This window comes from Euleptes europaea, chromosome 5 (assembly GCF_029931775.1).
Source record: "Euleptes europaea isolate rEulEur1 chromosome 5, rEulEur1.hap1, whole genome shotgun sequence".
In the NCBI taxonomy this organism is placed as follows: Eukaryota; Metazoa; Chordata; class Lepidosauria; order Squamata; family Sphaerodactylidae; genus Euleptes; species Euleptes europaea.
Genome location: NC_079316.1, coordinates 28,096,808 through 28,240,986, shown reverse-complemented (window position 1 = coordinate 28,240,986; position 144,179 = coordinate 28,096,808). Strand labels below are relative to the sequence as shown.

At 42.7% G+C, this 144,179-nt stretch overlaps 1 protein-coding gene across 1 annotated transcript; it reads right to left on the bottom strand.

The window, feature by feature from the left end:
* Window positions 1–46,250: 46,250 nt before the first annotated feature.
* PLCH1 (phospholipase C eta 1) lies at window positions 46,251–138,259 on the bottom strand. Its single transcript, XM_056850386.1, has 23 exons — window positions 138,178–138,259; window positions 132,022–132,168; window positions 125,626–125,869; window positions 121,214–121,343; window positions 115,998–116,168; window positions 104,954–105,047; window positions 102,467–102,670; window positions 100,060–100,180; window positions 98,134–98,305; window positions 89,513–89,620; window positions 86,202–86,363; window positions 74,892–74,960; window positions 71,578–71,672; window positions 70,499–70,596; window positions 65,861–66,040; window positions 64,878–64,985; window positions 64,312–64,436; window positions 61,845–61,929; window positions 59,551–59,697; window positions 58,290–58,369; window positions 53,707–53,766; window positions 52,847–53,195; window positions 46,251–48,400 (listed from the first exon to the last, which is right to left on the bottom strand). The coding sequence occupies exons 1-23, from the start codon at window positions 138,257–138,259 to the stop codon at window positions 46,323–46,325; spliced, it is 5,109 nt and encodes a 1,702-aa protein (XP_056706364.1). The 3' UTR covers window positions 46,251–46,322.
* Between the last annotated feature and the right edge of the window lie 5,920 nt (window positions 138,260–144,179).

Genomic DNA, 144,179 nt, shown 5'->3' with positions numbered 1-144,179 from the left:
GCAGCCAACATGGCTGGGCCCAGCTTTCTGTATCAGCAACCATCCCTGGAGTGGCCTGAGACATCCACCGCCGCCGCAGCACAACCTGGGAGCCGCTCCCAGCATCTGCCATCAATGTGGCCAGGCCTGGAAGCAAATGCAGCCACGCCTGGTTGTCTGCGGTGGCGGCAGTTGCAGCCATTTTGAGAGTAAACAGCTTTTTAAAAAAAATTGGGGGTATTTAAATCCCTCATGTATTGGTTTTTGTTTTTTTTTATTTCAGATTTTTCTGCAGACCTAGGGGGTCTCATAAGTCTGCAGAAATATTTGTTGGGCATCAATCTGTGGATTTAGGTATCCGCAGGCAGGGGGCACAGATGGGAATTAAATACTTATATTTTATACTTATATTTATACTTTTATACTTATATTTATACCTTCACAGACAGACAGACAAACAGACAGAGATAGGCAGGCAAGTGGAGCTATACAGATGGCAGGGATAGGAGCTGAGGTCCAGGCTTTCTTCCTCCTATTATACATCTCCCCTGCTTTGCGGGGGTTAGAGGTGGATAGAGGGAAGATCTAATGCTCCCATCCTGTCAGTAACAGTACCCACACTCACACTGCTAGGGCCAAAATGCAGAGGGTTAGTGATAAGAAAGATCTATGAGAACAGCTGACTGAGGACCCAAGATCATTTGACATCTTTAATGTTATTTGAAAGTAGCCCTGGGGAAGTGGATGATTTGGGGAAAAGACAATCATCCTGTTGTAGTCCGAACTGGGTGCTTTTGTGAACCTGTCCAAATCTGCCCAATCACATGTAAAGTGTGGGTGGGGGCTTTTTTTTTTTTTTACAAACTGAAGCTCAGAAGCAAAGGAAACTCAGCCTGTTCACAATTGCAGCTTACCTCATTGCACCCTCTGTATTGTTGTTAAAGGATATTTCTCCCAGCATGGCTTTAATACTAGATACTAAGCAGACTGGAAGAAAAACACTGAAATCATCCTAGTAAAATCATGCAGGGGAGGAGTGCAGGGCTTAGAGTCCCCCTAGTTTTTCTTTTAAAGTACAGTCCACTTGAGGATCCCAGGAAAGTAGGAAAAACTCACATGCCAATGTTGCCATGCCTTCCAGTACAAGGGCAATTGTTTCTTCTGCCTGTTTGAAGTTTAGCACAGAAGATTCATTCGATTCTTAGGCAGGGCAAGCGTAAGACCTGGAAATGTTTCTCATTAATGTCAAGAGATAGGAACATAGGACTAATTAACATTAGTAGCTTTCACACCGACATTAAAAGAAAAGGGCTAAAAGTTTTTAAAGAGAAACAAATCTGATTTTTTTTTTTTGCATGACTTTGCTAGCTAACGAAGGCCAGTGTAGCTGGGTAAATGCATGGTTACATTTCCCATTCCCAGCTACAACATAATGTACAGCTGACCATGTCAGGCACACTTACAGTGCAATCCTAAGCGGAGTCTCACACTTCTAAGTCCACTGAAATCAAAAGGCTTAGAAGGGTATAACTGTAAGTTGTCTTGCCCCTGAAGGTAAGTCAGTGGTACTGGCTAGCAGGGAAAGAGAAATATCATTTGGGGGCAAGACATCCCCCTTAATATTGAAAGAAAAGAAAAGAAAGAAACATGTTAATGCCCCTGCATCTCCCATAGAATGTATGGGGCTGAGCCAGTGAGTAGGGTGCCAGGACATGCCTGCAACCCCCAGGAGACTTTGAAGATGTGGGGTGGGGGTGATGTTGTTGATTTGGTGAAATCACTTCTGGCCTAAACCCAGAATGGATATGACCAACGCTCTAGGATTTCGCTGGTCTCACAGTTCGGCGAAATCCTACAGCATCAGTGACATACACTTCCAGGTTTTCGCCAGAAATAACATTGATGTCTCCCCCCCTCCCATTTCCCACCCTACCATTGAGTGATTGGACAGTGTCCATTGCTTCTCCTTGCCCTCACTGCCATCAAGGAGAGGGCAGGTGAGCAAATGGAGTCAGAGGCGAAGGGAAAGAACTGAAGACATAGGTGTTTCTTGAAGCAAGACTATCCTGATGCACATCTAGGGTTGCCAGGTCCCTCTTCACCACCAGTGGGAGGTTTTGGGGGTGGAGCCTGAGGAGGGCAGGGTTTGGGGAGGGGAGGGACTTCAATGTCATAGAGTCCAATTACCAAAGCAGCCATTTTCTCCAGGTGAACTGATCTCTATCGGCTGGAATGATAGGAGATCTCCAGCTACTACCTGGAGGTTGGCAACCCTATGCACATCTGAATAGAGCATTTCAATGAATGGTAACTTGTTCTTTGCCTACAAACCAGGGTGCTAAACTACAGCTGGTTTGTACAAAAGAAACAAGCTACAATTTATGAAAGCACCCAGTCTTGACTTCGTGACAAACTGTGGTTAGTTTTGAAGTAGGAAGTCTCCTACCTAGCTGTGACATTTGAGGGGAGGCAGAAGAAGGGAGTTTTTGAGTCAGCAGTTTTCCAAGGCTCATTTGATTGCCGGAATGCAGCCAAGGTCTATAAAATAAAATGGCTACCAAGGAACATGTGGTGTTCTTAAAAATACAAGTAGCTATAACAACAGGGTTGGAAGCACTGCCTGCTGGGAGATGCAGTATGATAAGTCAGGAAACAGGAAATGGAAGGGAGTAAATTTAATGTGTGGCCATGTTGACTTACAGAGTAATAGAGCAGTTGGGATGCCTGTTTAATAATCTACAACAAACCTTGTTTTGTAACTTGAATTGTACATAGGTGCTTATTACAACAGAATGGCCCAAAGAACGGTGTCTAAACAGTTCACCGACTAAAGTTAAATCCTACTTCACTCTGAGGTGATGGACCTGCATCTGGGCTGTTATCCTCCATGTTATCTGCATATGGAAAACTAGCATATCAGGGAGAAGAGTTCTTACTTCTAAGGTTACCAATCTCCAGGTAGGACCTGGAGTTCTCCCAGAATTACAACTCATCTCCAAACTACAGAGATCCGTTCCCCTGGATCAATTCCTATCAATTTCACTGACATCTAGGACAGCAGATCCCCACTAAACTGCCTCTGTTCCCCAAACTCTGCAGTCGGCAGGCTCCTCTGCCAAATCAGCATGAATGTTCCAAGCCAGAGTTGGCCACCCTGTTTCTGACATGCGAGTGGTCTACACATAGAAACATTTATTCATAAGGGAAGTTTGTCATGTGCATTCTGAGCTGGTGTAGCCCTGGCAAAGTTTATCGCCACATTGAGAACTAAGTCTATGTGGATTGATATTGTGCACTGTTTGCATGAGCAACCAGTCAGGAATTTGGGGTTCACATGTCACTAATAAAGTTACTAATGCATAAATTGGAGCACTGGGGGGCTCCCATTGCTTAAGAGAGGAACCCATGACTTAATACATTTAAGCTCTTGTACTATATTCACAGCTACATGGTTTAAAATGTTTAAGGTGCCAATCAGAGGGAGGTTTTGGCCTTCTGCAGGCTCCTCTGCCAAATCAGCATGAATTTCCCAATTTATGAAGGCTTGTCCAAAAAGTTTCATAAGAAGACATAAGCCTGAAGTGTCGATTTGGAATGGCAAGTGGCTTTACTACCCTCTAGTGATAAATAAATGAATTTCATAAAATTAAACTCCTGTATGGAGTGCTGACTTCTTCTGCTCTGTTATATTGCACTGGTAGAATTCTAGAAAACCATGGCCCCATAGTCTATAACTCATGGTAGAATGAGTGATATACTAAGGATCAGAAAAGAGACACCTTTCACCCAAACAGGAGGAACAGATGCATCATCTAGGAAGGACAAAGAGCCTTTTCCCCTCCCCGCCACCTATGTTTTGTACCACATGGGATTGTGCCTTCAACAAGCACTATAACAAATGCTCTGAACCTACACACGTTTTTGGCAATTTCATCTGGAACATATTTAAGAGCAGCCTTTGAATCTTGTTGCAAAGACTTATTTCCCCTGAGGTTGCTTCTGTGGATGGGATTGATAGCTTGGCTCTAAACATATGGTTAACAGTAACAGGGTCACGCAGGGCTTGATCTAGAGATGCTTGGACATAAAAAGAATGCCACTTAATACTCTGATATTGATACTATTATCCACTTCTCCCTTCTTCCACATTTCAGTTTCAAGAGTTCTCTTATTTACCAACACACAAGCAGATAGTGGGAATAAAGAGGTTACATTGACTGGCCAGCAGACTGGCTGTTCCACCCCATATCAGATCCACAGACAGAGGTTCCACACCAAAAGGTACATCACTTGCAACCAGCTTACAGTTCTTTCCATCTGCCTCTCTGCCTTTCTTTTTAAACTTCCAAACCATTCTTTTTTCACACACCTGCCTCCTTCCCTCTCAACTTCTCCAAGATCCGCTCACACAAATTTCCCACCTCTCATGAAACAATGTCCTAATGCAAGATGAGTCATATCCCAAAAGTGGGTGGCGACTAGGGCTGTCGATTCGGTTCAGCCCGAACCGAAAAACAGCTGAATTTTCCCTGATTCGGCGGTTTTTAGTTCGGGACGAACCAAACTCAAAAATGGTGGGAAAACGGGGGAGCCGAATTCAGCGAGTTCGGGAGTTCACGAATAAATTCTGCAAATTCGGGGCGCAGCAGCATAACCGTCAGTAAGCAGCATTCTCCCCCGGCCAATCAGTGGCCAAGCTGGGTCTTCTTCTGGCCAATCAGTCAGGATTGAGTACTGGAGGAATGAGCTGCTGCGCAGCCCGGCCGGGGAGAGAAAGAGAGAGAAATCCTCGTGGGGGGTGCGTGTGCACATTCGCTCTTTTCCGTGGCTGCAGGGGGAGCATTTTGGGGGGTAGAGACCCCAAAATTTCAGCGGAGCTTCAGACGAGCCTTCTTAAGAGACCCCCCAAGTTTTGTAAACATTGGGTCAGGGGGTCCTGAGATATGGGCTTTCCCCTTTTCCCTATTGGGATGAATGGATCACCCGATCCTGTATGCATCTCCAGAGCAGCAAATCCAAGGCAAAACCTCCCGTGCTTACATAGAATCGTATTGGATTACCCAGTCCTCCCAGCCCCTCCTGATGGAACAGAAGACAGCCACAGTAAGACCCCTTTGGGGGCTTTAATCTATAATTTTTCTCCTGTGTGTGTGGGGGGGGGAAGCAGAGTCTGTGTGTGTGTGGGGAGGGAGCAGTTTCTGTGGGTGGGGGGGGGAGCCAAAGGGGGCTTTCGCCCGTTCTGCCTGGGGTGTGTGTGCCCCCTCGAGTCTCTCTCTCCCTGGTTTGAGGGGGGGCTTCAGTTGTGTGTCCTCAGGTTTTCCCTCATTCATAAGATCGGTTAGGTCTATTTTGATGCTTGCTCAAAACTGGTTTTCAAATGGTGACTTAAAGATTGCATTTGCCTGGTCCCGAGTCTGATGCAAAAGGGGAAATTCCACCCCCTCCTTCTCATTATGCATAGCTAGCTGTCTCTGTCCCTTTCCATGGTTTGCAAACTCCCAGGTGTCAGGTGTTGCTTTGCATGGTTGCAAACGTGTTGCTTTGCATGGTTGTGTTGCTTTGCAGTTGTGTTGCTTTGCAAACTTCTTCACACCTGCCCCGCCCTTGCTCCCCGCAGCTCAGCTGTTTGTCGGGGCTGGGAGCTTTGTGCGTGGGCGGCAAGCTCTGCTCAGAGATGCACATTAAGGGTGGGGGGACCCCTTTCGGGGCCCATATCTTAGCCCCCCGACCCAATCTTTACAAAACTTGAGGGGTCTTGCAAGAAGGGTCCTTTGAAGCTCCGCTGAAAGTTTGGGACCTCTACCCCCAAAAATGCCCCCCCTGGAGCCACGGAAAGGCGCGGTTGTGTTTTTAATGGCTTTATCCGGATTAATTTTTTTTCCCAAACTTTGAATTTGCGCCGAATTGCACGGACCCCAAGTGGGGGAGTTCAGACTTCGGCATATCCTGAATCCGGACGGGCCGAATTCGGCCGAATCTGAACTATACTGATTTTTTTTTTTAGCCCTAGTGGCGACTTTCTTGCTGGTGGACTACCCACCTCAACTCTGCAGGCAAGGTAAAAGAGAGCAGGGGTTTCAAGGTATATTGGCAAGGTACACTTAAATCCAGTAAACAGCAATAACATATTTAAAGCTAACAAAAAATAAAACATTTAAAAACCATATTAGAAAGTTCAAGCTAATATAATGGTTGCTTTTATGTTCTTGTATGTATTTTAGCTTTGGTTTTAATTGTTTGAATTACATGTTTTTGTTGGTTTTAATGATTTTTAGACCTGGTTTTATTATGTATGTTTTTAATTTGTTAGCTGCCTTGATTGACCTTATGAGGGTAGAAAGAGGGAGGGATAAATTTTGTAAAGTAAAAATAAATAAAATATACAGAGGCGCTCCCTTAAAAGTTCTGTCTTACATTGCCTTGCCGAAGGACAGAAGCATTCTTATTATGAAATAATAATTAAGAGGACAAGAGTGGCACCAGCCACAGAATCGTAAAACACTGAGGGTTTTGTTTTGTTTTGTTTTAACAGGAGGGCCAATACATTACAGGTCACACAATGCCATCTGTATTGTGGAGGAATTGGCAGCTGGGGGTAGGGTTGCCAGCTCTGGGTTGGGAAATACCTGGAGGTTTTTGGGGTGGAGCCTGAGTGGGCAGGATTTGGGGAGGAGAGGGACTTCAGCGGGGTATAATGCCATAGAGTCCACCTTCCAAAGCAGCCATTTGCTCCAGGTGAACTGATCTCTGTCACTTGGAGATCAGTTGTAATACTCGAAGATCTCCAGCCACCACCTGGAGGTTGGCACCCTTAGCTGGAGGAAGAGCATTTTTGGAGAGCCAGTGTGGTGTAGTTGTTAAGAGCGGTGGTTTGAAGCGGTGGACTCTGATCTGGAGAGCTGGGTTTGATTCCCCACTCCTCCTCATGGGCAGCGGAGGCTGATCTGGTGAACTGGATTTGTTTCCCCACTCCTACACATGAAGCCAGCTGGGTGATCTTGGGCTAGTCACACTCTTTCAGCCCCACCTACCTCACAGGGTGTCTGTGGTGGGGAGGGGAGGGGAAGGTAAGCTGGTTTGATTCTTCTTTCAGTGGTAGAGAAAGTTGGCATATAAAAACCAACTCTTCTTCTTCATCATCAGGAAACAGATGTAGCAAAAGGGTTAACCCCCCCCCCCCCAGTACTGTTCTCTAGACTTGAATAGAGGCCCTTTCCCTGCCCTGCCAGCTGCTTTGAAGTTTAAGAAATTCTGGACATTTCCTAGAACTGATCTCCACAAAAGAGAGGTCAGTTACCCTGGAGAAAATGGCTGCTTTGGAGAATAGACTCTATGGCGTTAACTCTGTCTCCTCCCCAAACCTTGTCATCCACTCCCAAATCTCCAGGAATTCCCCAGTTCAGAGTTGGCATCCTGAGTCAAAGATCGTATGTTTAGGACTCTGTTTAGGAATAGCTACCAGCAGATGGCAACCAAGGACCTCTTTCTCAGAGCAAAATGAAATTTAAGCATAAGCTACTGCTGTGTCCGTTCCCCCCCCCCTTTCTGCACACACACACACACACACACACACAATTGACATGTTGATTGGGACAGGTCAGATATATGCAGGAAGATTAAAACAAGCATAGAAGGCAAATTATAAATACCATTAATTCAGAAATGTTTAAACAATAAATTGCCTGTGCCACAGAGATCCAAACTACCACAGTAAGTTGGTTCTTGTAGGTTATCCGGGCTGTGTAACCGTGGTCTTGGTATTTTCTTTCCTGACGTTTCGCCCGCAGCTGTGGCAGGCATCTTCAGAGGAGTAACACTCAAGGACAGTGTCTCTCAGCGTCAAGTGTGTAGGAAGAGTATAGTCAGAAGGGGGTGGGTTTGAGCTGAGTCGTCCTGCAAAAGTATTAAAGGTAATGTGCTAATCATTGTCCTGTAAGTATCACGATAATGTGCTAATGAGGGTGTGGTATGTTAATGTGGAACCATTGTATCCTGAAGTGATCTGTTAACATGTGGAATCCAAGGCTAATCCACATGGCTATTGTGGACTGTAGTCTTTGTTAGTCTGGAGGTTTTCAGGACAGGAAGCCAAGCCTTATTCATTCTTAAACTCTCTTCTTTTCTGTTAAAATTGTGCTGATGTTTATGAATTTCAATGGCTTCTCTGTGCAATCTGACAAAATAAGTTGGTAGAATTGTCCAGTCTTTCAGTGTCTTGGAATAAGACCCTGTGTCCTGTTTGTGTCAGTCCATGTTCATCCATTGCTGATTTCTCAGGTTGGCCCAGTCTGCAGTATCTTTCATGTTCTTTTATCCTTGTTTGTATGCCACGTTGTGGACAATGGACAATTCTACCAACTATTTTGTCAGATCCTGTAATTAACACATGTTCATTGGTGCATACCGAAAAAGATGAAACACTCATCCAAGGTAAAACTCATTCAAAAATCTTACACTCCCAAAATTTACATTTGGAATTCTGGATGTGTGATTCCAAGATCCAGAGGGGTTTATATGCAATTAGATTTCAGAGAGCAATGTGCCCCCAAAATTCATTGTTCAAACAATGTCCTACTTACAATTAGAAAGCAGCCTGTTGCCTGTAATCCAGGAACAGACATCAGGCCATCATTAACTGGGTGTTGCTAAATGCTGCAGAAAGTTGATGCTGTGGAACTGGTAGCATTACAGTACCTTGTAGCCTGTCCTGTCCACTTGCAAATTCAGGCACTCTATCCAGCCATAATCTCAGGAGTGTATAGATTTTCACTTTAGTCACCCACCTCTGATCTGTGAACCTGCTGCCTTTACATAGGTGGCCAATGGCTAGCACACAGTGGGAGTTGGGGGCAGGGAATGGGGGGCACCATCATCATACACAGTATGACATCACTTCTGGGGGAGACCAGAAGTGACATCGTGTCACTCTAGCAACCAGCAGAAATTCTACGGTAAAACCATAGCCTTTCTAGTGATTCATAGAGTGACATAATGCCACTTCAGTGTTTTCCCTGGAAGTGTCACCACACAATGGCAGTGATTTTTTTTCTCCCATCACCTGAAGGAGCAATGGCAGGAAGAAAGAGCTGCCAGTGGGAAGCCTCTTGCCATAGCGGGAAACCTGGCAACCCCACCATGGGCTTTGATCCAGCAATACACAGGTGGAAACATAAAAGGATTTAGTGCAGTTTTGCTTGTGTAAGAACTTTTGCAACACCTAGCAGTTTCCTCCCTATATATTGTAGTGCCCAGAAATTGTTTGCATAAGATCTTGGTCAAGCGGAAACACAAGTGGGGTTACAAATAAGTCCAACCCATGGAATTCTTACAATTTTTCACGCGTAAGAATTTCTGTATCAGAGACAGCATCCATTTAAACCCGCAGTATCTTTGTAACATTCCCTGAGCTGGCAGGAGCTATATTTTTCCTATTAGCTATTTTCAAAATCAGTAACCCTCAAAGTGCGTACACTGCAAATGCCAGTGGATGTTTTACTCCAAATGAATACTAATTGTATTCATAACATATGTAATTATGCCAATTTTGAATACTGTATACCCCGCAGGAGATACAAACTGAGATGCAATTTCCATGCCCTGTCACGTGCGTCTTTATATCTTTATCAGAGTACTGAAATATTAATGCAGAGCATACATCTCATAATTTAATGATTTGTAAGTCCTACTGACGATGGCATTTTCTGTGGCACTGAACAGCCCCACATTGAAGCTGCATGCAGACGGGGACTTGTCCCTTTCAAGTCTTTGCCTAAGAGGCTGTGTTTTTGTTTCCTTTGCCATTGCAATAAATAGACTTGGGAAGAGGAGGGGAAAGATGTACTCCTATTGGATTTTTGTTGTGTGTTTTTTAAATTAAACAGATAGCTATTTTTTAAAAAAAAACTGTTTTAGATTAAGGCAAAGTGAGGATTGCCATAAGGACACCCTCCTCCCTGCAAAAAACCTCCAGTTGAAAATATATTCCAGTTAATATTATTAAGCAGTGGTTTCTGTTCTATGGAACTCTGGAGTCCCTGGAAATCTGTCCATGGTTCCTCAATGAAAAGATCACAAATAGTTAATACGATTCCCTGGAAGACAACATCCAACCCAGTGCCAGTCTTTCCCGATGGTTGTGTTCTTAGATATCCTCTCAGTGCTCATAGGATATCAGTAAGGACCAATAGGTTTTGACAGCACAATAATTTGTGAAGCAGTTACATGCAATTTCACACTGTGATTGTACACACAACAGGGAGCTGTGCTTGGCCATGGTTTCCTAATGTGCATATTGGGTTACATCCAACCAGCTTTCCCACCGGTGACAAAGGGAAGAGGGGGTCCTATTTGACCACCCAAAAGATTGTGCTGGAGATCATGGAAGCTGCATGGGCAAAAGCCACACCGGATAAATGCTGTAGTAAGGGTTAGACTGAGCAGGAATTTCGCTGAATCCATCCCAAAGCCTTAGTCTGTGACATGTAGCGTATCCCTTAGTTTTGAAAGAACTTGTATAGTAACCTTAGCTTTCTCTATGTTTTCAGGGAGGCTGTACTTCATAGAAACAGCAAGTGAACATGAGATTGATCCCACTGTTGACCCGTCCTTCATTTCTTTTCGGCCTCAAAATCACCACCACATATAGAGGATTTGGTAGGTTCAGATCATTGTGTAGTAGGGTTACCAGGTCCCTCTTCGCTACCGGTGGGAGGTTTTTGGGGCGGAGCCTGAGGAGGGTGGGGTTTAGGGAGGGACTTCAATGCCATAGAGTCCAATTGCCGATGCAGCCATTTTCTCCAGGTGAACTGATCTCTATTGGCTGAAGATCCATTGTAATAGCAGGAGATCTCCAGCTACTACCTGGAGGCTACTATATAGAGAAACAGCACGTGGCACAATGTATTCACAATTGAAGTAAGAGCATGTTACATCACACACAAGAATATTTCAAAATCAATATATTCACAACAAAATTCAAAACTGAAATAAAACATATTACATCACACACAAGAAAAAACCACCAAACTGAAATACAGCCTCGCAGGGCTTAAGGCAACACCAATAAGGGCAAGTTCAATGCAGCCAGTCAGCTTAACAAAATGTAAAGCCTTTCAGGCTGTAACTGAACGTAAATGCAAAGAGCCAAAAGGCTATAAATTACAATCATGGAGAGTAGCAAGGAGTAGCAAGAATAACAACAATATATTATCCAAACATTGGTCCGTCACAAGGACGCGTTTCGTAGTCTTCTTCAACTTGCCGACCCAATTAATTCATGGAGCAAGGTGGTCATGAATGCAAAAATTCACATTTTAATATACATCCCCTGTTGTAACACTAGGTGTTATAGATTTAAAATGAAGTCGATCTTGGTGGAGAAAATCACCACCTATGCTCAGTTTTGAATTTTGTTGTGAATATATTGATTTTGAAATATTCTTGTGTGTGATGTAACATGCTCTTACTTTAATTGTGAATACATTGAGCCACGTGCTGTTTCTCTATATAGTTGCCACTATTTCAGCATAGGTTTTTTCTCTTCTCAGTTAAACTTCCTGGAGGCTGGCAACCCTATTGTGTAGGATGCTTAATCAACTTCATGTGCTGCAATACTGACTTTCAGTTCTTCTGTTATTCCAGTAACAGAAGGCAAAAGAGAGGGAGGTCACATAGAAAAGGTAAGGAACTGTTGGTCTCTTGGGTCATTCTTCTCTACAAGTTTACTGGAATTAACTTGGCAGATGTCCCTAGCACATCTTTACCAACAAGGTATCTCATAAACCATCTGGTCTTTCACAGTTTACATTCCTTGAAGATTAGAAATGTCAATGTAGTAGGGGAACATTTCATTTCGTGTCTACAATGTAGTAGGGGAACATTTCATTACTTGTCTAAAATCTGGTTTTTGTTCCCCATTTTCACAGTCATCACAGAAGCCAAACTTCATAAAGTAATTTTTTTTGCTGCAGAATCACATTTCCTTTTACTACTTCCTATGAATAGCCAAACAGAATTTAGGAGTGTTATTAGGCTGCACATACAGTCTTTCCTAAAATTCCAAGGGTAGATGAGGCATAAAACCAACAACTCATTGTAATGAGAACTTTCTGTACATCCTTGTTTCAGACGGAACACACAGAAGCATACATTTCATCAATCCTCTCCTCCACTTCAACCGTTACAGACTAACAGTACACACATAAATGGAGTACAATAGGAACTAGAGCTTAGGCCTATATACTGTTTTCAGTGCCAGAAACTAACAGTGCAATATGTGAAATAATGATATACAGAAAGAGACTTTTCAGCATGTGCAGAATTCTCCTGGAAATAGCACTGACTGGATTGCAGGAAAGGGCTTCCAGTTCTGAGGGTAGGGTTGCCAACCTCCAGGTACTAGCTGGAGATCTCTTGCTATTACAACTGATCTCCAGCCGATAGAGATCAGTTCACCTGGAGAAAATGGCTGCTTTGGCGATTGGACTCTATGGTATTGAAGTCCCTCCCCTCCCCAAACTCCACCCTCCTCCGGTTCTGCCCCCAAAACCTCCTACCAGTGGCTAAGAGGGACCTGGCAACCCTATCTGAGGGTGTGATTTCCAAGCACGGATGTCCTGGCAACTATCCTTTTAAAAATTAAAGCACTGAATGTAAACATTAGAAATGAAAGCAGGAAAAAAAAACATTCCGGCAAATGAAGTATAAGGAACAATCTTGTCAGGCATTAAACAAGCCACAGTGCTTTGTAAACAATGTTCATGCATTTTTCCAAATTTAGCAAGGCTAGATAATAGGTACACATTCCTGGCAGTGTACTTATCCCAATTTAAAAGGCTTAGGGATATATTATATCCCCTTCTTCTTGTATAAACCAATTCAAGTTATATAATGTATGTGGATTTGCTTGCAACTGGATTCCAGATGGTAATATAGTATTAAGCCACAGCTATACAATTGCAATTTGGCAGAAAGCAGGTCAGGCCCTTATTTCTGTTTGCAGAACTATTAAGCGGGCCAGAATCTTGCAAGTGAAAAAGGTCAAGCAGAAAACAGCTCCAAAAAGTGTCTTTGCTTCACTTGCAGGATTTCCCTCACTTAGTCCTAGAAGTACTGCAATGGCTAATAGCGGCTACTCTGTGGGAAGGGAATAGGGTTACCAACCTCCAGGTAGTAGCAGGAGATTTCCTGCTATTACAACTGATCTCCAGTCAATAGAGATCAATTCATCAATTGCCTCCGGTGGGAGGTTTTTGGGGCAGAGCCTGAGGAGGGCAGGGTTGGGGAGGGACTTCAATGCCATAGAGTCTAATTGCCAAAGCAGCCATTTTCTCAAATACAACGGGGGGTATGTTTATCTATAACATTTGTTCCTTCAAAGCCTGCTGTCTCACAGATGAAGGCAACCAATTTCAGACAGCCTGTGGTCGGCCCCTCCCCTGCAGTGTAAGCATGTATGACTGACAAGATAAAACAGTGTGGCAGGAGGTTGGAGGATGGGCATTTAACAGCCATTCAACTTAAACAGAACATTCCTAAGGAGAGTTACTCCAGTCTAAGCCCATTCATTTCAATGTGCTTAGACTAGAGTAAGTCTCCTTAGGAGTGCACTGCAGGATACGTAAGGCCCTAGGAACCATTCCTCCCATCACAGTAGATCAGGCCTGAATCACTGAAGAGAGATTTATCTTTTTCTCCCTCTCTCCTTTTTCACAATTTCCAAATTCTTCTTAATCCCTGCAGAGTTACCTAGGTAAAATATCCAACCCAATCAACCTGTCTCACCATTTTGTGTCCTGTTTTTAGCTGTTCTTTTTGGAAACAACCTTCATTAGGTTGGGAAATACCTGAAGATTTTGGGGGCAGCGCCTGTGGAGGGCGGGGTTTGGAGAGGAGAGGGACTTCAATTTCATAGAATCCAATTGCCAAAGCAGCCATTTTCTCCAAGGGATCTGATCTCTGTTGCCTGGAGATCAGTTGTAATAGCAGGAGATCTCCATCCACCACCTGGAGGTTGGCAACCCTAACCTTCATCCAGAGAGGTTGGGAATTTCGGAGAAGTATTTTGCCCCCATTGACCTACTCAGATCTGCTCTGGTGCTTTCCTATCCCTAAAGTTTCTTATAAGAATGAAGCGGCAATTCAGTGGTCAAAATTGCATTAAGTCTGCCTAGAAAACGTCGGGATGTGACGTCTCCCCATGGGTCAGGAATGACCCGGTGCTTGCACAGGGGACCTTTACCTTTACCTTTAGAAATTGTTGCAGAACCTTCGCTGATTCTCCTACCAATCACATCTTGCCTTTTCTCCTATAAATAAATGCAACGAGAGTGCATCCCAAATGGCAGACAGGGGCACTAGGATTAAAAATATCCTGTAAGGAAAGCCAAAAGGTCTGCAAACAATAAATTAAGTCATACTTTATTTCTGTATTTAGCAAGTATATATGCCGCCATTCCAGAGACCTCTTAGAGATGCCCTACACAAACAAAAGTCTCTGGATGATAGGCTTGGCTCTTCTTCCCTATTCATTATTATTAGTATTACTCATGGAAAAGGAGAGATGCACCTTAACTGTAAAAAAAACCCACCCAACCTCAACCCTTGATTTAGTACATTACAAGGATAGTGTACCCTCATAAAGTACTATTAATAGAACATTAATGAAATAATGTATCTTTTTCTTACAGTCTCACAATGTGTTCCTTATTTTGGAGTTCTTCAGCTGGTAACACAGAAAGTTTATACAAGTTCCATGAGTCTGATGATGTGTATGGAACAGGGTGGCACACAAACTCACATGTTGGCAGGGGACCTGGAAACTGAGCTTCCTGAGCTCAGAACTCATGAGGGAGCCTCTGGGGTTACCAAATCCTAATGCTTCAATAAAGCCTTAATGGGTTGATATGTTTAGGGTTGCCAGGACCCTCTTCACCCCAGGTAGGAGGTTTGGGGGCAGAGCCTGAGGAGGGTGGGATTTGGGGAGGGGAGGGACTTCAAGGCCATACACAGGTTGGGTGTGATTTATATTTTTAATAACATTATTGGGGCCCCTCATATTGTGAGGTCCTGTAGCTTACTTAACCAATTCCCAGTGCAATACTAGAGGTAAAGACCAGGCTTGGCATGGAGAAGATTGCTAGTTCAGTCTCTGGCATCTCCAACAGAAGATGTTATGGAAGACATCTACAGGAGATCCTGGAAAGCTGTTGCCAGTCAGAATAGACAAAGGACCAATGGCCTGACTTGGTTTTGGGCAGCTCCATGCATGGAAGAATTACTGTGCAATCCGAAAGGGGAGGCTGGAGTTTCTCAGAAGCCGGCATGACCCCTACACCAGTGTAAGTGCCTCTCTGGACCATCCAGAGTGGCATGGATGCCAGCGCAAAGCAACTTACACCGGCCCCCAGGAACGACAGGGCTGCGTGAGCCCCATGCGCTGTTGCTGCCTCTCTGGCAGCATTTTTCAGAGTGAGTGCTTGTACCAGCATCAGGGGGTGTTCTCAGGGGCGAAGCTGCCTATAGGCAGCCTTTCAGGCTGAAAATGCCCCCTTTTGCAGGCATCAAGATACACCTGCAAAATTATGGCACAGACCTGTGGAACCCTGTGGGGAGTTCCATGGGGTTTTCTCCAAAAAAAATCATTTTTATTGTTTTTTTCGGCTTGCTGCTCTGGCAACAAGCCAATCTGGAGGTGGTGTGGCGGCAGTGCCTCTGGCTGCTGCCGAACCACCACCACCCTTACAAATGGGCTGCAATACCTCCTTGTTTCTGCAGGTATAGAAAGGATGGGGAAATGGGTTGGAGTAGGCACAGCTGCTTTGGATGAAGCACAAACCCCCCCAGATTGCAATCTGTCAGCCTTATTTCTAGGACTGTCACATTTTGAACCAGCCAATCTGTAGCAATTAGCAGGTGATTATATCGTCCTCCCTGTTGTAAAAAGCTTCACCTGCTGATTTCTGCACCCCAGCTTTGTTTTTAGCTTCCCACTCGTCAACCCTGCCTGTTAACTGAGCGTGGGTTCTTTGCATATACAGCCAAGGTCTCCAAGATTCAAAACTGCAGTACAAATCTGTCACTTCTGCCAGCCTTTCCCCCATCTGACTTACATGAAGCCTCTTTTTTCAATGAAAACCTTGGCAGAAACATAATATGCAAAAACGGTACCAGATCAGAAGGCTCCAGTTCAATTTAAGCTGTCAAACTGTGTCTCAGCACAGCCGATTTGTATATGTGCAAGACTGAATCATTTGTATGCAACGGCTGTGTGACTGAACAGATGTATTTGACAGCTAGAGCATATTGTTTCACACCAAATGGCAGCATTATAAGTGGAAATCTTGTAAAACTGGCTCATGTTAGCGTAAGCATTCTATAGCAATATTGCCTGCTTGTCTAGGGCTCATTACATGCATTGGAGATTCGGTCTGTGAGGAAGGGAGGTGCTGGGTTCTCAGTGAAGCACAGTAATTTTTTCATGTGACAATGGTTTTATTAACATTCTGGAGAAAATAAATATTTTTCTTGCATATAATAAGCCAATGTTTACACAATATATAGTCTGCATTTCGTGGGAAGGGATCAGGTACATGCTTGTTATCCCTGCCCTCAGCCCCCCATGCATTCATCTAAAGATAGGGTTGCCAGGTCCCCCCTGGTCACCAGTGGTGTGTGTGTGGTGGGGGGAGGTTAGGATTGCCATATCCAGGTTGGGAAACTCCTGGAGATTTCGGGATGGAGCCTGAGAAGGACAGGGACCTCAGTGGGGTACAATGTCCCAGACAGGAGGAAGAGGAGGAGGAGGAGGAGGAGGAGGAGGCATAGTTCACTGTATTGAAGCCTGCAGATACCAGTAAGTCTAGTAGGAGTAGCTATGAGGCGTCACCTTCAGCTACATTCAGATGGAGGTCATTAAAGCCACCAGGGATGTCTCTGTCCCAAAGCCCAGCCTGAAGCCAGACTGAGAAGAGTCCAGAGTAGATGAAATATCCAAGAAGTTCTGGAATTGTTTAGCGATTAGTCTCTCAATCACTTTGCCCAGAAAGGGTAGGTTAGAGAATGGGTGTTGATTGGCCACACTGTTTTTCTGTACTTGAGATAGGAACTGAGAGTAAGAACATAAGAAAAGCCATGCCGGATCAGACCAAGGACTATCAAGTCCAGTAGTCCATTCACATAGTGGCCAATCAGGTGCCTCTAGGAAGCCCCTAAACAAGACGATTGCAGCAGCACCATCCTGCCTGTGTTCCAAAGCTCAGCTCCTCTGATCCTGGAGAGAATAGGTATGCATCTTGACTAGTATCCATTTTTTACTAGTAGCCACAAATAACCCTCTCCTCCATGAACATGTCCACTCCCCTCTTAAAGCTCTCCAAGTTGGCATGAAGTAATAAAGGCACAAAGAAGAAGAGTTGGTTTTTATATGCTTGCTGACTTTCTCTGCCACTTAAGGGAGAATCAAACCGGCTTACAATCACCTTCCATTCCCCTTCCCACAACATACACCCTGTGAGGTAGGTGGAGCTAACAGAGCTCTAAGACAGCTGTGACTAGTCCAAGATCACCCAGCTGACACCATACGAGAGTCCGCTGCTCATGTGGAGGAGTGGGGAATCAAACCCAGTTCTTCAGTTTAGAGTCCACCACTCCTAACCAGAACAGGAATTACCATAACACAGTGATATGGTACCAACTGATGAGTGATTTGATACTACTGTGCCTCAGTTATTGTGCTTCCAGTACTGATCTGACTGTTCCCTTTCAATCAGTGATAACGGCCCTTGAGTAGACTACCAGGGAGTGTTGGAAGTAAAGGACTTTGCACTGTCTCTTAACCTCAGACTCCAGAGGGGGACAAGACTAGTGAGTCAGAGAGATAGAGGGGACAAGACACTGGGGCATCCTTTCTCTACTGCTCTGACCTATTCCTTTGATGTGTAGATTGCTACTCTTAGGGAAACTTCCTTCCTTCCTGTTTCTTCCTCACCTCCTCACACACTGGCACCTCTTCTCCATCTTGCCACCATGAGGGAAGGACACACGTCCTGGATCTCCCTCCATCCTAGTTAGTTAGAATAGATAGGCAACTATACTTTACTCTGTCTTATCCAGAAATGGATTTCCTACAATAAATGAAGTATATTAGTTAAATAGACAAAAAGTCTCCTAGCAATTTTTGTTCCTGGCACACACAGAGTTTTGGATGAGCTTCTCTGTGCACAACAGCCTTTGTGCACTCTGTTAACTTAACAGGGATTTGGGCATAACGAAGCCCTCATAGATCCAACAGGGAGTGATACTGCCTGATCCAGTAGAATTACATATTAACTCTGCACTATCTTCTTAAGTGTAACCCAGTCTCCTGGCTTCACCCTTTCCTATCATCCTCTGGCTCAGGTAAGCTACAGCAATCTTTAACCAGAGAGCTCAGTAAAGCCACACCAATAAGTGTCACAGTATAACCTGCTCATGTGTGGAAACATATTTCTTCAAAGGTTTGCCAAATAGGAAACCTGATTTTTGCTGTCCCTTTCCTTTGACAGGGAGGACTAGTTTCAGCCTCCACGTAATACAGAGAACATATCTAGGCCATGGGCGTCCAACTTTAATGGACTGGAGGGATAAACTTTCCACACATTTTCTCACTGAAAAGAACCACTCGTTCTGAGATGGAAGAGGACCAAGTTAGAAACATTCCCTCAATATCAAGCCCCAGCTTGCCACCTTACCACACCTTGCATGCCCAAATTCTCTCAGGAGTACAACCCCCTTCCCTTTGTCACCAGTTATCTCATACCTGCAATTCTGAGCCCCTCCCCTACCATTCTATATGGGCTGTAGCACCCTCTCATCCTCCTGTTTACCCATCGCTCTATTCCACCAGTGTCAAATATCCCCATCACTCAAGTGGTGCCTATTTCTGCCGGCCACAGCCTGCTCTCGCCCTCTTCACATCCTTGCTTGTAAATGCTGTCATCACTTTTAATTTAAATGGACTAGGAGACAGGCTGATGTCAAAGCACATAGGAGTAGCCTTAGGGAAGTCAACTTTTTTCTTTCTCTTCTAAGAAAACAGTTCAGTAATTTGTGTGGAGTGTAGCAGGAGGGCTACAGCTCAAGTAGGAGTCCTCAGATGGCCTGATATGGCTCCTAGCCCTTGTACTCAACAGCCCTGGCTTAGACTGAGAACAATGTTGTTCAGCGTGGTTTGGAGCAGTGGACTCTGACCTGGAGAACTGGGTTCAATTCCCCACTCCTCCATATGAGTGGCAGAGACTAATCTGGTGAACTGGATTTGTTTCCCTGCTCCTACACATGAAGCCAGCTAGGTGACCTTAAGCTAGTCAAACTCTCTCAGCCTCACCTACCTCACAGAGTGTCTGTTGTGGGGAGAGGAAGGGGATTGTAATCCGATTTGATTCTTCCTTAAGTGGTAGAGAAAGTCGGCATATAAAAACCAACTCTTCTTCTCTATCAATATATCCTTTGATGTATCTATAATAGGCCACTTTGGTACTCATTTGGGAGAGCTAGACTGTACAGTGTCATGGTCCAGCTAGGATTTGGGAGACCCAGGTTCAAATCCCCACTCTGCCATGGAAGCTTCCTGGGTCAGGCACACACTGTCAGCTGACTTCACATAGGGTTGCCAACCTCCAGGTGGCACCTGGAGATCTCTTTCTATTACAATTGAGCTCCAGTCGGCCAAGATCAGTTCCCCTGGAGAAAATGGACGCTTTGGAGGGTAGACTCTGTGGCATTATACCCTGCTGAGATCCCCTCCCCAAACCTCACCCTCCCCAGGCTCCAACCGCACAGTCTCCAGGTACTTTCCAACCCAGACCCGGCAACCCTAACTTCAGAGGGTTGTTGTGAGGATGAAATAGAGGTGGGAAGGGTGAAAGCATTAGAATGGTGGGGTGTAAATGAAATGCATAAATAAAATGTTTACAGCCATGGCATTAATATTAAAGGCAGCTGAGGAAGGGGCATAGTATTATTTTGCTTTTTAGAACTCTTACACTCAGAACGAAGTTAACAATTTTTTGTGTTGAGTTGAGAAGAACTAAGCTGCTTTAGGTCTCCACTGGGGAGTAAAGCAGAGTATAAAGGAAGTAAATAAATAAACTTCCAGTTTAGTGTCCTTTTTTTTTTTGCACACATGAGAAAAGTGAAACTCTAGTAGAAAGATTCAATGTAGTGTGTGTTTCATTCTCACCTGGATTTACCCTACTTAGCTATTGAATAGAAAGAAAAGAATGTGAAATAATGACCTTTTATTTTGAATGTTTAGACAATGGGAAATTCTCCTCAGCAAAGCACCAAGGAAGCTCGTTAGTGTTGCTTTTGCCTCAGTTTCCACTGGGAAACTCCTCATAATCCAAATTACTCCAACTGTATGCAAATTTACTTAAACCCAGCTGACTGGGAATGACTCCTCAGTGACCACACAAAACATCAGGCTGCAAGTCATCCATTTGATATTTTAGAATTGCTGTGGTCCGTGTATCAGTTTGCCCTGACCTGGAGATCAGGCTAGCCCGATCTCAGAAGCTAAGCAGGGTCAGCCCTGGTTAGTACTTGGATGGGAGACTATCAAGGAATACCAAGGTGCTATCCAGAGGAAGGCAATGGCAAACCACCTCTGTTAGTCTCTTGCCTTGAGAACCCTGCTGGGTTGCCGTAAGTCAGCTGCGATTTGATGGCACTTTACACACACACACACACATCAGTTCTGAAGGGCTTCTGAGATTTCAGTCATTGGAACTAGCTAAAAACTAAGCCGAATTCCAGCCATCCACACCCAAAGCCTTAGACCAGCTAGCCATGTACTGTAAAGGTAAAGGTCCCCTCTGTGCAAGCACCGGGTCATTCCTGACCCATAGGGTGACGTCACATCCCAACGTTTACTAGGCAGACTTTGTTTGCGGGGTGGTTTGCCAGTGCCTTCCCCAGTCATCTTCCCTTTACCCCCAGCAAGCTGGGTATTCATTTTACCGACCTCGGAAGGATGGAAGGCTGAGTCAACCTTGAGCCGGTTACCTGAAACCGACTTCCGTCGGGATCGAACTCAGGTCACGAGCAGAGCTTGGACTGCAGTACTGCAGCTTACCACTCTGCGCCACGGGGCTCGGCCCATGTACTGTACTGGACTATTGATAGGGTTGTCAGGTCCATCTTCACCATCGGCAAGAGGTTTTTGGGGTGGAGCCTGAGGAGAGCAGGGTTTGGGTAGGGGAGGAACTTCAAGGCCATAGAGTCCAATTGCCAAAGCGGCCATTTTCTCCAGGGGAACTGATCTCTATCAGCTGGAGATCAGTTGTAATAGCAGGAGATCTCCAGCTAGTACTTGGAGGTTGGCAACCCTAATTCTTAAGCTGTACTTGGTCTAGCATTTTTTTATTGCATCTTGCACTCTCCTGGACTATCATAAACTGACATGCTTCATAAATAGAAATGTCTCTAGAAGAAATTGCCGTGCTTTGATGCCCTTAAGGGTAGGGAAACTAAGGCGAGCACCCTCAAGACCTTTTCTTTCTCCTCTTTGAGGCATCCGGGGGAGAAGAATTTCCTGCAAGCTTCTGATAACACTGAAAGAGCTCCACAGGATATGCTTCTCTCCATCAACCTGGTCCCTGCTATCACTGCTGCATAATGAAAGAATATATCTGAAAAACCAATTGCGGTACAATCAGTCTAGACATTTACCCAGTTCACAGTTGATGATGACAGGCATCAGCTGCTTCCATTGTCTGTCACCGTTCTTGACAAGGCTAATTTGGAAAGAGTTCCTCCCCTGGCTACTGTGAATTTTGTTGTCCGTGGCTGATATCAGGAGGCTGCAGGGCAAGGGGGAGGCTGTTAAGACCATTACAGATATTGTTTTCACTGTAGAAATGTGCATAAAGGTAAAGGCAGTGTAACGGGAAAGGATTGTAGGGAACGTTATGTTTAAGATTGAATGCTTATTACAATGGCTAATGCTGCCACTTTATGATCTATCAATAGCAATTTTCCTTAAAACCAATCATTACGGAACATTAACATTCATTCATCAAAGGCCTTTCTCTCTCTCACATACACACACACTCACCCCCCCCCCAATTCAAACACCACTTTAGGGAAACACATAATGATGGATCCAATCACAGTAGCCCCACAGAAATTAGATAATTTGAGGTTTCTTTTAGCAAGCGTGGGTTTTAATATTACACTGGCCATTGTTAAGTTTTTCCCCAGTTGATTAAAATTAAAAAATATTAATTCTTGACTGTTTATATATATGTGCATGTGTGTATATATATATGTGTGTGTGTGTGTATGTATGTATGTGTGTACACACACACACACACACACACATGGGTGAACATAATAGTCTTGCTAAGAACAATCCTGTTTGAAACAGACGAGTCCAAGATATTTGATGGTGTGCTGTTTTCTTTATTGAAGCTGGATCTTTGATCCTCACTTTTAAGTGGTTACTATTACTTGGTCATCCTTGGTGGTCTCCCATCCAAGCATTGACCATGGCAGACCTTGCTTAGTCATGCTAGTCTGGGCTATTTAGGCTGCTAAAAGCACTAAAGAGTGTCAGACTAGAATCTGGAAGACACAGGTTCAATTCCTCACTTGTGCCGTGGGAGTTCACTGGGTAACTTTGGGCCAGGCACATGTTTAGCCTGAAGAGGAGAAGACTGAGAGGTGATAGGATAACCATCTTCAAGTACTTGAAGGGCTGTCATATAGAAGAGGGTGCCAAGTTGTTTTCTATTGCTCTCGAAGGTCGGACCAGAGCCAACGGGTTGCATCTAGACATTAGGAAGAATCTTCTAACAGTTAGAGCGGTTCCTCAGTGGAACAGGCTTCCTCAGGAGCTGGTAAGCTCACCTTCTCTGGAGGTTTTTAAGCAGAGGCTAGATGGCCATCTGTCAGCAATGCTGATTCTATGACCTTAGGCAGATCATGAGAGGGAGGGCATCTTGGGCATCTTCTGGGCACGGAATATGGGTCACTGTGTGTGTGGGGGGGAGGTAGTTGTGAATTTCCTGCATTGTGCAGGGGGTTGGACCAGATGACCCTGGTGGTCCCTTCCAACTCTATGATTCTATGGGCGAAAACGCATGGTCGCTTTGGCCTCCTTTATTCCCTGTTTCAGCCAGGATTCAGCCAGGATCAAACACATGCGTTTTGCCGAACGTGTGTTCGATCCTGGCTGAAACAGGGAATAAAGGAGGCTAAAGCGACCATGCATTTTCGCCCTATGTCTCAGCCTGACCTACCTCACAGGGTTGTGGTGAGGATAAAATGCAGGAGAAGAGAATAATGTAGGCTACTTTGAGTCCCCATTCGGGAGAAAGGCAGGGTAAGTATGAATTAAATAACAACATTAATTAAATAGTGATTTGCTTTGGAAGTTTTCATTTTGCTGGTTTCAGACAAAGGCAGGTAAAAAGTTCTAAATGAATAACTGTACACGTGTATGAGTTGAGGTATACTAGCTGAGGAAACTAATTAACAAGGTGAAAACTGAAAGTTAATGGAAAGCCAAACAATTCTAAATGGATGCCCCAGATCTGCTGGACTTGCAAGAAGAATTAAAGACCCATAATATGAAGTCAGGGTGGATAATTGAGAGAGTGGAAAAATTTCTAGTTTTATAATGCAGTAATTAATGACCTCCTAATACTTATATAAGAGGATAACCTCAGAGGAGTTCAATAAACAAACTCATTTAAATAAACCACTGCTCTGGTACCTTCTCCTGATTCATTCCTCATTCACTTTTCAGTGAGGATATGCATAGCGTTTGCATAAAGCCAGACTCTTCATTTTAATCAACAAGCTTTTCTAACCCCTAAAACTAATCTTATTGATTTTTGCTCTGGCTGAGTGGTAGAGCATCTACTTGGCATGCAGAAGGTCCCAGGTTCAATCACCGGCATCTCCAGTTAAAGGGACTAGGCAAGTGATGTGAAAGACCTCTGCCTGAGACCCTGGAGAGCCACTGCCGGTCTGAGTAGACAATACTGACTTTGATAGACCCAAGGTCTGATTCAGTATAAGGCAGCTTCATGTGTTCATGTGCTGTTGTTGTGAATGCACAAGAAAGTTCAAAATGCCTAGAGGTGCTCCATCCCCCTCCCCCATGTTGTTTCCTGCCTTTCCCATCATGATATAGAGGGGGTAGAGTTACGGATTCTGTGGACTGCCAAAAAAACAAATCAGTGGGTTATAGATCTAATCAAGCCTGAACTGACCCTAGAAGCTAAAATGACTAAACTGAGGCTATCGTATTTTGGTCACATCATGAGACGACAAGAGTCACTGGAAAAGACAGTCATGCTAGGAAAAGTTGAGGGCAGCAGTAAAAGAGGAAGACCCAACAAGAGATGGATTGACTCGATAAAGGAAGCCACAGCCTTCAATTTGCAAGATCTGAGCAAGGCTGTCAAAGATAGGACATTCTGGAGGACTTTCATTCATAGGGTCGCCATGAGTCGGAAGCGACTTGATGGCACTTAACACACACACACACACAGAGCACCCTTCCCTCAGTTCTCTCTCTCTGCTGCTGTTGAAATGAGGTAAGGGTTACCAGGTTGAGTTAGAAGCTCACAGTGGGGCACAAGGGACGGTTGTGTGACTGCACAGGTGACTACTCCATGGTCAATAGTTACAGGTAAGTGCAACTCTGTTTTCATTGCCACGATACCTGTGCATTCCCACATGGAAGATTAGCGAGCTTACTTACCAGTCTCAGGAAAGTGGGTGTGAGCTCTCAGTTGACCAGCGATTGCAGGACCACTCTTCTCACTGCCACATCTCTCGTGGCATCCCCATCCATCATGTACTGTCTTGCAAAGGTGCAGGAGGAGGACCACACTGCAGCCTTGCAGATACAGTCTACAGAAAGATCCATGGCAAAGAGCTGTTGACTGTGCCCAAGTAGAATGGGTGGGGTTGCCAACCTCCAGATGGTGGCTGGAGATCTCCTGCTGCTACAACTGATCTCCAGGCGACAGAGATCAGCTCACCTGGAGAAAATGGCCACTTTGGAAGGTGGACTATATGGCACTATACCCCACTGAAGTCCATCCCCTCCCCAAACCCTGCCCTTCTCAGGCTCCATCCCCAAAATCTCCAGGTTTTCCCCAACCTGGAGCTGGCAACCCTAAGAATGGGCATGGATCTGCAGCGGGCCAGTCAACTAGTGCCAATTTATAGTCTGATATATGTGATTATTCAGCTCGAGATGGATTGGGCTGACAGTTTCTTGCCCTGTTTGAGCCTACTGAAGCGATGAATAAATTGTTATCTTTACAAAAGGGATTTATTCCACTTAAATAGAAGAGGAGGACCCATCTAATGTCTAATGAACATAGGGCCCATTCTCTTTCCTCTCAGCAGTGGCAGAGAGAGAACTGATTGGAAGGGTGCTCTGCCCCTGTCAGGCTGTTATCTCGGTTTAGATGTTTCCTTTCGTTTCTCTGCTGAACCTTCCAGACTCAAGGACGGCTACACATACCAAAGCCTGGGAACGCCACTTCTGGGAAATAATGCTCTGTTTATGCTTTGTAATCTCCCGCCGTTTCTCTGCCTTATATTTCCAAATAACGGACAAGACAAGCCATAGCTGTCATCTTTCCTTCCATGCACTGTATTGCCTATTTGACCAGTAAAGCCATCTGCTTGGAATCTGATTGTCTCTGTGGTGATTTCTGGTTCGATGGGTCAAGAGCTCACATTATGACAGCTATCACTTCTTCATTGATTCTTTAGTCAGGCTGGAGCCCTGGAGGGTTCGCCTGCCACTCGGATGGGAGCTAGGAGGGCGCTCTCCGAGTGAACCGTGACTACTGCTTCTTGGAACCCTGGAGTCCTCCTCAGAGGATCCTACCCTCCTACGGGACATAGTAGCTGAACTCTTTAGGACTAATTCAGAGGTTTGCCGCTTGAGTGGACTGGTCCAGACGCAGTGGCGATCTCTAGTGAGGGGTCTCTGGATGTTAACATCGAAGGATACTAATGCTTGTTTAGACCTCCAGGATTTTGATCAGTTGCTGGATGATGCCCGGCTGGCAACTGAGGACTTACAAATACTAACCGGTTTATTGGATAAGCTTATTGCCCGTGAGACTCTCTCATCCATGGCTCTAAGGCGTCCTGTCGCCTTGGGGGAAGGTACCATGGCGGGAGCCGCACCGGCAGGTTTTTCGTTGGTACCCAATGCAGCTGACTGTCAAGCTGAAGCCAAAAGGATCGCTATCCAGACAGCCCTCCTCTTTGCAGATTGTACAAAGGATACCACGATAGCCACCTTGGCTCAATGTTTGACCCTGACGTTCGGGGCCGATGCACCCGCGGTCGCGGTCCGAGTGCAACCATTGTTAGGTGGGGAGCCCGACCCCCTACTCACGCTCCTGGAAACGGAACTTTTACCGCACATTACCGCAGCTGCCGCCCTGAGACTTGAAAGCGCACAGGCTCTCGTGGATAGGGAAGCTGCTGAAGCAGCTAAGGCGGAAGCCGAGGCTCAAGCCGCAAGGGACAAAGAGCAGCAGTTGGCTGCGGATCGGGCGCGGACAGGCGGCCGCCCCAAAGACTCCGGACAGAGCAGTCCTCCATTGGGTCTGTCGTTTTCCCCGGTATTTGCCCCGTCGCGCATGACCCAACGTGCACGCCGCCTCGCAGAACGACACCACGACTCCGAGGAGTCTGAGGAAGAGGACTTGTATGGGGACAGTTCTCAATGGGCCACAAGTTTTCGGACAAGCAAACCTCATCGTACAGGTGGCCCGGGTGAGGACGTTCACCTGTTACGAGCTCAGAATCGGGAGCTATCTGACCGTGTAGATCAACTCCAGGAGCTAATGGAACGCTTGCTTCAGGACAACAGGCAGTTACAGCAGGCCCTGACAACCCCGGCACAACCCGTTCCACAGGGGGCCGCAGTACCGGTTCAACAGGGAGTGCCAGCCCAGCCACCCGCTAATGTGCCTGTTCAACCCCTGGTTCCCGGAGGTCCCGTTTTACCTGCACCCAGGGCACCCGTGCAACCGGGCCAACCCATGCTTGGTCCTTGGAAACAACTCAAATTGAAAACTACTTACGATGGATCTCTCGAAACCCTGCCCTGTTTCTTGCATCAGGTAGACAGCTATATGCGAGAACAAGGACAGTTCTTCCCTACAGAGGACAGCCGGGTTCGCTATGTGGCTTCCCTTTTGACAGGTAAAGCAGCCGACTGGATGGTCCTCCAGTTCGACACCTGATCCCGCTCTATCCGTTCCCTCAACAATTTCATGACTGCCTTACGGAGGAGGTTTGAGGATCCCTTTCTGGGGGAACGAGCCAAAGCGGAGCTTCTACAACTAAGACAAGGCTCTACTCCAGTTCGAGAGTTTGCTGATGAATTCCAGAGACTAGCAAGCAGAATTGTGGGCTGGCCCGAAGCCACCCTAATTCACCATTTCAGGGAAGCCTTACACCCTGACATTCTGAACTGGTCGTATATGCGGGGTGATCCCGACACCCTCGAGGATTGGATTCTATTATCCGAGTAGGTGGAAAGCCGCCGGCGCTTTATTTCCCTTGTCCGCCAAAGAAACAAGGAGAAAAGCGTCCAAAAACCCCAGCCCAAGGCACCGCTCCCCAATCCACGGAAGCCCGCGCGTCCACCCCAGGATCGCGAAACACGGTTTCAAAGAGGAGCTTGCCTCACTTGTGGGGAACTGGGCCACTTTGCGGCAGTCTGCCCACATCGTCCTGAACCCTTTCGCCCCAGCATGGCAACCCGAGCTCGAGGATGACCTCAACGCAGAGGCACCGCGGCCACCCGCAGCGCCAGGGAGACCCACACCCTCTGCACTTCACGTTGAGGACTCATCTAACCTTCCTACATCGAGTGACCCCGCCGGGTCCCGGATTACAAATGCCCCATTGGGGGACAACTCTCCTTCTGACGAAGAAAACCCATGGGATCCTCCAGCTTTGAACCTGGAAACCCCACTTGATTTGTCAAAAAACGGCTCCGGTCTGTGGTGAGTGGAGCGTCTCCACAGACCCCTGCAGAATCTCCTGCTAAACCGAAAGCTCCCACCAAGGTGAAGGAAGTGGAAACCACCGTTTATGTGGACGCAGTTTTACAACACTATAAAGGTGGTCCCCAACTACCCGTTAAGGCACTCATTGACTCCGGTTGCGGTCGCACTCTAATCAATGAGGCCACTTTTGCAGCACTCAAAATCAAATCCAAGGCTTTACCAGCCCCCGTCCAATTTGCCCAAATGGACGGAAGCCATTTCAAGGGGGGCCCAGTTGATCATTGCACTACAGGGGTGGTGATGGGTATTGGCTCCCACTGGGAGCAAATAGACTTTACCATAGCCCCTATCCGATTTGAAGTGGTCCTGGGAATTAACTGGATTAAAGGTCATAGTCCCAGTATAGACTGGGAGACGAACACTATCTCCTTTGCCAACCCCAAATGCAATCAGCACCGACAGCAAGTCGCGGTGCTGTCTCCACCCGCTCCAGCATTAACCTCCGATGTCCCATCACCGCCGTCCCTACCTGATGTATACCAGGACTTTGCGGATGTCTTTAACATTAAAGAATGTGATGCCTTACCCCCTCACCGGGCCACTGACTGTGCAATTGAGGTGGTGAAGGACTGCACATTAACCAAGAGTAAAATTTACCCTATGAGCGCTTCCGAGCGCACTGTACTATGGGACTTTTTGGACAAAAACCTTGCCAGAGGGTTCATTCGCCCATCGAATGCTCCCAACTCAGCCCCCGCATTTTTCGTCCGAAAAAAGGAGGGCGACCTGCACCTATGCATCGACTTCCGAAAGCTCAATGCAGTTACCCAAACCAACGCCTACCCTATACCGCTGATTTCAGATATTTTGGGGCAGTTGCAGGAGGGACGTATATTCTCCAAGTTGGACTTAGTAGAAGCCTACTACCGCGTCCGTATCCGCGAGGGAGACGAACCCCTCACTGCCTTCTCTAGCTGTTTTGGAATGTTTGAATTCCTTGTGATGCCTTTCGGGTTAAAAGGGGCCCCGGGGGTCTTCATGCAACTCATCAACGAAATCCTCCACGATTTACTGTACCGCGGGGTGGTGGTTTATTTAGATGACATTCTTATTTATTCAAAAACCATGGATGAGCATGTCGCTCTGGTCCGAGAAGTTCTGCAGCGCCTGCGCAATCACCAACTCTTTGCAAAGTTGGCTAAATGCGAATTTCATCAGAGCAAAATAACGTTCTTGGGATATATAATCTCCCACCATGGCCTTAGCATGGACCCGGCCAAGGTCCAATCCGTCCTCGATTGGACCCCTCCCTCCAAACGCAAACAAGTACAACAATTTCTAGGTTTTGCTAATTTCTATCGCGGGTTCATCCCTAACTTCACCCAAGTGGCGCTGCCCATCACCGACCTGCTGAAAACAAAGGGTAAAGGAAGCTCGGCTACGTTACCCTCCGCTAAGATACTGTGGACTGATCAATGCCAGGCCGCTTTTGTAGCCCTCAAACGCCTTTTCACTTCGGAGCCTGTGCTATGGCACCCAGACCCGAATCAAATGTTCATTGTGCAAGTCGATGCCTCTGACGTGGCTATGGGAGGGGCCCTTCTCCAAAGAGGACCAGATGGTCTCCTTCATCCTTGCGCTTACTTCTCAAAGAAGTTTGCGCACTCCCAATTGAACTGGCCCATTTGGGAGAAAGAAGCATCGGCCGTTCACCATGCACTTACTCTGTGGTGACAATTCCTGGAGGGGTCTAAAGTACCCTTTGAAGTCTGGACTGATCACAAAAATCTAGTTGCCCTCACGGGGACCCATAAATTGTCCGCAAAACAACAGCGTTGGGCGGATTTCTTTGCTCAGTTTCGTTTCGTCCTGAAGCATGTCCCTGGAAAACAAAACGTTCTCGCAGATGCTCTCTCCCGACTGCCTCAGTACCCGGTGAAACTCGATCGGCCAACAGACTCTTTATTTACGCCCGCGCAAAGAGAAGCCCTACCCGTGCTGGCTGTACAAACCCGATCCCAAACACTGCCCCCACAACGGAAGCACGCAGTGGCCGACGCGCCAACTCCTCCAACCCAACCGGCCGCCAAGCCGCCTGCAGTCAGCGCACCACCGCACGTAAGCGCTTCCCCCTCGTCGACCCCCATATCTGCTCCTGCTTCCACCGTAAAAAAGGGGGGGTTCCCGTCTCCGAGTCTTTCTTAAATTCCCTTCGGGTACAATGCCTAATGGAATGCTCCGCTCAAACCCTGCCTCCCGATGTAATCGAACAAGGAGGTTGTTGGTACAAAGACTCGAAATTATACGTGCCCAAAACGCTCCGAAAAGAAGTCTTACATTTGGCTCATGGAGTAAAAACAGCTGGACACTTTGGGTTCCTAAAGACCCTTCACATGTTGTGCAGGCAGTTCTGGTGGGGGGGAATGTGTTCTGACATTGACTCTTTCATTCGCAGCTGTCCTGTTTGCGCCACGGTCAAACGATCTCAAGGCAAACCCCCAGGACTACTGCAACCACTTGAAATACCCAGCAAACCCTGGGAAGTGATTGCTATGGATTTTATGACGGATCTCCCTCTCAGCGGGGGGAAAACTGTGTTATGGGTTATCACTGACTTATTTTCTAAGCAAATACTTTTGGTTCCATGTGCGGGGATCCCCTCCACTCAGAAGTTGGCTCGCCTCTTCGTGTCACATGTCTTTAGACTACATTCGTTTCTGCGTAAGATAATCTGCGACCGCGGAAGTAGTTTCGTTGCTAAGTTTTGGAAAGCTTTTCTCAAATTGGTGGGGGTGGAACAAGGGTTGTCTAGTGCATACCATCCCCAAACGGATGGTCAAACCGAACCTGTCAATGCTGTACTCGAATGTTATTTGCGCTGTTTGTCAATTACCACCAAGATGACTGGGTAGAACTGTTGCCTTTTGCAGAATATGCCTACAATAATGCTGTACATCAATCCACAGGTTTCAGCCCGTTTTATGCGGTGTATGGACAGGACTTCGGTCCTATCACCCCTGTAGAAGGATCAGAGGGGGAGGGGGATGCCGACATTGCCTCATGGGCTCACACCCTCCGTACAACATGGCCCTGGCTGATTAGCAACCTGGACCGAGCCAAGCGCAAATACAAGGCGCAGGCTGACAAGCATCGTTCCCCAAATATGGACCTGCAAGTGGGTGACCTGGTATACCTTTCCACCAAGAACCTGCGCTCCACCCGTCCTTGCCATAAGCTCAGTGCTAGATACATTGGCCCGTTTCCCATCACCCGCCTCATAAATCCTGTCACGGTGGAACTGTCTCTCCCCAAAACTCTGAGGCGTGTGCACCCCGTTTTCCATGTCAGCCTTCTAAAGCCCCATGTTGCTTCCCCACAATGGCACCCGGAGCTGCCTCCTGAACAACCCATAATGGGGGGGGGGGAGGAACATTTCAAAGTCTCCAAAATCCTGGATTCCCGCATACACCATGGGGCCTTGCAATACCTGATCCGCTGGAAACATTTCCCCCCGCCTATGACGAGTGGGTTCGCGCGCGGGATGTCTCCGCCCCCAAACTCATCAACGCCTTTCACGATGCCTACCCGGACAGACCAGCCCCCTTGCCGGATGGGAGGGGGACTTAAGGGGAGCAGGATGTCAGGCTGTTATCTCGGTTTAGATGTTTCCTTTCATTTCTCTGCTGAACCGTCCAGACTCAAGGACGGCTACACATACCAAAGCCTGGGAACGCCACTCCTGGGAAATAATGCTCTGTTTATGCTTTGTAATCTCCCGCCGTTTCTCTGCCTTATATTTCCAAATAACGGGCAAGACAAGCCATAGCTGTCATCTTGCCTTCCATGCACTGTATTGCCTATTTGACCAGTAAAGCCATCTGCTTGGAATCTGATTGTCTCTGTGGTGATTTCTGGTTGATGGGTCAAGAGCTCACAGCCCCCTCTATATCATGCTGGAAAAGGAGGGGGAAAGCATGGGGGAGGGGGAGGGAGAACCTCTAGGCATTTTGAGCTTCAGAAATCCTCTCTGCAGCAGGCCTGCACGCGCACAGTATCCATGTGGCCCTGCACAGGTACCACAACGATGAACAGATATGTCATGTTGTAAACCATTCCTGTCACTTTCACTAGGGCTGTATCCACACATCTTTGGATATTGTTGCTATTGTTGCTGAGGAGTGGGTCCACTATAGCAGAAGACATCCTTTCCCGGGCCCCTGTTTCTTGCCACCTCTAGACAGGCAGCAGGAGAAGAAGAAGAAGAGGACGACGAGGAGGAGGTTGTTATATGCCGACTTCTCTCTACCACTTAAGGAAGAATCAAACCGGCTTACAATCACCTTCCCTTCCCCTCCCCACAACCAACACCCTGTGAAGTGGGTGAGGCTGAGAGAGAGTGACTTGCCCAAGGTCACCCAGCTGGCTTTGTAAGTAGGAGTGGGGAAACAAATCCAGTTCACCAGATTAGCATCTGCCGCTCATGTGGAGGAGTGGGGAATCAAACCTGGTTCTCCAGATCAGACTCCACCACTGCTCTTACCACTACACCACGCTGGTGTAGGGTTGCCAGGTCCCCCCTCTCCATCGGCAGGAGGTTTTGGGGGGGTGTGGCTGGGGCAATCACGCTCATGCAATCCCTGCTCCAGAGAAGTCCAGTGGATTGGCGGGCAGTTGCCCAGTGAAACCACCCACCTGGCAACCCTAGGGGGAAGCGGGAGGGATCTGGCATTGTACCAATGTGGGATGTCACTTTCAGCATGAAACTGGAGTTTGAGGTGAATCCTAGAGCATCACCCCGATGCAATGACATGCCTTCTGGTTTCTCTCCAGAAGTGATGTTGTGCATTGCCACAATGCCAAGTAGTTTGTGTTCCTCCTCCAAATTCTCCTGCTGGGGTAGGAAACCCTAACTGCCACACTATAGCAATCCTGTGCAACTGAATTGACTTGTCCACACAGAAAAATCCAGTTTTGAATCATTGCTATGGCTCAATACCCAGTGCTCCATGGAAGCAGCCTTTGCCCATGAGTGACTGAATAATGGCTGAATAATTCCCTTTTTGAATACCTCCTCAGATATAAAACCCAGACCACACACAATTCTATACTGAATTATAATTTTACCATAACCACAATAAAAAGATCCTAAATTAAATCTAGACATACAGTATAATTAATCTGGAGCAGCCTCCTCTGGCTCCATGAGAATGAGTTCAATCTAAACCGTGCCCTCGGTTTTTCAGGGCAGCTGGAGGACAGGCAAAACCTGAAACTTAATCACCCAAACGGCACAGAAGTTAACAAGCTCGGCAGTGGCGGATGAATAAATCAAGCTCTTCGAAAACAGCTGTTCCTTGAGATCAGAATTCGCAGAGGATAGAACTGAGAGCTGATATATAGAATGTAGGCCAGAATCCTTCCTTGTTTTGTGAGAGGCAAATGTTATCACTTAGATAATTTCATCATTCTAAGAAAGGCTGTTCTGATTTAAAAAATACATAGTAACGCTTTCTACATCTTTGGGGCAGAATAGCCTAGCTATTCCTAGCTTTACCAGCAAATGTTCAATGGAATTGGATCAGGAAAGTCCTGTGTGCTTGGCCAATGCAGTGGACAGAATGCAAGTCAAAGAAAGAGTCACAGAGTACACAGGATGGGTCTGGGGTCCCCACCCTGTGCCATATGAACACAGTCACATGAGCTGTGGGTTCTCCTCAAGTCCTATGTGTATGGTACCTGATATGGATCTGGGTAAAGCTCACAAGAAGAAGGGGCTTCAGTAGGGTTGGCAACCTCCCAGTGGTGGCTGGAGATCTCAACGGATTACAACTGATCTCCAGGTGACAGAGATCAGTTTACCCGGAGAAAATGGCCACTTTGGAAGATGGAGTCTATGGCATTATACCCCATTGAAGCCCCTCCCCAAACCCCACCCTCCTCAGGCTCCACCCCTAAAATCTCCAGGTATTTTTCAACCTGGAGCTGATAACCCTAGGCTTCAGCCTTCTCCCTGTGTTTATTTCCCAACCTGGAAAAATCCCAGGGAGGTATTATTAGCCTGTTGGCGGAAAACCCATACATATCTCTGGAACCTTATGGGGTTAATTATAGCTCATGGTTGGAGCTATAATTAAAAACATCCTGATTTAACAAATCTCATCAGTGTGCATAGAAAGTAACTTTTTAAAGTTTTTTATGTTTCAGATGTAAGTTCTCTTTTTTAAAAAAAAATCTGGTTTAAAAAGGAAACCTAAACTTAGCTCAGCCATGCAAATCTCTTCAAACTGAACTCACGACCCTGTTAGAAACTTATGAAAAGCTGCTTTTCTTTATAAAGAACAAACTGTAGGGATAAAACCTTCATCAATCCTAGTACAGCAAATACTTACTTGATGGCCTGAGACAAGGGATCTGGAACTGCCAAGTCATCGCAGACGTTGCCCACAAATGGATGATCCTTTTTTCCTGATTTACTCAGTCACTACTTTCAGACCTTGCTTTTGGTTGAGAATATTTACTATTGAGAGTGAAGAAGGACAGTTATATGACAAAGAAGGAGGAATGGAGTAAAGGGACACTAGAAATGTGGATTTAGTTTAGAATGCAAAAAGCACCTGTCTCCAAAACCTGTCATGGCTGCCAGTTGTAAAAAAGACCCCCACCTAGGGTCATGAACAGTAAAATATGCAACGTATTGCACATTATTTTCTAAACTAATAAAAGTGTTAAGCTAAATAAATTAAGAATTATGATTATCCTTGGAGGCTGTAGAAAGACACTATTCAGTTTTAAATCAGTATGTTTGGGTGAGTGATAGCAACAAATTAATTTGCACTTTGATTTAGGGACTGCCTAAATAATAAAGAGAAACATGATTTAAATAATTTTGATTAAAATTAATCATTATGTCTTCAATCAAAATGCAAGTTATTGTGACATCTGAATTGGTGTGTGTGTTAACACACTGGATTTTCTTTCCTAGCAACCAGGATTCTAAATCATAGAAGCAGCAAAATCCAGCTTCTTAGGAAACCTGAAATTCAGACATAACATGGTGTCTTTTTAGTGGTAGAGGCAGGCTATGATGGAAAAACTGACCTGAAGTTTATGGCTAAATCCCAGATCTTATATACTTAATTTCCTATTATGGGGGGGGGGGGTTAGAAAATTAGTTTAGAAAATAATGTGCAATACATTGCATATTTTACTGCTCATGACCCTAAGTGGGGGTCTTTTTTTTTACAACTTACAATTTAGGGTTGCCAGGCCCCTCTTTGCCACTAGCGGGAGATTTTTGGGGCAGAGCCTGAGGATGGTGGGGTTTGGGGAGGGGAGGGACTTCAATGCCATAGAGTCCAATTGCCAAAGTGGCCATTTTCTCCAGGTGAACTGATCTCTGTCTCCTGAAGATCAGTTGTAATAGCAGATCTCCAGCTACTACCTGGAGGCTGGCAACCCTAGTAGAGGTCCTGTGATATTGGAGTCAAATGAAATCATCTTACTTGCTAGTTTCATGACTCAAGAAACTAAGCTCCTTTGCCAGTATTTGTCTGTGGTTAACTGTTGACCGAGACTGTGCTGACATCCTGATTAACTCAAAAACAATGGCTGAATATTTGCTTACAATTGTGTTGGGACTCAGGAGATAATTTTTTGCCCTTAACTTAGAAAGGATATCAGTTTGCTCTCTTTAAGGTGTTAGACATTGCCTTAAGAATCACAAAAGACTTGAAGGGTTTTTTGTCTTTTGCTGTTACAAACATTGACCATTCTTTTTGTAGTTGGAATCTGAAGCAATCTCAGCTAAGGTGTTTGCTTTTAAGATGAACTGTCTTGCAAAAGGGTGCCTCTCTTTACATTTTAACAAATTTTAGCTGGCCATTGATTTCCTTGGGAGACTCAGAGTCTGATCCATATTGCTTTTTCCCATGGCCTTTTTGCACTGGTGCTCTGGGTATAAAAGTGAGAGGTGCCCTGTTCTGCCCACATTTCTGTTATGGGGCAACCTCAGGCTCTAGACAACTATAGAGGAGCTGGCATAACATAAACAGTGTCTTCTGTCTCCCAATGTGGAGGTTTCTTATATGTTTATCACAGAATAGTGCTTATGTCAGCAGGATGTAGATCTAACAGATCAACCCTTTACAGCAAAACAATTCCATGGAGTGAAAAACCCATGTAATCATTTTGTAATTATTCCTAACACTATGGCCAAACTTGGTGCAATAGATACACAACTTTGTGAAGTATTAATGAAAATTAAAGTTGCCTCTGAAAGGTTACCTAAAACAAAATTTGAAGTGAATTTGGGGTTTTCTTCAGGTGAAAAGGACTCTTGCGGCATCTTAAATACTGATAAGTTTTTGTCTTCTTTTTCTTTATTTAAGTTGCCACCAGGCTCGTGTTTATTTTTGTTACAGGGGACTAACACTGCTCATCTACTGACATTATCTCCTCAAGGAACCCTCTCAGAAAAGTGAAAAGAGAATTTCAGTAAGGGGAATGAAATCCCTTTACGGAATTCTACGTGTTCCACAAACGATTCAACAGCTCATTTCATACAGCAGAATTTCTGTTTCATCATGGAGTATGGTGTACATGAAATGGTTGCTATTGTTGCTATTGCCCATTTTTATCTACCAGGACAAATCCCTTCTGAACAGAAAAAGGAACATTTTAACAATACTAGCTTGGTCTTGTGCCAGCATTGCTGCTTGTGCTACTATAGAGATTTGTTAGGAATATGGGTGAGATGCTGAATTAATGAGCTCCTTCAGAGAGTGCCAAAAAATTAATTTAGACCTGCCTACCCACACAGCATGCAAACTGCTATTCTTCATTGAGATGGAGTAATTGCCTATTCTGTGGTTTGATTTTTAGCTATTGCGCAACAAATACGTGCATTCAATGGGAAGCAGGGCTAGCATATCATTTTGTAATCTTTTCACATTGTTCTTTTAAACAACCTTTGCAGGAGGGCAGAGAAAGCCAGAGGTTTTGCAGAAGGGCAGCACATTCCATCGCTTCTTTTCAGCATGCTCTATTTATCAGGGATCTCCAACCCACAGGCACTTTTGGAATGTAGAGAACAGGTAAGGGGTGCCACAAAAAAATGACTGCCATAGTGGGGAGACTGGAACCGCTAATAAACTCCACGCAGTTCCAAAAATTTCAAGAGGTTCCATGCTTCCATGATGAATGCAGCTGTTTTAGGATGGGTGCTCCCTCCAGACTCAAAGGTGATGCCTCCTGGCCTATTCTGAAACACCTCCTACTCCAATGAAGTGGAGGAAAGTTGGGAATAGTTCTTTCATTTGGGTAAGGAGCAAGTGGGCATCTAGAATAGGGTTGCCAGGTCCCTCTTCGCCACCAGCAGGTTTTTGGAGCCTGAGGAGGGCAGGGTTTGGGGACGGGAGGGACTTCAATGCCATTGAGTCCAATGGCCAAAGCTGCCATTTTCTCCAGGTGAACTGATCTCTATCGGCTGGAGATCAGTTGTAATAGCAGGAGATCTCTAGCTAATACCTGGAGGTTGGCAACCCTAATCTAGAAACACATTGGCAAGCACTAAGGAGATAGCAAGCTCTGCCTTTCAGGACAAATAAGACCTTTACAGGAATTAAAGAGAAAATCCAGCAGCACCTTAAATACTAACCAAATCTACTACAGCATACGCATTTGTCAATCAGAACACACTTCATCAGATGTGTGAAGTGTACCTTCATAGCAGTTATTTATGCTTAAAGTTATAAACAACAGTAGGGTAAAATTGTAGTAGGGTATTACAAAGAGAGGCCAGTTTAAAACAATAACTGATCAAAGAGAAATCCTTGCCCAACCAGAGAGGGCAAAGACAAATCCTAACTGTGGAAGATGGCCAGGGAAGGATTCCAATCTAATCAAGGACCATGCAGTGGAAAACAGGATAAGCAGATCTAACTAACACCAGTAAAGGGTGGGTCATACTGAGGGAATTGTATCTTCAACCAGTTTAGTCCATTCCTCACAATAGCCAAGATTCTGAAAGGTATGACATCAAAATAACCCACACAGAATCCATTTTATTACCTTCGCTTGTCTTGCTTCTCTTGATCTTCTACAGTGACTGATAAGTTTAACCAATTTAAGATGTACTGTGCTGTGCTGCCCATTTTCTCAAGCGGCAGGAAGTTCTGGGGGCAAACATTTTGCAGAGGGCTGCCTTACAAAGTAAAAGGTTCTTGAGACTTACCATGCTTTTGTACTACCTATTTACAAACTAAGCAAGAAAGCACCCACATGGACCAATACTAAGCTTGAAAGCAGTACCTTTCCCCCCAAATGCAAACTTCAGACTTTCACAGAACGCCCCCCCCCCCCATTCCTCCTTGCTGATCTGCTTCCAGTGGACAGCAATACAAGATTAACATGTCCTTTTTTTGCTATTCTGTAACTGTCAAATTAAAAAGCCAGCGTAGTGTAGTGGTTAAGAGCGGGGGACTCTAATCTGGAGGACCTGGTTCAATTCCTCACTCCTCCACATGAAGCCTGCTGGGTGACTTTGGGCTAGCCGCAGCTCTCTCAGAACTCTCTTAGCCCACACAGAGGAAGGCAGTGGCAAACCACCTCTGAACATCTCATGCCTCGAAAACCCTACGGGGTTGTCATAAGTCAGCTGTGACTTGACAGCACACACACACACAACTGCCAAATTCTCTAAGACTTACCTAAGCAGGCATGACAATCATGTGTCCAGTAACTAGTAGCCATTGGCAAACAAATGCTATCGACACATAGTTTTGCAAGTATCTTGGACACATTTAATTCTTTGATTATTATCCTGCCCCTCCCCAGCAACATGAAGCTGCCTTATACTTAATGAGACCATTGGTCCATCAAAATCAGTATTGTTCACTCAGAAATAGGGTCTCAGCTGGAGATATTTCACATCACATCCTTCACTGAAGATTCTGGGGATTGAACCTGAGACCTTCTGCATGACAAGCGGATGCTCTCCCGCTGAGCCACATCCCTTTCCCATCAGTGCTTAGAGAAGAGCATATTTAGTTGGGGAGGGGCTGTGGCTCAGTGGAAAAGACTCCGCTTTGCATTCAGAAGGTCCTAGGTTCAATCCCCAGCTTTCCCAGTCAAAAGGACCAGGAAGTAGGTGTTGTGAAAGATCTCAGCCTGAGTCCCTGGAGAGCTGCTGCCAGTCTGAGTACTCAGGACTGACCTTGATGGACCAATGGTTTGATTCAGTATAAGGCAGCTTTGTGCATGTTCATCTGTGTGGTTATTAATCCAAACAAAAACCAAGATCCAAAGAAGAAGAAGAAAGGCTTAATTCAAAACTTTAGCCAACATCTGTTTGCTTTTGCCAGGCCAGGTTTTCCTGAAACCAAAAGGTATTCCTTTCCTACCTGCAGAATCTCGTGAACAATTCTCAGCCTTACAATTTATGTCTGTTCCTATCTGCAAGGGATGAGAAAATAGGATCAAACAACAGTGCTGAAATGGAACAGAATATTCTTTTTGCCCAAGCTTTATAGAAAAGTTAGGGATTGCTTTACACTTAAAAAAAAACTTGAATTAACAATTTTGGAAGTTGTCATTCTAATCATTGGAACCCTTTCTTATTTCTGGAAGCACAAGGTGTCCCATCAAAGCACTGGAACAAATTACACACAATACTTAATTGCTCAGATCTGCTCAAGATGAACTCCTGGTATTTTCATGTTTTCATGTATAACTTCATCATTTTCTCTTGGTTACAAATGCCGGTAAAGTAATTACTCTCAGGACTTCATAATTTTTTATTCCTAAACTGCTATTCAGTTTCACATCCTAGCGTCATTATTACAAAAATGCATTACTTTCAGATTTGATTTTGCCTGCGGTTTTTTAGTTCTGATTCACTTTTGGTCATATTGTATTTCTGCTAAGACTCAAGGATGCTTGGGCTTCCTAACCATAACATGCTTATACATGCATCAAATGTCACCCCTTGGGTATTGAATTTTAAAAGAGCTTAATTTATTGCTAGGAAGCTACTGCAAAAGAGCTGCTAGAGGAAAGAATCTATGAGTAAAGTAATTTGAACCTATCCCTAGCATAAGACCTACAGTTGTTTCCTGCAGAAGCCTTACTGAATCAGATCAATGGTTCATCCAATCCAGAATCCTGTTTCCATCCGGATGTTCCTTGTGGTCAAACAGATGTTCCTGAGAATCCTGCAGTTAGAATCTGAAGGCAAGAACTGTTTTCCACTCCCCCCCCCCAGCAACTGTTTAATGGCACACAGATTCTGAACATGGAGGTCCTATTTAGTCATACTGCCCAACAGCTGTTGATAAAGCCACCTTCTTTTGTCTAATTGCCCTTCAAAACCACCTAAACTATTGACAATAGCTCTATCCTGTGGTCACATCTTCCTTAGTCCAAACATGCAATGTGGGGCCCACTTCTTAACTCTTTACCTTATGTATGCACATAGTGGTTATGCCCTGGTGCAACCCACCTCAAACAATGTTGAGCCCAACTGTGGTTCCATGTTTGAACGCCATTTATTAAGTGAGGTCCTCCCTGGATGGCCCAGGGTAGCTCAATCTCATCCTGTCTTGGAAGCTAAGCAGGGGCGGCCCTTGTTAGTACTTGGATGGGAAGTCTAGGGTTGCTATACAGAGGAAGGCAATGGCAAACCACCTCTGAAGGTCTTTTGCCTTGAAAACCCTGCAGGGTTGCTGTAAGTCAGCTGCAACTTAACGGGAACTTTCCACCACCATTAAGAGACAAACCCATCAGATATTAAGCATTATTGTAAAATGAGTACAGTACACTGCTCTATAATGAATGAAGCAAATAGGAATATTAACAATTTCTCTGCAGAGGATGGCTGGGATAAGCCTTTCTTCTACTTCTGCAGCACCCTCTTTCATTGCAGGTATGGTCCTCTGCTGTGGAGCATGTTCCTCGGGCATTGGGCACTTCCATTTATGCAATACCACTGTCTTTCAACAAGGTAAAAAATACCCAGCATCAAAGGAATGCATTCTACAGCAGACACCCACCTCCACAACAAACAAAGAGGGGCCTAAGTGGAAGGCAAAGGATCTGAGTCAATTCCATGACAAGAAATGAGGACAAACATTGGGGCAACAAAAAAATATTGGCAAGTGTAATAGGAATGAAAAGCATTTTGGGGGCTGTGTGTGGCATTCTCAGGTGAATTTTGTTATTGGATCTTACAGGCAACAAGAAAGACTTTCTGCATGCATTCATACATATGCACTTCCACGGGACTGTTGGGATTTTTAAGTGCAGTGACCTCACGGGACACTTAAGGCCCCTTGCAAAGTTCACCTGCATTTAGGTAGATGCCTGCCAGATGACATAAACATTTGTGTTAGGAATAGAATGCAGGAAAGCTTATTTGGAGGATGGCTGAATCCACCCCAGTATCAGTAAATTTCCCTGAAGATTTTGCCCAAATTGTCCCCCACCCCACTCTAATCGTAGTGCTTCTTCTTTCCAGAAGTTCATAGCCTCTGTACTGCCTACAACGTGCTTTTGATTTACATTGTATCAGAGGTGGTGGGACATCTCATCATCCTGAGCCCAGTTCCCACTGAGACAGTGCTTGGGGCTAGACCATTCCAAAATTTTATGTGACTCTTCCTTAAAAAAACAATTCTGTCCACACAGAAAACAGGCGTGGTAGGGAGAAGGCTGACCTCCTTTAGGGTTTGCAAAGAGGGGTATTTGGTCATACAACCTCTGACACCAGTGGTGTAGTCCAAAAACAGGGTTGGCATTTCTGCAAAAAAACAAAAAAACCACATACACAAAGCACCAGGCCTCAATACTTTGAATGTCATTTCCATGGGAAATTAGGGAGTGAGAGATAGTGACTTCAAAGGTTTTGGTACAGGATTGAAGTAGGATTTGTAATTAGATTTTGCAGGTTGAAATCCAGAAGGAAACCACTCTAGAATTAACAAGTCTTATGACACAATTTAGTCCCAAGACTGCAGCTTTTAAGAGCCGTTAACAAACTTCCTCTACTAAGAACTGGTAGTATGGCCCAAAACTGAACTATTACAATGTTTCTGTTCTTACACAGTGCTTGAAGATATGTCAATGGGCTTAGGGAAATGGCTGGGCAGTTTATTGCTGGCTTTATATAATCAGAAGCTCATAATGCTATAAGGCTTGCAAACTCTGCAAAGGAAAGATATGTTTGCCATTGATTCACAGCTCCAAAGACGCATTGAATCTCTTTCCATTAAATCCACTGAAAGGCCAGTCTCAGTTTCTCAAAGCATCTTTCAAGACTCAGGTTTTAAAGATCTCAGGGCTTCTCTTGTAAGATGGCCCTTATTCAAGACAAATATTAGCTGATTTGTTCAAGCAAAGCCTAGACAAACATTGTACAAGAGCAGAAATGTACATTTTAGGCCATCACCTACTTTCCATTATGTTCCTATAGCCCCAGGGTAATCTTATTTTAAATGGTTTTGCCAGATAGTTCAGATTTTTCCATGGGACAAAGTATGTGAGTTACTTTAACATCCAGTGCAACTCTAAGTCAGGGGATAATTGATGCTTAAGTCAAGCAGAAATCCACTAGCCAACTATTGGAATCACAAACTGAGACATAGCCTTCAATCTTCCTACACAAAATATATGTTATAAGAAGTTCAAGCCATCTGCTTATGTTCAAGTTGATAAACCATCCAAACACCACACAGTGGCTGCAGATAGAACTATGTACCTACAATGATTCTGTTGAAACACAGCTGAACTACTTATTACTCCATTATGTAGTTACCACCAACCCACATCCTTTGGTAACACTCTATCAAAGCAGAAATGTGGCAATGACGTGCAATCACAATCTACACTCCACATCTTTGGCTGCTGCTTCTGTGGTGTGCAAAAGATATCATTACATGTACTTTAATACCTTACTGGGAAGAGATATGGCTAGGCTGTGAGCTTGCATTCAAAGTAAGGTATTGTTTGCCTCACAGAAAAGCTGCAATATGGTACTGGCCATCAGCAAAGAGTTCCAGCTAGCATTTAAAAAACAACAACAACCAAGCAGATAGGTTGTAAATTGTGAGCAATGCCTGGTGAAAACTCAAAGCCAGGGAAGTTCTCAGTATGGATTCCCAGCAGCCAGATTGATTTGCTACTACATGTTGCCCTTTTTCTCCCAGTCCACATTAATGGCAGAAGTAATAATACAAAAAGGGGAAATCATATTTGCATAACACATACAGGGTTACCAAATTCAGCCTGCCATTGTAATAGAATTTGGGTTACCCTGGAGTGTAGTAGTAATAGTTCTTTTTTAAATGAAGAGCACAAACTGTCCTGATTATTCACAGTGGGTAGCCGTGTTAGTCTGTCTGCAATAGTAGAAAAGGGCAAGAGTTGTGGCTCACGAAAGCTCATACCCTACCAGAAAATATTTTTGTTAGTCTTTAAGGTGCTACTGGACTCTTGCCCCTTTCTGTCCTGATTATGGATGTTGCATTTAAATGAAATGTGGGGGTTGGGTTGAAAAGAGTCCTAAAATTGTACTGTGGGCCAAGGGCTATGCTTACCATTTATTTTTCTTTTCTTTCCTAAAACCATTAGAATACCGGATATTGTGATACTAAGCAAGAAGAGCCCAGGTTATTGTTAGCAATCAAAGCTTTCTGCGTAAGGATGCTTAAAACTGACAGTGGCACAGTCTCTCCAACCAAAGCCAAGTGTCAGATCATACACAGATTTATTTCAATGGTGTGTAAATCCCAGGGCCTCTATTATAGAGAAAACCCAATTCGTTAGAGGCTGCAAAGAATGAGAAAGAACCACTGTCCATCTTGTAAAGCAAAAAGGGTCATTTCCATGAGAAGGAATAAATATGACCCACAAGAAAAAGGAATTGCAATTATAAGTTGCCATTCACTTGCCCGCACCACTCAGCTTTGTTCCATTTTAAAAAAACATGCACTTGGGTGCTTAAAAATGTATTTTAATCTCGCTTTTCCATGGATACAAATAATATCCTCTATTACAAAAGAGAGAGAGAGAGAGAGAGAGAGAGAGAGAGAGAGAGAGAGAGAGAGAGAGAGAGAGAGAGAGAGAGAGAGAGAGAGAGAGAGGAGGTAAGAGGTACATGTCTTTTACAGTGAACAAAAATATGTCATACAAACAAACCCCCCCTCCTCAACACAGCTGCATTATTCTGCAGGGAAGAGGGTTTTTTAAATATAAAAATCACTCTTTTTTTCAGCATTAAATTGAAAAGCCCTTGTCTCAAAACCACTGGATTGTAAAGGCCTAGCTGTTTTGTCTGTTGCATGCAGACCAAACGTGTCTTAGCTGTGCATCACTCTGTTCCTGCCATTTCAATTACATACACGATTGAAGAAAAATTTGCTTGGTGTCAACGATGCCCATTCGGAGATGAATAATTAACAGGGATGCAGAAAAATGTTATGGCTGCCATAGGATAAAAAGGGTCAAGACAACACTTGTTCTATGGATTGCGGGTGTGATTTTGGGACACGTCTATAGGGTTACCTTTCCAGCTTGTGAGCATCCTTCTTCCTCTCTTCTTCCACAAAATCCCCCCCCCCTTTCATCATTTAACTATGGTGCAGTGGTACATCTGAATCACCTTCGACCATGGTTAATATTTAACAGGTTCATTGGCAACCAGAATGGGCAAGAAGGAAGACTGCGAAATACTACATTTCAGAGTCAGGGAAGTTTTCATCTGCACTGGACCGCAATGAACTCCTATACACTTTAAAAAGTTACCTTCCTTTTTGGAAAGGGAGGAAGACAGGAATGTCAGGTTTTCTTTTTGTGAGATTTCAATGTTTTATTTCTGTCACTAGATGCTGCTACAGGGCTGTTCTAGTCGCGGGATACAAGCATTACCTTTTAGCACAAAGAGAAAGCCCTAGAAAATTGCTGGTCCTTAATTCATTGTTGATGACAGGTTTAAACTCTCCAGTTCCACAGGATCAGATAGCACTACTTTGCACAGCCATGCAACCCAACAGAGAAGCCAGAACCTCAATAGCACTTAAGAAGGCATTCATCTAAGACAGCTACCCTAAAGTATAGCAGGACATTTTATCAACCATGTTGGTTTCAAATCAACCAAATGTCCACAGGGCATGCAGATAACAGGGTAAAAAAATCACAGTACTAGTCTTTCATCATCTGACTGTTTTAGTGATATAAATTGACAATGCAGATTTGGAGGTCTTGAAAAGTACAGATGGGGAAAAAATCCAGCAAGCAACTGAAATAGAATGCATAATGCAAAGGTTCCCAAGGATCTGCATGCACTATAGAACTTTGTGTGAACAATAGATAATTCCTTTCTTTTCGGGTGGGGGGGAGCAGTGTCTCCACTACACATGCAGAACAGCTGCAACACTGAAGAAAAAATTGGCAGTTCCTTCACATGCAAGAATCCAGGTGCCTATCAGATACTCCATATAGGCACCAAATTAAATGTGCCGCTGAGGTTGGCGGTGTTTCCTTGTACCAGCAACTAAGGCCTTTTAATTCTTGGTTTTTGGGGTTTTTTTTACAATTACTTCTTTAATTATTAGGACCTGCATTTGAAAATTCAGAATGTGAATAAAATATGCTGAATGTAAAAACAAAAAAAAATTACATTTAATTTCATTATCATTCCAGTTTACTTTATAGATCGTAAGTCTACAGAATGGGTCCTTCTTTTTTGCTTTTACAATTGCACACCACTTAAGTTTCCTATGGTTTTTTAATATTATGATCATCTGGTACATACATATGTAAGTAGTTAATAGCAGTTTTTCTAGGGCACCTTTTCAGTTGCTCCAATGGCAAATGAAGTAACTAATGGTTAAAAAAAATAACCATAGAGGCCATAAGACATACCCTTGTCAAAAGCCCTAAATGTAGCTAAATGATTTGGGTAAACAGGAAAAAATACGGCATCAAGTGCAGCCTTTTTTTTGGGGGGGGGGGTAACTGATGGTTGTATATATGTTTCAAATACAGGACATCATGATTGCATGCAAACAGCCATGCCTTGACTAATGCCTTGTGTATCATTTTTAAAACAGGGAAGCACACATACATAAAGTTTTATAGCTTCTATTTACACACACTTTGATAGAAATAGAAACATGAATTCATGACAAGACTCAAAACAGGAGCAGAAAAAAATGAATTTCTCAGCAATTTATACTAATGGCTGTACTGTTTACTGATAATCATTCTGTGAGAAAGCTTGTAAACAATGAAGATATACATTTATACAATTTACAGTCTCAGAAGGAAATAAATTTCTGGTTTATCATCATCACTTGGCTTCGTTTCCAGAAGAGAGTCATCTGTATAAAACCGGTCATTGTACCCATAATGTAAAGATGTACATGCACCTTCAGGGACACCTCGACCTTCCAGATCTTCTGCACTGAAGTTGTTCAGATAGCTTGCTATGTAAGAGCCAGTGGAATGCCTATTGATCATGTGCGGAGATACAGAGGGCTTATTTCTAAGTACTACCCCTGTTGCATTGCTGCTAGCATTGGAAAGTTTTTGTTTGTTGGCTTCTTGCCGTTCCTTGGCACGACTGGCAATGTTACGCACTCTGCTCTGACTCCTAGATGACAGCTTTCGGACCAACATTTTAGGACAATCATCATTCTGCTTAGAACAAAATGACTGGCAACCATCTTCCTGGTCAAAAGACAACAGTTTTCGCAGCTGCTCAGTCAGAGAATCCGAAGACTCTGGTCTCTTTGCCTTTAGAGCTGCCACCATCTTGTCTCTCATGCCGGATGTAATAAAACCTCTACTAATGTACTTGTACTTGCTTTCAAAATTGCAGGATATATCTTCTGAGGTTAAGTCCCCAAGACTCTTGGATTTGCAAGGGCTTGGCTGTTTTTGAGCTGTGGGAGTAGTATAAGGTAAAGCATTCCGAGACATAGGAGTGGAGTCCATGTTAGGTCTTTGACAGATGTCTAAGGAGTCGTTTTGTGTATCTGGCATTTGCAAATAATTATTGTACATAAGAGCAACACTTTGATATTCTGAAGGAGGGAAATGTTGACTGTTCTCACTCCTAAACTTGAAATCCTCACCTAAGTGAGCACTGCAGAGGTCCTCACTGCTTATATTCTGACCAAGTCTCTCTTTGTAAGTTACAATGTCCTGATTAGACTTGAGTTTCAAAGGAGAAGCAAGCTGGCTCATATCTTCTCTCTTATATTCATATGTAGTTATCAAGAGATCTTGTAGTCCCCCATCAACTTCCATTAGACTACTCCCTGTAGAATTCATGCATGTAAAAGGGACAACTATTGTGTCCTCCAAGTCTGAGCTGTCAGAAAGGCAGGAGGTGCTATTACCAAGAGATTCCCAGTTTGTCCCACATTTCCTTTTGGGGTTTGCTTTCAGTGCACCAGCGGGTGGAATGCCAGAAAGCACCGCACAAGTGTCTTCTACACAGTGTGCGTTGTCCTTATAAGCCAGCTTGCCCACTGCTTTGTGGTTGGAAGATGGAGAAAGAGAAGCCTCGTGGATAATTGTAAAGAGAGAACATTCTGTTGTTTCCGGGCTGGGGAATGAAGTCATTCCTGGGCTTAAATATGATGGAACATCAGCGGTTTTACTGGGAGCCTTGGGGTCAAAAGTTGTCTTTGGATCACTTGGTAATATAGGTGATAGAAATACAGACTTCATACTACCCATCTTTTTGTTTGTTCCAGGAGAGCTTGAACCAACTGTTAAATTAGTTTGTTTATCTGCACCATCAAACTGTTCTATCAAAGCTGAGACAGAACTACCCACATCGCTCTCGTTAGTCAAAGAGACCTCATTAATGAGATATGAAATGTCACCATCTTGTACGGCTTTGGTGGAATGAAAGTCATTGACATAATCACATGTAGCTGCAGATGCACTGGCTAAACTACTTATAGCGCTATTCACAACTATATGAGACTTATCAGTATCCTGAGCTCCTTGAGGAACAAGAATTCCTGATATGGACTTATTCTCTTCTTTGTATAATATAGTGTCCTTAGATGTCTTCTGAGTCATACAATGTGTGTCTTCATTTTTTTCTTTCTCAAGTTCCTCCTTTGGACGAACAGTCTCACTGGAAATATTACTTTTCCAATACTCAGTGGAGAAATAGGTTTCAGCTATTCCAATTGCAAAGTCTATGCATGCTGGTTTTTCAAATAAAGGGGAAGTTGCACAGTCGCCAGTCTTGGGAGCTTCCTCCTTAAGTGGAGATGCAAACTTTGTAAAAGATGAAACTTTCTCAACGCAAGAAGAGACTGCTTCTTTTACATTCATTTGATCTTTGCTTGCATTATTTTTACTTTCTGCTGAATGAAATAAACAAAAAATTGGTTAAAAGAAATGCTCTCTCTCTCTCTTTTAGCCATTTAAAACTGTTTTGCCTTGAGACAAACAAATGGAGAATGTAAAATTAGTCACAATACGTGAAAGGACTTAATTATGGGGTTGTGCAAGTTTAGTACAAATTATCCAAGTGATATGAAGAAATGGGAAAAATAATAGTTGCAGGCACTTCATTGAAGCTTTTCTTTAATGCTCTATTACATCAAGGGCATGATGTAATATTTGTTGTAAAGAATGTCAATGAGGTACCATAGTTTGGACATGTGGCATTACCTTCAGCTGTTTTCCTATTCAGATTTGTACTATAAAGAAGCATGGCAAACAAAGATAGAACAAAACAACTCTGTTAAAACACCATCTGCAAACAAGAGGTATGCTTCAGTTACATATCTGATAGATGGACACCATGCATTATTTAGGGGAGGGGCTGTGGCTCAGTGGTAGAGTTTCTGCTTTGCATGCAGAAGGTCCCAGGTTCAATCCCAGGCATCTCCAGTTAAAGGGACTAGGCAAGTAGGTGAAGTGAAAGACCCCTGCCTGAGACCCTGGAGAGCCGCTGCCGGTCTGAGTAGACAATACTGACTTTGATGGACCAAGGGTCTGATTCAGTATAAGGCAGCTTCATGTGTATGGCCTTGGATCTGTAACACCCTTTTAAAAAAAAGCTCCTGGTTTTCTATCCCCATACTTTCCTCAAACAACTAGAAATCTTTAAAAGTCCATAGAGAGGTGAGCTAAGTTGTACCCAAAGAACTGTGAGCAAGGAGAATGAAACTTGTAGAACAGGAATGTTCCACCACTTCTCTTGCTGAGCAGCAAACTGAGGTCACTGGGATTCTCCCTTGGGGAATCAGGGACTCCTCATAAACAGAACTGGGGCAAAATGGGATGGGGGAATCAGCAAAAATCTGGCGGGGGGGGGGGAGTCTTCTTTTGCCAGCACAAAACAGCAGTTGGGTAGATATCTTTGTGTCTACATTGCTAGGATCTAACATAATTAATATGGATTAAAAAGTTTGATCATTGTCATGCTCACTGCAGGCTACCTATAGAAGAATCTAGGGAAGACCAGATCCACTGACAGAAACTCACCAGTCAATCAAAAGGTTGTTAAGTCACTGAGGTACAGCTTTGGGGAGCTCTAATGCACACAGGAAGCTCTAGAGAGAATTTCCTGCTCCCACCTGCGGGGAAATTAAACTCACCCACAGGTGCCTTTGTATATTACAACTTGGTATGACATATATTTAATATGCATTCTGTGAACAATCACAGGATACACAAAAACTATCTTTCTCGGTACCCAAAAGGCTACATATCATGTTTTTCTATCTAGCCTACAGTCTGCCGGGCCACCAATACACATGCTTATGTGGTATCCAGAAGAACTTTCCCTGTGGCACCACAGCCTGCATCTAATCAATGATGTCTCCAGGAACATTCCAAAAGCTAGTTTTCGACCAGGCAGAATGGGAGTGATGGGTCACAGAGGGTTTGAAGAACAAACTCTATCCTTTGTTGGGAGAGGTTTGGGGGAGACTTTGAACTGGAGTTGGGGGGGAAGGGGAGAGACAAGAATTTGGGAGGTGATATGGAAGGAAGACTTAACGAGAAGAAGCCAGGAATGGCTGGGAAAGAGACATCTCTGAAGAGAAATGGGGTAACTTGAAGATTATTCTGCCCACCTCTTAATTCACCATCATAGGGTGGTAAATTTGAAACCTAGGGAGAGAGGATGTGTTTACTGCTTATATTTCCCTTTTCGTTCAATAGTAGTTAGACAATTTTTGCTCCACTATATACTTTTTCTGTCAATAGCTGAAAAGACAACTTTTTAATTTTTTGAGAATGTCTATACCCTCATAAAGGCCTAATCTGGTGCACACTTGCCAACAAACAAAGAGGTAGTGAGGAAATACCTGCTTGGATCTGAATTACTCTTAACAAGTCAGATGTCCAAGACTTCCATGTAATTTTGAACAGGTGTCCATGACTCAATTTGAAGAAAAGTCATTAAAATATTTTTTCAAGTCTCTAGGTACAGGTAACTAGACAAGCAAAACAAAATCCCATTTACATGGGTGGGGTAGAATAAAGCTGGAGAAGTGAACTCTTGATTAGGATCTAGTCAGGTTGGGGACTTGGGCCAGCTGAATAAATTGCACAGCGCTGAGGGACAATAAAATACTTGCAAGGCCTATTATCCTGCATCTTCTATGGTTTTATGCACACAGCATATCCCAACATATGTTCCAGGACAGTCTCTTAACAAGCCGAGATCCTTGCCTATGTCAAAATCTTGCTGAATTTTAAGCATTCACTCACATGGCTCAGCACTCCCAACAACTGCATGACAGTTTGTGACTCAGCAATAATCACCTAAGAGCTGATGACTGGATAAAAGAATACTTTCGACATATACTGGCGGCACTTTTGCACAACCATGGAGACCTTTTTTTGTTGAGTCACCGCAATTGTTGGCCACATACATAGGCCCCTACGTAGATAACAATCATCTGTAGCAATTGCTGCCTCCAGAAAGTTCTGCCAAATCACAAACCCATTGGCAGCTCCATATGCCTCTCTGTAGTCAACTGAGTCTCCGAATTCAGGGACATTTTCAGGTGGAAATGAATGTTTGGTAAGCAAAAAAGGAGAGGTATAAGGAACACGTAGGGTAGCGCTTACTCACCGTATTAAATTCTTTGGCAACAAACAAATGGCTCAGTTGCCAATCTTTTCGAAAACAACCAGATGCCAATCAGGCAACCTTTAAAATCAAGTAAGTTCCATTACTTGACCTGTGCCATTTGGACCAAGTCCATATGACAAGCTCATGACAAAGCATTCTTTGTGGCTGCCACTTAAATTAAGGGGCTTTCCTTGGAGACCAGCCATAATCTGAAACTCAAATGTTTAGGAAATGCTGGAAAGAAATCTTGTTCCAGACAACTAGCGGCATGGAAGTGGCATGATCCAGTGTTGCTGGAGCTTAACACATGCTTTGTACGTAGAAGATCTAAGGATAAATTAATAGCTTCTCCAGTTAAAAAGAATCTCAAGGGGCAGATGAAAGGGGAGGGAATTCCTCTGCCAGAGGTCTTGGAGAGCCACTGCCAATCAGAGGAGACAATATTGAGCTAGAGGGACCAATGGGTTGATTTGACATGTTCCTCTTTGGGAGCCACATGAGTGGGCCCAAGTGCATGGTCTCCCTCATTCATTTGTTACTCTCTATCCCAACCAAGGTGTCGTCCATTATGGATGGGGTTGCACTCCCCTTGAAAGAACAGGTCTGTAGTCTGGGGGTGCTCAATGGAGTGGTTCATAGGGACCATTTTAACCCAAGCCTACTTCTAAATAAGCAGATGGCAGCTGTGGCCAAGAGTGCTTTTTGCCAGCTTCGACTGGTTAGCCAGATGCAGCCTTTCCTGGACAGAAAAGATCTGGCCACTGTGGTGCATGCCTTAGTTACTTCTCAATTAAATTACCACAATGTGCTCTACATGGGCTGCCCTTGAAAAGTGTTCAGAAACTTCAGTTGGTACAGAATGCTGCAGCCAGCATGTTGAGTGGAGTGGTTCATAGGGACCATTTCACTCCAGTCTTGGCCCATCTGCTTCCAATTTGTTTCCACGCACAATTCAAGAGGCTGGTCTTGACCTTCAAAGCCCTACATAGTTTGGGACCAACATAGCTGAAGGGCCACCTACTCACTTATGAATCCACCCAACCATTACGATCATCTTTGGAGGCCCTGATTCAGGTATCCCCAACTTCTGAGATTAGGCAGGTGGCAACCCAGGAGAGGGACTTCTCAGACATGGCACCAAAGCTCTGGAACTCTTTCTCCAGGGAGAGGTGTCTGTCCCTGTCTATTGCTGTCTTCTGCCAGGGGGTGAAGACCTTTTTGTTTCGTTTGGCATTCCCTTAGTGATCCCTCCACCCTAACCATTTTTTAAAATGTTTTGTATGTATTTTAACTGCTATGCATGTATTTTCATTGGTTTTTAACTTTTTTAAAACATTATTTTAATGATATATGTTTGGGAGTAGAGTTGATTGTAATGGTTTTACAATGTAATTTTATCATGTATGCTTTAAATTGTTAGCTACCTGGGAATCACTGTTGTCCCGGCTATGCTGATGTGAGGTCATGAACTGAGTGACTGAAGGGAGGTAAGGAAATGCTCAACATCTGAGCTATTTTGTAGTTCACATGAGTTTTGGTGAGTTGCTTGTCATACAGCACCATATCATGCACATTTGCTTAGAAGTATGTCCTATTGAGTTCAACTGGACTGACTCTCAAGCGAGAGTGCAAAGGATTGTTAGAAGGTGGAGAACTGAACTTATGAAAACTTCTCAAAATAAATAGTTCAAAAGTCTCATCAGAGGCCACTTACCAGAGGTATTTTCAGCTTTAGTTGTTTCTTGATCCTCTGATTGTAAACCCATTAGAAGGTATTTGTCAACTGGCATGGATACGGGACGCGCTTGCAAACTCCTGCTGGTACGTCTTAGGACCCCATCCCTGTGTTTCGAATCTCTTGCCTCAGATACACTCTCTTTAAGATCGGTGGCTTCCTGAAAGCCCATTTTGGTCTTCTTCCTGCCCTTTGCTGGAGCACTGGCTGTACGTCGCAGAATTCGATCCCCGATCGATCTTTTCCGAACATAGTGACCACTGCTTTCCACTGAATTATGTTTGGGGTTCTTGTTAAAAAGCCCTCGGAGTCCTATCAGCTGCTTGTTCTAAGAAATAAAAAAGGGGAGAAAAGATACTGCAGATTTTTGGAAATACGGCCTGTTTTATAGAAATGCATTCCTAAACTGATGCTTACATACATTATCTGAGCAATGAATGAAAAGGAATCCCAAGCAAATTAGGGGAGGAAAATCAATTAAAGCAAAGCAAACCCACATCTAAATCTGTTTATGAAAATACAGGCACAGCTCACCATGAGTTCAAGCATGCATGTGAAAGTGTTTCTCCTCGTCTGGAAGGCAGCCTGCCATGATGGCAAAGGACCTTTTATGAGAGGCTTCCTAATCACACATGACAAGCTTGCAAGAAATGCCCCAGGCGAAAAGGCTGCCCTGCCCAGAGGCATGGAGTTTTATGACATGGGCCACTTCAAAGAAGCTCAAGGTGTCAAAATCTCGATGTGAAATGAAGTGACACGCCAGCTACAGATCATGCGGTTGGGAACAGTTCCACCATAGATATCTGCAAATGCAGAAGTGCATGCTAAATAAAGGCTACCTTTGTGGCTCCTAGAAAGTGCATGATAGTATAACTGGGGTTGAGGATTAAGGGACTCCACTGAAAGGCAAAAAAAAAAAGCAAACATGTTGTGCTATTTTAAAATATTTTGTATATATATATTTGCAAATCAATCACAAGAAAACAATATGATTTTTCAAGTGTTTGTTGTAGATAGGTCTTTGAATCACAGGGCTGGTTCAAATGTTTTTGCAGCTTCCTTCACAAGGGGTGGCCCAAATATTCCAGGGTGTAAAGTAATGTCTGAGTTAGTACATCCCAGTCCTACATCTACTTTCATTGTTTGCTAGAGCACAATAAAAAGTAACTGTGCTCGCATGGATTGCTGCTGGAAAGTGAAGACTGTAACCGTTACTACTTCTGTGACTGCATCTGAGCGATAATCCCAGCATTAAATGCCCAAATTGACCCCCAGTGTTGAAAGGGGCTCACAGATATTAAAGGTAAAGGTAGTCCCCTGTGCAAGCACTGGGTCATTTCTGATCCATGGGATGATATCACATCCCAACATTTACTAGGCAGACTATGTTTATAGGGTGGTTTGCCATTGCCTTCCCCAGTCGTCTACACTTCACCCCCAGCAAACTGGGTACTCATTTTACCAACCTCGGAAGGATGGAAGGCTGAGTCAACCTTGAGCCAGCTACCTGAAATGTCGGGATCAAACTCAGGTTGTGAGCAGAGCTTTTGACTGAAGTACTGCAGTTTACCACTCTGCGCCACGGATTACCAGAGATTACCTAGTAAATAACTAGAGATTACCTAGTAAATAATATGCTGTGCCGCACCATTCCCAGGAATGGCCAGTCCCTTGCAAAACAGCCAAGGAAGAAAATTTCACATGATCTTCCCAGACACCTTGTTACGTTTCTGACCCCCCCTCCTTTTCTTTACAATTAGGAAAGGGTTTTCATTTCCTTGACCTGTATTTATCTTCCTACAACTGAAATGCTCTACTCTAGCTACAAGACAGCCAAGATCCAAAGCGAGTCATGACGATGCCTTTTATAGATCTACCCTATCTTCTAGGAACAAACTGTTCATTTTTTGTCATTTGTATATTTTACTAGACACCCTCTTCTAATCTAGAGATTGGAAGGGATCTGTCGCTTCTTGATATCAGTTTATCAGATTCTTGTTTCAATGACGACCTGAGTCAGACATCAAAGCTCTATGTCACGCAGCACCACTACAGGAATCGAGAAGGAGCCAAGGATAAAACAGTCAAAGGAATAAGACACAACAACAATTAAAATAGCAGCCCCAACCTCTAGACCAATAGGGAAGAAACACTGGGAGCACGAACAGCAGAATTCAATTCAATGTAGCAGCCAAACCCTGTTTCATACAACTCAAACCATGTCCACCATGATCGGTATTGTATTATTTTAGGGAAAACACAGACAGAGCCTCATGTTGCCGATTTCGCTCTGTGTTATTGGGGAGGGGAAGCTCATGATTCAAAGCTATTTAAAACTACCTGGCAACATTATTACATCTTCATACTGAAAACTAAGAAGTGTTTGCCCTTAAATCAACTGCCTTGCTGATGAGCAAGTACAACTCAAATGCCGGCTGACTTTCCAAAACACAGAACAGTATAGTCATTGCTCAAACTGAGAGGTTTGCAGTGCAACATTAAGTGGAGCTGAACTGCACAGTGGATACGTCTGGGGCCTTTCCGTTCATTTGCAGGACAATCCTGAACAGAGCTATATCCTTCTAAACCCAATGGGTCAATCCATTGCTTGGGACTGCACTGTGAGTCTTCTTTTATGTGATTAGAGCATCTCAATAGATATGTCAGACAAGCCAAGAAGACTGCAGAAGACTTTTAGCTACATCCATTAATCTGTGTTTCCAAGTGACTTTATGCTACCTTTCCCACCACTGTTTTCTGAATAACAAAACTGTCAAGAAAAAAGGCGGGAACACTGGTGTTTTGGTTAGAGATTTAAAACTGTGCAAAGACTGGAATAACCCATAAGTGATTTATGGAATGAGCAGGAAGTTCCCATTCATCTGTTTTTTTTGCAAACCATGAATACTCGCATTCACTCAGAACAAATTTCTTGAATGCACAATAAAAGCAAATACATTAAGATGTTCAGTATTACAACCCTTTCAAACAAATTGGAGGCAATTTTTATCATTCTGCTCTACAATTTTTGATCAAGGCAACCCTCTCATAGCCTGTAAACAAAGCTCCTATGGTCTCGTAAGCTTAGATATGAGCTATGCAGCAACTTAGGGTTAGCAGTGCTTACTTTAATTAACTTGCAGAAAAAAACAAGTTTTGCCAGTGTTTTTTCAAGACTTGCAACTAGGGAGAAAGAAAGAAAGAAAGAAAGAAAGAAAGAAAGAAAGAAAGAAAGAAAGAAAGAAAGAAAGAAAGAAAGAAAGAAAGAAAGAAAGAAAGAAAGAAAGAAAGAAAGAAAGAAAGAAAGAAAGAAAGAAAGAAAGAAAGAAAGAAAGAAAGAAAGAAAGAAAACCACATTGGTAAATTTCGGATTTGAGTTTATTGGACCCAATTTTTTCTGGGAAATTTGAAATAAGCCAAATACCCATAACGGTAAATGGGTATTCTGGCTTTTTTTAGGTTTTTCCCAGAAAAAAAATTGGGTTCATTTTAACCTACAGGAATTTTTTTCAAAGTTCCTGTGGGGGCATTTTTAGAGGTAAAGTTTCCAAATTTTGAGGGTAGCTGCAAGGGATTCACTTGCATCAACCCTGAAGTTGGGCAAAGTTTGGGTCAGGGGGTCTGATTTTATGGTCCCTCGAAGGGGTCACCCCCTCTCCATAGAAACACATTGTGAATGACAAACTGGCTGACCCCGGCTCAGGTGACAAACAACACAAGGTATTGCTCTCTACCTACACAGGGACTCCCCACTTATGTAAGAAGGTATGCCTTGATAAAAACAAGCAAAACTTGACATGAAAAGGAATGGGCCTGCTCAAGACCCTGAGAGCTCAGAGAATCACAGAGAGGGAGATTTGGGAGGGATTTTCACATTACTTCCCTATCCTATGATTCCTTGAAGCTTGTTCATTTATGTTCCCCATGTCCCCTTCCTGGATGTGTTCAAATGGCTCAAAACTAAAGAAAGCCCAAAACAATTCCCTTTAAACAAACAAACTCATTTAAGATTGTGTTTTCTGTATATGGACAAGAAACGAATGCTCAATGACCCTGTTCTCTCCATGAAGTGTCAGTGCCTGCCTGTGGTCTGTTTCCAGGGAGGCGTACCAAGCAATAATCATGCCTAGAGAAAAAAGCCAGTTTATTTAGAAGTTGGACCCCTAAGACTGAATGGGGAAAGGAGGGTAGCCAGTGAGAATATGGGGCAGCTTAATGTGAAACACGAAGTTGCACATCACTTCACAAGGTCCTGTTCATGTGCAGTTCAAGTTATTTATTTGTCCATCATGCTTATGATGGTACTGAGGTCCAGTTTTTGTTCTGAAATCATTCAAAAGCAAACTCAAGACATTTGAGCTTTGAAACCACGAGAGACGAGAACAACTGTCTAGTGTGGTAGCAAATGGCAATGGCTGGGTTCATACATACAGGAGGATAACGTGGGAATGGGGAGGCGAATGCTGAGATGGTAGAAGAGCTGGAACCACTTCAGACTATCAGTCCAGGAGATGGTTTGTGGAGGGTTTCCTCAGTTATTCGTTGAGGGATCAGGGAGATAAAATACTCCCTGAAAGAAAAAAGCCAGGCCAGAAAAGACAACAGTTCTAGGTCTGCCTGCTGGTTTCTTATTCATGGAGAGCTTTCAATGCTGGGGAAAATGTGATCCCACAAGCCTGACGAGGTGCAGTTCATTCGACCATCTCACATGTAGATCCTTGAAGTCAATGCTTCGAGGACAGAGGACGCTGGGCAAGGAAACATGAGTTTTACCTGTATGTTGTTGCATGTCGCCAACTAAGGGTTTCACAAGGTCTGCACGTGCAGTATTAGCATGCCAGGGATTTTGTCATCTGGGTGGTTTGTTAACACTGCATGCATAATGGCCGAGGGCTTGCTTTAAAAAAAGAGGTTACCGTGTGCAACGCTGCACAAGTAAATCCCTATTGCTTGCTTCACATTGTATTTAAAGCCAGGCCTGACTGTGATGTGGGATGTGTGGAGAACAAGAGTGGCTACACGCAGAGGCACATGAGGAGGACACTGAACACACAGAGCAACCAGGATTTGCCTAAGATGAAAAATATGAATTTCCTTGGCTGTGGAAATGGAGATCACCTGTTTTATGATCAAACTTGATGTACCTTCTGAAAATATTTTGCCCTTTTAAAAAATGCTACATTCCTCTAATATGTGGCTTTTTCTTCTACTGTCCTTTTAATGTAGGATGGTTTTGGAAGCTGTCCTATTGTGTTATTTTTGGGGAGAAACTACAGCATATTTCATCACCCATTCTGGGAAGACCTTTGTTTACAACCGTAGCTATGGTTCAAACACATGGCATTTAGATAATCTTATAATAAAGTAGTTTCTAACAAAACATATATACACACACGCAAAACAACCCATAGCCCCCTCTTACCTTTCCATAAATTTCATTGATGGTTATGTGGACAAATATAGAGGCTTCAGTCAGTCCCTCCAAATAAACATGACGGTAGCCTAATGGAAGTGGGTAAAAAAAAAAAAAACAGAAACGCATTTTTCACATCACCAAGATGCTACCCATAGATACAAGAACTAAATAGAAGGATCACTGGATTCAGCTTGGCAAAGGGACTCACTGAATCTGAAGTTAATAGATGACTGACAATGGCTCAAACTGCAAAGCCTTGTGTGACTATTTTATGGACACTCATGTTATTGTTTTTTATGATTAACTACCCTTGTGCTGCTGTTGTTAGAACTTTAGGTTCTCGAATTGTTTTGTCTTAAAGTGTTCACTCGTAAGCTGCTATTTTTTTTTTTTTTAGAAAGGTAGGGTCTCTCCTTCCATTCAGGTCACAGAGTCTACCAAACATCATTGCTTGTCTGGTCTCAGCTTCCAACTCCAATGTAGATGACTACTTCAGTACATTATCTTCTTCAGTGTGGTGTAGTGATTAAGAGAATCAGTGTGGTGTAGTGGTTAAAAGCTGTGCTTAGGAGCGATGGACTCTAATCTGGAGAACTGGGTTTGATTCCCCACTCCTCCACATGGGCTGCGGAGGCTAATTGGGTGAACTGGATTTGTTTCCCCATTCCTACACATGAAGCCAGCTGGGTGACCCTGGGCTAGTCACACTCTCCCAACCCCACCTACCTCACGGGGTGTCTGTTGTGGGGAGGGGAAGGGAAGGTGAATGTAAGCCGGTTTGATGCAGAATGCCACAGGTTGGTTATTGTCAGGAACTAGGCAGACCATGCTCATTAGTCCCGTTCATGCAGTCACTCCATTGGTTGCCCATCAGTTACTGGCTTCAATTCAACTGCTTGGTTATCACATACAAAGCCCTTCACGGCCTTGGACCCTATCTGCAGGACCGCCACACTCCCTATGATCCACAAGGCAAGCTTTGCCCATCTGAGCAGGGCCTTCTGCAGTGCCACCATGCAAATGGGCAAGATCGTCAACTGCCTGGGCATGGGCATTCTCTGTCATGGCCCTTACCTTGCGGAATGGCCTGACTGATGCGTTCAGGAAGGCATTCCACGAACTGGGCAAACCTGAATTATTCAAGAGCGAATTTTTTACAAAGGTGATAAGGCTTTATTATAACAATCATTCAGAGAGGTGGTTTAATTAAGGGACACGCACACACTACAGGTCTTCATGCAAAGACATGGAAATAAATGGTACTAACCAGGCATCAGGCTGCTGAAAGCTACAGTTCTTTGTCCAACAAAGTCTCGTCCAATCGGATCATGATCCCAAACCAGAAACCGAACTAATGCTATTTCAGGCATGTGGACAGTGAAAGTGAGAGTTTCTTCCCAAACAGGATTAAACCCTGTGAAGTAAAGGATATACACATGAATTGGGGAACGGGGGGTTGGCTGTAGCCATCTGTGCAAATTCTTATCACATAACCTATGGGGAGGGGAATTAAAGGTTCACTGAACAAACCACCCAGGATGTCTATGCTGAAATCGCAAGAGTTATCTTATTGTATTAGGAAACTAGTTTCTTCTGGGCCAAATAATGTCTGTGGAATACATATACCAACAAAAGTGAACAATGTGGAAATGCCTTGTCCTTCCTCTAAAAGAGAAAAGAAGGAAATTTCAACCATTTGTTAAAGCTTGGGGCAACTCTATAAAACTATCTATCATTGGATATTCATCACTTAAATCTCAAACAAACTATTTAAAATATTACCACATTCCTAACCTAAGGAGCTCGGGGAAATAATTACAATGCAAAATGACTCAGGGTCAGTTCACAAATTACATTATTCATACAGCACCATCTTATCAACTTTTTAATATAGGGTCATCCAGAAAAGCTAAATATGCAAAATTGCTGAACTTGCCTATCAAGCTTCATCATGAAATAATTTATCAGGCAACCTTCACAACAGGATGGGAGCTGACACTCAATTGTCAGTAGGAGGCCAGCAAACGTCCCCACTAAAGTTGCCCTGCTCTTAAGAATTTCCTTTAGGGGGGGTGGTTAAGTTGCTTGACTAGAGAGGTGGTATCCTTTTCTACTGATATAACAGTTCAGAGAAACTGCAGTTTGGGGAAGGCAGTGAAACAGGAAACCTTCAGCTGGAAACACCATGAGCCAAATCCTTATGGGCCGGCTACTTGTAGGCAGTCAAAACACCACGAAAATGCCCTACAAACTCCAAAAAGCTCTAGGTTCTGTTTTATTTATACAAATAGATAAGCAAAAAAAGAAAGGCAGGCAAAAAGGAAGAGAGAGGTACTATGAAGAAGACCCCTTTACTTTACTATTGACCACAGGACAGAATATTAACATTTAAATGGGGGGGGGTGACAGTCACCAGAAGACAATTGCCTGCCCTCTGGTTACCATGCTCAACCAAGCTTTGCAGCTGTTTCTTTGCAGCAGGGGAGAAAAATCAATAGCCAATTGACAAATGACTTTACATTTGTCAGCCTGTCAGATACCTCTGCGTATCATGATACCCAGCCAAAAAACTTTCTGAGTAACTTTACTTCTCAGCTCCACTCAGGGAATAATTGTGAGACATGGCCCCTTTTTTACCCTTGTAAAGAAGCACAATCATCTTATCTAGGAATCTTAAGCTGGCTCTTTTGCTTCATTGTAAAGGCGCTGATCATTATCTGCTCAAAAGAACATCGGGCTTTGCATACATTACTCATGCTTAGCTTTCTTTTAGCCTCAGGACAAGTCCTGGGAAATTCTTTGTGGAGTCTTTGCCAGCCAAAAAATACATGCTATTATTTAAGAGTGATGAATAATGAGATAGCGTTTGATGCAGCTCAATGGAAGATGACAAAATTATCAGCTACACTCAAAGTTTACATCGTTTATATGCAGCCATACATGTGCATCAAGCTTCCCTTTCAATTCAATGGAGGAGCTGTTCAGCTGAAGCGAGTGGGAAAACACAGTACTGCAGGAGCAACTAGTTCAGTTACCTAGCTAAAATAATGCAGCACCAAATAACTTGACTGTAAAAAAAACCCAAGGGGCAACCCTATCCCACCAAGCCAAAGTATTCAGAATTCAGTGCTTCCATGACTGTAATTGAACATGGTGTTTCTTGAGTTAGTCCCATTAGTTCATACCTTCTAAAAAGTGCCTACTGCCTAATGTATGTAATGGGAGTTTTCGCCAAATATGCTGGTTAACAGTTTTCGCCTGGCAGCGAGAGGGCAGCAGTGTTGAGTGGACAGCACATGAATGACTTGGGTAGGAGGACCCTGGGTTCTGGGGCATACCACTTAAGTACAGTTGGTTAATAAAGCTTTACTGTACCATTTGACAAGGTGCAAGAAACAAACAAAGGAAGGAAGATAAAGTTTTTTTACGAATAACCTTTGCACAAAGGGCACCCCAATCAGTACTGGACTTCTGTCTTATTGTTAAATCAGATTTTGGAGGAACTGGTAGACAAACCCTTAAACGCACAAGCTAAAAGAGGCTGCAGGTCTCATTTCTTACCATTGTCATCTACTACTCTGGTCTGGTCTTTGCAGCAGTCAACTGGTAGCCCAATAATTTCCACTTCAACAAATGGATCAATTATCTGTTCAAGACATTTTTAAAACAGAAAAAAAATCCGCTATCTCAAATATTCATTTTTTAAAAATAAGATTACGAGCACACCATCAATAGTTTCAGCTTGTGGCCTGAACTTGGAAAGGTCAAACCAAGACCCCCTTCATCTATACACCTACTAATCAAGGGTCTCTCACAGCAAGAGACTAGAAGTAATAAGCAGGTTCCTGGGAACAAGCTCAGAAGACATCCATGCATTTAGATGTATTCTTAGACAAGGGCCCATCATTCCCTTTAGCTGTTCATTTTCAATACAGCTTTCTAGGACATTTCTGTTGTGCTACTATTTCAAGTATTTTTTTAAGTTGATATTATTATGACTTAGGATGGTTACCACTTCTATTCATTATGCATTGCATCCTACTACCATTTTGTGAGCTGAAGAGGAAGAAGAGGTGGTCTTGTTTTGCTTCCTTGCTGTAAACCCCAAATCCATGTGGCTTATGGGATAAGTTCTCTTTCCCCTACCAGTGCCTTTTCAAGGGTCACAGAAGACTTCTGGGAGGAAGAAAAGGAAATATCTGCTTCCACCAGGGAAAGAGCAAAAGGATACAATTACATGTTTTTATGGTTTGTCCCAGCCATACTAAATAGCCCTTCAGGCAGAAATAAGACATTAAAAAAATAAAACAATCATCATTATCTACACGTGCTTTGCATCTCTAGCATCTCCAATTAAATGATCTTGCATAGTACTGGAAAAGTACCCTGTCTGAGATGCTTTGGAGATGATGCCACTCAGTATAATCTGTTTACTTGTTTAGCACATTTATATTCTGTCTTTCTAAACACCTGCTCAAGGCAAGAATCAAAGATGGCTTTAAAGGGGGATTAGACAGATACATGGCAGAGAGGTCCATCAATGACTATTAGCCATGGTGAGTAAAGGGAACCTCCAAATTGGGGAGGGGCCATGGTTCAGGGTAGAGCATCTGCTTGGCATGCAGAAGGTCCCAGGTTCAATCCCTGGCATCTCCAGTTAAAGGGACTAGGCAAGTAGGTGATGTGAAGGACCCCTGCCTGAGACCCTGGAGAGCCGCTGCCGGTCTGAGTAGACAGTATTGACTTTGATGGACCAAGGGTCTGATTCAGTATAAGGCAGCTTCATGTGTTCAAGTGTTTATATACAGAGGCAATAAACCTGTGAATGTCAGTGCTGGGTCTCAGCCTTTATGTCCTGCTTGTTTGGCTCTCCAGGGCAACTGGTGGGCCTTTGCATGAAACAGTATGCTGGACCAGATGGACCACTGGTCTGATTAAGCAGGCTCTACTTAAGTTCTTAAAGAAACAGAGAACAATAAGAAAATGCAAATTTAAAACAAAAACAATAGAACTGAGTACAATTCAACTGAACTTATTTCCCTGCAGTGAAACAGCCTCTGTGTTAAAGCCAGTAGCCAATTAAAAAAAAACAGGTTTCAACAAGTATAAATTGGTATGGTTGGATTGTTGCAAAAGATTACAGGGTTTAGTCCAGCACAATACAGAGTGACACAATACTCTGTCAGGCCTTGATCCAGGTGCTTCTCTAAAAGATTCCCCCCAGTTTCTTTCCTAGGCAATTTGTTTCACTTGTCTGACAGGGTGTCCTGAATATCAGGATATTAAAAAAAAATCTTTACCACAGCCTACCTTATATAACTCTTTTCGTACTTATTCCAGAGCAAAAGCTTAAATAAGTCCATAATTGCTGCACTTCGCTAGAGCAGCAAATTTTATTAACAAATCTTTTCATCCCTAAGTTTTCTCTGAAAAGGTCAAGAGATTGAAAAGAAAACACAGTAATGAGGTAGTAGGGTCAAGTGTTCTATGCCCCTCAAAAAGGAATGTTTTAAGGACCATGTAGGTTTTTCTAGCTACAATAATAGAAAGGACAGGTTCTCTTGCTCATGAACCAACCTTTTGCCTTTACATTTAAAGTATTTCTCTTTAGGAATCTATCCCCAAATTATTAATACGTAACACACACTATATTTTGCAACTTAGGCATGTTGCAAATTAACAAGAAATGTAAAACGGTAGCTAAAATAGCAATTATGAGCAGGAAAAATGCAAATGTAAATAGTTAACCATCATATCCTTAAAGCAATTTGAGGTTAGGTGCGTAGAATAACAGAATCATAGAAAGATAGTGTTGGAAGGTATCTCCAGGGTCATCTAGTCCAACCCCCTGCACAATGCAGGAAATTCACAACTACCTCTCCCTCACACCCCCAGTGACCCCTAGTCCATGCTCACAAGATGGTAAAAAAAAAAACCCTGCAAGATCCTTGGCTTATTCATATACTGGAGATCAGACATTCACCCATACTTATCAGTATAATTTCCATGCATCACCAATATCTTTTACCTCTCCTCTGTCTCCTAACATAGAATCAGGAGGTTTCGGTAGCTGCTGCCCACTGATAATTTTGAGTATAAGTTGCTTCTTAGGGAGAGCCGGAAGTGGATCTTCTGAGTTCGGGTTAAATGTACCTAAGGGGGGTGTAAAGATGTGAGAATAACAACTTATGCACATATATATAAAGACCACACTCATCCAGTGTGGATGGAGGCTGATATAAATTAGAATTGAACAATGCAATAATCGCTATACTTCATACTTTTTCTGTATGAATTTCAAAGCGTTAGAGCATATTTATCGATTCGGGTGTCCAGCTGCTGGTTTAAATGGCAACAAGTATTTGAAACATACAGTTCAATAGCGGTAGATTTCAAGCCGGATTTATATTAATTCACTAACGCAATGGTTGTAAACAAAACTCCTCCACTGCTGAGTTCACTGGTTTTTCTGAACGAAGCAGTAACTATCCAAGAACGGCCATTGCTACATTAACGAACATACTGAATTGTCGCTTTATAAAATCATGAATATGTAGCAGTGTTAGCGGTATCTGTGACATTGCACAACACTACCTTTGTACATCTGTTGAGGTTTCAGGACGTATCCACAATTGCCATTCATCCTGAATTTGGCTTGGTTCAACTGCATCAAACGGCCATCGGACTGGTAGTTTAATGCCACTGTGGAGTTAATAAGGGTTTTTTTTTAAAATCATTATTAAGCTTCACTGACATCTCACATAAAGCCATCAGTTCTATAAGTGGTATCCTTTCCCACCTCTGGATGATGATCTATGGTGTTAAACAAACAGAACTAAATCTAACAACAGTATGCAGGAAAGACTAAAATTATCCCTGTCGGGTCTGTTTGGGCCCAGTCATAAAGCACATTGTCTGTAATTGCCCCATACATACCTAATAGGGCTAAATGTTCAAGAAGGTTTCACACAAAGAACAGTGCTTCCAGATCTCTATTAGAATAGCATCCATGTTTTATTAATAACCCCCAGGAATGGATCACCATGCACTCTGGGTAGAATTTCACCCAGGCAGACCTACCAAAAGTAAAATAATCTTGTCCAAAAGGGGAGGGGGAACACAAATTTTCCCAGTCTCCTGCTGGGGTCCATGGTGAACACATGGAGGTCTGAAACTGCCAGAACTTTTCAATCAGCTGAGGATCATTAGCCAATGGCCACATGTTAGCCAATGGCTTGGATTAGGAGGAAAGAATATGGGGAATGAACAGTAAACCACCTGCTTCTTCCTCTCCCCTTGGGGCTTCAGACCAAAAAGGCACAGAGAGCATTCTGCTCCTTGAAATCCCAAGACTGGACATACCAATTTCTGATTACTCTGTTCGCTGGCTCCAAGAAGCCAGCAGTCCAAGGGCCAGTTGCTGCAGCTAGAGCACAGCTGCACTGAAGCAGCAGTGGCTGCAACCAGAGAAGGTTTTTGGCCAGGTGGAGAGGCATGATCATAATCCCCACTATCAAGATGCCAAATTAACACTGTCAGAAGGCCCCGTAGATGTTACGCCAAACAGGGGTACTCACCCAGCTGGCAGCCAGCATTCCAATATGGTAAAGGGTTGAAGTTGCTGGAGTCGATTCGATATGCAGATGGATAGATTCTGGTGAGTTGTTTCTGGTTATAAAGCATAAACTGCTCTACTTTCTGTTGTAGAACCTGGTGAGCTCTTGTTTCGCTGAAGGATAACACATTTCCAAAAGATCCTGCACATTTAAAAATAAATAATGGCTAGAAAAGGGTCATAACTGTATATATTACATTTTCAGATTTCATTCTCATGTGTGGTTTAAAGGAGGCCTTTGTTACAAATAGAAAATTAACTGTAGAATCAATCCCTGGAACCATATGGCATAACAAAACCTAAATAAATCAAAACAAATAAATATCTTGTTTTCAGAGGAAAGGGGGGTCTAAAAGCACTCTAACATGCTGCTTTTTACTGAGAAATAATTCTGTGATGAAACAAGACTTTCAAGAAGACAATGTTCCTGACAAATTATACCTTCCATTCTTTAATGCATTTTTACAGTGGGGTTTTTCAAAGATCCCAGCCAATCAGGGATAACTGTGAAGATGACTTCACATGAGACATAGCAAGCCAGATCTATCTGTTGTCAGTGAGGCCAAGTGAAGCCAACAGTTTATACTGAACGGATAGCAGGGGCAACATGTTGACTTTTTGTTTTACTGTGGTATGCTGCTACAGCATAGGGCAAAACAACAGGAAGATCAGCACAGATGCCAAGACTATCTGCTGATATGTCCCCCACCTTATTCCCTTCTGTTGCCCACTTAATCTCTGAAAATAGGAGCATTCTGGGGATGCAAAAATGTTCAAAAAAAATCCCTGCCTTCCTTTCAGATATGCTACGCAAGGTTCACTATCATATTCATAAAGGCATTTTCCAACCCTAACTATAGCTGCATATCAAATTGATCACATGTACAATGTAACACATTCCCTTAGAATCAAAATACGGAACAATATTCAGCTAACTGGTTGTTCAGAAAAAAAGGATGTTCTTTTTTTTTTTTTTAAATGACATTATTAGATTTACAGATTCCCTGTATCTGATTTGAATATGTAAGAACATAGCTGATTCAGGAGTGCAGCCAGACTTTTCAGATATCAAGGCAGTGAGACTGCTATTCTCAGTCCCTGTGAATAAACAAAGGCTGTGTATACACCATGTTTAAGAGGCCTCATTATTTTAAACCTTAACTCAAATTCTGCATGAAGAAAAATGGATCTTTGAGTAAGATTCCCCAGAGCATTTTTGCGGGTGGAAAGATTTCAGTCAGTTGAAATGCTCTGTGGGATTCAAGGTACGGACTCCAGTTTAATGCAAAGAAAAAAGTACATAACAATAAGTATCTGCTTAGGTTATGATGAAGAGCACTGAAACTCCATACCCTCCATACCCTGTGTACTGGAAAGCTTCACAAAGCATGGAAAATGTAATTTCAAGTCTGTCTTAGAGACCATAAGGACTTGAAAATTTGGGCCATAATCTAGTATTTTTGTCTCACTAATTTTTCACTGAAACCAACAGCATTTAGGTGTGCTTAACTTTAACTGGATAACACCTTACTTTTCGGGCGGGGAGAGATGAAAGTTCTGTATTCAGTCCCAAATTTTACTCTCGCTGTACTTGTGTGAAATTGCAAGATACACATGGCCCTGATTACAGAGATCAAGAGGTTCAATCCCTATAATGCAAATGTTTATTTCTCCTAGATAGAAGTGTTTCTTGCAAGACCAGTCAGGGCACTTTCCGGTCACTTTCTGACTAATGATATTCTAGGACAGGCAGTTCCCATGCCTTATGTTTTGACTCCAAATTCCATTACCTATCCAGCCTCAGTTGACACAAGCTTTGAATGCACATTGGTAGCCCTATTCATAATATTGAGAGAGTATAACCACTCTTGATACTTATGTTGTTTTTCTCCCAGTCACCCTTATGTAGACAGCCTCATCCAGACAGATACTCTAATTAAACACTGCCCTGAAGCAGAAACTTGTCACTTCCTTAGGCTTAAAGCGGCTCAGTGGAAACATGTTATTTTCACAAACTGAAAGCTGCTCATTGGCATTACTTGTCAAAACTCTAACTCTTAAGACTAGGTGGAAAAGGTATAATAAAAATGCTGCTTACAATGCAGCAATACAACTTCTTGCAGAGAATGGTCTGGAGATTATGAGCACAGGAAAAACAGTCTTTAAGACCCAGGGCAAATAGCAAACTTGAAAAGAAAGGAGGGAAACAAAGACAAAGATCCACTTTATATGTTCAGGATCATTAACTTCCACATGGCAAGGGTGTTTGTATAAATGCTGTCCCATATGCAATCCTTTGCAATTTAAAGAAGTCATTGAAAGATTCACACAACTGTTTACTTCTCTTTCTGGGTAGCCTCTCTGGCTTGGGATGCAGGGAGGGACTGGATCCTTCCAATCCCTTTTAAAATTCTATTTTCTTCACCAGTTGTGTTTGCTGAAACATGGAGCCATACTTCCCTTTATTGTCTCCTTCTATGACAGTAACAGGAGCCCCGTGGCGCAGTGTTAAGCTACAGTACTGCAGTCAAAAGCTCTGCTCACGACCTGAGTTCGATCCCGACGGAAGTCGGTTTCAGGTAGCCGGCTCAAGGTCGACTCAGCCTTCCATCCTTCCGAGGTCGGTGAAATGAGTACCCAGCTTGCTGGGGGTAAAGGGAAGATGACTGGGGAAGGCACTGGCAAACCACCCCGCAAACAAAGTCTGCCTAGAAAACGTCGGGATGTGACGTCTCCCCATGGGTCAGGAATGACCCGGTGCTTGCACAGGGGACTTTTACCTTACCTTTATGACAGTAAGACCTCCTTTTAAGTTGGAGAAGATAAGATAAGAGGTCATGTTAACCCAAGGAAGTGTTAATACTTAAAGAACTTCTGAAAGAAAAGATGGGGAAAACCCATGATTGACAGATGAAGAGGAAGGAACGACACTATGTGCGCCACAGGGAAGAATATAAACCACATCAGAGACCCGCATGGAATGGGGACACTAACCATGACAAAGGAAAGGAAAAGGAAAAACCAAGCTGCTCCAGTGGACTTTAAGTGGGTGTGATGCAATATTCTTGGCTTTGGGATAGTTCTCAATTTTTTAGCAAAAATGAATGCATATGGGACAGTTTTAATACCCTTTGGGGTGTGAATGGAAAACATTGGCATGACTGGCCATACCCATATTAAGTAACATTTTTATATCATCTCTAGACAACTTAAAATACTTTTTCCATCTGTGCTGAAGGGGAAAAAAGCATTGTCATTGTGGGTCCAACACTTTCTTATATACGTTCCATAGACAGGCAATGGGGGCAGGCAGAGACTGATATTTTTTACTCTTATGTACAGCTGATTTCACGTTAGGGCTAGAATCAGTTATCTTCAGATAACTTAAAATCATGCAATTCTGTGATTTCCCACCAATTAAGAACAACCCTGATCAATTTTCTCTCTATTTCCCTGATGGAAAAAAAAAAAAAAAACCATCCTGAAAATTAGAAAGATATAGTTAAAATATTTATACCCTGTTTTTCTATAGTCACTCAAGGCAGCTCACATCAATTAAACAAGAGCAAGAGCAATCAAAACAAATCTCAAAGCAATAAAATATTTACAACAGCAGCAAGGCAAGAAACCAGAGCTCAATGTTCCCTTCTCCCAGCCAAAAGCCTTTTGAAAGCAAGAGGTCAACGGAAGGCCTGCACCAGTCTTCTGATAACTGAAGCCTTTGAAACAGATCAAGACTCTAAGCAGGGCTCTTGGGACGTTTGAAGCAAAGTACAAGAAGGATGGCTTTCCTCTTATGAGCTCACTTGTTTTACCTTAGGTGCTCTCTAAGATATGTGGGTCACATATTATAAAGCCCTTACCAGCATCTTAAATTGGATCTCTATAACTAGTATACTGCCCTGACCTGTTCATCCCAGGCTAGCCCAATGTTGTCTGAGCTCAGAAGCTAAGCAGTATTGGCCCTGGTTAGTACTTGGATGGAAGAACACCAAGGAAGTGCAGGGCTGCTACGCCGTCAGGCAATGGCAAACCACCTCTGAATGTCTCTTGCCTTGGAAACTGTATGGGGTTGCCATAAGTCAGCTGTGACAACACTTTCCATTACCAACTGGTATACTGCATATGTGTGATTCTTGCATCTTGGACTGTGTGTTGACAAATAGATATTACAAATCTGTGTATTCTGTATGTTCAATCTGCAGATGAACCAAGTGTGACCCACAGTGTGAAATGACTTGGAATGGCCCTTGACCATCATTTTGAGTTTGAAAATAGGATAGTTTGATTGTGGTTTGCAGATACCTGACTCCAGAGCATGTTTGCTGAGATTCCCCCACCATTTCTAAGATTATTGAATGATCTCATCATTACAAGTAGTTTTCAGACTCCTGCCTTTAGGAACAAACCGCTGGGAGCTTCCTCGACGCAAGCCAAAACAGAATGAGTGAATGAAGTCATCAAACAGCAACACTATGTTCTTGTACAACTAACCTTCAAAAAATTGCTTTTGTAGGTGAAATTCCGGGTGCTTATATTCCTCACATAGGAACAAACAGATATAATTCCATCAGGGAAAAAAAATAACCTAACGCCTTACCATCATCAACAATGTCTTGAGCCGCCACAGAATTTGTGTACACCACTAAATCAGAAAGATCACGACACAGCTTCATTGTTTTTCTCCGCCGACCCAACCTACAGAAAAAAAGTAAAAGATCTTTGGTTCTTGTAGGTTATCCGGGCTGTGTAACCGTGGTCTTGGTTACACAGCCCGGATAACCTACAAGAACCAATGAACTCTGACCGTGAAAGCCTTCGACAATATTTTAAAAGATCTTTTTTTTTCCAGAAATAGATAAAATAGTAAGCTACTTTCTTCTATCAAACTAAGCTTACTGTCACAAAGCTCAGAGGAACCCACTGAGATGCATAAGGGTCTTTTCTTATATAATCACAGTTATTACTTGACCAGAGGGCACTCTACGAAGAATACATGAAAAGAAAAGAAATAGGCTAGCTAGGAAGAGGGTTTATTTCTACATTCATTTAACCCATTCATTTCACATGCACACCCTCTTTATATCTGTCTGCTAGAAATAGCAGCATCTGGACATAAACCAGTTATACTATTGACTGAAGGTAAGATGCACAAGAAACTTCTGAAAGAGACAGCCTGAAAAGGAATTTTGTATCTGCAATAAATGTCTGCATTCTTTATTATATTTACTACCATAATGAGTTTAGACTGGATATGAGGTACTATTTACTTGGCTTTCCTTCACCTACACCTAAATCCCAGCATTGCTGTTATTGATTCTGAAAATAATTATTTACAGTCCAGAAAAGAAAGGTAATTAACAAGATTGCTGGAGTATGGTTGCCCCAGCAAAACGCATTCCAGCATTTGGTGTCTCAAGAAACAAAGGTGAGACATTAAGTCAGCCATTACCAGACCTTCTCAGTTGTTGTTTTGAAATTAATTTCAGGTATGTATAGATTTGGATCTGAGCTACAGGGGAAGGGAGAGTGACGTTAATCCTCTATGGTTTTGGCTATCAAAACAGCTTTTCCTTTCGTACTACTACGAAGGCACCCGTGCCACTGATATGATGTAAATATGATGATATGCATTTAGTAGGGAGATGACCGGGGGGGGGGGGAATGATAAATACCAACCTGCACAGCTGTCCAGATTCCTTTCCCGAACAGTTTTGTTGAGAATCCTCCTCATCAGATGTGCTGTGAGATTTGGACCTTGGTTTAACTGCCTTCTGCTTGAGAAGCCCAAAACATATTAACATTGTGAACATCTCTCTGTATGAATGAAGGTGTCTTATTGCCCTTCATGGCCTCTTAAGTGGACACGCTAGGGATTAAACATTCTACATGCGAAGCGGGGCACTCTACAATTACACCAGTAGTGCTCATATATCCTCGGCTGAAATTAAAAGGAGCTGAACAGTAACACTGCTTCGTGGCAGTGACCATCATCATTAGCAATACGAGGGCTTGATTTTACTTACAAAGGCCATAATCCAACCAAAATTAACATCTTGCAAATCCTGTTGGGTTTTTTTCAAGGAGACAGAATGTTTAACCCTCCCACTGACTGATGGCACTTAAACAACATTACTTTTAGCTGAATCATGCCCAGAGTTAAAAGAATTGGATAACATTTCAAAAGCAACTCTCTACCTTTTAAGGAGAAGCAGCCCAGTTTACAATCTCTTTCCCTTCCTCTCCCCACAACACACACCTTGTGAGATAGGTGAGGCTGAGAAAGCTCAAAGAGAACTGTGACTAGCCCAAGGTCACCCAGCTGGCTTCATGTGGAGGAGTGGGGAAACCAACCCGGTTTACCAGATTAGAGTCCGCCGCTCATGTGGAGGAGTGGGGAACCAAACCCAGTTCTCCAGATTAGAGTCTACCACTCTTAATCACTATGCCACACTGGCTCTCTTCACTGTGTGACTGAAGGTAAGCTGCAGCAACCATTTTGTGGCTGCACCCACCATGCTGCATCAGAATGCCAAAATGCGCATACAGGCTCAAAACTTTTGGGGACCCCTGATATAGCTAGATGCGTTCAAAATCAAAGTATTTTGACGACGAGGCTGGCATTGTCTCTTCAACCCCTTTCTGCCAGTGCTATTAAGGAGAACATTCACTCCATTTTTTTTCAGATACGAAGAAAATGGGACAGGTCTAATTAACCTAATTAACTGAAGTGATTACGTTATTAAAATATTATCTCATCAGTGTGTTGGGAATTTCAATTGCTACTAGTAGTGCCATTAGCAATGCTGAGAGAGACTTGTGGAACTCATCTGTGAACTGAATGAATAATACAACTCATTAATTTTTTTTACAGTTCCTTGAAAGCCAAAGAACTTTACATATGATTGAATGGGTGCACATCATGCATCTGTGGCTTTAAAAAAAAGCATTAAAGAGCAAGTTTCAAGTTGGCCTTATCATATACAAGTCAGGTGCAAAGTGGGATTTCCAAAGCTCCGACGAAATATTACATTAAAAAGTTATAATCACTGTTGGGAAACCACTAAAAACCTAACAGTTCCCTGGACATGGCTATATGTCAGCCTAAATCAAATCCATGCAAGCCGATGACTTGTGAAGCTGCAGAGAGCTATTAATGCAGTTTGGGAACACAGTGACAGCCCAGGCATGAACACAATGTGTGAGAAGGGCCAGGAATAGATGCATCTACTAAGTTCCCTCTAACACCTAAGAGAATAGGCAAGGCCCTGCTTGATCTACTACAGAGTTATAGTTATAGGCATCTGTTTCTTTTACTTAGACACTGTGAGACAATCCGTCTCACATGCCCTCTGTTCTACCATGGGATGTTGAATTTACCCAGATGCCTCAGGTCTGAACGTACAAGATCTTAATAAAGAGTTCACCTTTCTGACCTCACCCCATTACCCCGACAGAAACGAGACCCTTTCACCACTTTCTACTAGCAACAAGGACAGCTATTGGGTTTGTAGTCCTCCTGCCCACCAACTCCCCACCCCCGCAAAAAAAAGCCCTCTGTTAAAATACTCCGAATACACCTAACTGATCACAGGCTTACCATCTACTCTAATTTACTCTGAACATTGGGGCAGGAATCCAGTCCATTACAGCATTTCAAATAGAGTCAAGAATTTCCCCACCTTCTCTCTCTGTCTCGCTAAATGCACGCCCAGATTAGGTGCAGGACAGACATAATGAAACACCAATTTAAAAAAAATTAAAATTTACTTGTCAATAAAACCATTGTTTACAGAAAAGAATAACACAGAGTGCAAAAAGAGCTAACTTCTGAACAAACAATACATTAACAAGGAGTAATAAATACATCTGAAAAACTGGCCATCTGCAGGAACCAGCAGGCCACAAACGTACCATAAAAAGAATGTCATTTATTATTATACTAGTCGTGCTAATGTCTGCTTTATTATTGGTGTACATGATTAGCACATACAGCGCTATATTACAGCTGATTTCTGTCATATTTTTCTCGCAGCTCTGCTCCACTCTGGGTTTGTTATTCTTGGTTACTGCTCAGCTGAAACTGTTAACTAGCAGCTGGCCAGAAGAGTTGATACGGAAAACACTGGGAAAGCGTTGTGTGTACCATCACACTCAGTGCTTCAACATTTGAAGTCAAATTCTTCCAAGGAGGGACAAATGCTACAGTTAAATCAAGGGACAAACCAGTGTCAGTCCCAGTTTAGTATCATGTGCTAAACCTGACCCTTGGCAATTACTTTTTGTAGATATTTCTGACCCACCGCGTGTTTGTTTGGGAAAACAAATACGTTATTATAGTGTAATATGAATATGTTAAGTGTTTTATTTACATGTATTTATTTAAAACATTTACATTCCACTTTTCTCCTGATCAGTCTTATACCAGGTCCAAACACTGTTCCATCTAAAGAGAAATCTTACCCAATACACACATCTTCAACTGGAGATGCCAGGAACTGAACCTGGGCCTCTGCATATATAAAGCATGTGTTCTGCTACTGGACTATCACCCCTCCCAAGTATGCATAATCACATGCATATTATTCATAATAGGATTACTTGCAGATTGTGAGGGCACAGAATAACATGCAGCTATCTCTCTTTTATATTGTATAATGTAGATGGGACTGACAGATGGTTGAATTTGCTGCCTATTTGGGACAGGGGTCAGCAACATGTGTTTTTTGCATTGGAAATGGGGTGAAAATCATTAATATTCCCATCAGCCCTAACTGGCACACTGGGATTTTTGGGAAAGTAATTTAGAGGAGCTCTACTGTGTAAAAATTGGGAGCCTGGTATTTTAAACATGATTCATGTATGCAAATCTGTCCCCACAGTCAAAACAGCTCATCATTTGTTTGAAGCCAGAGATTTTCTGTAGTTTCTTCTTGGGACTGGTTATATATCAAAACCATTCCAATAATATGTTAAGTTCTAACTTCACTTACCTTATGTTTACCAAAGTTGCTCATTAGTTTACTATGTGACTTCTTGCTGGTGTCTTTCATGTCTGAGTTCTGGGGAAACAAAACCAGTAATGAACACACCTTAGGAATTAGGAACAATTTTTAGTAAAAGCATTTATTTTGCAAATCATTCTTCACTGCACAAAACATTTCATTTCTTGTGATACACAGCTTGGAAAGAACACAGAAATCACACCTGGAAGGCAAAACCAGTTGAAATAAATGGGAGGTAAGCACTGTGTAAATGGTGTTAAGATAGAAGATAGAAGAAAAATAAGAGTTGGTTTTTATATGTCAACTTTCTCTACCACTTAAGGAAGAATCAAACCGGCTTACAGTCACCTTCCCTTCCCCACAACAGACACCCTGTGAGGTAGGTGGGGCTGAGACAGCTCAAAGAGAGCTGTGACTAGCCCTAGATAAGTATGTTAATGAAACAGGGGATTAAGGATCAGACTCTGTAGAAGCAGAGGCTCTCTGTCCATTTAAGTTACAGCAACATGCTGATCATTCCCACCAATGGAACAGCCTCTTCCATCAAGGGAAGGCTCCATACATCCAAGGAAGGCATCACTGCTAGTGGAATTGGCCTGCAGGATCCAATCCATCTTTTCGGACTTTTGTGCATGGTTTCCACTAGTGGCAACAATTACAGACCTGTATTTCTCCTAGAAAAAATGGGACCTAAGGATGCTAGCAGCAACCAGGGTGGATTTGATTTAAATCAAATCAATTTAAACCACTAGTCAGTAAGACTAGATTTAAATCATAGTTTTCTATATAAACACTAATTCTTGGTGGTATAGTCTTAATATTTACAACCAGATGGTTTCATTTTTAGAATAGCAACTTTTCAGATTAGTTTTACAGTTATATCAAATAATTACTGATTTGGTTATACTACTAGAAATACATAGGCAGATAATTATGAAATGACTGCAAGGTGAACTATCTCCAGTTTCATTCAGGTTACCAGGCCTTGCAATTCTTTGTTGCAGTGTTTGCGTTTTGCATGCATGCATGCCCTACCCATAGGCAGAGGAACGTCATTAAAATATTCCGAAACGGAGTCCCTTTTACAGCCTGCTGCCATTATACATTTTTCCTTCAGCAAGAGAATAATAAGATAAACCTCAGGCTATACACACAAAGATCCCAAGACTTATGGGGTATTCTGCTCAAAATATTTCACTTTCAATTTTACTGCTTGCTCCTCCCTCCTCACATTTAGCTTCTTGTGCAGATCTATTCCACTCCAAACAATCTTCTATTTATTGAACTTTTTGAAACTTCACACTTAAGAGGTAAGGGCTTGAATCTGTGTACATTGATTTGCAAAGGAACAATGGGATTAAGGACTTTTTCTCAACTCAGTATGTTTATTTTATAACATTTTTGCTGTGAAGAAGAGGCATGTTATCTCTGCAGACACAAATTCAGTTTTGAGAACTGCAAAACCAAACACCTGTGATAATATCTTTAAGACAGAAAAATTACCCAAAGTAATATTACAAAAACTTATGGAAGAGCATGACATTGTGAATGGATTTATAGAATTCATTTACACCCCAAAATGTAAACATTGTATGAATATACATCTTCATGCTACATAATTAAAAACTAATGCTTATTTCATAATGAATAACCTTTGGACTATCATGTATCTTAAACAGAAAACTATTTAAACTATCTTGAGATAGATTTTATCCTCAAAAAGCATTTTATTTTAAAAAAATCCAATTAAAATTTTTTAAATCTGTTTTGTTTTTAAATTATTGATTTTTTTTATCCACCCTGCTGGCAACTATGGAACAAATATAACATAAAAAGCAACCATTACAATAACCAGCAATAACAATGTTATTTAAGAGAAATGTTACTTAAAATAATGTATTTAAAATAAAAAGTTATTTAAAATAAATTTTCAGCGTGTATGTGTTATATACGTGTACGTGCACAGGTGCTCAATAACTTTAGGCTTCCGTAATGAATTAGTTTCCCTGCTGTTTTTTGTGTTCATTCTGAAGATTTTGAATGACACAACCAGGGAAACATACAGCATACTACAGGCAAACAGTAAGTGGCGGGCTCGCATCTGGTACAGTACGGGTTGCCAACTTCCAGGTACTAGCTGGAGATCTCCCACTATTACAACTGATCTCCAGCCAATTGAGATCAGTTCACCTGGAGAAAATGGCTGCTTTGGCAATTGGACGCTATGGCATTGAAGTCCCTCCCCTCCCCAAACCCCGCCCTCTTCAGGCTCAACCCCAAAAACCTCCTGCCAGTGGCAAAGAGAGACCTGGCAACCCTTGGTACAGAAAAATTGGTACAGCCCTTTCTTTTGTTCTTACCACATAATGAATCATATGCTACCCTTGCAGTACCACACAGGCAAGGACTCTTGTGTGGTTCCAATAAACAAAGTTATCAGTGTGTAATAATTTATGGCAGGCTTTTGGTCCCCCCGACAAGCAAAAGGAACAAAAGAAACAGAAACTTGAATCTGCCTCAGAATGAAAAAGGAAGCTATACACATGTACAAACATATCAACCCTCACAGTCTTGGGATCCTTAAAATAAATGGGGTTTTAAAGCCTACAGCCACATAGACAGGTGCATTGTTTGTTGGGCCACCTGAGATTCATGATAGGAATGATCCCCTGGGTCATCAGTTTGATGATCTGTGGCAGGATCTAGTGTTGCTGTCAGAACATCACATCCCTTCATCTGTCTGAAGAACTGAAAAGGCACTGAAAAAATATTCCCTCAGCTATTCACAGCACAAGACCTTCTCGTTATGCAATATGCAGCCTGTGGCTGAAATGTATTTCCATTAGTTTTTTGTTTTGTTTTGTGAAGAACAAGAGACTTCTCCTCCTTGTTCCTGGGCTTAGTCAAGTTTGACAAATTCTAACCAACATTTTCAGATATTTATTTTCCAGTTCAGGTTTAAGGTTATACACTGGGGAATGGAACCTCTTGGAGACGGACGCTCCACACAGGAGAAATGGATGTCTGCTCGCTTCAAATGAGCTCTAGAAGAATGGGGGAATGTATGCAAATCGATCACAACTTCCTCTCTCACAGTTTCTTTGAAATATCTGAACTGGCTCTCTGCAGTTAAATTCAAAAGAGGATAATATGTAAGAATGGGTCTCATGGTGTAACTGACTAGAAAATTATTAAAACATGAAAAAGCAACATATTAGAAAACTGCTCAGTAATGCAGTTCAGACAACATGCCAACATAGTTTGGGATGCAAACTATGGTTTGGGTGTCTAAATGTACAGGCAGCCGTGGTTTAGTATGTCAAGCCCAGCACTGCTCTCACTGAATGTCATCCTTCAGCCTGGTCACTTCCCACTGGACTTCCGCTGAGCACTTGGATATCTAGCTTGCATTGCCTAATCCCACTGGCTAGCAAATCATAACCTTACTCATCAGCAAAGCTCTACTGTGCAAGCTTCCATTTAACCATTGGCCAGATAGGGTGGGCTAGCCAAAGACAGGGTGGCCTGTTTAGAAAACCTTTGGGATCATTCTTGCTGGCTGAGGTATCGTCAGTCTATCTTGGAAACCATTCTTTCCCCCTCTTCCTCAAATGTTTTCCTGGACTCTGTCAAGATTACAAGTCTGTCAGATAGTTTGACAGGTGAAGGATAGATCAGTGAGATCTAAGGATGATGTAATCAGCCTGGAAAGTACCTGGGGAGCTAGAGAAAGCTGGCCTGATCCAGTTATAGCCAGGTGGCTGATGCAATGCAGTAGCAATACTAGGATAATTGGATATCTACTGTGATTGGTGGCTGCGTCCACCAGGTGTATATAATGAAGTGAAACAGCAGTTCTATGCGGGATGTTATGAGCTGAGAGTGTGAAAGGAGTATCTGTATATATTTCTGCACTGTACAAATAAACTACACTTTTTCTATGTGGCCGTGGACTTTCTGATGGGTATCCTGGACAAGACTGCTAATCCGCTTGGCTTCCGCGTCAGGGCTCTGGGCCCAGCTCCTCTACGTTACAGGAATGTTTCTGCTACACTGCGCAGGTTTTATGTGTGGTGGTAGTTAAGCAGAGTCCAGGATTTTCAGAAGCTACTAGAGAAGTGACGGCTGTGTGAGTAACAATGGCACAATCTTTTATCCCGGTGGATAAACTCACCTCAGAGAATTACCACGTTTGGTCTGTGAGGTTGGAGCAATATCTGAAAAGGGAAGATTTATGGGATGCTGTGGAAAGACTCCCTACTACAGCAGCCGAGATTGCCAAGGGCATAAAAGCCCTTGCCAATATCACCTTGACGGTGGGAGATGACCAGCTTATTTTTGTTGTTGGAAAAGAGAATGCAAAGTTGGCATGGGATAGTCTGCGAGCAGTGTATCTCCGGGACTCAGCTGGCACGCTGCTAGCACTAATGAGGCGGCTTTATAGATGCCAAAAATCACTGCACACGCTGGCAGCAGCCCACTTGAAGACCCTAGCAGAGTTGTTCAGACAGCTGGAGTTGAGGGGAGAAGTTATATCTGCGGAGGACCGGGTGTATTTGCTTTTGAGTTCTCTGGATGCGAGCTTTGATGTTTTAGTAACCTCGCTGGAGAGCCTGGCAGCAGGGCAATTAACCTATGAATACTTGACTGGACGAATTCTGGAAGAAGAGGAACGACGGGAGGAAGGACGTGAGCAGAAGACAGCAGCCCAGCTGAGATACACCCCCGAGGTTAAATCAACGAATCGCCCGTCTGCCGAGACCTCAGCCCCCCAGCGCGTTTTTCATCCCAGGCAGAGAGACTGGATAGAGTCTACGCCGAGGACTGCAGCCGAGCTGTTTAGACAACCCCGAGACGGGCAAGAGGTCTACTCAGCGCAGAGCCAGTGGCAGCAGCAGAGGGGAGGCGACGGAAGGCAGAGTAGGAGCTACAAGCAAGATGAGGAATGCGTGATGTTTGTCAGAAAGTGTTTCTTTGTGGGTCCTCACAACATTTGAAAAAAAATTGTCCCCAGTTGGCCAGGAAAAAGCAACCAAAGAGACAGTCAGTGAATGGAACTTACACTGCTGTTGTGCTGACAGAGGCTGGAGACAAAGAGAACATTTGGCTCTTGGACAGTGGGGCAAGTACATGTTTTGTTAACAAAGCTTCCATGTTGGTTAACCAAAAGCAGTCTGCTAAGTCTAATGTAAGTCTAGCAGATGGGAGACACTTAAAGGTACACTCTGAAGGGGAGGTGTTTTTCCCAGAGTTAAAGCATAAGTTTCAAAATGTACTTTGTGTGCCTGAGTTACAGCATAGTTTGCTAAGTGTTTCTGTGCTGGCTAAGACTGGTTTTAAGGTGCAGTTTGAAGGAAACACCTGCCAGATAAGCCAGGGGGAGGTTGTAATGTTAGAAGGGCACTTGCAAAAGGATGTCTATGTGGTGCATAGAAGGACAGGAGAAACTTCTATGGTAGTGGAGTCTGTGAATAAAAATCCACATAATGAGTGCATACACCTTCTACATAGGCGTTTTGGCCACGCCTCCTTTTCCATTCTAAAGAAGACCCTGAGTGTGTTAGGGAAGGATGACATTAAGTTGAATGGGTGTAATTCTTTCCTAGATTGCACTGTCTGCAAATCTGTTAAGAACAGACGTAGTCCAGTGACTAAGGTAAGCCAAAGGGTGGCAACCAGACCTCTGCAAATTGCTCATTTAGATCTCTGTGGTCCATTTCCTGAGAGTGTGTCTAAGAACCGGTACGCTTTATGTATTGTGGATGATTTTACTCGTTATGGCTGGGTGTATCTGCTGAAGCAGAAAAGTGAGGCATGTCAAACCATCAAGTATTGGATTAAAAGGGTGGAAAGGCAGCTAGACCTCAAGGTATCCAGTATACAATCTGACAGAGGCGGTGAATTTGTCTCTAGTGCATTTACCCAGTGGTTAGAAAGCAAGGGAATTGAGCATAGATTGGCTAATCCCTGTGTTCCTCAGGAGAACGGTGTGGCTGAGAGGAGGATTGGTTATCTAAAGTCAATGTTGCAAGCTTTGATAGAGGATGCTAATCTAAAACCCAAGTTCTGGGGGGAAGGCATCAAGGTGGCTTGTTATTTGATTTATAGACTTTGGACCTCCAGCATTAACAATATTCCCTACAAGGCATTGTACAATAGAAATCCCTCTTTAAAGCATTTAAGAGTGTTTGGTACTAAGGCTTGGGTGAATATACCTTTAAAGAACCGCAGAGCAGGTGGCAAGAAATCCAAACCGCTGATTTTTCTGGGATATCAGAATGCAGCAAAATCTTATCGCTTTGCTAATGATCAGAACCAGGTATCTTTTAGCAAATCTGCGAACTTCGGAGAATCTTTTAATTGGCCACGCTTACATGGTACTGAGAAGGTTTCTGAAGAAGTTTTATTGCCGGCCAATGGACAGCCAGAGACAGATGAAAGTGTTTTTCCTGAAGTTGTTGCAAGCAGGGAAACAGTAAAGGTTGAGACTCCAGAAGGAGGGGAGTCTAGTGGCACGGTAGTCAGACGGTCAGACAGAAGTAATAAAGGAGTACCTCCACAAAGATATGGTTTTGAAGAATGTGACTTAATCAACCACGTGTCTGTAATGGAACCTGAAAGTTACAAGCAGGTGCTTTCTCTTGGTGATAGAGAGATTTATGGCTGCAAGCCATGGGTGTGGAAATGAATGCTTTGAAGGAGCACAAGGTAATTACACCAATGCATTTACCAAAGGGACAACCTGTGATAGGTTGCAGGTGGGTTTACAAACTCAAGCAGTTGGCTGATGGTACTGTACAAAGAAAAGCCAGACTAGTTTGTAAAGGGTTTGCTCAAAGGAGATTTGTTAACTTTGATGAAACTTTTTCACCCACAGTTCGTTGTGAAACCATTAAAACAGCCCTGGCAGTTGCAGGGTTGAAAGGTCTGAAGGTTTTCCATTATGACATTCAGACAGCTTATCTAAATGCACCTTTGGTAGAAGAAGTATACATGACTCAAATTCCAGGGTTTGAATTAAAGGAAGAAGGCAAAGTACTAAAGCTGAACAGAGCTTTGTATGGTTTGCATCAATCGGCCAGAGAGTGGCACAAATGTTTAATTGAGGCTGTTAAAAAGTTAGGCTTCACACAGAGTGTTGCTGATCCTTGTTTGTTTTCAAGGTGCACAGGTCAGAAGGAGTCATACGTGCTGATTTACGTGGATGATTTGTGTGTAATAACCAATAATGAGAGTGACCAGGAACAATTTCAGAAACAGCTTGGAGAACGCTTTAAACTGAAATGTTTGGGAGAGATAAGAAATTATCTTGGGGTAAAAATAAACAGAGACAGTAAAGGTGTTTTTTACTTGTCTCAAACAGAAAAAATAAAACAGTTGCTGGAAAGGTTTAGCATGCTTGATGCTAATGCAGCTGAAACCCCAATGGTCACAGGTTATTTATGTGAAGAGTCTCAGGAACAAGAAGAGTGTGACAAATCTCTGTATCAGTCCCTGATAGGAAGTTTGTTATATCTTGCTTGTTGGACTCGCCCAGACATATATCAGGCGGTACATTGCCTGACCAAGAAAAATATGTCACCAAAGCAGAGTGACTGGAAAGCAGCTAAGCGTGTACTCAGATACCTGAAGGGATCTGTAAACAACCAGTTATGCTTGAATGCATGTAATGGGGAACTGACTGCGTATGCAGATGCATCATGGTCAGATCAGGGGAACGCGAAATCAACGACCGGGTATGTGTTGTATTTTGGTGAAGCACCCATACATTGGAAATCTGTAAAACAGTCATTTGTAGCCATGAGTTCATGTGAAGCAGAATATAGTGCTGTGAGTGAATGTATAAATCAGGTGGAATGGTTTGTCTATCTCATGAAGGAACTCAATGTGTCTGTACAATTACCAGTAAAGGTGTATACTGACAGTCAATCAGCGCTACAACTTGCGACTGAGCAAAACTTTAAAGGCAGAAGTAAGCATATAAGAATAAGATATGTCAATGTAATTGAATCTGTGAACAAAGGCTTGGTATGTATTGTAAAGTGTGCCAGTGCTAGTAATGTGGCAGATCTATTTACAAAAATTGTGGATTGCAATAGATTCATAAAACTAATCAAACTAATCTGAAATCCTTGAGAAGGAGTGTCAAGATTACAAGTCTGTCAGATAGTTTGACAGGTGAAGGATAGATCAGTGAGATCTAAGGATGATGTAATCAGCCTGGAAAGTACCTGGGGAGCTAGAGAAAGCTGGCCTGATCCAGTTATAGCCAGGTGGCTGATGCAATGCAGTAGCAATACCAGGATAATTGGATATCTACTGTGATTGGTGGCTGCGTCCACCAGGTGTATATAATGAAGTGAAACCGCAGTTCTATGCGGGATGTTATGAGCGGAGAGTGTGAAAGGAGTATCTGTATATATTTCTGCACTGTACAAATAAACTACACTTTTTCTATGTGGCCGTGGACTTTCTGATGGGTATCCTGGACAAGACTGCTAATCCGCTTGGCTTCAGCGTCAGACTCTTTATGACTCTCACCCAAAAAAGGAATATAAAACCACTACAAATCAACAACTGTTTCTTCCTTCCATCAGCAGATGTTCAAAATTATGTCTTCCTTGGATGAAATTTGGAGTCCACCCCTCATAACTATTGTATACTAGCTTAGGTTGTATGTAAGTTATCTCCTCCCAACCAATTTCCAGATAGCAATTTCCAGTTGCTTACAGCACCATAAGAACTGTATGAAAACCGAATCTCCAGTTTAAAAGCATGACATGTCCACCTCTTCTCTGGATATTTCTAATGGCCTACTTTACAAATAGCAGCATAGTACTGGGAGCTTCATCTGTCTGTCAATCCCCATTCCATGATTTCTCAAACCATGGGCTCTTGCTACTTATAACCAACAGAAGCAAACAGGGAAATGCTCTGTTCTTTTGGGGGGAGAGTCATCATAAACCATTCTGAGCAATGGAACAAAGACTACTGTCCTGGGAAGAGATACATTGTGGAATACATAAATAAACCTGGCCTTGAACAACAACTTGGATGCTTGAAAAGTAGAACACCCCATGATGTGAGCCGACACAGAAGAAACAGAGGCAAAGCAGGCAGCAGATATTCAGCTAAAGATTTCTTTATTGAAAAGTTACTGGCAACAACCTTTGAAACTGGACTCTTGGGGCAAAACCCCCAAATGTCAGTTGCTGACATCACAGAAGACAATAGTACCATTTGAAAAGCTGGAAGAAATCTCACACTGGATTTTTCAGGTCCAAAAGAGCTGCACCACCAGCAACACAGGCTATGCGGAACTATTTTCAATCTATCCTTGCAGGATATTAATAAAATCTTCTCTGAGAATACTTAGCATTCTAAAAGGAAAATTAAACATTTAAGGGACACTTATAAAAGTATTTCTAAAGAAAAATTAAGGATTGGATATGACTTTCCACCCAAATTTCTTATGGAACTACTTTTTGTAACCATCTGACCGCTAATAAACTTTTGTTGTCCTTAACAATGATTCTTTAGAGAGGGAAGGTGGCATGAAATAGCCAGATCTTGAAAGCTAAGCAAGGCCGGTACTTGGATGGGAGACCACCAAGACAGACTCTGCTGAGGAAGTCAATGGCAAACCACTTCTGCTTCTCACTTGTCTTGAAAGCCCCTTGGCTGGGGACACCATAAATCAGTTGTGACTTGCCAGCACATACATATATAATAATGTTTCTTTACTATGTGGGGGGGATATGCAGGGGTCTTTTAAAAAGTCTGCACAAAGGGCTTCATGGTTCCGCTATTAGGCATGTGTTTTTTGGGGGGGAAAGAAAACTACTCTGTATTTCTGTAGTAAACGTGTTAGAACTGAAGGCTACATTGCTAAGGGTCTATGACACTGAGGAACTTAACAGCACAAAAACACACATTAAGTGGGTGATTTAGGAACTTCTTTCTGGATGTTATGGGAGAGTTCCACTAAGTACACTAATATTTTTAGACTACTGCACCAAAGGAGGCACCCAGGTGTAATGCTGGATCCAGTTTACAAGTGAAATTACCTTGCAGCTGAACATGGGCTTACAAGACGATAGTATTGTCTATAGCAACATTCTCTAGGGAAGCCTATGCTGGTGATGAAGAAAAACTGGGACCAGCTCTCCAAGTGAGTGCTGTGCTTTTAAGGGCAGACCCAAACAGAAACAGAGCCTTCCTGCTCTGAACTAATTTTAGCAATTAATTCATGAACCAGAAATCAGGAACTGCCCTGGACAGATGCTGAAGGTGATGTCGATGTCCCAACTCACCCTGCTCTGGCTGCTGCTAGGTCAGGATCTGCTGCTGTAGCAGCAGGTTTCACAGTGGTAGTGGCTGCTTCTGGGGCATGCAGGTCACGCGCTGCAGCATTACTGGCACATCTGGGTTTGCTGGTGCATGTGCAGTTGAAGTACTGGCTGGCACTGCTAGACTGCAGCCTCCACCCGTTGCTAAGATGCCACCTGAACCTGATTTTGGGGGGAGCAGTCAAAGTGGTCTTCTGTATGTTACAAATATCTATCCATTTTCAGGATGCTCCTGCTGCATCTCCTCAGGCCACTGCACACTGCCTCACTGTGGAACTGAGACATCAGCCCTTCCTGGTCTGAGCTGCGTATCCACCCACAGCTTGATGCAACCCTGTTTCTCTCATGGGTTGGCTTTCTCAGCCTAGGCTGTTTCAAATACTTGGGCCGAAGCAGAAGAGGTAGTGATGGACACCTGGAATGATTTTCATTGGCAAAAAGATTTAGCTCAGCAATATACCCACAGAGAGCTGAGTGCAGTCGTGACCTGCTGAGTGCAATTGTGACCTGTAGCAACGAACTGGGTGAAAAGTTTCCAAGAATGCCATTAGACTACAAGAGAAGACAGCCGATGCGCAAAACACAAGACACAGATTTTTTTTTTCAAATGTTTCAACTCATGAGATTGTGACTCTTCTTCCATTCAGCATTCGGTTCTCAATAGGTTGCAGTGATTATAGCTGCAGACGAGGATTCGGGAGACCTGGGTTCAAATCCCCACTCTGCCATGGAAGCTGGCTGCCTGACTGTGATGAGTAGGGTTTAAAATGCCATTTAAAAAGAGGAAGTGTGCTGTGTAGTTTGACTCAAGGTTGTTGTTGTTTTTTTAAGTCTAGTGTGAAGGAAACATGGTAATAAACCAAGAAACAAAACAAATTGGCAATACATGTTAATTCCACCTTAATTCTCAACAATGCTGGACTTGAAATATAATGTGGAGAAATCTCACCTGTTTCAAGTTTACATTTAGGCCCTCGTGGGTTGCTTTTAACAGTGCCCTCACAGTGAAGCTGTCGGGGTCTTCTTTATCCCGAATCTGAGATTCCTTTATCAAGGATTCAAGTTTCTTCCTTATAAAAGATTCCATTTGGTGTTCAGTAGTGCCATTACTCTGAAATACATCAGAAATTCCCATTGCAAACTTTGAGTTATTTTAAAACAGCAAACCAAGCAGACAGATGTTTCCACTCAAATACTCTGATTCTCCCCACAGGTTCCTTTGGAACTGCTGAGTTAGCAATATCAGCATCAGGGCCTCTAAAGATTCAGTCATCTCCCTTATGAATCTGGTGATTATCTTAGGCACACCTCTTGTACAAGCAGAATAAGACTTCCCTTTACATGGGTGAGGGGAAGATTTTTCCAATTTCGACCAACACCCTCCCAGTAACAGCTCCCAATACAAGATCTCATACAGTTCTGGATGACCCTCCCCCAGCTCTCAGGAGAGGCAATGGAGAAGGCAAGAAGCAGAAATGTCTGCTGCATGAATGAAAGGGGGATCCTTGCCCAGGATCAGGCCTACATTATTGACTATTACATTCCATCAGGTCTCCCTGCCAATTGGCAAAGCCAAATAGATGGACTTTAGGACTCCAAACACATGACAACTGTAAAGTCACACACCAATATAATGGATGTGATGAAACCTGCTGGGTGACCTTGGGCCAGTCACAGTTCTCTCAGAACTCTCTCAGCCCACGCAGAGGGAGGCAACGGCAAACCACCTCCAAATGTATCTTGCCTTGAAAACCCTACAGGGTCGCCACAGGTCGCCCGTGACTTGACGGCACTTTCCACTGTTACCAGTACTTAGTAAAGAAATCTAATATTGTGATTTCAAATGCACACAGTTTTACTTCTTCTACTACTTTACAAAAAAGTTGCTAAAAGTGGGGTTCAGCAGTGGCAAGGCAAACAGGGATCGGGTTGAGAGCTGCTCCTGCAGTGGAAAAGCTGTCTCATCCTTAGAATTCAGTGCTTATCAGTTTTCTTGAAATTCATAAGTTTTCAATGACTGCAATACCAAATGATGATTTATATCTACAAAATGGTAGTCAGGCAGTGAACACCGCCAATAGCTCTCTCAAGATCACCCCAACCATTTGAATGGCAAATGGTTCAGATGGCCAGCTGGGAGTAGTCCAGTTTTTAAAAGGCCTGTATCCAGACACGATTGCAAATGAAATGCTGGACTAGATGGATCTTGGTTTGAAACAGCAAGGCTATTTTGCTCATTTCCTAATGAAGCAGAATATTTACATGTGGCAGAAATTCAGAGCCTTTCATTTATCTACAGCAGTGAGTGGAACTAAAGGACTGCATAATGTTAGCCTGGAATGTTTTACATTTGGGTGTTTACATTTGGGTGATTAGTTTAGGAACCACTTCAGTCCCTCAGGCTGATGCCCCACATTCCTTTTCACATGTGAAGCAAGGGAGGATGGAGATGAGCTACAAGTGTGAACACTTGAGGAGGAGGAGGAGGAGGAGAGTTGGTTTTTCTATGCTGACTTTCTCCACCACTTAAGAATCAAACCAGCTTGCAATCATCTTCCCTTCCCCTCCCCACAACAGACACCCTGTGAGTTTAGGTGGGGCTGAGAGATCTGTGACTAGCCCAAGGTCACCCAGCTGGCTTCATGTGTAGGAGCAGGGAAACCAACCATGTTCACCAGATTAGCATGTGCTGCTCATATAGAGGAGTGGGGAATCAAACCCGGTTTGGAAAAGAGTTCCAGACCCAGTTCTCTAGGCAGCATTTCATGGCCTCCCCACTGTGGTTTTCAGGTTTTCACTGCCAAAAAAAGAGAATATTTTCATAGAGAAGGAACCCTGAGTCGATGTAACTTCTTGGGTTGCTGCATGCACTTGTTTTGCCTTGTGCTTCCAGTATCCAAAGCTATACGGTCTCTCTCAGTAGGAAGCAACCTCACACTGCACGAGAATTACTGAGCATTGTGCAGCATTCTGAAAAATGCAGGCTTTTCAAAATGGCAATATCATCAAAGTTTCTCCATTATCATTCAGTGTCATTATGATAATTTCGCTTTGGAGAAGGAACACTTTGGGCCTTTTACAGCTAAATGCCAGATAATGTGAAGCACCCTGCAATAAGAGCCTTTACCCTCCCAAAAAGGGGGAGAGGGAAGGGAACAGAAGTATTATGAGCATCTGCTCTCACTAAACCAAACCTGACGGGACTCTGCAATATCAAAAGCAACAAAACAAATTCCCAAATCTGCCTGCAAAAATTTGTATGCCCCATTGAATAATGCAAATGAGGAAAGAGGAAAAACAGAGTAATTTTGAAAATATGTTGCTAAATATAAGAGCTATGCTGAGGCCAACATGAACAATTAAAAACAACCCCACACCACCACCAAATTCACAGAATCACATTCTGACCATAGTCAGTCAAGCGGCATCTGCTTTTCTCAGAGCAGAGAATGATCAACTTTATTTGTACCATTTTGTTATAAAAAATATTTTGAGGGCGTGTGGAAAATTTCAAACTAGTCATGTATGACTTCCTCTGGGCTGGAACGTAGCATCTGTTTTGCGATGGAGCAGTGGCGCTGCATTGCCACTGACTGTAAGAAATTAAAAATCCATTACTGTAAGGAGGCGTTAAACCCACATGGAATGGCAAGAAGAAGAAAATAGCTGGGGGAGGGGGTATTGAAAGTACAGAGTGTAGGATCAAGTAATAAATATAGAACTTAGTGGGAAAATGAGGAAAAACTCAAGAACCAGCTGAGCAAGGAGAAAATATAAATACACGCATTGTTAACAAAGCTGCTAATTCAGCACTATGAATGCACGTGGCATTTTATAAAATTTTGTCAGAGGAACTTAAAACCTAGATCTTGACAGTGGGAGCAGACTATGCAGGGATGCTAAGAAGATGAGGAACGTGTGGGGAGGATCCATATAGCCAACAATTACCCGATTTTCATTTAAGCTGTTCATGAAATGAATATGAACACATGAAGATGCCCTCTCTCAAATCAGACCATTGCTCCATCTAGCCCCACTAGACTAGCAGCTAGACTATTCTGACTGGCAGCAGCTTGCCAGGGACTCAGGCAGAGAGGGAGGTCTTCTCCAGCTCCTGCTATCCTGAGATCTGCACACCAAGGTGCCAAGGACTGAACCTGGAGCCAGCTGCATGCCAAGCATGTGGCTCTGCTACTGAGCCACAGCCCCTCCCCACAGTGGGTTGACACCCATGCTGGAAAGGAAGCCATACATACTTACATAGGAAAACTGTAACTTGCAGTCATCTTCAATTTCATCAGCACTGTCTTCATCAGAAACTTCCCCTTCTTCAGCATCTGCACCAAGGCTGTAGGGGAGCTTTTTACCCTGAAAAGAAGACAAGTAATAGTGCCTTAATTACAGCAGAAATGACAGAATAGCTGCCCCCTCAGAAGAAGGGGCACAGTAAAGCAAGCAACTCCTCTCTTTATGTGGACATCTTTTCACTATTTGAAGTCTGTGGACAGTCTTATTTCCTGTAAGCAACCAGAACCTTTAAGTTTTCCTCAAACAATCTGCCAAATATATAATCTATGAAAGTCTCCATAGAACTCTTGTGAATTTCTGAAAATACTTTCTTCAATTCAGCATACATACAAGGTCTTGATAATAATTCCAGAGGGGTAGCTGTGTTACAGTGCCATTTCTAAGAATACTTGATTAGGAATAAGCCCCATTGAACAGACCTGAGTAGAATTCTGGGTAGACTTGCTGAGGATTGCCTTCTTAGTCTGGTAGTAGTACAATAATACAGAAGTCCATTGGCACATAAATGACTAACAATTTATTCTAGCATAAGCTTTCATGAATCCACACTCACGTCATAGGGTTTTAATAGCTTTGAGTAAAGTGTTACTTTTGTACCGGAAGTGATTTTTTGTTTTAAAAAACATGGTTTTTCATGCAGAAGTACTACAATTTTAACTGATGCCAGCTTGGAATTCACTATTATTACTATGTGTTTTTTTTTTTAAGTGCTGCTTCCTAGTTAGCAATTCCCTATTTTAGAACCAAGCAACATGTTCAGAAATACCATGGGTATAGCTCTTTCCTAAGACCATATATTTCAGATTGTAGGTGGCAAATGACATGTTTGAATAGTCCACTCCATATACTCTCTCTGCACAGAGAAAACTAGAACTTCAGGGAGGAGGCAATTATTGTCATGGGAGGTTTTTTCTTAAAATAGGTAGCAACCAGGCTAAAGTGGTATTGTCCTGGACAGCTGAATCATATGACAGTTCTGAAAATTTAGCTTGCTTCATATACTTGCTATTTTTCCCTATTCCTATGCATGAACCATGACATTTAATGATCAGTCCAGATTATTGAGAGAGGGTGAAAATTCAAAACACTTATTTAAAATGGTTTATAACCACTTCCAAGTTTGTACCATCCGCACATATGTTACAGGCAGTCTGTTCTTTCAGTCAAACACCTGATGAAGAACATAGACAACGTGGCGTGCTGTGCTGTGGGAAAACATCTTTCCAGTATGGTGTCAACCCCGTAGCATTATTACAATTTAAATACAAGCAACACCCCCCCAGCAATATATAAAACCTTCAAAAGATTTCCTTGTTGCTTTTGGAATTTGATTTGAGATACACAGCAAGAATGGCTTTCATACTACTTAAACATTATTTCTTTCCGTTGAGCAGCAAAAAAAAAAATTAACAGATTTGTCTGTTTTCCTGTTTCTGACAGATATGCCCTAAGGATAGCTGGCATTCTTGTAAATGAGTATGTTAAACGTTTGAGACACTAATGGGTCACCACAGGCCCGCAAGCACAAAAGCAAACAAACACGCTGGTTCCATTTAGAAGAGTGGGAGATCGCTTTATGTAATACAGCACGTGATTTGGAATGTTTCAGTACTAGTTTATTACTATAACATAATGCTTAAAAGACTGCTCTGTACCCTGCTGTGGTGGCTGGGACAGGCACTGCCCCCTAAAATCTCTTTCCTCTGTGTCTAAAATGGAACCGCTTGTCTGTGTCACCAAAACTCTAGGATGCTGCTGGCTGGCAGGAAGTGCCACTGGGGAGGTGGATAACGCACCTGGGAAGAGGGACCCAGGCACCCCAACACATTGTACAACATAGCCTGATTGTACAAAATAGCCTAGATATCTAGCAGACTCACTTGTGAATGGTTTCCCCAGGCCTCTAGATTGGTCCCTGAAACAGCATTGGACCCTGTGAGGGGACGAGCCACAGGTATATGTACACACTGTTTCCCACTGGAATCAAGCCAATCAGATAACTATGCTTAAGAGTTCAAGTAATCTATTTAAAAAGACCTCAACCATTGTTCTTTCTCGTCTTGTTCAGTTAAGCACAATTTACTCCTATGTGTTTTTGACCTTTTCATGCTGCCGATATATGAAGGAGTTTGAACCCCTGTAGCCATCAATTAACATAAGGTATTTCTGAACCTCTCCACCTAGCTTATACATTTATGCTTTTATTTCGTTTTTGTCTTTCTGAGATTCTCTTGAATCCTTTTGACTCCTCATGTCTGTCAATTTCAATCCCATCTCCAATTCTTTCTACCTTATTGGTATCCAAATAAAAGCTGTTGGTTTTAACTTGGAAGATGCTACCAGTTTCCACCCTGAGATCTCACCACACGCCCTGAAATCCTCATAGTATCACTACCTTAAGGAAGCAAAAAAGGAAAACCTGTTATGGAAAGTTAATCCTGTTTACTTTCCATATCTCAATCCAATTGGGCTGCTGTCCAAGGTCCTGACGGAGCCAACGAAGAGCTGCTTTGGGCACCTTTATCCAAAGTACTTCTATTCTTTTTTCCCTGTCCCCTGATTTTTGGGCAACATCTTCTTTAGGCCCCCACATCTGTTGCACACAGTCTGCATTATTTCACTAAGAACATTAATTCTGCTCACCAGTGTTAAGAACACTGCACATTCCAACCTCTGGACTTATGCAATTTCAGCACCGTATGTTGGATCATATGATGTCAGCCAGTGTGGTATAGCAGTTAAGGGATCTGGAGTAAGACTGCAGAGACCCAGTGCAAATCCATTCTCACAGGATGACTTTGGCTAGCTATTCTCTCTCACCTTAACCTACCTCACAGGAATGTTGTAAAGAAAAAATGGAGGCAGGGAGAAACACGTATACCAGGGGTGTCAAACATAAGGCCCGGGGGCCGGATCCAGCCCCTTGAAAGCTCTTATCCATCCTACAAGCCAGCTGAGGCAGCCACCCCCACACACACACACACCCTCAGTCTGGGCTGGCGAGGCATGGCCCAGCCCGACCAAATGACATTTATGTCATATCCGGCCCTCGTAACAATTGAGTTCAACACCCTTGACGTACATTGTCCTGAACTTTTTTTGGTATTTTGTTCTGCTAACTGTGGAGCCTTTTATCCAACCAAGGAGCCTTCCACCAGCACAACATGCCTCTTAACTGAGGAAGATTTCTTGCACTAGAAAAAGTCTCCATCATTAGCACATACTAGGAAACAGTCCATTATACTTAAAACATGGTTTGTTTTCGTGAACTCTGATTAAAACATTACCTCTGAATATCTAAGTAGTGGTTAAGAATCAGCCACAAACCAGGGTATGAAATCATGGTTTGAAGTTGGTTTTAAAAGCATGGTTTTCAGTAGCCATGGCTAACTATGGTTAAGCACTACCTTTTAACCAGATCTTCAGACTTAATTTTAGGCTTATGTATTTGACAACACACTGCAATGATCCATGAGACGGTCACCTCTAGACTGGATTACTGTAACTCGCTCTACATAGGGCTGCCCTGAGACTGATCCCAAGGCTCCAGCTGGTGCAAAATGCTGTGGCAAGGCTCCTTACGGGGTCTTTGCCATGAGATCATATAACACCAGTGCTAAAACAACTGCACTGGCTCCAGCTGGAGTTCTGGATCAGATTCTAGGTGCTGGTTTTGACCTTTAAAGCCTTACACCGTCTGGGAGCATTGTGGTGTAGTGGTTAAGAGTGGAGAGCCGGGTTTGATTCCCCACTCCTCCACATGAGCGGCGGAGGCTAATCTGGTGAACTGGGTTGGTTTCCCCACTCCTACACATGAAGCCAGCTGGGTGACCTTGAGCTAGTCACAACTCTCTCAGCCCCACCTACCTCACAGGGTGTCTGTTATGGGGAGGGAAAGGGAAGGTGATTGTAAGCCAGTTTGATTCTTCCTTAAGTGGGAAAGTTGGATTATAAAAACCAACTCTTCTTCTTATCTTCGGGACCGCCTCTCCTGGTATACCCCCCAAAGAGCTCAACGCTCTACTGGTAATAATCTGCTGGTGGTCCCCAGCCCGAAGAGTGCACTGCTGTCCTCAACAAGGGCTAGGGGTTTTTCAGCCCTGGCCCTGGCCTGGGGGAATAGTCCCCCTAGTGACATAAAGGCCCTGCGGGACATTAAGGAGTTCTGCAGGACCTGTAAAACGGAAGTATTCCACCAGGCCTATAACTGAGGGCAGCCGCAAGTTCATCCATTATTGCTGGCCTCCCCATCCTTCCCCCCCACTCTTGACATCTGTGGAGGATTGACCTGCCAAAACCCAGTTACATGGCAGCAGCAGAGTTGTTTTAAGGCCACCTGTTTTATGATTTTAATACGATGTTTTAAATTATTGTTTTATAGTTTTATGTATCTGACCCTGGCTTTGGCTAGGAAGGAGGGCAGGCTATAAATTTGAAAAAATAAAAATATCATATGAACATTTGGGTTGACAGAATTGAAGATAACTGAGGGGTGCAATAATAATAAAAATATTGTCGAAGGCTTTCATGGTCAGAGTTCATTGGTTCTTGTAGGTTATCCGGGCTGTGTGACCGTGGTGAGTGTTACTCCTCTGAAGATGCCTGCCACAGCTGCTGGCGAAACATCAGGAAAGAAAATACCAAGACCACGGTCACACAGCCCGGATAACCTACAAGAACCAATAATAAAAATATTACTCAGCCATGGTTTTACAGTTCCAAGGTGTTCATATTTCTTAAACAGAGTATGACAAGATCAATTTTTTAAAAAGACACAAAGACTTGACCACCTTTATGGCAGGAATAACACATCCTTCAGAATACAAGCCTTTGACAGGGAGAATTCATGGAGAGATGGGCTATTCAGTGGTTCCCCCCCCCCATCCTATCCTGTCAAGTTTTTTTTTTAACACTCCATTCTGAGCAGCACTTTTTGTCAGCATGCCTTTGTGTCAACGGAAAGGAGACTGTTTTATTTTCACCTCTGGAAGGCTATTCTGTTCCATAAAATGAGAAGGTAAAGGCTGACACTCTGTTGTACCTTGGCTGAGTTCTGACTATTGAAACTTCTGAATCAAGCAGTAAAAAGACAAGAACAAGGAAGCCACCCATGTGAGGAGAAAGAAAAACGAACCTCTGAAAATGATTCACAGAGCAGGTAGGCACAATTTATTTGTCATTTATACCCCGCCTTTCTCTCCAATGGGGGCCCAATGCCCCTTACACTGTTGTCCTCTCCTCCATAAGAAATTCATTTGATGACCATTTTCTGATTAGCACATATTTATGTCAGAATTTTGGACAGTTATGCGTTAAACCATTTTAAAAATTACACCGGTGGCACACCCTCCAAGGAGCTTACACACTGGCTTGTTAGCCACATAATAACCTACCTCTACGGTAGGTCAGATGGAGAGAGCTGTCCAAGGTTATCCGAGCAACCTGATCATGCAGATGTTTGAAGGTGGGTTTCCTGCGTCAAACCCAGCTATCTCCAGTCCAATGCCCCCCCTAAAAAAACTTCTGGTGCAAATTCAAAATGTGTGTCTCATGTGTGTGCCCTGTCAACCTTTGTTTTCTTTAATTCATTTATTTATTTTGGATTCCAACTGGAAGCACAGACCATCCTTACATCTGAAAATACTGTAACAAATTACCCACACTGGAACAATCTCCACACCATGGGTTTCCATGTGAGTCACCGGGCTATAAGAAAGTAAGCACAGATCAGTGACTCATTCAATAGGGAGCTTCCTCAAACGGCAGGTAATTGAGCATGTGAACACATGAAGCTGCCTTATACTGAGTCAGACCCTTGGTCCAGCCAAGTCAGTACTGTCTGCTCAGATCAGCAACAGCTCTCCAGGGTCTCAGTCAGAGGTATTTCACATCACCTACTTGCCTAGTCCCTTTAACTGGAGATGCCAGGGATTGAACCTGGGACCTTCTGCATGCCAAGCAGATGCTCTACCATTGAGCCACAGTCCCTCCTGATGGACTCCTGCATATTTGCAGTGAGAGTGACTGAATGACTTAGTTACACACGATGCAGAAACAAGACAAACCTACTTGCCCTCCCAATGGAGGAGGACTGAACAGAGGGCCAAGGAAGAGCCAAGAAATCACATGTCCTCCTAATTGCATATACCCATTAATTATTTACATCCAATCAACAAGCTCTGGTTACTTCCTGGGGGGCATATTTACCCAAAGCAAGTGGCTAACTGCAAAGTGTTTCTTTTACCTTTATTTATCTAGCATTTTCTATATATCTCTGGTACTTTAATGGGGCTTTACCTTGAAGCACCAGTTACTTTTTATACTGAGTACAGGATTGATTTGTTGGATCAATAATGCAACTCAAAATGACAGAATCTTCCTTGCAGGAGCACTTCGACTGTGATGTGTGTTGTTCATAAAAGGTCTGACAGAGACAGGTGCTCAGGAAATTAAAAGCACATTTCAGAAAGAGTGCTCACCTACATCAGTGGTTTTTATTAGTGCCAAATACTAATGCGAACAGCACTGAACTATAGAGAGTGCACATTTCATGTTTTGCAATCATGACTTCACTAATGAAATATCACTTGTTCAAAACAGGAGGACATGAAATGTACCTGGTGAAGGCAATGTCACACTCTAGCAGTGTGGGACTGGCTTGCCAATATCTATCTCAACAGAAGCTTGTTGACAACTAGCAGAAACTGAGAAAGAGAAATCAAGATGACACTAAGTAGACAGGAACAGACTTGATTCTGAATGGGTGGGAAAGCTGGGAGTTTTAACCCTCTGCCCAAATGGTGGACCCCTTCACTCATTTCGATAAACAGGAAGAAAAGTGAAGCACCGCACTTAGAGCCAGCATAATAGTGAGGGCATAACCCAACCTTCCCATAAAGGTTCCACCATGAGCTCTAGGCACACTTGCATTAGACAGCCTTTCCATCTACAAACATCCTCATCTGCCCTAATGATGGGGAAACTGCTAGGATTTATTTTAAAAGGATAGGAGCATAAGCTTGCTATCAAAAATGCAGCAAGGGAATCCAGATCCGAGTCCAATTTAAATCCTCCAGACTGAATGCAATCTTGGCATATAGGGTAGAAGCAAATGCTAGAGAAGGCACAGCCACTGAGAAAAGCACAACTGTTTCTTTCTCTCTCTTCACTGGGAACTTCCCATTCATGGGTTTGGATGATGGTGCTTTCCTCCTCCCCTGACCAATATTACCATCCTCTACTTCGGTCTTCTGGGTTTCTGGGGTATGCCCTTTCCATTGCAACAATTGGGGAAGGGACATTCCTACACAGTCACTGGAAAGCCTTGAAGCCATCTGTTGACCCAACAAGTCTCTGTGGAGAAGGAGGAAGTCTGAGGAGTACCAATCAGAACCTGGGAAGGGGGATACTGAACCATCTGAGGGGGGAACTCCCTTTCCTGTCCCCTCTCAAATGTAATTCATATAAGTCCAACCACTTCACATGTTCACACTTCACATGTTCAGTACTCCAGGCAGTCCCATCACTTCACAGAACACACATTTGTTTCCAACATGAGCACAAACAATGGAAAGTCACTACTGATTGTGCTGTAGTGAAACAAATGCATTCAGTGACAACCAGCCCATGGGATTCATGGAACACCATTTCATCTGAGGCACAGCTACTGCACCTGTCTCCTCCAACTCTGCCCTAGAACAGCAAGAGGAAGGGATGCAATCCTGGTGGGGGGAGGGCGAATACAGACCATGGACCCTGGCAACAGGTTGCCACCATTCAGGTGTATGAGATGGGATGAAAAGGGTGTGTGAGGCCAACAATGCTTGAATGGGAAGCAGGAGAGATATGCCAACCCAGAATAATGATATGGGGATCAGAAGGGATGGAAACAGTCTCACTTTAAACTGGTATTGCAATAATTTTATGGAGGCCAGATCTTGGGAATCTGGCTGGATCAAAGGACTATAAATCTAGCAAACTCAAATGAATTAAAAACATGTACATTTCCAGTGAAGCTGTACTCCCTGCCATGCTCCAAAGGGCAGGAAAATGGCTTGTCCTTTCTTATCGAATAATAATAGTAAGAGTTGGTTTTTATATGCCAACTTTCTCTACCACTTAAAGGAAAATAAAATGGCTTACAATCACCTTCCCCTCCCCACAACAGACACCCTGTGAAGTAGGTGGGGCTGAGAGAGCTCTAAGAGAGCTGTGACTAGCCTAAGATCACCCAGCTGGCTTAATGTGTGGGAATGGGGAAACCAACCCGGTTCACCAGATTAGCCTCCGCTGCTCATGTGGAGGGGTGGGGAATCAAACCCGTGGTTCTCCAGATCAAACTCCACTGCTCCAAACCACTGCTCTTAACCACTACACCATGCTATCCAACCAAATCTATCAGAGGCGAGGATGGTTAGTGGCAGTACATCTGGTCTGCTGAAGACTCTCAGCTGCCTGTACATTCTGACATTACATTCTCACCTCAACTCAATTCAACCAGGAATACAAAAATGGGATTCGAGGAACAAAAACCATTTGGGAACTAACATTTGTCACTTTCTGTAGCCATATACCTTGACTAGGATTTTGCCTTTCAAACTCTGAGGACTTGGAAGCTGCTTGGAATCCCCCGTGCTCACAGAAGACAAGTCCAGTTTGTCACTGAAAATCTCCTTGAGGTACTGAGCAATTTTCTTTTGCTGTTGAATACTGCAGTGGTTTTCAATAGACAGTATAACTGGAAACCTAACGGTGGGAAAAAAGGTGTCAACAATTCACTGGTAACTTATAATTTTTACATAATAACAATTACTTGTGTGTGTTTATATAACAACTTCATTTCTACAATTCTTTAATGCCGTTATCATCTTTATGGGACTGGGAAACCTCCCAAGCAAGCATGAAAACTTGCTATTAGTTAAATAGCACATCTCTCTCAACAGAAGAAGAGTGAAAAATGGAAATTTAGTTTCGTGCTTCCACAAACTTCCTTATGCATATAGACTCTCCTCTGAATTCTATCACAGACGGACATTAGATCGCTCAGTAATTGTCCCAACCCTGTGGAACCTCCTTCTCACTGGAGGCCCTGCTGGCTTTATAATTTCAGTTTCCTAGAAGACAAGTAATAGCCTTTAATAGCTCTAACCTTTTTTTATGGCTTTGAATAGTTTTAATGAATTTTATTGGGCAGCTTGACATTAATTATCTTAATATGGGTTTCCTATGGTATTTCCCAATGCGAGGCTTTAATTGGCTAGCTTTTTACTTTAGGGGTTCATATGATATTGGTTTATTTTGTGATCTCTTTGATGGTTTTTACTGGGAAGAGAGGTTGCGAATTGTGTGTAAACTATACTGAGTAGCTTTTATATTAAATAAATAAAAATACAATCACTCTTCTCAAAATAAATGGGCCCTTTTTCCTGGGGTTGCAGACTATCTCCATGCTTGGAAGACAGAAACAGACCTGCATAATTACCCACCGTTCCCAAGGAGAAAGTAGCACAGTCTCAACTTCGCCGGTCTGCTTTCTCTCCTCTACAAGGGCTGAAGAAGAACTTGTTTCCGTTCAGCTTTAATGCCTGAATGTACTGAGGATCAAAAGACATCCTCCCAAGTCTCTAATGAGCATTCTGTTCTCTTGGCCCTATTCTTTCATTCTCTAGCCAGGCTTACTGCTGTACAATGAAGGGGGAGGGGGCGCGGACCACCCTGACTCACATAGCTAGGAGATGTCAAAATAACTCTGGCTGCCTTGGTCACTACTTCGCTTGAAGCAGCCATGGTGGTATGGCTAGAAAGGATACAGTGAAGAAACTCTTTCCTGGCTTCATTAGCCACTACTGCAGCTCAATCCATGGCCTTAACGTACAGCAGTGCCATTCTAGAAAAAGCTGTACTATTTAATTTTGGGGATGCAGCCTTAAACTTGCCTTCAAGCTTTTATGACAGCAATTCTATGCCAACTTACTAGAAAGTCCACCATAATTCAGTAGGGATGACTTCTGTGTAAGCATGCATAGGATCAGGCTACATGATGAGAAAGTTTTCAGGATACTTCACTTTCTCTGGACTGCTTCTTCAACCATACAGGCTGGTAGCCAATGAACTATGACTGGTGCAAAGTTCACAAAATGGTCATTCCCACTGTGCACCACTAAAATTTTGCTCCTTGGGATCAGGAGTATCCTCATGAATAGCCTGGGAGGGGACAAAGTCGGAAGAGGGAACCTGTAAAAATTACCCCCCACTGACCACAGGATAAAAGTCAATATCCATGTCTACTATCCAAATAAAAGATATGTGATTGTATCAACGGGGTACAATTTCCTTTTGCCTTGAAAGTATTTTTACAACCCCATATTTTTAAAATGGGAAATCTGACAACATAACCATAACACTGACCAAAAACTCACAGGATTTTGTATATTTTCAAGAAGCAACTATACTGATCTGCATAATCTGCTACATAGATCCAAGGTCCCGATTACACTTACTCGTTTTTGGTAAAGGCATTTTTGTTGATCACTTCCACAACATCTTTAAAGAGGATTTTGGAAGTGAGAGTATAACCATGGTGCACAACGGGCTCCCCATCTGGACCATCCCAGCAATCAACTGTCAAGACAGGAAGGCAGTAGATTAAACAAATATCGTTTTGAGGGACATAGTTGGCTTTTTTTTTTCCTAGAAAGGGAAGGCAGAGCTGTTCCAAGTGCTCGTAAGAAATCAGGTACGTGCAAGTCCTGCTGAGCAAATGGACATTCTCTTATTACATGTTAACAAGTCTCATCTTCCATAATGCACCATGCTCACGCTGGCAAAAGATTAAAGCTAAGCGTTATGCTATTATTACCATCTAGCGTAATTAGCAAGAGGGAAAGTATGACAAAAGGCTGAGCGAAAACCTAACCTGCCTTTTACTCAGCTGGAGATGATTTGGGGCTGTGTGCATTAAGGATTCATTTTTTTTTTTAAGTAAATGTGATGATTTTCCTACTGTTCGATAGCTGTCTCGGCCAATCTTAGCAGAATATACATGGAACAAAACTGCCCCTTGGACAATCCTGTCACTGGGCCTACCAAGGAGATCTGAGTTGTATAAAAATACTGTTAAACTGAGATGGAAGGAAAGCTATCTCCTTGACAACAACTGCTCTTCCCACTGCCCCAATTAAGGCAGTCTGATCTTCCAGCCAACCACTCCTTTGCACGTTTCTCTAAAAATTCTGTCTTCTAAGGTCTCAAGGGGCTACTGATTTTTATGTCCTCTTATCTGCCCCAGTAATACTTGTCCCACTAACTGCTTATTCAGTCAGACTATGTTCTTAGAAATTAAACATTTACCATGTTCAGCAACTACTAATCCTCTGAAAGATCTCATTACCCATGAAACTGCCATGCCCACTAGAGCTGCCCCATTCACTTCAATCTCAGAGTTTAAAAGATATATGCAGAAAGATGGTACCTCCAACAAAATGAATGATAAAGCTTTATCTGAACAGTGGAATAAAAATACAATTCTGAGCCATTTTGAAGCCACGTATGACCGTACACACACACACACACACACACAATTTTCTTTTCCTTTCCATCTGTGTTTTTGACTATGACTTATAGCATGTGTATGATTAATTAAATATATGATGGTCAGTGAAATGAAACCAGATTACCTGGTTGACATGAAGTCAATGGGTTTAGAAAGGGGTAACTGTGTAGAACTGTGCTGTGAGACAGCAGTACATGCAAATTGCAACAGTGACAGATTCCCAATTTTCTGCAATGGCAGAAAGCCAAGTCTGTGTATGACCGGGAGAGGGGGTGTTGATTGCCCAATACAATAAGACAATCTGCTTTGTAGGCAGAATTTTCAAGTCATTTTACTGTTGGATCTTGATTTCAAATCATCAGTATTATTGCTTAAATTGGTGAAATGGGAGAAGAATTTATCAAAAGCATATGAAAAGGCTCTTAAACCAATTTTGTTTCAGCTGATCTTGGAAAATGGTTCAGATTTGCATACAAGTGGTATGTACAGATGCTATTTTAAGAACTGTCTAGATGTAACCAAGCCCTTCATTAAATAATTGTAAAGCTTTATTTCGGTTTTTGCAATAGTCTTTGAATGCAAGATTGTTCAAGCAAGCCCTCTGAAGAATTACACTGCATTCTAAAGAAATGTATATTTTTAGATCGTGAGCCCTCTTGAAAGGGCGTTGTTTTTTGCCCCCTAATTGCAAAATGCCTAGCTGTAGATGTGATAATCAAGATTATATACAAAGTTTTGAAACGAAAGTAAATCTAAAAGCCCCTGCTCAAGGGAAAACTCTGTGACAATGGAGCCACCTGATTGGAGCTATGGCTCTAGAATAATCAATACGGTCAGTCATACTTTCTAGAGCATAGGGGAGAAAGTAGCGGTGAAGTAGTTCTTTTTACTATTTTGTCAAAATAATCTAATAGGTATTGCCTTCTCACATTCCTTCAGGGGACAGAGTAAAAAAGTGTTTCTTTTTCTCTCTGCCAGCTGCATCAATACTTAAAGAACTGCACCATATTTCCTTAAGTTTCTTTCTATGTCTATCCAGTGTTGTCAGCTATGAATGGTCCATCAAGTCCAGCATCCTGTTTCCCAAGCGGTCAATCAGGTACCCCAGAAGGCCTACAGGTGGGAGTCAGAGGCCAAAGACTCCCCTGTGTTGCTTCCAAGCAACTGGGAGTCCAAGATATGCTGCCTTTTCCAACTTACCCATAGCATTCACGGATGAAATATTAATAAATATACATCTATTTAAGTCTATCTATCAAAATGGAGGGAAATTGACAATGACTTACTACCTGGGGGATATAACTCAGTTTCACACCTCTGACAAAATCCACCCCAAAATAAGAGAAAAAGGACACCTTCAAGACACCGGCAGCCATCTTGTAAGACTCGAGCATACATCTCCACTTTGGATTGAGACAGAAGCTGGTCTCCAGTTAGATATGTGTTGTGAGAAGAAGCAATGTAATAATTGCAAAGAGGCTGATCCATATCCTGATGCACCTCACTGTGTAGTGGGTTAAACACATCACAGGCGGGACTGCGCATAAAGTTGGTAAAACCTTTAAGAAACAGCACAGAAGCATAATAAGTGAAAAATTGGATATTTTATAAACAGCAGGTTTCATTATTATTTTACTATACTTCATGCTACTCTTTCTCCAAGAAGCTTAGGATGGCATACAGGTTGAGTATCCCTTATCCAAAATGCTTGGGACCAGAAGCGTTTCAGATTCTGGATCATTTCAGATTTTGGAATATTTACACATACATAGAGATATCTTGAGAATGGAACCCAAGTCTAAACATGAAATTTGTTTATGTTTTATATATACCTTATACGCATAGCCTGAAGGTAATTTTATACAATATTTTTAATAATGTTATGCATGTGGGGCATCGTGGGGAACCTGCCATTGGTGCGACCAGCCTGCACACGTGCCATTTTATTTCCCTTTGGATTTTGGATCACTAACTGAATTCTAAAAGAAATTCGGTAACTTTAAAAAAAAATGGAAATGCTGATAAGTTTAAAAACACTTCCAGACCAACAAAAAAGGCAGTACAGCAAGAGGTCTGCCAAGTTGACCCACCTTTATCCCTAACTATAGTATGGGACTAACAGTGCAATCCTAAGGACAGGGAGGGGCTGTGGCTCAGTGGTAGAGCATCTGCTTGGCATGCAGAAAGTCCCGGGTTCAATCCCTGGCATCTCCAGTTAAAAGGACTAGGAAAGTAGGTGATGTGAAAGACCTCTGCCTGAGACCCTGGAGAGCTGCTGCCAGTCTGAGTAGACAATACTGACTTTGATGGACCAAGGGTCTGATTCAGTATAAGGCAGCTTCATGTATGTGTGTATGTACACACATACATGAAGCTGCCTTATACTGAATCACTGTGGTTAGACTGGAGTGACTCTGCATAGGATTGCACTGTAAACCACATACATGCCAATGACTCTCCTGAGGGTAATGAGATGCAAGAAAGCTAGCAATCCTTTATGAGTTTAGAAGCAGGAAGTTTTGCAAAACAGCCAGGATGAGAAGTATGCACCTATCACAGTATCTTCTTCCCAACAAAAAGAGACAGGGGCACATCCTCGTTTACTGGCATCACCCTTTCCCTTCCTTTCCTTTAAAAAAAAAAAAAAGGAAACCCAAACAACAAAGTAAAAATATTGATGATATGATGGCTACATCCCTTTTGTGGGTCTCGATTGTCCATCTGAAGACCAATGCCCTAGACATTAAGACTGCCCCCCAAACAAAGAAGAGATTCAAACAAAACAATACACGAAAATTTCTGTAATAAGTAAGTGACAAGGTAAACTACAAACTGCCCAGAACTTCCCAAGCCTATTTATTAAGCTTGTTTTCAGACTGTCTGCTTTCTTCAGGCTCTCAGGGAAGACGTCAGCAAGAAGAATTCTCTCCGACCCTAGAGAGCTCCACCGTGCCAATTCCAATGCGCAGATTGACGCAACACTGTCTAGCGCAGTTCCCATCAACAAAATCATTCTACTAGCAAACAGGACAACGAAGGTCATCAGCGCTGCTGTCGGGATGAACTAAATGACCATCCCGAAAACAATATTTCATATTTAACACGTCTGGGGTCTGAAAAACTATCCCGTTCCTCCAGATGCAACGTGGAGCTGTATGTGCAAGTTCTGTTCCATCAGCTAAGGCTGAGCACATGTTGCTATTAATAAGAAGCTGAAATCTGCTGTTTGGCAAGGAACAAGGAATTTAATCCAGTCCCACCCCTTCCCTACCTCCCAAACAGTTGATAGATAGGATTTCAGTGTTATATACAAAGCAATGTACATGACATCAGCTGTACATGTGCAAATTTAGAAGAAGAAGAGTTGGTTTTTATATGCCGACTTTCTCTACCACTTAAGGGATACTCAAACCTGCTTACGATCACCTTCCCCTCCTCACAGCAGACACCCTGTGAGGTAGGTGGGGCATAGAGGGTGTGACTAGCCCAAGGTCACCCAGCTGGCTTCATGTGTAGGAGTGGGGATACTAATCCAGTTCACCAGATTAGCCTCTGCTGCTCATGTGGAGGAGTGGGGAATCAAACCCAGTTCTCCAGATCAGAGTCCACCACTCCAAACCACCGCTCTTAACCACTACACCATGCTGGCTCTTGACCCTAAAATCCATAGCCGAATAAACCACTTCTATTGGTAGTAGTATTTATTTCTGGCCTATCCATATTCTCGACATACATTTAAAATGCCCAGAATTTTCAGCCATGAAAATGTTAACCAAGACTTTCCCCCCATAGGACAGCAATATAACCTGCAGTCTATACCAACTGACAGTGAAAGATGTTACCTTCTATGCCCAGAACGTTTTGACTCTTGTTTTCTTCTGAAACTTCAAACTTCCTTATGATGTCCAGACAATATTCCGTCGTCACATTATTCACCTGCACCAAAGACAACAACGATATACTTTTTCATCTTTCAAACTATGTGACCAACATGTCAAAAGCTACAGAAGGCCCCAGCATCTAGTTGGAAATCTCACGGCCACAGTCTGCACGCAGCCAACCATGAATACCACTGTCAGCAACAGTATTCTTCAGTGACCTTTTAAAAAGCTGGGGATTTGTGCTTTTGCTCAGCATCCTGAATTTCAAAATAGGGAGAACAACACTGCAGAGAATTAGCAATCACAACTAAAATCATATTTGATCTAAACAGCTACTTGGCTGTCAGGAAAGGGGGGGTTAGTAATAGTCCTCACTTTAATATTTCTTAGGGCTGAATCACACTGCTTTCCCATATACACTATCCCCCCTGGGTTGGATCTCATGGGTCTATTCCACTAGAAGACAGTGCTTTCTTCTGGTGCAAGGAGACTTCCACCAGTGCAAGAAGAGGAAGGCTCCTTGCTCTGGAGAAAGCTGCTACTGTTATTAGAACAGATCAACAAGATCCAATCCACTTTCCCCCTCCCTTCTAAAAACATAGCAGAGAGCTCTCCCAGTTCTCAGTTTCCATGTTGTATATGCAGTCCGGGTGTGTATGTGTGTGCAACTGCCTGATTTTACAGGAATAAGCGTTTAACTTTTACTCTCTTGCACTGTAACATGTAAAAAAAAACCATGTCTTTCTAGAGCCTTCTGTTTAGCTAGACTGAATGCTATCCCTTCTATGGTTATACAAGACAGAATTTTGAATATACCATATCCAGAAAGGACCTGTCCTTGCCCTTCTGGCTCTATTAATTCACTAGTTCATGCCCTTTTGGAATGCCGCTTTTATGAGGAACTTAGATCATGTTATATCTTTCCCCTTTTAATATATAAATCTAATGCCTCTGTGTCTGATATAATGCCTTTTTTATTAAGTGACAGGGATCCCAAGGCTACATTGTCAATGGCAAGGTTTATTTAAGCCCTTATATCCTTCAAACATTAGATTTAAAATTATGCTGCTCAAGATCAATGGATCAAGGAGCATCTAAGGGATAAAAGGAAAGGTAACATGTAAAAAGAATCCCTTATTGCATTTACTTACTGTCAGCACAAATATACACACCTATCATACTTTTGCTCTTCTATGCACTATTTATAATGAGTTTTTGGCAAAAGGCAACCAAATGTAACACGGAAATGCTTGTAAAGGGATGCAACAGGCCTGCAAGCAGAGAAGACTAGTTACAAGCTGATTGGTCATATGTGTGGTGTGTGCACACAATCAGTTATGTGGTATGAATATTATGCCCTTTTTTAGGAGAATGCCTGATGAAAGAGGAGTTTCTGGGTGCTCCAGTGCATATGGTATTCTGAATTGGGACAGTAACGTTTCTCATTTATTACTTCGATTTCAGGACATGAATGGATTCTCTGATGTCCCAGATGCTGTGTTTGCGGGGTGGGGGGTGAAAGTATTAACAAGATGACAATGGATAATAAAAACCATTAAGCCTTTTTTTGTGCCTGGCGTGTTTTTGTTTTGTTTTTAGGTATAGTACAGAGCATGTGACAGGGATCATTTATCTCAGCTTGATTTCAATGGCATTTTAATGCATGATGTTTATCACACAACTATGATGGATACTTGGGGGGGGAATCTCTTTTGCAAAAATCTCAGATTCCATAAACTAAAACTGACCTCATTTATAACATTCATTAAATCTCCTTTGTGCTTGCCTTCCTCTGTTTCCTGCTTGGGGCCGGAAATATCAGCATACTTTTCTATTTTTGAATTACCGGTACTTATTCCCTAGAAAGAAACTTCATACAAATGCTTACTATTAATACTATCTCCATATTAGCACACACAGCACGTCAATGAAGAACATTAGAACAGCAAAAGCATTCTGCCTGCCGGCTTGCATGTAAAAATACCTCCGTTAAAAGAATGGAGGGGGGCTTCTCTCTTTTTGTTTTTAGCCAAATGGAAATGACTATAGCAAACCCTGTCAGAAACTTCTAGAGTACTATAGTATCTTGCTGTTTTTGTTAAACATCAGGTGATAATGTATAAGTTTGGCTCACCTGTCATAGTAAAATACACTAGCCAGCCAAGATCAAGCAATGTGACCTTCTCACCCCTATGAAAGCCCAGGAAGGTGAGTGGGAGGAAGAAATTGGGTCACACAGGATTCATCAACAGGAACTCTGTTTTCCACACCAACATCAGGTCTTGTCAATACATACAGCAGAAATGAGGCGAGACAGGGGTGGAATAGACAGTACCACTTGAGAAGGAAGGTGAGAGAGTACACTTTTTAAAGATGCTCTACATTAACATCACTATGAATGGAAAACTAGTGTAGCATGTGAAGGGTTGGGGCATGTGATGACATTTTCCAGGAAGTTTTAACACAGGAGAGCATTTGAAATATGACCTCCCTGCCTGCAAACTGAAACGGCAGAGTATATTTTATCACCTCAGAAGTCTGGCATCTCATTCTGCTACCGGTATGTCTGTACAGCACTGCTTCCCACCCAGCCCCCGAGTTACTGTGCCCATTTATAGCCTCAGACAATATGGAAGGAATTAAAGAAGATAACTATGATAGTTGCAATCTCCACCATAGCCTTTACAAAAGACTGTTATGCAGCTGGATGGACCAAATTCTAACCCTCTGTTCCTTAATAATAAAGACAAAAACAGCCAGGTCCGATCCCTAGGTTTGTTCTGAACTTTTGTGAGTTGTCAGCCAAAGAACTACAAAAATACTCTGCCCATTCTTCCCCCCAGACAGTGACAATCCTGCTACGATTAGTTAGTGATTTTCCCCAGCCCCATATCTTGGATGCATCCCAAGCAACTGGCTGGATTATTTGGCCAGCTCTTCCAAAGATCTACAGATGGAGAAAGAGGAAGTATATCTAGAAAAAGTGTTCCTTTAAGTGCACTTCCAAGACCAATCAGGGCTTTAAAGAGTTGAACACACGAACACATGAAGCTGCCTTATAATGAAGCAGACCCTTGTCCATCAAAGTCAGTATTGTCTACTCCGACTGGCAGCGGCTCTCCAGGGTCTCAGGCTGAGGTCTTTCATATCACCTACTTGCCTAGTCCCTTCAACTGGAGATGCCGGGGATTGAACCTGGGACCTTCTGCAACATTATGACAACATTATGAATTGTGTCCAGAAGCCAACTAGTACCCAGGGCCATCCAGGAGTGTGTGTATGGATGGGGAACAAGGGAACAAATTTCTGGGAGTCTGTAGAGCTAGACAAGCCATTTAACATGTTTTCATATGAAGTTTGAGTTGGGTCTGGATGTATGAGGGCCCCCCCCCCAAAGGAATCCCCCAGATGGCTCGTTGCAGCTCTACTGCTCTTTTAAGTCCAGTCTCTCTGGCTTATTTTTTGTCATCTGGCTGCAGCATATTGAGCCAGTGGATGTTTCTGAACAGTCTCTGAAGACAGCCCCACAGGGAGCCCGCATTACGGTACCTGAATCAGTGACTGAAATAATTTTCACATTTGCACAGGGTATTTCTACGGTGTTGGGTTTTGTTTTGTTTTTCTAATTGCAGTGGGTTTGTGTGACAAACCCTTTCTTTAAATCAAGGCGATCGTATGATTTTTGGGTACCAAGTTGGTTTTGAGATATGAACCTTCCCCTCAGTTACAAGATGTTCTTATCGTAGCATGCGTAAAGGCTTTGGGTTTGCTACCATCAGGTAAGTTTTGTACTGAGCATGAAGAGCACAGAGATGACTGAAGCAGGAGATTCAACAAAACAACAAAGAAGATTTATCCTTTCCTGGAGGTTTTTAAGCAGAGGCTAGATGGCCATCTGTCAGCAATGCTGATTCTATGAACTTGGCCAGTTCATGGGAGGGGGAGCATCTTGGCCATCTTCTGGGCACTGGGGGTGTGGGGGGGAGGTAGTTGTGAGTTTCCTGCATTGTGCAGGCGGTTGGACTAGATGACCCTGGTGGTCTCTCCCAACTCTATGATTCTATTCTATGATTCTATTTATGTTCCTGTTATGTGGTGAGTTCTCTAACGCTTTCAGTTACAAACAGGCTTCCACTGACTAGCCAAGAGGTTGGATCCTTTCACACACACACATACACACTCTCATACACACACAGTATTCCACCCACACCAGCTTGCCCTTTCCTGAGAGTCATACTAAGTGGTACAAGGACTGCTCATCAGCAGAGACAAGTCTAACTATCAGGTACTCTATTCTCTCCCAGAGGTAAAACTAAACCACTCTGCCAAGTTACAAGGCACAGCTACCCTTCAAACTTATTTGCTGTCTTGCTGAGGCGGACCCAAACTATGACTGCGCTCTCCCGGAGGCAGACCTGAACTAACTTTCTCTGTGCTTCACTCTAATGTTCCATTCCCTCCTCTGAAAGGCGATCGGATGCTGGAGCAGCACTCCCATAAGCTCAGGTGTGAAACAACTGAGTGGTTGTTTTACCTCTCAGGGGCAGGAGAGCCTCCTGTCCATCACAGAAAAAGGATAGTTTGTGCAATCAAAATTCAGCTTTGGGTTTTCTATTTATCAAGAGCATCCTCTCTCACTTTATCAGTGCCTATTTATCAAATACCAAGGTTAAACACTGAACTTGTTTGGTGGCCCTTGCTTAATGAGCAGAACTCACATCTGCCTAGAAACCGTGGTCTCTTAAATCCATAATGACCATAATTAGAGCAAAGCACAGTCCAAATTGTGGCCACTGCATGTAATTGCTGCAGACTGATCTCCATAGTGCACATGCATTGACTGTAAAGACACAGGATTTCAGTGACCTAGTTTCACTGGCTTATGTCATCACACCACTTACTAGAATTAGCAAAGGTAGTCTTAAATTCAAGTACCATAACTGTAGTGAGACATGACAGCAGGTTCATAATGTGAAAGAATGAAATTTCATGAGGTACCCTGCTCAATAAATATTTGAATATTACATTAAAGAGGCTTGTTAATGTAACCTATTAACAATCTTATAGGAATAAGCAGAATCTGGCCAAAGTTCAACTCAGCTGAAATCCCATTGACTGAGCATAAGTTGACATTCTCCTCTGGAAATCAATGGGACTCAACAGTGCTCAACTTCACCTGAGTCATGGCCAACACTTCTGGATTTAAAAAAAAAAACAATCTGTTAATTTCTTCAGATACAATTATTCCCGTTTATTGAAACTGTACTAATCTTTTCTGGCCTCATTTCATGAGATGAGTATTGATGTGACAGCTTATTCCTTTTTAGACCGTTACAAATATAAATGCACAGGATATAGACAGAGTGAAACAGTAACTTCAGCAGTACACAGGTGCTGGAGCTAAACTGCATTCTCTGGAATTAGCCAGACATACTGGGTCAATCACTAAGGAGCAAGACCTGTAAATATAAGGAAAAAAAATTCAGCATCAGGTCCAATCACTTGTCTTTGCCTCAGCTTCGAAAGTCCAAAAATATTGTGTATTTCATCTACACACAGCAGGCAGTTAAGACTTATGGTAAGAGCAACAGACTGCATTCAGAAGTCTACAATTAACATAGAAGTCTAGAATTAACAATTTAAGGATAGGAACCAAACCAATCCCCACAATGAAAGCTGCCTCCAAAATTTTACCTGAAGTGAAATTACTAGCAAATTTGAAGGATACCTTTCAGACAAATGTTCTCAGAAAATTCTGTGGTAAGCCAAAAAGCCATCTTTGACAAGACTATCTGAATTTTTCCCACGGGATATTTTCCCCATATCTCCAGCTTGTTAGTTTATTTAAATTAAAGCAATGTTTGGACCAAGTGTGTAGGGTTTTTTTCACAGGCCAAGCATCTGAAGAATTTCAAGGGAGCCCAACAGAATTCTGGTAAGACCAGTAACATCTTTCAAAGTTTGGCAGAGTTGGTTCATAAAGTCTGTTCACAACAGTCCCCCCCAAACTGTATCCCAGAATCCTATGGTGCTCCAAAAGCTATATTCAGTATAACCAGTGACTTTGTACTGACAGTATCCTGCAAACTTTGCATTTGTGGGGCAGCTGTCAACTAAGCCCAAATGTCTTAAAATGTACAACTAGTTACGATTTGAGACAACTGCTATCACTGGATCTCCCAAATGGTATTTTTAAATACCATTTTTAAACTCAGGAGCCCCAATTTGCATCAGAGCTGTGGCTTAGAGAAAGAGGGGATGTAACCCATTCTCTAGTGTTATTTTCCCAGTAGAAACCAGTTTCCCAGAACTGCTATAAGACCTGGTAGAGGAAAAAGTACTCATCTTATACCTGTCTTTTTTTCCAGCAAGGGCAAACAGCAGCTAAGAGAGGGAACAATGGGTGAATGAGACTAGAGACCCCTTCCTCCCCTGGCTAAGATACAAGTTGGAACTCATCAACAATTCCTTTTAACTTTGTAATCATAGATCTCTCTGTCTCACATAGTTGCTCAGTAAATGCTATAGATTGGAGACCCCAGTAATATGTTGTGCTCAGAAAGAGCTATTTCGTTTTAGAAGAAGATGGCGGATGAAAGATGGATTGTGTACCACTTATATGGGAATAAACTAACTTGAGGACTTGAAGCGCAACTGTGTGGGATGGGAAGATGAATATGTCCCTTGATCCATTTTGGATTAGAGCAACTGCATTTAAAGTTCTGGATTTATAAATGCTGGGTTCACAAACTATGAAGCAATTCTTCAGTTCAGTAATTCAAGTGAAACATAAAATAGGGAGCTCTGTTTGTAGATCAGAGGCATAAAAAAACTTTTAAGCAAATTTAAGGAACCTATCGGCATCTCAAAGAATAACAGAAACGAGAGCTCCTCATTGGTGAAACACTGATTATCCTAGCTCAAGTGAAAGCTTCTGTTTGATTGTAATGCTATTTCTAGCAAATGCCTGTGTGGTACAAACTGGCTACGATTAACTTTTTTTCATTATTTCCTCAAGGCTTCTTGAAATCAGCATGATACAACATATGCCTGTGTGGCTGTCATCTAAATTCTAATCTGGTCCATGCCTACATCTGTTCACAGAAAAGCAGACTTCTGAGGCAGCTCTTCCAAGGAAGCTTTTCACATGCAACAGCAAAGGAAGGGTTCCCACGTTTCCAACATAGCTGACTTCGTATTTTCTGTAAGCCCACGGTGTTCTCCTGTTCCATTCAATTTACCTCCAATGAACCGACATCACTGTGCACTTATTTATCAATATTAACTGTTCCAAGATACTGCCGTGTATTTACGCCAGCTAGATTCAATGTGCTATCATCTGCACTGTTGACAGGAAGATACATCTAATTGTAGATTTTACTCCTGCTCTGATAACCAGATTGAATCACTGGTTCACGTGTTATTTCACCATAGATTTTATGTACATGCATACTTGTATTTATCGGAACCTGTGTTATCGGAGAAATCACGGTTCTCCGAGCAGAATACTCTCAAACTTTTATTGGTGGGAGTAGACCAAAGACTTATCTACAGTTAAGTTTCTGTTTTCTGCAATGAAAATAAGGGTTGAAATAACATCCTGTGTATAATTTACTCAAAATCTTATCCCTAAACTGAAATATACTAAGATGAATGATGTTAGACGTACTAAGATAAATGATGTTAGATAAATACTATCTGAAGAAAATCAGAGTATACTAAGATAAATGATGTACACAAAGATTTTATGTGCGTAATTAACTCTGCTTCTGTTTGGGTTGTGGGCTGAGTGACATCTTTTCTGTAATGCTTGAAAACAACTGTAGACATACTCTTGGATTCCAGCACAACTGTGGCAAAAGTGCAGGAATCTGTCTTTTTTATAACACGAGGAAGGCCCTAAAAATAGCTTCCGCAGAAGAATTTTGAAAAATTTCCTGTTGACATTATTCCAGAGGGGAGAACGCAAAAAAGCAACTATCTCCACTTATGGCAGAAAACAAGTGTACACAGAGCACTCAACTGTCACAGACCCTTTCAACAGCTGGGATTCTGACTCTGAGGAATATCGTCTCTGGCTGAGTGCACAAACCCAGGTACTGAATTGAAAGAAGTGAGAATAGAGGCTATACGTAGCCCTGCTGCATCCACAGCTCTGCAGATGAGGACAGCAGAAGAGGAAGCAAAAGAAGATGAAGAAGAGTGGATTTTTATACGCTGGTTTTTTCCTACCTTTTAAAAAGAATCAAACCGGCTTACAATCTCCTCCCCTTCCTCTCCCCACAACAGACACCCTGTGAGGTAGGTGGGGCTGAGAGAGTTCAGAGAGCTGTGACTAGCCCAAGGTCACCCAGCTGGCTTCATGTGTAGGAGTGGGGAAACAAAACTAGTTCACCAGATTAGAGTCCGCCGCTCATGTGGAGGAGTAGGGAATCAAACCCGGCTCTCCAGATTAGAGTCCACTGCTCTTAACCACTACACCATGCTGGTCTGTAGTAGAAGAGCTAGATTCGAGCCCAGAAGATGTAGAAGTCATTTTTATAACTCGCTTTTTCTCTACTCTCTCAAAGTGGTTTACGATCACAATTCCTTCCCCCACACACACACACACAACAGGCACCTTGTGAGGTAGGTGGGGCTGAGAGAGTTCGGAAAGAAATGTGACTACCCCAAGGTCACCCAGCAGGCTTCATGGGTTGGAGTGGGGAAACCAACCCAGTTCACCAGATAAGACTCCGCTGCTCATGTGGAAGAGTGGAGGAATCAAATCTAGTTTTCCAGATTCCACCACTCTCAACCACCACACTACTCTAGCAACCAGCATTGGACTCAGACACCCTGGGGCAAGTAACCAGACAATGCAAACACACAGTGGGCTGTCCACACGAGCCAACCCTCCATCTGCCCAGGAGGCCCTATCTTCGCCTCTTAAGCCTTGCCTGAGGTGCCAGAAGGCCTGTCAGATGACCACAGAATGCTGGAAAAGTCCTAGCTCCAGGCTAGAAAGCTACCTCCATTGTCGTCCCACTGGTCTCTAAGACACAAAGCGGTGGTCTCACATGGGTTGGGGCCATGGCTCAACAGTGCAGCATCTGCTTGGCATGAAGAAAGCCCCCTGTTTAATCCCTGGCATCGCCAGTCAAAAAATTATTAGGTAGTAGGTGGCTGAAAGGCCTCTACCTGAAATGCCAGAGAGCTGCCACAAGACTGAGTAGACAACACTGGAAAAGACAATCATGCTAGGAAAAGTGGAAGGCAGCAGGAAAAGAGGAAGACCCAACAAGAGATGGATTGACTCTATAAAGGAAGCCACAGCCCTCGGTTTGCAAGACCTGAGCAAGGCTGTTAAAGTTAGGAGATTTGGAGGACATTGATTCATAGGGTTGCCATAAGTTGGAAGAGACTTGACGGCACTTAATACACCACACACTCTTTCGTATTTGTCTATTTATATTATATTCTTCCATGTTTTTTTGTATTTTGGTCCCCACTGGGGAGAAATCTAAGCAAACAAACAATAGCTGCAACACTGCTAAATGAACAGAATGTTTTATCCAGCCTCCATCTCCTGACTCTAAACCCAAAACACAATCTTGTGACTGCTGCCAGCTGGAACTCTTCAGCCCATCCTGCCTTACAGCCTTTCCTAGACTAAATTGCGTTGGTGGTGTCAGCCGTCAAGCTCCAGTGACTTCTTATTACTGAAGAGCTTGCTTCGTCCCTCTTTTGTACTTCTCAGACATCTTCTGTTACTCATTGGCAGTACTTCAATGTCTGGTGAGCTCCCCGATCCCCTCGAACTCATTTTTGTCTCTGGAAGGCAGGTCACAATGCTGAGCATGCACACCGTTCTGTGAATGGATAGCAGGTGTTTCCAAAGCCACTGATCCAGGGTGAAGCAATGGATACGGCCAAAAAATAAAACCCTGTCTCACACGAGTCACTCAAAAAACCACCTACAGCACTGTGATTCTGTCAGACAGCGTGCCAGGGCAGCTGACCACTGACAAACGGCTGGTAATGAACAACAGATGACAAACTGGAATGAGTGTGAAACAAAATACCAATTATTTATAACAGGTGTGGGTAATGTGTCCATAGCCTGTGGCCCTGAAACATAGTTGTGAGGCGCTTAGCGAACCCCTCACAAACACGAAGTTACTCTCTCTTCTTGTTACAGAAAGCAGCCTGATTTATATGATGGAAATGCAAAAATATTTTCGAGACGGGTGTTTTTCCCCTTCGGTATTACAAATCCTTCAGTTTTCCCCTCCCCTGACACTTGCGATTAAAGTAGCTTCTTAAAAACTGCAAAAAGGCCCTTTCTTCCAATCACATGTCAAGTAGCCAGGCACTAGATTTTTACTTCCAGGGCCACTGCTTGGAGAAAGAAAGGCAGGTGGCCTGAGTGACACACAGCCCAGAATCATCCTGGCCTTGGGAATCAGGTGACCCAAGGAAGCTAACCCTGTGCCACATCTTGCTATAAAGCCTCAAGATCTACCACATTCCTCCATTCTGGGCAATTCATCACTGTGGAAGGCCAATAACTAGCCTTTTGTGCTTCAACTTTTAAAAAAAAGTGTCCGCTAGCATTCTGACATAAGCATCTAAAATGGCAACAGGATGAAGTCACCAGTGATAGAATAGTATCAGAGCAGTTGACTCCGATAAGAACCAGACAGTGATAATCTGAAGACAGATTGTGTTACCTGCCAACTTGCTTTGAATGTTTGACAAATAACGGCTAGAAACACTTTTGAAATCAAAGTAATTTTAAGATCTAAAATGCTCGGGATGCTGGCTATAAGCATGAAGTCTTCTAAAGATTCTGTCCCCCCACCTTTAAAAATGTCTACTGATGCTACAGTTAAATGTGTGTCAGCAGGAAATTAAGTACCTGAAAATCTGTAAAACAAACATGGAAAACAAATCCTGAAGCCAGAAGAGGACTTTTTCTGCTGTGCATCAGAACAAAACCAGTTCCTACATTTAATTTTCCTACCTTTTGCTCTACCCTGAGAAACTGAGCAAATTCCTCTACGGTGAGGTGATCCTTCTTATCGCTGTAGCTCAGAAGCAACAAGTAGAGGTCACGTCTTAATGACATCATCTTGTAAAACACGGAAAATTCTTCAAAGGTTAAAGTTCCCTGGTTCTCATCTGTGTCAGCCTCCTGAGGAACAAGCATAACCAAATATCTATGCTGGGTGAATGAGAATAAAGAAGCCGAGCAAAATACTTACTGCAGGAAATGATATTGGTGGACAGCCTCCAGTTGAGACATCTTACAAAGCTATCATTTGTACCAATTACACTTTACAGCCCAAAAGACATCTTGAGCTCCCAAACATACAGATCTGTCGTTGCTAATATGGTGTCACCTTCTATCCTCTGAGCTTCTTTGATTTTTCTCCAGCGTCTTGTTGGCAATTTGATTGGCACAAGTTTAGTTTGTTAATTCATAAATTATGCTGAATCCCTGATAGCAGAAACCATTTGCAGGCCACCTTTTTGGCGTTCCAAATCAGCAATGCTGATTGTTATGACCTTAAGCAGATGATGAGAGGGAGGGCATCTTGGCCAACTTCTGGGCATGGAGTAAGGGTCACTGGGTGTGTGGAGGGTAGGCAGTTGTGCATTTCCTGCATTGTGCAAGGGGTGGACTAGATGACCCTGGTAGTCCCTTCCAACTTTATGATTCTATGATTCTAAATCCATTCAGAGATCATGCCCAACCCTAGTGAAGCTTCCCTAACAGCTGGCATGGCATCTTAGTTGCATCAATGCTTCTCCATTCAAAAGCCACTCCACGCTTAGATTTGATCTCGTGGTTTATTTACTTACTTCATTTGCACCCCACTTTTCTCCATGCTGGGAACCCGAAATGGTTTACAACATTCTCAGTATTATCCTCACAACAACCCTGTGAAGTAGGTTAGGCTGAGAGTTTGTGACTGGCCCAAGGTCACCCAGCAAGCTTCTAAGGCAGTGTGGGGAGTGGAACCTGAGTCTCCCAGATCCTAATCTAACACTGCTACCCTTCCACATGCCAGCAATCCACATTTGTTTGTTTATATAGAAAATCTGTACATCACCTTTTCCAGACTTGCTCTAGACAGCTCATAATAAAACAAAACAAAGCAGAGACAATAAAAAAAAGTAGTGAAACAAAAGAGCATCACATGAAAATATATATATATATATCCCGAATCCCTGACCTTGTAGGCCATATAGAGACAATTCTACTTAAACTTCCTTTTTGAAAGAAAAAAGTGCAGTTGATACCATTCTCACTAGAAGCCTCTAAAGAGAATGCATGGTTTACCTTATGCCCAGGGAAAAACGGTTGTCCTGTGCATAGCATGCACTGCCAAAGGAAAAGTGGAAAGCTTAAGGGTCCACGAAAAAAATTCAATTTAAAACAGGGTTGTGTGTGTGTGTGTGTGTGTGTGCGCGTGTGTGTGTGTTAACTGCCATCAAGTCGCTTTCGACTCAGGGCGACCCTATGAATGAAAGTCATCCAAAATGTCCTATCTTTGACAGCCTTGCTCAGATCTTGCAAACTGAAGGCGGTGACTTCCTTTATTGAGTCAATCCATCTCTTGTTGGGTCTTCCTCTTTTCCAGCTGCCCTCAACTTTTCCTAGCATGACTGTCTTTTCCAGTGACTCTTGTTGTCTCATGACATGACCAAAATACGATAGCCTCAGTTTAGTCATTTTAGCTTCTAGGGTCAGTTCAGGCTTGATTTGATCTATAACCCACTGATTTGTTTTTTTGGCAGTCCATGGAATCCGTAACACTCTCCTCCAACACCACATTTCAAAGGAATCTATTTTCTTCCTATCAGCTTTCTTCACTGTCCAGCTTTCACACCCATACATAGTAATAGGGAATACGATTGCATGAATTAATCTAGTCTTGGTGGCCAGTGACACATCCTTACACTTCAAAAACAGGGTTACAGTTGCTAAAGTTAAAAAACGCATTGACCTAGAGCATGACCCTAACCATATCTGTGCAAGAGTAAATCTCAAAGAATAAGAGGTACTTCCAATTAAATGTGCTTAATGGTGCAGTCTTAAAGCCACACACTTCTCCCCTACTCCAATCAGCTTCAAGCACAGGAGGAGGCCAGCATAAGGCACTACGCCAACAGAGAAGCCATGCCGAGATCTACTGATTTCAATGAGAAGTCATGTCGGGGCTTCACTGGGTAGATTTCATAGCCCTGCAAACAGCATCTGGTTCCCTCCCAGTTATTTCATCCAAGGCCTAATTGGCTCATGATGAGAAATCAGCATAACAGAACAAGCTTGAATCTTCAGTCAACATGGAAAAAAAGCAGCCGCAGCCATTTCCTGTTGCCAAAGTGCTCCTGGAGACTGTGGCAAGACCGCAACAACAGCAGGACTTTGCGCAGACAAAATTTCGACTCTAAACTCAGTCTTGATTGCTGTTTGAGGCCGTCCTCGGGGAAGAAAGAGTACTTACTGTATGTTATTATGGGGTTTGCTTTTTTAAAAAAAAAAGCTCTGAGCATCTGCTTAAGAGGATTTGCTTGGGATTTACAAAACATTTCACAGCAGTTCTTCCAAAATACATTCTCTTTTATGTACGAAGGTTTCCGCAGTAACTGAGAGGAAGTCTGCTTGTTCTACTGAGGACTGAGTAGCTAAATGCAAGCCACTCAAAGAGGGGGAAAAATTAAATGCTAGTCCAGTAGCACCTTACAGAGCCAACAAGATTTTGGGGGGTATAGGCTTTTGAGAATCAAAGCTCTCTTTGTCAGATACCATTGACTCTCAAAAGCGTATTCCTTGAAAATCTTGTTGGTCTCTAAGGTGCTACAGGACTCAAATCTAGATCTTCTACTGAAGACCAACATGGCTACCCTCTGAAGCTATCAAAGACAAAGTCATCCATCTAGAAGTGCTAGATGTTAGTCCAGTAGCATCTTAGATAACCAACAAGATTCTTGGGGTATCAGCTTTCGAGAGTCAACACTCCCTTCATCAGAGCTTTGACCCTCGAAAGCTTATAGCCTGAAAATCTTGTCAGTCTCCAAGGTGCTACTGGACTCGAATCTAGCTCTTCTACTGCAGACCAATATGGCTACCCTTCTGGAACTACCTTCTAGAAGTAATACTTTTGACTCGTTCTAGCAAGGGGCTTGAGGGTTTTGGATTCACCTTTGACTTTAAACACAGATTCTACAAAAAAATACGAACCATTGCTGAAGCATTCTTGATATCTCCATTGCTGTATTTATTATATCTCTCAAAAAGTGCACCTTCTAGGGTTGAGCATTATTTGGTGGCACAGTTACCACATCAACAAATGAATCGTTTGGGCAGAAGCCTTTACCCATATCCAGACTGGTGATGGAGTAAATGTGAATGCACTGGTAACCACACCACTAGAATTATGTGAAAAAGCTGCTTTCAGAGTTGTGCAAAAGCAATCCTCTTTAAAGGAGACAGAGCCTGGCATTTTATTGGAGCCAAGGATGGAACTGTCCAGAGCTGTCAAGAGCATAATGAGCCAGCCTTTTTATTTGGTTCTAACTTATCTCCAAGGGGTTTTATATTATTGGAAATCCAAAGATTAGTTGGCAAGCACCGGGGGGTAAAAGGAGCAGCTCCAGTTTGCCAGGACAGAGAAAGATGCCTCTGGCTATACAAATGCTGTTAGTGCTGGTTAACAAGAACAGGCTTTTTCCCTGTGAGTGCTGTTAAATATAAAGGTGATATAAAAGTCTACCTTGCACTGTTACTAGTGTCACCTTTACACCCAAGGTGATGAGGCTCTCTTGCTACATGCAAAGCTCAGAATACTCAAGGAGAGAGCCAAATAAGATGCAGCAAAGTAGAACGGAGGCTGTGTACATCACTGTTTCGTGGATTTTCTGTCCAAAGATTTCAACTTGTCTGCGATGAACAAGTCTGCAAGGAAGCTTCTGACACTCCCAGCTGGCCATTTTGGTAGTAAATGGGATGAGCAGGAAGCTGTGGCCAGTACAACTATATATGTGCACACTCACACACTGCAGGATGAAGGATACACTGCAATCATGCAGACTGTGCCACTCATGTACAGCCTACAATTCGCCACAATCCCCTAATCTGTCAGTGCAGGGAGCATGTAGATGTCTATGGCTTGAAGGAAGTGACAACTCCAAGGTTTGGGGGAAGGGGATATTCCAGCAGAGATATCCTTGCTGGGCTCCCTTAGCATGGAAGCCAGAGGGAAGACAGATTAAACATTTCCCTCCACGTTTCCTCTGCTGGGTTTAAGTGCAATAGCAGGGTTATTGGGGTAGATGAACCCTTTGCCTGCTTAGCAAATGCCTGATCATGGCACTCTCTGGAGCCAGCCCTATAGAGGGATCCAATGTACAGGGACTAGTGAAAATCCTTGTGTGGTCGAGCCATAACGGATAAATGGAACATGACACTTCACTGAGTCAGACCCTTGGGTCTATCAAAGTCAATACAGTCTACTCAGACTGGCAGCAGCTCTCCAGAGTCTCAGGCAGCAGCCTTTCAGCTCACCTATTACCTGATCCTTTTAACTGGAGATGCCGGGGATTGAACATGGAACCTTCTGCCTCCAAAGCAGATGCGATCCCACTGAGACACAGCCCCTCCCCATGGGAACCTTACCAATTCATCCCTACGATCACTTGTAAATGCGATGTGTTTAATTTTAAATACTGCTTCTGAAGAAGATCAGTTAGCTTAAAAACGCATCAGGAGTTTTGGAATGTTTTTTTCAAGAAATCCTAATGTATCCCATTGACATCTGTGCTGGCCATATTATTGGAAAGTTGCTGGCTTCTGATTGCGCAATGACAGAAGGAAGCCAATTGCTTTCAGCAAAACAAATGGGGAAAGGGGCACAGCAAAACACAAACAAATGCTCAAAGAGGACTGGGCCTGACTGTGATTAAGCCTTGGCCTCATCACCAAGAGCACCATGATCTCAGTGTCCAGCCTGCGATTCATTAAACGTTATAAGTTCTTGTGGGAGGGACATTGCCAGATGTCAGCTGTCAGAGTCAGACACTGACACGACACGGCATGATTAGCCTGTCCTTGTTGCCTTCTTCTCTGGAAACACAATTAGGTGGAGGGGCGTGTCTACTCATTAATCTTGGTCTGTAGCTTCATATTCCTATTTCAACAGTCAGACAAATCGGGAAAGAACGGAAGCTCACCTGAAACATTTGTCTTACTTTTCGCCGGGGTAGGCTGACGTTCAGCTTATGCATCAACTGATGGATCTCTTCGATATTGAGCAAGCCGTCACCATTCTTGTCTGCTTCCTCAAAGGTCTGCTTCACCCAAGTGCACGTAAGTTAAGGAAAGGATAAACCACCTACATCATTAGGGTTGCCAACTTCCAGGTGCTAGCTGGAGATCTCCCGCTATTACATCTGATGATAGAAATCCAGGTGATAGAAATCAGTTCCCCTGGAGGAAATGGCCACTTTGGCAATTGGACTCTATGGCATTGAAGTCCCTCCCCTCTCCAAACCCCGTCCTCCTCAGACTCCACCCCCAAAATATCCAGGTATTTCCCAACCCGGAGTTGGCAACCCTATATATCACAGGTTTGTGGATCCACTTTTCAATTACTGAAAAATGCTAAGCAAGAATAAACTTTTTTAAAAAAATATGTGTGTGTATCTGTGTGTCAACTTACAACGTGTGATGTATTTCCCCAAAGATTCAAGTCTGCATTATTTATGTATAATATTTCTAGGCCACCACTTCAGAATCCTGCTTGAGGCTCCTTACAATTAGTTCTTCTTGCTCTACAAAAGCAAAACAAAGGGGAAGAGTGGGACATTTCTATGTTTTTTATTAAATTTACACTGGGTTTGATCCAAAGATCTTGTACCAGCAGAACTCTCTCATCCCTCCCATTGGTCTCCTCAAAATGCTACTCCTGTGGGGGGCTTATTAATAGTTTCAGGGGGCAAAATGGAGGTTTGCCACAGGAAGAGGGAACTGATGGATATTGCTTTTCATGTCACTGGCAGAAAACCTGTGGATCTAACCCACTTTTCACTTTCTCTGGAGCAATTTTTTAATGTATTAGGTCACCATGGTTTGGGTAGCTAAAGACTGGCCTTGATTTATTACAAATCAAAGCAGTATTTGCAGATGGCTGCATCCCACTCAATGAAGTTAGAGAAAGACTTAATTATTGCTGATTAAAATCAACTTCCTCTGCCTTTAAAATGGCTAGCTTGTTAGTCTCCACTAACCAGTTAGAGAGCAGTGTTACGCTTTGCTAGTACATCGATCTTGAATGTCTGAGGCAAAATTATGGCTCTCAACAAATGGGAGATGATGATTCAGCCTTGCTGAATCCCTCATCAGCCATAGATCACCACAGACTATTAAACAGAAACTCTGGATCATGTATTAGCCATTTTAAATCCACTCCCTCCTTCAGGCAAACCATTTTTGAAAAAGGAAGTGGCTGGAAATACCTAAGCTTATAATAAATCATGATTTAAAATGAAGTTGGAATGACACAATAGTCATCAGTAACGTGCCATTAGCATTCCTGTGTTTTACACACAAGGCCTCCTCAACTATGTCAATTCAACCATCTTGCTAGAGCATGCTAAGGGTCTAGCTAGAGCAGTATTCAGTTGACAATCATAATTAGATGGTTTAAGAAAAAAAGCAAACCCTCCCAGGATCCAGGAATCAGAGGTATGCCATCACTAACAAAAGGGGATCCATTTTAGCCAATGTCTAATGAAACCTTGTAGGAATGCATCCAATCCCTTTTCTAAAAATCATTTAAGTTACTGGCTTAAGTTACTGTGGGCATGTGCTCTGTTAGTGAATTATGTAAGTTAATGTCCATAGAAATGTTTGCTTTCATTCGGACTCTATGGCATTCAAGTCTCTCCCCTCTCCAAATCCCACCCTCCTCAGACTCCACCCCCAAAATCTCCAGATATTTGCTTTCATATGACCTGAATCTTTAGGTGCGCCTCTGAAGGGAGAGCCAGTGTGGTATAGTGGTTAAAAGCAGCAGACTCTAGGAGAACCGGGTTTGATTCCCTGCTTGTCCACATGCAGCCTGCTGGGTTACCTTGGGCTAGTCAGTTCTCTCAGGACTTTCTCAGCCTCATCTGCCTCACAAGGTGCCTGTTGTGGGGGGGATGGAATTTGTAAGCCACTTTGAGACTCCTTTTGGTAGACAAAAGCAAGGTATAAAAACTAACTCTTCTTCTCTTCTTCTGAAAAATTCTAATATCATACGAGAGAAAAATCCCAACTTCAACGGACACATGAAACTGCCTCATACGGTATCAGACCCTTGGTCCATCATCATCAGTACTGTATACTCATACTGGCAGCAGCTCTCCAGGGTCTCAGGATGAGATCTCTCATATCACATACAACATAATCCTTACTGGAGATGTCAGCGTATTTAACCTGAGACCTTCTGCACGCTGACCAGATGTTCCACCACTGAGCCACAGCCTCCTCTCTTCTTCTACACTATTTCAGAATATTCCTTGTGTTCTCTTGTTTGTTATCTCCCTCCCTACACTAAAAATCCAACCCTCTTTAGCCATGCCTCATAGAGAAAACAAGAGACACTGGAAAAGACAGTCATGCTAGGAAAAGTTGAGGGCAGCAGGAAAAGAGGAAGACCCAACAAGAGATGGACTGACTCGATAAAGGAAGCCACAGCCCTCAGTTTGCAAGATCTGAGCAAGGCTGTCAAAGACAGGACATTTTGGAGGACATTGATCCACAGGATCGCCATGAGTCGGAAATGACTTGACGGCACTTAACACATACACATAGAGAAGACTCTATCTCTTTGGTGGTTTTAATTGCTGTTTCTTCCTTGTTTAGCCCTACAGTTTTCCCACTCTCACTTTTCCTCTTCTTGTCAACCATCTAATTTCACAGAATCTCTGTCCTACTGGTCCCCCTTCTTTTTCTGACTTCAGCCGTCTAACAGATAAATCCCTCTTTGTGAATCGCTGTTCCCTGGTGGCTTCTGTTCTGCTCTCACTCCAACTGGAACTGTTACAGGGGCCCTTTCACCCTCCAGCCTCCCATCTGCCAGAACTGATAACGCAAACAAGGCTTGAAGGAATGTTTCAGCACAAATGAATGCATGGCAGCCACGTGCAGCCTCTCCAAAAAGTCAGGGATAAATATAGAAAGTGCAGAAGGAGTTTATGGAGCTTGTAATTTGCCGCAAAAGGTTTGTAAGTGTTTCTCTACCTTCTGACAGTTGGGAGCTGAATTATGGAAACTGGAATTAAGCACAAAGCAAAGTTCGCACTTTCTCAGTCTCTCTCCCACTCCCTCCCCAGCCCACTAAATCTAGGTCTGGGTGTGGGAACCAGGTTTCCCATGTCAGAAAAGTTTAAATTGAATTATGGCTGGGAAGCACCACAGCGAGGCAGAACTATTTTCACCCATGGAGTGTGACTTTCTCATCTCCCCTCTTCTGCTGTAGACCTAGTCCCCCAGTGCCCTTCCTGTGGGCCTGCTTCCCCCAGAAGCAGAGTTTGGGCACTTGGGGCTGCAGCAGGAGGGAGGAGGGAAGAAGGTCATGTTCCAGGGGCAGAAATCATTCTGTTGTGGAAACATTCTGGTGGATCCAAACCTCTTTGTAAAGTTGAAGAGGAAGAAGAAGAGTTGGTTTTTATATGCGGACTTTCTCTACCACTTAAGGAAGAATCAAACCGGCTTACAATCACTTTCCCTTCCCCTCCCCACAATGGACACCCTGTGAGGTGGGTGGCACTGAGAGAACTGTGACTAGTCCAAGGTCACCCAGCTGGCTTCATGTGGAGGAGAGGGGAAACAAACCCATTTCACCAGATCAGAGTCCACCGCTCCAAACCACAGCTCTTAACCACCACATCACACTGGCTCTCTGAAAAAAATCTTCAGTTTTGCAGTGTGTTTTGCCATGTGTGTTTCTTATCTTACAAGAGGCCAAAATGGTCGGTCCTTGCATTTTTTTCTATTTTTGTTATTTATTTATTTTTATTTTTGCCAGAGCAAAACTAGGCTATTTGTAACCCAGTGAACCCAGACCTAGCTTCAATTTGCTTCTTTGTTTAAAAGTTGAGTAGACTCAGATAGATTTCTTCACATCCCAGGACATTTTGTGACCGGAAATCCTAATTCCCCCCAACCACCCTTGTTTCTGGCAATAAAAATAATAACCAAATAACACTGGCCTAATGAAGGTCCCAATGTTAAGATACTGCTATTGAAATTCTCAGGAAATTCTGTCCACTCATCAGAGCATCAAGCTTTTATTCAAAAGCTATTTCCGAGTGTTTGAGGGATTAAAAAATGTAAAAATTAGCAAGCAGCCGAAGGATGCTCTGAGGGTTAAAACCCAACGGAGGGTTAAAACCCAACAAAACTGTTACGTTACTACATGAGAGGGCATTACTCATGGCCTCAATTAATCAGCAAATGAAAAGGCATACTTGAAAGTTCAAAAAAATCTGTATGTTATACATAGGTCAGAGTGGAAATTTTACCTCAAGAAACGCCTCCGCGCTAGAACAAAGAAAGCCAGCAAACGGAAAGCCAGAGCACAACCTGGAAAGGATATTGATCGTGCGTCCTCTGTCTTTTAGCAAGAGAGTCCTCGTCGCTTATCCCAGCCATCAGGTACTTCAGTCCAGTGATCCAGGTCCGAGCTTCCTCCGGATTAGAGGTGATCAGATCTAGAGACTCCATATGGTTCCCATGATAAATGGTAAAGCAGCAGCTTGGATCAAAGTGGCCTTCAGCATGGCGGTGGAATATTTCCGACTGCCGGCCTTCAGTGACTTTGTAAATGGAATCAATTACAACTGCAAAAGAGAAAGGCAGAAACCAGAAAAATAAAGAAGAAGAGTTGGTTTCTATACCCCGATTTTCTCTACCTTTAAGGAGTCTCAAACCGGTTTACAGCCGCCTTCCCTTACTCTCCTCACAACAGGCACCTTGTAAGGTAGGTGAGGCTGACAGAGTTGTTGTTTTTTGTATAAAAATTATTTTTAGATCTATAGAGTGCAAACTAAACATACAAAAGAGTTCTGAGAGAACTGTGACTGGCCCAAGGTCACCCAGCAGGCTTCATGTGGAGGAGCAGGGAAACTAAACCAGTTCTCCAGATTAGAGTCCATTGTTCCTAACCACTACACCACGGTGGCTCTTACAGTCAGGGAGCTCAGACAGTCCAGCTCTTTGCTTTCCAAGTCAACCCCCCCTTTTTAAATTGTAACTCATTCATTTCAGTATTTATCAAGAATACTCTAGGACCACAGATCTCAAACTTCAGCAACCCAAGGAGCCCCATTTCGATTTAAACATTTTCATGGACTCCCAAGACTCCCCCCCCCTTCCCTCACCAGTACATGTTTGAATGAGCATGTAGCAAGCCTCGCGTGCCTCTTGGGGGCTTATATTCTCTTCCATTCTCAAAACAATCCTGTGAGACCCTTACCAGTAAGACAAATGGTTTTTTTATTATCTGTACATGGACTATAAGGTCAGGACTCAGAGAGCTGCTGATGCTATAGGTCAACAACTCTGAAGGCCCTGACTCAAGCTCCAATATCAATCTCGCTCCTCGATTGGAAGACACTTTCAAAGGAGACAGCAAACATTTTTATTCGTTAAGAAGTTAGAAGAAAATGGGAGGTGGGAAGGGGCCTAGAGAAGCTTTCAGAACTGCCCACAGAAATAAAGAAGCAGTGTCCCATAAAATCTGAATTTCTCACAGCTGGTTGATAACTATTATCAGCCATGGATGCAGCATGGCATCTTAGCATCTCTGTGATTTTTTTTTTAATGTTCAATTTTATACCTGGGGACGGTTATCAGGACTGCACATGCTAGCCAGCTAATTAGGGCAGAGATACTGATGGGGTTGCTGGGAACCAATAGGTTTTTTCTGACTAGCTTTCTGAGGAAACTAGGTGACTGCAGACAGTGGCAATTGTAAAAGTTAAGATGAGGGAATCCAATTTTGTCCCCTTTTCCCTGAGGTGCAGAAACCCTACCCTCATCCTTAGAAACCTCAGAGGGTTCTGCTTTCATGTAAGCAAGAGAGGCACGAGAAAGAGCCTTGAATTGCTTACCGTGAAGGCTCCTTCTGCTCTGAGGTACGGAGGGTGTCTTTAGCTCGGGTTCTTTTCCTTTCATTGCTAGGGAGGCAGGAATCAAAAATATTTAGGCCTTCCTGTCTCCTGGAGGAAATGACCCCCTCCTTTCTGAGAGCTCCAGTAGTTGAAGAGCTAGATCCTAAGGTAGACAGAAAAACCCAATCGGAAGGAAACGGAACCTTCCTTGAATATTGTCGCAACTGTAACACAGAACAACGTGGGGTAGTCAACAACTCCCCTGAAAAAACTTGTATTACCAACAGGTAAGAACTGTAATAACTGTAAAAATAATTTTATTGATATTTCATGTGATTTGTTTGTTTTGCAGATATCTCATTTGTTTTGTTTTGTTTTGCAGGTACCATCGGGAGGGGAAGACGCCCTCCATACCTCAGAGCAGAAGGAGCCTTAGCGGTAAGTAATTCAAGGCTCTTTCTTGTGCCTCTCTTGCTTACATGAAAACAGAACCCTCTGAGGTTTCTAAGGATGAGGGTAGGGACTCTGCACTTTGGATACTGTGTCCAAAGTGGAATTGGCCAAAGAGGTAACTGCCTTTAATACTCTGGAAACACCCTCTAAGGCATTAGTATCATTATCAGGGATAAGTTGTTGCAGTTTATGTGTCCAGAAGATGGCCGCACGTGAGATTAGTGCTGATGTAATGGAGGCGCTAGCCACTAGGGAGGAGGCCTCATGAGCTCTCTTGAGAGCTAACTCCGCTTTCCTGTCTAGTGGATCCCTAATGGAGCCCATGCCACCACTGGCCACAAGATCAAAGTAGTGCAGGGCAGTGACCGGTGCCTCCACTACCGGGACTTGTAGTAATTGGCTGGAAGTGGGGGCCAGCGTGTAGAACTTTTTGGACCCGGCTATCATTTGTTTGGTCGCCAGACACTTCTCCCACTCAGATGTGATCACTGAGGAGAAGTAATTGGGGACAGGGATGGCTCTTGTGGGAACAGTGTGTCTAATATTGGGAGCTTTTTGTCTTCGCCCCCTTGTCCTCTTTAGTTTGCGCCCTCTTGCGCTTTGTCTCCTTAGCTTGAGGCAGGTGATGAGAAACTTGCCGGGACTGATCCGCGGCAGTAAGAAGCCCTGGGTCGAGATCCCTAGACGGAATAAACCCGTCATTAGAGAGCTCCAACAATTTTTTTATTTTTTTATTTTTGGCGGGAAATAATAAAATCTACCTAAAGGAGATGGGAGGCGACGAATAGAGGGACGGACAGGGGGGGGGGAATACAGCAGACTAAGACTATACTAAAAACTGAGAAAAAACTAGTTTCCTATTTCTTCCCTAACGAAGGCAGGAAACTAAACTGGAGCTTTTAGAAAGGAGGGGGTGATTTCCTCCAGGAGACAGGAAGGCCTAAATATTTTTGATTCCTGCCTCCCTAGCAATGAAAGGAAAAGAACCTGAGCTGAAGATGCCCTCCTGCCTCAGAGCGAGAAGAGATCACCATCTCAATGTACAAAGACCTCACAGCCCCCCTCAGAGTACACCTGCAGAAAGGGCCTGTACATGTGCTGTCTTGAGCAAGGGGACCTTACGGGCTCTGCAAGATCTCAGTCCTTCACGGCGTAGTGTGTTACCAACTGTTTTCATGGTGATTATGGTCCCAGCTGCCCTGAGATCATTGACAAGTTCCCCCCGTATAGTTCTGGGCTGCTTCATCACCGTTCTCATGATCATTGCAACTCCACGAGATGAGATCTTGCATGGAGCCCCAGACTGAGGGAGGTTGGGTTAGGGTTGACAGTTATTTTGTGTTTCTTCCATTTGTTTTTTGTTTATTTTGTTTATATCCAGCAAAATAGTTAAAAGTTTCAATTTGATACATGATTCTCTCTGCTGATTTCCTAGGTTGTTGACACATCAGTACAACATCGTCTGCATAGCTTCTAATCTTATATTCTTGGTCTTCAAATTTTAATCCTTGAATTTCTGGGTCCATTCTTATTTTGTTTGTCAACACTTCCATTGCTAAATTGAATAATAGGGGTGACAGGGGACAGCCTTGTCTTGTTCCTTTTTCAATATCAAATTGTGCAGATAGTGATCCATTTATTAATAACCTTGCTTTTTGTGAAGAGTAAATAGCATCCACTGCATTCCAAAATTGTTTTCCACAGTTCAAATACTTCATCGTATTCTTAAGAAAGGTCCATGATACGTTATCAAATGCCTTCTCTGCATCTAGAAATAACATTGCAGATTTCTTTTTATTAACTTGGATATTATTAATGGCTTCCAAGACTACTCTGAGATTATCTTTCAATTGTCTTTTAGGCATGAATCCAGTTTGATCAGGATGTATTATTTTCAAGATGTGTCTTTTTAGTCTTTCTGTCAGTATCGCCACCAGTAATTTATAATCCACATTTAATAGAGAAATCGGTCTGTAAGCTCTTGGCAAATGTTGTTCTCATCTGTCTTTTGGGATTAATGAAATATGAGCTTCTTTCCATGATTCAGATAGTTTCTCTTCTTGTAGCACTTTGTTGAAAGTTTTCTGTAGATATGGAATCAAAATGTGTTCCATTAATTTGTAGTAATTTGCTGAAAGTCCGTCTGGGCCTGGAGCCTTGTCTGGTTTTAGCTTTCTGATTGCATCTGCAACTTCTTGAGTTGTAATAGTCTGATTTAATGATTGTCTATCGTCATCAGAAAACTTATTTAAACCAGCTGATTGTATATACTTTTCTAAGTTGAATTGTTCAGTGTCATTATTTTGGTACAACTGTTTGTAATAGTTCACAAAAATTTCTTGAATATCTTCGTTTGTCATTTGACCATTCTTTTGAACTTCCAGGATCCTTCTTTTCTCTGATTCTTTCTTTAATAGATTTGATAATAATCTTCCAGGTTTATTCGACTGCTCAAAATATTTTTGTTTAACAAATTTTAGCTTCTTCTGCATCTCCTCTACTTCAATTCCCCCAATTTTGTGTTTTGTCTCTTGGATCTTTGTCAATATTTGTTTTTTACCTGACTTCTTATGTTCTTCCTCTAACTGCTGTAATTGTGACTTTAATTGTTCTAATTGTTGCTTTTGGTCTCTTTTGGTTTTTGATGTTATGGCTATAAATCTTCCTCTCACATATGCTTTACTTGCATCCCAGATTATGTTCTCTTCCACATCAGGTGTTGTATTTTGAACAAAGAATTCTTTAATTTCTTCTTGACATTGTTTGGTTATATCTTTCCTCAGCAATATTGCATCATTCATTCACCATCTTAGTCCTTTCCTCTCACTCCAGAATTTTAATTTCAAAGGGCTATGATCTGTGTATGTTGATGGTAAAATTGATACGTCTTCGATAGAGTTCAACAGAGATTTTGATGTAAGACATAGGTCAATTCTGGAGTATGAGTTATGTCTATTGGAAAAAAAGGAACAGTCTCTGTCTTTAGGATGTTTAAAACGCCAGGAGTCTAATATACCCCAATCTTCATGAATTGAAATACTGTCTTGGGTAGTTAGCTCCCTTTCAGGTGTGAAGTTTTGTCTAATTTGGGGTCTATTACTTCATTCATATCCCCTATAATCAAAATTTCTCCTTGATGTATATCCACTAAATCCTTTAAAAAAGTGTTTAAAAAATTTCTTTAGTATGATTCGGGACATATATATTTGCTATTGTTACAGTTCTCCCATTTGTGCCTTGTGTCACAGTTATCTGATACCTTCCTTTTTTGTCTTCAAAGGTATCTAACACGGTCAATTTGCTTCCCTTGATATAAGTCGCAACTCCTTTTTTTCTTTTTATCTAATGATGAAAGATAAACTTCCCCCAATTTTTTGCAATCTAAAAATTTCCCATGCATATTCTTAATGTGAGTTTCTTGGATGCAAATTATATCACATTCTTCTTTAGACAGTTTATGAAATATTTTCTTTCTTTTTGCCTAAAAGAGATTCTCTTAGTTCGAGAGTACATGGATCTCTTGAAGGACGCTCTATTTCTCCTCTGTGTGGTGTTCTTGGGTCTCCTGTTCTACTTCTTCTGGCTCTGATGTCAAATTCTGCCAACAATTGGTCAGCTTCTTCTCTGTTTCTAACAATCCTTCTCCCTTCTGGTAAAGAAATGTCTAATGTGTATGGTGCAATCCAACGAAATCTAATGTTCCACTTGATTTAGAATCAGAACTACAGAATCAGAACTTACTTCAAGAAACTTATAATTTAAAAGAAGAACTGCTTCAAATAGAAAAGATATTTAGAATCAACTCAGCTTACTCTACCAGATACAATACCCCACGAGAAATCCTAGTCAAATTTACTCATCAAAGGACCAGAGATGATATTCTATGCTTACAAAGAGAACAGCACCTCAAATGCGAAGGGAAAGACATCCGGGTGCTAGCGGACCTACCCCCAGCTGTGATTCAAAAAAGAAAACAATTTGATGGTCTAATATCAGTATTACACAAATGTTTCATTGGATCCTGTGTGGTACAGTGAACAGGGTGATGAAGCAGGATTCGAGGAACCCAGATTTAAATCCCCATTCTTCCAGGAATCTCACCAGTTAACCTGGGGTCAGTTATTTTCTCTGATCATACCCTACCTCACTATGTTGCTGCGATGAAATGAGGAAAGGAAGAATCATGTAGACCAGTCTGATATCCTTGGAGGTAGGGCAAGAGAAAAATATGACAACCCAACAGAGAGGATCCCACCCAATATGAACCGTAAGCTAACACCTGCCTAAAACCATTCTAACCAAAGTTAAGGCTGCAAAAGGGGAAGGAGATTGCTGGCAATATAACACATGCAGTATTCCCCGTGTCAAACAATGGAATCCAAACAGATATGAATAAAAACAAATACGAATAAAAAGACAGAACCTACTTTTTGCTTTTTCACTCTTCCTAGATGGCCTCCATCTGATGCAAGTCCTATGTTCATCAAGGTAGAAAAGACGCACAAGGCCTTTGGCTCCGTTCTTCAATTTAACCATCTGAGTCCCAGACTGCATTACACTCATACATCTTTCGACTGAAAAAGAAGATTAAAACAAATGAAAACAAAAAGATCTATCTTTTGCTCAGCTGTGCTTTTACTTAGGGTAACGGCTGGATTAATTGACAAAGTAACTATTACAAAATCCCCATCTGTTTTCACTTTAGGTGAAGGAAATATGGAGATTAATTAAGACAGTTACAACATTAGAATTAAAGTTATTGTAAAATTAATTATTATAAAATATTATAAAATTATATTTAATATACAGCGGATTCATTTCATTTTTCAAAATTTCAGAATATTCTTGCTGGGGCCTACATTGAACACTCAAGAACTGGATTTCATAACTGTAGATTCAAAACTTTATAGCGCTTTTAGAGTCCAGAAACCAGAGATATTTTAAATTTTAAGATCTGTTTTAAACTTTGGAAAATGCAGACCAGTTTTCAATACTAATGTATAAAAAATAGCATGCCTAAATAGCAATTCAACAAAATATTTTATGATAGTTTTCATTAATGTCAAATACTTAACATTTAAAACTTGGCAATTTGCCTGGATTATCAGTTAACTGGCACTTATACATTGTGCTATTTGTTTCGTATGTTTTGAACTGCCCTTGTGATTGTTTTATTGCATCTTTTCATTGCCCACTGAAGCTATCGAACTGCATTGTTCTGCTGCAATTTTATCTTTTAACCACCTGATAGAGTTATTTTGATGCAATTTAACACTGCATTTTTATATTATTTTTATTGTTTTTATCTTGTTTTATTGAATTTTTATTGCTTTAAATTGTTTGAGACATGTTTAGTACTTAAACATATTCATGTCTTTCTAACAAAAAACCAAAGGCATAATCCAGGTAAAATTAAGCCTCTTTCAGTACCATTGATTTCAGCAGCAATTTTTTTTAACATATTCTATCATATATTCAGTAAGACAAACAGACTGACAAATGCATCATCAAACTCAGTGAAATGAGAAAAAAACCCATTAATAGTCATAATTACTAAACAGTTAACTTTATCCCTGAAACATTCGTTCTTTAATCAATGCAGTCTTCACTAGAAATACTACTGCCTGCTTACCCAACAGTTCTAAAATACCTTACGGGCTGGATTCCATTAGACACTTTATGAACTATAAGAAACTGGCACACTTAATATACCAAAATTTTAATGTAGTTTCTTATCCCCAAAATAAAAAGGGCTTCCAGCTCTCTGAAAAGTAGTCTCAATTAGCTCTTTCATCTCTTAATTTAACAAATTCAGTAAACTTGGATAATCTGGCAATTTCTCAGACTTTAATTATCCAAGATTAAATATTTAGTCTCCACTTCCCCCCACACACACACACACACAATTTTCTGCTAATAACATTTTTGCTGCAGTCATAAAATCACAAACTGTTCCTTCGTGTCCTTTGACTCCTTTCTGAGCATCTTTTGGCAAAAGGCCAGTAATAAACATCTTGGATCATTTGCCAATGTGTACCCCGTTTCTTTAAGAATACCATTCAGAACATCTTTACAACTGAGCATGACTAGAAAACATGACCAAAATCTGCATCCTCATGGCTACATTTCCAGATTACAAATTAGACAAGTAAATAGACAAGTTTTTATTGCAGCATTGCCATTCTAAAAAGCTTAGTAAAACTATTTACATTTCGCAATTATAAATTAATCAAATTAGTAAATAGCACCTTTTTAAGTACGCAAGCTTTCTCCCACTGATATCAAAGTTTAATTTCATGCACAATAAGAAGGCACTGGCAAACCACCTCTGTTAGTCTCTTGCCGTGAAAACCCCCAAAAAGGGGTTGCCATAAGTCGGCTGCGACTTGAAGGCACTTTACACACACACACACACAGGCAGTGATACTTTTCTAGGCTGGATCCTTTTTCTAGGTTGGACCCTTTACTTGCCTAGCACATTCAGCTGGTAGCCAACCTATGGCGCTCGATTTGTACTGCATTGATCTTTTGCCAAGAGCTATCACACTCCCCTTCTGTCCCCCTCCACAGAATCTTAGAGTCCATTCTAGCTGGTAGGGATTAAGCAGGTGGGCAAAAACTGCTACCATATGTTCTATGGCTGTCATCTGAGAACTGCATGTAGGAGAGCACCAGTGCAGTATACTGCAGTGGTTAGAGAGTCGGACTAGGATATGGAAGAGTTGGGTTCAAATCCCCCAACCTGCCATGAAGCTCGCTGGGATGATCTCGGGATGGTCACTTTGTCTTGGCTTAAGCTACTCCACAGTGTTGTTGTAAGGATAAAACTAGACAGATGTACTAGATAGGGAAGCACAGCTTCAGACACAGATGGGTAAGTCTTTGCACCAGTCAAGAGCAGAATCTCCTTTTAAAACAAATTTCTGTACATGATCCAAATATAGATGGACTGATACCCATTTCTGCATGAGAAACACACTATGACTTTCCCAGCAAACTGAGCATATCTCAGTGGCTTCCCAGATGTAAAAGGGACAAATTTACATCTCAAGTTAAATCTGTGAGGCAAGGCTATAAAATTATTAGGCTCTTTTTGATGTCTGAGAATTGGCAGTAGCTGTGCTAACCCCAAAAATTCAGGTACTGATACCAGCCGTCTGAATTATAACAAATATGTAACGTGACATACTATGGTTCTTGTCTATGATTTCAGATTCTGTTCTCAGTTCACTTCTGTCCCTGTCAACGCTGCATATTAATTCTCAAAATATACACAGATCTGTTAAATGGCAGGATTTCCATCAGTATTAAGGAAGCATACGGAGATATTGTTTCAATAAACAAACAGGAGTATCTTAAAAAGTAAACTGAACTTCTATAGCTGACTCAGCCATGGCAATTTGTCACACGAATGTACTTGAACCTTGCGTCATAACAGAGAAAGTGTTTGCCAGCTGCAATAGACAAGTCAAATCAGTGACATTCCACTAGGCCAAACATCTTAAATTAAGTGGACTTTCATTCAAAATGATCCCTTTTTGCCTAGCCTTATAGCGGAGAAGTCAGCATGAGCTGAGTCGCGAGGGGTGGGGACTCATCGCACATCTTTCCAGGACTTCCTTCTAAAGAAGAGGTTGGCAGCCTTTTATAATTAAACAGCCAAACAATGTGAAAATTCAAAGCAACAAAAAGCCAGCATAAGAAAGTCCACTGGTGTAGCTGAAAATACACAGCGTCACATTACTTTTAATTCATTTGTTAATAAAAAGTTCCTACTGCCCAAACACAAGTTGTTGTCAGTCCTTTATTAGGAAGCTAAATGCTTAAGACTCTGTCAATGAGAAATAAAGGGTATTCTATTGTATTGTAATTTATTTATTTATTAGGAAGTGGCACCATCAAAGTGACAAGAAAGTAGTAAAAATACTCAGGAGCGCCCTACATTATTGTCTTAAGTCGGCATATAAAAACCAACTCTTCTTCTTCTTCTTCGGTCCTGGCATATATCTGTGAATGGTTCACACTGAGATTACTGGCAACTGTTCATTTCTCCTGGCCCCATTATAAAATCTTTGGCCTGCCATTCCTTTCACATTGTGGCATTCCACCTGCCTCTCCAATATACCTCAACCCAAAGATTTCATTTTCTTTTCTGAAGAGCCATATGTGGGTTCCATAGTGAGCCACATTTCCAGAGCCCTAGGCAGCAGATCCCTCCTAGAGAAAAACAATTCTCAAAACATCATTCTCCTCCTTTGCTTGAAGACACTTTTGAAAGGCTCAACCCTTTTTCTTGCAACCAAGTTTTGTTACAAACAGTGGGCTGTGATGGAGTGAGTGGCATGGTAAAGGTCAAACAGCATGCCAAACAAGAAAGAATTAGATTCTGCTCTAGTTGTTCCGGAACAGCTGCTGGGTTGCCCAAGAAGGGTCCTTCCTGTACCTTTCAATGTTACTTGGAAAAAACAATTCCATCAGGCATTACTTCACCCCTGAATACAGAACCAAACATGGGCACACTGGGACCATAACCATTTGTACTGAACTCCTAAAGGCTCAAGAGTCCGTTCAGGGTCTTGGATCAAGTAATATTTTACATTCACAAAATCACATAGCTCTCTGTATTGATCAGCCTGGAGTAACTACTAACCTACAGGGTTTAAAAAATCAATTAACTGACAGTGCATTCCTAAGGAGAGTTACTCCAGTCTAAACCCACTGAAATGAATGGGCTTAGATTGGAGTAACTCTCCTTAGGAATGCACTGTTAAACTAAAACACCCCCTTTATCCACAAGCATGAATAGAAAGGATGGCCAAATCCACCCTTTTACACCTTGTACCCTCAACAATATGTGTTAAATGAGAAAGCTGCGTGGGGAACCCATCCCCATTAAGCGATTTTAGGTACGTACTCCTAATCGGAACAATTTTCAAAGAGGATAAGGAAAACAGGAGAACAGCTGCCTGAAAGTGAGAGCGGAGCCTCTTTATAAACCCAAATTCAAAAGTGGGCATAAACTTTATGTATTTAATTAAACTTATATCCTGCCCTCCCCAGCAAAAGCCAGGCTCAGGGGACAATACAAAAGGCCCTTAGACCTTTAAACTGATCACTAATAACCTAGGAATGTTAATTGCTGCTTTTTACAGTCAAGCTGGTCATCTAAGACTAATAACAAACAACTAGTTCTAAAGCTTAGCTTCACTACTCTAAAGATTACTTGGTCAACAGCTTTGGGTGGGTGAGAAGGCTTACTGGTATGTATGCATTCTTTGGATGGAACTGGCCTAAGCGAACAACCAACCCTAAACAAACAGAAACAAGCCACTAGTCCATAAACAGGCTAGCTAATATAAAAATATAACTTTTAACTTTCAAAGAAACAAAAAAGCAAGAGGTGCAGTCTAAAAGATACTGTGGCCATGGTGATCAAATGGATGTTGTTTTAAAACCGGAAATACTAATTATTTTTATAATAGATACTTTGGCACAATTAATGTTTAAATGGATATTAAACGTGCCTATAAAAACAAATGGTTTGCAGGAAGTTTGTGTGGAAACATACAGAGACCGACTAATTTGCACAAATGAATCTCAGCCGTCATAATGCAGGCAGTTATACGTTACACAATAGCTCACAGCCCACAAGTGTATTTACTATTGCTATCAAAACACTATAACCTCTCTCTCCGCCTCATATACACGTAGTTTATGACTATTTCTCTTGACCCTCCCTCCCAAAACTCATTTTATGTTTCATTCAGGTAATGGTAGAAAATGACTGAGAACCAAAACTGTGAACTAAAAATGACACTTTCCACAGGCTCAACAAAGCAAAACAAGGCTACAATCTTTGTTCTAGCTGTGCCTATAGATGTTTCCAGGTTAAGGATAAGCCGGTCTTTCAACTTTTGAGAAGTCTGCAACAATCCCTTTCATCTCCACTCTAGAAGTGCATTATCAAAAATGGCCAAAGTACAAACATCCTGTTCTACTTTCACAGAAAACTATTCTCTTCCTGTGGACTCACAACCCTCACCTTAACAACAAAGGCAAGAAATAAAACTGTTATCTTGTGCACTCCAAAGAGTGAGTCTCCTTCTGCTCAAAGCAGAACATGAGTCCAAATAAACATGCACACGGATTCACCACGCAGCTACCGACCTCTGTACATTTACCTCAGAGTAAGCTCTAGTGAACTCAGTGCGACATGTTTCCTAATAAACTTACGTAAGACCAGGCTGCCATCAGAAAAGCTACTTTGAATGACAGCTGAAATTAAAGGAGAATCCTGCCATTTAAAGATGAATTGCGCCAAAGCATCTGTTATAAAAATAATCAGTATTGCTATTTTAAAATGACATCCATTTGATGCCCATGCCTGCATTAATCAAAAAAGAATTACTCCGCCGCTTTCAAATAATCTCTTAACACAAAACAGATCAGATTGCCGGCAAAATTTCCCACATAACTAGCTCACATCCCGGCTGCAGTCTTCATTCCCAACACAGTCCCCGTCTTCTGGCTGCACCTTTAACAGAGAAAGACTTTGGGTCCAGATCTGTGAAACTGATACCAACCCATTTGGGCCAGGTGGCACCCCTGCGAAGTCGCTACACTTCCCATCACATGGTACACCTTCGATGCCAGGACGGAAGCCATTGGAGCATGAGAAGTCCAGATGTTGCTCAGAAGCTTACAGGCAGGCAATATTTATCCTTTCATCTCAGCTTCCCAGAGCTGAGTAAATCAAAGCTGCCAGACAGGGACCCCGAAGCTGCAAGACTGAATAGTAGCCACACGTGGGCCTTGCGTTCAAAAAGCACTCTAATCCATACAGCTGCAGCAGCCAATTCCACCTTCCATCTGTAATCCATCCTTTTGTACAATCAGGTCTTTAATGTCCCACTGCCTTGGGATGGACACTCAGTATTACGGAGTCATTCGGATAACATGCCTGTTGGCTGCACACTGACCCCTCCACAGCCATTTCCAGTGTAAGCCCCAGTTCTAAGCAGTTTATGCCTTCCTTTGAGTAACGCATAGCCTACGGTGTTTAAAAATAGGCACACTTGCAATTTATTAAGTGTGCAAGGGGATCATCCTAGGGCAGTAGCAAATAAGTCAAGTGAGGAGTGCCGTGGGGGTTTGGTGGCAGGCCGCTAAAAACAATGATTGGAAATGTCAAAAATACAGATTCCCTCAAAAACACATTTCTCACATCTCAGTGTGAAAGTATTTCAACAGCTACAAATGCATAGTGATCTTTAAAAGATCATTATTTCGGGGGGGGGGGCAGTAAATGCTTGTTTTCAAGTTTCCAGATTCATTTCCCAAGAACTGAACCAGTCAGCTGAGTACTACTTCAATCATCATGAGTCAGAGTGGCTAAAAAACAATCTGGGCTTTTTCCTAAAGGAGTCAAAAGGTGAATAGGTTTACCAAAATTACTAGTCACTCATTTAGGGCACCAAACAACATAAGAAAAGCCATGCTGGTTCAGACCAAGGCCCATCAAGTCCAGCAGTCTGTTCACACAGTGGCCAACCAGGTGCCTCTAAGAAGCTCACAAACAAGACGACTACAGCAGCATTGTCCTGCCTGTGTTCCACAACACCTAATATATTCAGCAGGCTCCTCTGATCCTGGAGAGAATAGGTATGCATCATGACTAGTGTTCGTTTTGCCTAGTAGCCATGGATAGCCCTATCCTCCGTGAACATGTCCACTCCCCTCTTAAAGCTTTTCAAGTTGGCAGCCATCACCACATCCTGGGGCAGGGAGTTCCACAATTTAATTATGTGCTGTGTAAAGAAATACTTCCATTTATCTATTTTGAATCTCTCAGCTCTCTCAAAACAAGGACAAGTATTCAAGTATACTGAATGATTTCATTTCATTCTCACCCCCAAGCTATATAAATAATTGTCATTCATCAGAGTAAGAAATCTACAGTGGAGAGCCATTAATATGAGTTATACAGCAGCCACGTCTTCCTTAGAGAAAAGAAGGTTTCCCACTAAAAAGAAAGAGCTGAGGGGGGGGGGGGACACTACGTGGAATAATCTTAACCTACTCTCTGTAGTGGTTTTATTTTTCCCCTCCCATCTGTGTGGCAAGCACCAGAGGAATATGTGAGATCTCTAAGAATTCTATTATTCTATAACTGTTCATGCCAAGAGATTTCTTAAGAATCACAGGAACAGCTGGGGAAGTGGGAAGAAAGACATTTCCAGCTCTCATGTTTGTAGATGAGCATTTGATGAACAGGAAGGGAGAGTTAACACATGCCAATGAGACACAGGAAAGAAAGGAACCCAACAATCCATACAGCGGGATTTTCTGATTCCAGAGAGCTCTAAAGTCGCTCAGACATGACTGCCAGGACGAATTTCATGCAAGTGCTTCACCTGTAGAATTATGGTACATGCTTTCAGCCATTTTCCCATCCAATATGGACAGTCTGAATCATTTTTAAGCTCCTGGTCAACACAATGTTGGGCATTTGGCTGATATAACTTATTTAGAAGAAGTGTTGGTTTTATATATGCCAACTTTCTCTACCACTTAATGAAGAATCAATCTGGCTTACAATCACCTTCCCTTCCCCTCCCCACAACAGACACCCTGTGAGGCAGGTGGGGCTGAAAGAGCTGTAAAAGAGCTAAGACTAGCCCAAGGTCACCCAGATGGCTTCAATTCATGTGTAGGAGTGGGGAAACCAACCCAGTTCTCCAGATTACAGTTCACTGCTTCAAACCACCATTCTTAACCACTACACCACTGCCTTTACACATCATGCCTCAGGGCAGCAGACAAAAGGGTTATCTGATTTGTAGGCTAGGTTGACAAATAGCACCTGGCCAAAAACATCCAGTAGCAGGGATATTAACCTAAGCCAAGTCTGACACTCTATTCCCTCCACTATTGTGGTCAAGCCACTGAAGAACGTACTCCCACCAGAGACTAGCAGGTTGCCCACCCCTTACCTGGCCAGCAGGGAGCTCCTCCCCAGCTCACCATGCTGAGCCTCAGAAGGGGCAAGTTGCTGGGGGGGGGGGAAGAGGAGAACAGGTCAAAGCTGATGACAGACACCCCAGGACAACCACCAGCAGCCATGCTGACTGCGGAAGTCTGGAGGGGAAGGAACCTGAGCCAGGAAGGTGGGGCCTTCAATCAGTATATAAGAAGGTACAGAGGACAAACTTGGCTCTCCCAAAGGCAGCAGCTTTTATATCTGAATTGCAGCCCATACTGGAGGCTCAAAGGTGCCACCAGACCTGGGGCCCTCGGAAACTCTGTGTATGGAATGGAGAAGGAAGTAGGACAAAATCCAACCAACCCCCTTGTAGTATCTGGACAACAACAGCCAAATAACTTGATATTTGGGGTGATGGGTAGGGAGCTAAGACAGTCTATCTGGGCTTCTAGCTGGTGACGTACATGGAGTTCATGGTACACACCCTGCAACAACTATGCTTGCTCTCAACTGTTTAGAGCAAGCATGGTGTAGTGGTTAAGAGCAGTGGTTTGGAGTGGTGGAGTCTGATCTGGAGAACCGGGTTTGATTCCCCACTCCTCCACAGGAGCGGTGGAGGCTAATCTGGTGAACTGGATTTGTTTCCCCACTCCTACACATGAAGCCAGCTGGGTGACCTTGGGCAAGTCACAGCTCTCTCAGCCTCACTTACCCCCAGGGTGTCTGTTGTAGGGCAGGGAAAGGAAGGTAATTGTAAGCCAGTTTGAGTCTCCATTAAGAGGTAGAGAAAGTCGGCATATAAAAAACCAACTCTTCTTCTTCTTTCAAATCTTAAATACTGGCACGTCTTCAGTGTGCTACACTCAGCTTATGGATAATGTAACAGGTCACAACAATAATCACAGTGTATAAATCTTTGTTTCATCAGGGACTATGGTTTGCATTAAGACCATCTCTCAGAACAAAAGAGAAACAGCTTTATCAGTTTCTTACTCATATGACCAGACTCGAGAATGTAACAGAAACTGTAAAATTATTTGTTGCATAATTACAACTAGAAATAAAATTGGATTTCACAAACTGATTAAAAATGCTCTTCTATTAAAGGCCTGTTTTACAGTGACTGGCTGTTATGAAATTGTTACAATCATCTGATTGAACGGAAGATTAGATAGTAATAAAAAGCACTACACAACAATACAAGTGTAATTATAAAAAGGGGGAGATAAACCGTACTTCTAAATTAAATATCTAAAAAAGTGGCATTAACAACCCAGATGAAGGCTAGAGGCACCAAAAAAAAAATCACAAAATGCAATACAAAATGTCAGACCGTCCGTAATCAGAACACGTAATCCAATGGCCACAGATTCCTGGAGGATAGTCGAGCTAATATGTTTACTTTCCATGTGACCTCTCCTGGTTCACATGATGCATACTTTCAAATGCTACTGATAAAGGAGGGGATCTAGATCTGGATAGCAGATCTGCAACTCCAACGAGTTGAACTGAGCCCACAGTGGAGCCTCTTTCCATCAGTGGGATATCAGTGGGATATTTTTACAAAAGGTGCTCTCTCACACCAGAGAAAGAAACGTCCCAGCTTTATAATGCTCCTCCTCTGCAATTGGTTATTTGTGCTGTCTGTTAGGTTGACGGCAGAGAGTCTTGTACCATGCACCGTTTAGGTGAGGGTTTTTTTTTTAATTGGGACTTTTTTGTAGTTCTCATTCGATGGATACATTTGACAGCCAGCATGGTGTAGTGGTTAGGAGTGGTGGTTTGGAGTGGTGGACTCTGATCTGGATAACCATTTTGATACCCAACTCCTCCACATGAGCGGCGGACTCTAATCTGGTGAACTGGATTTGCTTCCCCACTCCAAAACATGAAGCCAGCTGGGTGACCTTGGGCTAGTCACAGCTTTCTCAGCCCCACCTACCTAACGGGGTATCTGTTGTGGGAAGGGAAAGGGAAGGTGATAGTAAGCCGGTGTGATTCTTCCTTAAATGGTAGAGGAAGTCAGCATATAAAAACCAACTCTTCTTCTTCTTCCGAATAGGTCTGCCCACATTGTGACTCGCCAACCCAAACACAGACCATTTAGGCAGGTCTCATGGCTTGCCAGGAGCTTTCACCATCCTGTTTTGTCTCCTGCTTTGAACGGCAGAGCAGAAGTGCTGCCAAACTCGGAACACGTGGCCAGTGTGCTGCATTCACCTTGGCAGGTCGCAATTTGCATCAGCTTAAAAGGCACCAACTTTTTGAAGATTCTCGAGGGCATAATCCCTTGCAGTGATTTCTTCTCCAGTAGCGAAATGCTACTTGCTCTCCCAGCATTCCACAGTAAACCTTGTTTGCTTCTTTTGCTCATAAGAGGGCATTTGATCCAAATCCCTTTCGGGCAGCACTAATGTCTAGAATATAATTCATCTTACCACTCCTATCGTGAAATGGCTGGTTGATTTCTACCCCCCACCCCCTCCGCAAGCTTCTGACTTATTATGTAACAAAACTTAAAAGACCTTACCAATGTTCCCAGATGGAGTTTTACTTCTGAAAGCAAGGGCACAAGGCTGTCTTTTTGTGCGCATCCGTTTTTTGTTAATGATGCTTCAGTTATCCTATTGTTTGCATTCATTCTGTGTCACTTTACCGCAGCCTGGGATACAATATTTTAGTAATAGTGCAACCCTCAGCAGATTTACTCCAGTCTAAGTCCATTTACTTCTTATAAAAGGTATAACCAAGCATCTGAAGATGTCTGTGAAAGACATTTTCTCTTTTATTTCTGAGTTCATAGTCCCCCCCCCACACACATTCCCTCCCCCTACAAAGTCTAACAGGCTGCAATCCTAAGGATACCTTCCGGAAAGTAGGCCCCACTGAATAACATAACTTATTTCTGAGTAGACCTGCTTAAGGCTGCTCCTTTAAGTACAGGTTATAAAGCTCCTGCTCACCTAATGCTCTTTCCAGCACTACCTTGTCAGTTCTGAGTAAATCATGAACATATGGAACAAGCCATTGGTCCACCCAGCTCAGAACTGATTGCAGCGGCTCGCCAGAGCTTCAGGTAGAAAAAAAGACAGTTTCCACCACCTGGTATCCCATATCGTTTCACAAGGAGATACCATGGTTTGCATCTGGGAGCTTCTGCATACAAAGCACATGCTGTGCTACTGAGTCACAGTCCCTTCCATTCTATTTCAAGGGTTTGGTACAACAGTTTCCATCATCTTTGAACACTATGTTTACCTCGAAGCTAAGGACCACCTTGGAAGAAAATGCTTAGGAAGGTGTACTCTAAGTTCAGATTTCTTAGTTTTTTTGGTACAGAGGTTTCTCAGCTTTCCCCAGTACTCAATCCTCTTCAAGCTTCCTTGATACAATAGGCTTGAGAGCCAGCATTATATAGTGGTTAAGAGCGGTGGACTCTAATCTGGAGAACCGGGTTTGATTCCCCACTCCTCCTCATGGACAGTGGACCCTAATCTGGTGAATGGGGTTGGTTTCCCCACTCCTACACATTAAGCCAGCTGGGTGACCTTGGCCTAGTCACAGTTCTCACAGAACTCTCTCAGCCCCACCTACCTCACAAGG

Bases quoted from the DNA above. Each gene is read 5' to 3' on its own strand.
- PLCH1 (XM_056850386.1), bottom strand. From the start codon at position 138,259: ATGGCTTCCGTCCTGGCATCGAAGGTGTACCATGTGATGGGAAGTGTA. The intron at 116,169-121,213 runs GTGAGCTTCCGT...CTTGTTCCTCAG, and splicing joins AAGTAAGACAAATGTTTCAG to GAGGCTGACACAGATGAGAA. The intron at 66,041-70,498 runs GTAAGGCGTTAG...TTAAATGTGCAG, and splicing joins TCAAGACATTGTTGATGATG to GATCTTTTGGAAATGTGTTA.